The sequence below is a fragment of the Nycticebus coucang genome, chromosome 3, assembly GCF_027406575.1.
Source record: "Nycticebus coucang isolate mNycCou1 chromosome 3, mNycCou1.pri, whole genome shotgun sequence".
Lineage (NCBI taxonomy): Eukaryota > Metazoa > Chordata > Mammalia > Primates > Lorisidae > Nycticebus > Nycticebus coucang.
The window spans coordinates 69,493,368-69,637,546 of NC_069782.1; the positions used below are offsets into that span (position 1 = coordinate 69,493,368).

Here is a 144,179-nt window from a genome sequence, read left to right on the forward strand (position 1 = left end):
AAGGTAAAATAAAATAAAAACACCCACACCCCTGCAGCTAACCCTGACAACTACCTTCATTCACAGTGCTTTATACTTAAACCATGATGGGGGAAATGAATAAAAGCAGAGGGGCCACTGCTTTTAAACGTTTCGCAACAATCCAGATGATACTTCTAGCCTCCGCTCATGCTTTACAACAGTGAATCAGGACAAGACATAGATTTGCTAATGTGCATTTAATCACCAAAGGACTGAAGATGTCTGGGCTTTTATTCTGTAATGTTTCTAAGACTGTGTCCATTAAATGCAAACAAAAAAGGAAGAATCTTGGCAGAACAGGAGAAGTGATGCACACTTGATGATCGGATCGATTTAAATATTATTCATGGCATATAGCCTAGTCCATGCTCTAGCTGTTTCTATGGCTTGGGCTTCGTTGGTCTTCCACTGCTCCGCTACATCATTCGCTAATGGATCATCTGGATTGGGAGCACTTAACAAAGCCTGGATGGATAGCAGAACTGTGCGGATCTGCAGTGCTGGGGACCATTTATCTTTCAAAATATCTAAACATATTCTTCCCAACTTGTCTACATTAGGATGATAAATTTTGGTCATGAAACGTACTTTAGGAGCTGCCATTGGGTATTCTTCTGGAAGGAATAGTTCGAGTTTAAAAGTCCCTCCCTCAAAGGGGGAATCTTGGGGGCCAGCAATAACCACATGAAAATAACGGGCGTTGCTCTCATCTGGTTCTGCTTTAATGCCAGGAACTGGTTCCGCCAGCAAACGCTGGGTTTCCTTGATAATCCTGCGGGGCAGCCCGGCCATCTTGTCAGATCCCGAGTTCGGCCTCTGGTCTCGTCTCAGGCTCCGCTTGCCTCACGCACGAGTCCAGTAATGTATTTTTGATACTGCTTCAATTGCCTGGGGAGTCCTCCTCATAAAATATTCACCCAGGCAGATTCCTTCCAGAGTTTTCCCTGCACTATCTTCAAGTATTTTTATAATTTCATGTCTTAAGTTTAAATCATTTATCCAGTGAAAGTCTAAGTTAATGGTGAAAGGTGTGGGTCCAGTTTCAGTCTTCTACAGGTTGCCAGCCAGTTCCCCCAGCACTATTTGTTAAATAGGGAATCTTTTCCCCACTGAATGTTTTTAATTGGCTTGTCAAAGATCAAATAATGGTAAGTAGCTGCGTTCATCTCTTGGTTCTCTATTCTGTTCCAGACATCTGCTTCTCTGTTTTTGTGCTAGTACCATGCTGTTTTGATCACTATCGATTTATAGTACGGTCTCAGGTCTGGTAGCGTGATTCCTCCTGCTTTGTTTTTATTGCTGAGTAATGTCTTGGCTATTCGAGGTTTTTATTGATTCCATGTAAAATGAAGTATTATTTTTTAAAGATCTTTAAAATATGACAATGGAGCTTTAATAGGAATTGCATTAAAATTATATATTGCTTTGGGTAGTATAGACATTTTAACAATGTTGATTCTTCCCAGCCATGAGCATGGTATGTTTTTCCATCTGTTAACATCTTCAGCTATTTCTTTTCTTAAAGTTTCATAGTTCTCTTTATACAGATCTTTCATGTCCTTTGTTAGGTATACTCCCAAATATTTCATCTTCTTTGGCACTACTGTGAAAGGAATAGAGTCCTTGCCTGTTTTTTTGGCTTGGTTATTGTTGGGATATATAAAGGCTACAGATTTATGGGTGTTGATTTTGTAGCCTGAGACATTGCTGTATTCCTTGATCACTTCTAAAAGTTTTGTAGTAGAATCCCTGGTGTTTTCTAGATATACAATCATATCATCTGCAAAGAGTTAAAGTTTGATCTCTTCTGACCCTAAGTGGATACCCTTGATCGCCTTTTCTTCCCTAATTGCAATGGCTAAAACTTCCATTACAATGTTAAAGAGCAATGGAGACAATGGTCAACCTTGCCTGGTACCTGATCTAAGTGGAAATCATTTCAATTTAACTCAATACGATATTGGCTGTGGGTTTACCATAGATGGCCTCTATTAGTTTCAGAAATGTCCCTTCTGTACCAATTTTCTTAAGTGTTCTGATGAGGAAGGGATGCTGGATATTATCAAAAGCTTTTTCTGCATCAATTGAGAGAATCATATGGTCTCTATTTTTTAGTTTTTTTATGTGCTGAATTACATTTATAGATTTATGTATATTGAACCATCCTTGAGACCCTGGATAAATCCCACTTGGTCATGGTGTTTAATTTTTTTTGATGTGTTGTTGGATTCTGTTTGTTAGGATCTTATTGAGTATTTTTGCATCAATATTCATTAGTGATACTGGTCTATAATTTTCTGTTCTTGTTGTGTCTTTCCCTGGTTTAGAGATCAAGGTGATGTTTGCTTTGTAGAATGTGTTGGGTAATATTCCTTCTTTTTCTATATTTTGGCATAGGTTTAATAATATAGGTACTAGTTTCTTTTTAAAGGTTTGGTAGAATTCTGACGTGAAGCCATCTGGTCCTGGGCTTTTCTTTTTAGGGAGATTTTGTATAGTTGATGCTATTTCAGAACTTGATATAGGCCTGTTCAACATTTCCACTTCATTCTGGCCAAGTCTTGGTAGGTGGCATGCTTCCAAGTATTGGTCGATTTCCTTCAGATTTTCATATTCTGAGAGTAATGTTTATTGTAATATTCATTGAGGATTTTTTGAATTTCTGAGGGGTCTGTTGTATTTCATGTTTACCATTTCTGACTGATGAAATTAGAGATTTTACTGTTTTTTCCCTTGTTAGGTTGGCTGAAGGTTTATCTATTTTATTGATCTTTTCAAAAAACCAAGTTTTTCACTTATTGATCTGTTGTATAATTCTTTTGTTTTCATTTTCATTTAATTCTGCTCTGATTTTGTTTATTTCTTTTCTTCTGCTGGGTTTTGGGTTGGAATGTTCTTCCTTCTCCAGTTGCTTGAGATGTCCCATTAAGTTATTAACTTCCTCTCTTTCTGTTTTCTTGAGAAAGGCTTGCAGTGCTATAAATTTTCCTCTTAGGACTGCTTTTTGTGGTGTCCCAGAGGTTCTGATAATTTGTGTCTTCATTGTCATTTTGTTCCAAGAATTTGGTAATTTCCTTCTTAATCCCATCGATAACCCATCTATCCTTCAGCATAAAGTTATTTAGCTTCCATGCTTTTGTGTGAGTATGCAGATTCCCGTTGTTATTGAGTTCATCTTTTATTCCATGATGGTCTGAGAAGAAGCAAAGAATAATTTCTATTTTTTAAAATTTGCTGAGGTTAGATTTGTGACCTAGGATGTGGTTGATTTTGAAGTATGTTCTGTCTGCTGATGAGAAGAATGTGTGTTCAATTTTGTTGGGATGAAATTTTCTGTAGATGTCTGTTAAATCCAGATGTTGAATGCTTATGTTTACATCTAAAATTTCTTTGCTTAGCTTCTTTTTGGAGGATCTATCCAGCACTGCTAAAGGGGTGTTAAAATCTCCAAGTACTATGGAACTGGAGGAAATCAAGTTGCTCATGTCTGTTAGCGTTTCTCTTATAAATTGAGGCACATTCTGGTTGGGTGCATAAATATTAATAATTGAAATCTCATCATAATGAGTATTACGTTTAACAAATATGAAGTGTCCATCCTTATCCTTCCTTATTTTGGTTGGATTAAAACCTATTGTGTCTGCGAATAGGATTGCAATGCTTGCTTTTTTCTGCTTTCCATTTGCCTGGAATATAGATGAACATCCCTTTACCTTGAGTCTATATTTATCTTTTAAGGTAAGATGAGATTCTTGTATGCAGCAGATATCTGGCTTGAGTTTTTGTATCAAGTCAGCCAACTGGTGCCTCTTTAGAGGACAATTTAAACCATTCACATCAATTGAGAATACTGATAAGTCTTTCAAGAGTCCAGCGGACATTTTTAATCCTTTTGCGACTGTGGAAGTTGGAATTTGATCAAAAGTTTCTGGGTGAGTTTACTTTTGTGGTGGAGGATTATGCTGGTCTTTATGGAGGACAAGTCTGAGAATATCCTGGAGAGCTGGTTAGTTATGGCATATTTCTTCAACATGTGAATGTCATTGAAGTATTTGATTTCTCCATCATAAATGAATCTCAGTTAGCTGGATGCAGGATCCTGGGTTAAAAGTTATTTTGTTTTAGAAGATTAAAAGTTGATGACCATCTTCTTCTAGCTTGAAAGGTTTCAGCAGAGAGATCTGCAGTTTTTCTAATATTCTTCCCCTTGTAGGTTATGGTTTTCTTATGTTTGGCTGCTTTCAGAATTTTCTCCTTCATATTAACTTTAGTGAAATTGATTACGATGTGTCTGGGGGATGTCTTATTTGGGTTGAGTCATGCTGGAGTTCTGAAACTGTCTGCTATCTGAATTTCAGAATCTCTTGGCATGTTTGGAAAGTTCTCTTTCACAATCTCGTGAATAAGAGACTCTGTGTCTTGTGAAGCCACTTTGTTGCTTTCAATAAGACGAATATTGATTTTCTTCAAATTATCCCAGAGCTCTCTGAGAGAGTGATCTGTTTTTGCCCTCCATTTCTCTTCCTCTTTGAGAGTTTGGGAGTGTTTGAAAGCTTTGTCTTCAATGTCAGAAATCCTTTCTTCTGCTTGCTCCATTCTGTTTTTGAGAGATTTTACTGTGTTTCTCAGATCTTTGAGGACTGCAACTTCTTGTCTCAATGTGTCAAAATCTTTGGTAATTTCATCTTTGAATTTGTTGAATTCTTGAGACATCTTTTGGGTTACTGGGTGGAATTCTAATTCGATCTTATTTGCTATCCAGATTCTGAATTCGATTTCTGACATCTCAGCTATTTGTTTATGCATGGGATCTTGTGCTTTGTCTGTCTTATTGTTCCCTGGGGGAGTTGATCTACTCTGAGTTTTCATATTGCCAGAGTTTTTCCATTGATTTTGCTTCATGATTGTTTTTCACCATTGCCTCTGGTCTTCCTCAGAGTTGGGGAGGTGTCTCTCCAAGATTTGACGCCAGTGGGATCACTCTATTGAGGCTGGATCTTTGTAGGGAGTGACCCTGTGTAGCTCCTCTGGGGCTGCCCCAGCCAGGGAGTTCTGGTTGTCAGAGCAGCTCTGGAGTGTGACACACCGAGATCCAGAAACAGGGTGGGGGGTGGTGCACACAGTTCTGGGAGTGCCTGGCACCCTGTGACTTTGGCACAGAGATTCCCAGGCTCCAGCAGTCTCTGGCCAGGAGAAGGGCTCTGCGCAGAGGCAGGGAGGGCTCCAGAGGGTGTGCAGCTACCAGAGTCCCTGGCTAGACAAGCAGGCCTGTTGGAAGAAGGGAGGGTATGGGAGGCAGGACGCATGTTGCACAGCTCCCAGAGTTCCTGGCCAGGGCATGTGGAGGCCTGGTCAGGCACGGGGTGCGAGGCTGCCCGGCTGCCGGCGGACATCCTGGTGGTGGTGGGGGGGTGTTCGGCGTGCCCTCTGGAGTCTCTTGCTGGGGAGGCACTTGGTCTGGCAGACAGGGATGGGGGGGCACTGCTCAAGAACCTCCTCCCTCAGCCTCAGTAGTGGTTAGGCTTTTGGTTCATCGAGTAAGGGAGAAGGGCGTACTGGAAGTTCAAAATGGCAGGGAAGATCTTAGTTCGATATTTCTGCCTAGCAAGAGAGTGTTCAGAGTCACAGCAGGGTCCCTCTGAGGAAGTAGTCCCCACTTCCCACAGCAGTCACCGGTGGGGTGAGGCAAGAAGTCCACAGGTCACTGCTTGTCCATAGAAAACCTGCAGGAGCAAATGAAGAGAGAAATGAAAGGAGACAGAAAACAAAGAAAAATCACAGCTTTCTTGGGGGAGTGGACAGACACTCCTCCTTCCAGATGAATTTTGTACCTGAAGCTTGGTTTCTTGGAGTTGCAGCTTGCCGCAGCAGAAGTGACCTGCAGTTATCATCTCTCTCTTGGCTGGGCTCTCAGTCTTAAGCTTAATTGGGCTGTTTCTGCACACTATCTTTTTTTTTTTTGACAGGAGCCTCCCTTGGAAGCTGCTCTCAGTTGGAAATCTTGCCCGTCTCCCCTGTCTGTCTTCTTCATCCTGGGTCTGGGTCCTAGCACTGTGCGTGGTACACTGGAGGTGCTAAAAAAAGTTTGCTGTTGAGGAATAGTGGCAGAGTCGCTGTCTATTATACCTAGGAGGATTTGAGGCTCAGAGAGGGCAAGCAACATACCCAGGAACACACAGCCAGTACATGCCAGAGTTTAGATTAGAAGTCAGTTCTGCTGAATCCAAAACTTGTTCTTCCCCAACATTCATGGAAAGGGAATGTGTTACTGCAACTAGTGGGCAGCCTGCATACTTGCTCTAGAGACACTCCAAGCTGATTCCTGAGAGGTATGTCTTCATGGTGACAAAATAAGAACTACTCACCTGTATTATGCACCAATCATGTGCCCCCACTGTGCCAAATTATTATTTCTTTTTAAAAATTTGTTTTGATGTTTAAATTTATAGCAGCCAAGTGTGAAAAGATAGCAACAGACATGTAGAAAATTTAATATGTCTTTAATCCACTCTCCTTCCCTCAATTCCACTGTGATGTGTGGATTCTTCTGCATTATTTTTTCAGTGCATACACAAATGTTTACACCCAGGCAAACACACATGTACTGATACATGTTCCACAGAGTTGGAAACATTACTCATTTTCTTTCCCTGCTCTCTCTTCTTTGTCTGATGAAACACTCGCAATGCCCTGTGAAGTGTTATCAGGCCCCTTTTTCAGATACAAAGACTGAGGTTCATAGGTTGATGGGTCAAGTCTAAGGCTGATCACTCATGGAGTCACCTCTGCTGTTGGTCTGACTCGCTTGCCCCCTGCCTACTTTGGGTGTTTCTGTGGAGAGAAGCACCAGCCTCTGTCTCCCCCAGAGTGGTTCCTCCCCATAGCACTCCCTGGGGACGTTGCACCAGTCAGGTGTGTGATTTGGCAGCTAAGATGTTCCTTGTTAAACAAAAAACACTGGAGAGACTCTAGCCTCCTGGGGCTCTGAATGTTCCCATTCAAGACTTCCCGCTTACCATGCTGCCTCCCTTTTTGTCTCCTGCTGTCTAGATCCATCCAATGGCCCTTACCCTTGCTGTGGCTGCAGACATCTGCTGGGGTTTGGAGGCATCTGAGACATCTGCTTCTGGATTGAATTCTGGGCCAAATTTTGCCTCCTTGGCTGAATTCTCCAAGTTCACCCACTGCCATCAGGGCATGGGTGTTGAAGGAGCAAGGCCATTATGCTTGCTTTATGCCCACTGCTGGGCACCTCACTGTTGTGCCCAGGAGTTCCACAAAGACCACACTGCCAAACAAGCCAAATTTACAGCAGAGTTCTTTTATTGATGAGCTGGCTGGCGACTGCCTCAGTGTCCCAAAATGAGGTTTCTGAGAGCTGCCCCAAGTGCTTAAGGGGTCAGGTTTTTAAGGCTTGGTCTGCATCCTGGTTGGCATGCAGGCTGTTCAGGTGCATTTGGGTGGGGTGGCAAACAAGCATCGTACAGAAGCAGGATTTTGCCATTAGTTATATGTGATACACCTTTGTTTTAATATTTTCCCTTTATACATCTTAGTATCAGTACTTTCCCTCGATACATCTTAGTTTCAGTAATTTCCCTACCTGGTATTATTTAAAAGTCAGTGCGGGAACAGTTGGTACCTTCTGGTCTGTTTCCCAGGGAGTTAGCCAAGCAAGAAACTGGGAATGAACTAGAAGCAAGAAATCAAGTAGTACTTTCTCATTTATCTTGGGAGTGAACTAGACTTATTTCATTTCATTTGAAAGGTTTGAAATCTAAAAATTTGCTAGGAATTAACTGGTATTTTTCCATTATAGCCTAGGCCTGACACCTTTCTGTCTTAGCCTAGGTCCACTAGGCCTATCACTCACTTCATAATTAAGGGAGCCCTTTCAACCACATATCCCTCTCTCCCTCTTCTTTTTGGCTTCCACTTAAGGACTCCCCTTCCTGGAAGCCATGTCACTCTCATGATGTGTTCTTGTTTCTTTCTTTCTTTCTTTTATTTTTTTTTGAGACAGAGCCTCAAGCTATTGCCCTGGGTAGAGTGCCATGGCATCACAGCTCACAGCAACCTCAAACTCTTGGGTTCAAGAGAATCTCTTGCCTCAGCCTCCTGAGTAGCTGGGACTACAGGTGCCCACCACGTCTGGCTATTTTTTAGTTGTAGTTGTCATTGTTTGACAGACCTGGGCCGGATTCGAACCCACCAGCCCCTGATGCGGAACTGGATCTTGGGCCACAGGAGCCTGGTGAGCTCTGGTGTATGTGGTTGGCACTTTAGCCGCTTGAGCTACAGGCACCACTGTGTTCTTGATTCTTTATGTGATCATGGCCCATCTTTCTACTAGATGTTCCCCCCATCATCAAGGAGTTGGATGTTGTACCCCCTATCCCTGGTAAAGTGCCCAGCACAAAATAGGCACTCAGGGTGCAGAAACAGCTTTGGCAGGTATAGAACTTTCTCCTTAACTTGTAACAACAACAAAAAATGAGTGTAACAGAGTCCCATCCAACTTGACCCGGAACTGGTGCCTCAGGCTATTTGAACACCTCTTTCCCACACTTTTTATTTTTGGCTGCTGATAGGCAGGGAAGAGGCAGGCAGATATTAGATGGCTCAGCTCGGCCCCTTTCAGCCTTGCCCAGGATATAAGAACAGTTCAGGAGGAAAGAAATCTCAGGAGGAGAGAAGAGGAGATTCTAGGGGGAAGATAGCACTCCTGACTGTGTTTTTCTGTCCCCAACTCTGCCTCTTTCCAGTTGTCCCTGGATCTCTCTCCCTGCTCTCAGTCCCTGCTTCCCCATCTCTGAGCCCTCCTCGTCCCTGCCCCTCTGCACTGGCCTTGGAGCTTCCTTGGCCTCTCCTGAGCCTCAGGAACTCCCCCTCTACCCCTCTGCCCTGCAGGATGCTGCAGCTGAGCCTGTCCTGGCTGGGCCTGGGGCTGGTAACAGCCTCCCCATGGTTGCTGCTGCTGCTGGTCGGGGCCTTCTGGTTCCTGGCCCGCCTCCTGGCCTGGACCTATGCCTTCTATGACAACTGCCGCCGCCTCCGCTGTTTCCCACAGCCCCCGATGCGGAACTGGTTCTTGGGCCACAGGAGCCTGGTGAGTGTGGCCGCAGGATAGGTCTGGAGTGTCAGGTTAGATGGACTTCCCCAGGTGTCAGGGCGGTGGACTTCTGGGGTGTTGGGATAGGGCACCAGCAAGTCTGGGACTGCAGAGAAGTGAGAGAAGCTGAGGAGAACACATCTTTCCTCACTGCCCCACCAGACTCTTTCTCTCTATTGACTGCATTCCCTGAGGCCTTTCTCTTTCTTACCCTTCCACGGCCCAAGCCTGCTTTGGGTCAAACTCTGGCCTATCTTTTCCACATTAGTGCACCCTTCTCCTAATTGAGGGCTTCCAGGGTGGACTGCACACAGCAGGGTCTCCACCGCACACTGGCCCACAGTCTTCACCCTGGAATTAAGACCTCCTCAAGGGCACTGTGCAGGGTCTCATCCCTACCTGAACCATCTCTGTTGGCCTCAGACCAGGATGTAGCTCTCTCTGGCCAGTCACTTCCCGGCAGGGATCAGCTATGACCCCTGCCCATAGGGAACAGCTGGACCACGGAGAGGAATAGGCAGTCTCTCTCTTCTTGGGGCATCTTCTTTCTCCTATCCTATCATCCAGTTTCCAAGTTGTACCAGTGGATCTCATTGCCTAGCCTGGGACATTTGTCCTCATTGCTATTTGAAGAAACCTTCCCCTTGGATGAGAAAAACACCCAGCTTCCCCGAGGCTTCTCTGTAGGGGTGCTAGAGAAAGTCACAAAATAGGACAGATGGGTAACATGTAAGTTCCCAGACATCCCCTTTGCAGTGCACTTCAATCTGCCTTCAAATGTCCAACCGGCTTGCTCTGCTGTCCTCTTGTAGGCAAAGAGCTGTTTCACTCACTGCCTCTATTTCTCCGTCGGCTCCTCACCTTGTCACCACTCCCTTCATGCTCTCTCAAGATGACCATGACCTCCAGACCCCCAAATTCCATGGATGGGTCCTTGAAAACCTTTTTTTTAAAGGAAAATTTTGTTTTATTTAAACAAAGTTCTCACACAGAATTAATAACAGCATTTTAAAACCCACTGGATTCTATTGTCTTGATATACAATCGGAAATACTATTTTTTTTTATGAAAACAAATTTAGCTTTTTATTTTAAAATAGTTTTGTATGTACAAAAATGTATAATAGTATGCAGAATTCCATTATATATGTATCCTCCACCTGTCTTCCCCAACGTTAACATCTTACCTACCTATAATGATCAGAACTAGCAGATTAACATTGATATACAGGTAACCAATACATTGTCCCACTGACATCTCCCTTCTGGTCAGTGATCCAGTTCAGGATCCTAAATTGCTTTTAGTGTCCAGTCTCCTTTGCTCCTAATCTGGCACATATTCTCAGTCTTTCTCTATCTTTCATGACCTTGACACTTACTTACTTTTTTTTTTTTTTTCGTGACCTTGACACTTTCAAGGAAGAGTAGCCAATTATTTTGTGGAATGTCCTGCAGTCTGAATGTGTCTAATGGTTCCTTATGATTAAATTAAGGTTACGCCTTTTTGGCAGTCATCCAAGTGACACTGTGCTGTGTGTTCTTCTCAGTGGAAATACTATTTCTTAAATTCAAAATGTCTCTCAGAATAATACTACACTGAAAACCTACCACACAGATTGTATGAATCAGTGTTATAACTTGATCACAAAAAGCCTCTTTTCTTAGATTTTCTTCATGCATATTACATTTCAGTGTGCCTAATTTTTGGGAAGTATATATAAATTATGCCCACCTAATTTAGGAGCACTTTTCATACTTTTGATGTTCCAACAGTTTATCACAAGCTTTCATAGAAACACTAGGAATGAAGGCATCATAGAAGTTATTTGAATGTTGAAATTCATCTATATTTAATTTTCAAAACTCCTAAAATTATTTTAATGCAAAAAGTATACTTTGAGTGTAATTTTAACTCCAATCAATCTCATTCTCTTTTTAAACATACATGCAAATAAATTGTCTGTCTCTTTCAACTTGCGATTAGTCTGCATGATTAATCATCTGCTTTACAGTAATGTTGGGAAGTGTTCGTGCTTGGTGCTTTCTCTTGTGAATCCCCTGATATTTATTTAGACTTGAATTAAGATGAAATATTTTTTAACAATTTATTTTATTGTCAAATACATTCTAATATTAATTATCATGTTTTTTCTTTTTCTTTTTTTTTTTTTTTTTTTGAGACAGAGTCTCACTTTGTCACCCTTGGTAGAGTGCTGTGGCTTCACAGCTCACAGCAACCTCAAACTCTTGGGCTTAAGCTATTCTCTTGCCTTAGCTTTCCAAGGAGCTGGGACTACAGGCATCTGCCATGATGCCCGGCTATTTTTTGGTTGTAGTTGTCATTGTTGTTTGGTAGGCCCGGGTTGGATTTGAACATGCCAGCTCCGGTGTATGTGGCTGGCGCCCTAGTCGCTGAGCTACAGGTGCTGAGCCAATTATGGTGTTTTCTAAAGTGTATTATTTGAACAAATATTTTTTTGCATTCCTGGCATTTTTAGACCTCTCCAATCTGAATTTTCTGAAGTTGAATTAGGTGGTCCTCCAGTATCAATTCATCTGTATACAATAAGATTGCAATATAAATAAATGTGTTGCACCACTTTTTTATTTCTGTATAACACTACAGTGCACTCATAGACATTTATTTATACTCACATTGCTTCTGTCGAGTATGAATACTCTGATGTGAAGTAATACATAAGTAGTTACTTAAAACTTGCATCATTATTTACATTTGCAGGATTTTTCTTTCTTTCTCTCTTTTTTTTTAAGCTTGCTAGGACTTTGTTTTTTTTCTTTTTTGAAATTAAATCATGACTTGTGTACATTAATGAATTTATGGGGTACAATGTGCTGATTTTATATACAATTTGCAATGCTTATATCAAACTGGTTAACATAGCCTCACCTCTCTTACTTAATTGTTGTGTTATGACATTTATACTCTATTCTTAATAGATTTGACATGTATCCTTGCATTATGCACAATAGGTGAGGTCCTACTGATTACCCTTCCTCCACCCAGCTTCTCCCCCCTCCTCTCTCCCCTCCCTTCCTTCCTTCATTCTGAGCTATAGTTGTGTTTTATCATTCGTATGAAAGTGTGAAGTGATTATATATTTGGTTTCAAAATAGTACTGAGTACATTGGATACTTTTTCTTCTAATCTTTACATACTGTACTAAGAAGAATATGTTCCAGCTCCATTCATGTAAACATAAAAGAGGTAAAGTCTCCGTCTTTTTTAATGACTGTGTAATATTCCGTGGTATACATATACCACAATTTGTTAATCCATTCATGGGTTGATGGGCACTTGGGCTGCTTCCATAACCAAATTCTATCAAGTATAGTGAGGTAAGAGCATTGGGTAAAGGCTTTGCCATATTATTCACATGTATGTGATTTCTCTGATATGAATTTTTTTTTTCTTAGAGACACAGTCTCACTCAGACACCCTGAATAGAGTGCTGTGGTGTCATGATAGCTCACAGCAACTTCAAATGCTTGGGCTCAAGTGATCCTCTTGCCTCACCTTCCCAAGTAGCTGGGACTATAGGTCCTCACCATGACACCTGGCTAGTTTTTTCTATTTTTACTAGAAACAGGGCCTCGCTCTTACTCAGGCTGGTCTTTAATTCCTGAGTTCAAGCAATCTACTTTCCTTAGCCTCCCAGAAGGGCTAGGATTATAGGCGTGAGCCACTGCACCTGGCCAGTTGATATAAATTTTTCTTTTATGTTTATAAGGGTACAAGCACGGGTTGAAGACTTTGCCACATATTTTACATTTGTAGTGTTACTCTCCAGTATGAATTTTCTCACGTGCAGTAAGGCTTCAACACAAAAGAAAATGCGGTGAAAGCTATGTTAACCAGTTTTACGAAAGCATTTCAAATTGTATATAAAATCAGCACATTGTACCCCATAATTACATTAATGTACACAGCTATGATTTCATAAAAAAAAAAAATAAAAGCTTTGCCACATTGTGCACATTTTTAGATTTGCTACCTGGTGTGAATTATCTTGCGATTGGTAAGGACTGAGGACTGGTAAAAGGCTTTGTTTGCCACATTCTTGACATTTGTATGGGTTCGCTCCAGTGTAAATTCTTTATTATTATTATTCTTATTATTAACTCATAGCTGTGTACATTAATGTGATCATGGGGCACCATACACTGGTTTAATATAACATTTCACACATTTCATCACACTGGTTAACATAGCCTTCCTGGCATTTTCTTAGTTATTGTGTTAAGACATTTATAGTCTTTAAGTCTTATACTTAGTATATTTTACATACACTAAGTATCACATGTACAGTTGTAAAATGCACTGCAGGTGTAATCCCACCAATCAACTTCCCTCTGCCCATCCTCCCCCCTCCCTCTCCACCTTCCCCATATTCTTGGGTTATAACTGGGTTATAGCTTACATATAAAAGCTATAAATTAGTTTCATAGTAGGGCTGAGTACATTGGATACTTCTTCCTTCATTCTTGAGATACTTTACTAAGAAGAATATGTGCCAGCTCCATCCATGTAAACATGAAAGAGGTAAAGTCTCCATCTTTTTTTAAGGCTGCATAATATTCCAGGGTGTACATATACCACAATTTATTAATCCATTCGTGGATCGATGGGCACATGGGCTTTTTCCATGACTTAGCAATTATGAATTGGGCTGCAATAAACATTCTGGTACAAATATCTTTCTTATAATGTGATTTTTGGTCTTCTGGGTATATGCCTAGTAGAGGAATTATAGGATTGAATGGAAGATCTATTTTTAGATCTCAAAGTGTTCTCCAAACATCTTTCCAAAAGGAATGTATTAATTTGCGTTCCCACCAGCAGTGTAGAAGTGTTCTCTTTTCTCCACATCCATGCCAACATCTCTGGTCTTGGGATTCCGTGATATGGGCTAATCTTACTGGAGTTAGATATGATATCTCACAGTAGTTTTGATTTGTATTTCTCTGAGGATTAAAGATGATGAGCATTTTTTCATATGTCTGTAGGCCATGTGCCTGTCTTCTTCAGAGAATTTTGTCTTCAAGTCCCTTGCCCAGCCTGAGATGTGACCACTTGTTCGTTTCTTGCTTATACATTTGAGTTCTCTATAGATTCTTGTTATTAAAAGTTTGTTGGAGACATAACCTGCAAATATCTTCTCCCATTCTGAGGGCTGTCTGCTTGCATTACTTACTGTATTCTTGGCTGTGCAGAAGCTTTTTAGTTTGATCAGGTCCCAGTAGTGTATTTTTGAAGCTGCTTGAATTGCCTGGGGGGGTCCTCCTCATAAAATATTAGCCCAGAGCGATTTCTTCAAGAGATTTCCCTGCACTCTCTTCTAGTATTTTTATACTTTCGTGTCTTAAGTTTAAATCTTAATCCAGTGAGAGTCTATCTTAGTTAATGGTGAAAGGTGTAGGTCCAGTTTCAGTCTTCTACAGGTTGCCAGCCAGTTCGTGCAGCACCATTTGTTAAATAGGGTATCTTTTCCCCACTGAATGTTTCTAGTTAGCTTGTCAAAGATCAAATAACGGTAAGTAGCTGGGTTCATCTCTTGGTTCTCTATTCTGTTCCAGACATCTACCTCTCTGTTTTTGGGCCAGTACCATGGTGTGTTGATCACTATTGATTTATAGTATAGTCTGAGGTCAGGTAGCGTGATTCGTCCTGCTTTGTTTTATTTCTGAGTATTGTCTTGGCTATTCGAGGTTTTTTCTGATTCCATATAAAGTGAAATATTATTTTTTCAAGATCTTTAAAGTATGACAGTGGAGCTTTAATAGGGATTGCATTAAAATTGCATATTGCTTTGGGTAATATGGACATTTTAACAATGTTGATTCTTCCCAGGCATGAGCATGGTATGTTTTCCCATTTGTTAACATTTTCAGTTATTTCTTTTCTCAGAGTTTCATAGTTCTCTTTATAGAGATCTTTCACATCCTTTGTTAGACAAACTCCCAAATATTTCATCTTCTTTGGCACTACTGTGAATGGAATAGGGTCCTTAACAGTTTTTTCTTCCATTTTTTTATTATTATTAAATCATAGCTGTGTAATGAATGCGATCATGGGGCACCATACACAGGTTTTATAGACTGTTTGACACATTTTCATCACACTGGTTAACATAGCCTTCCTGGCATTTTCTTAGTTATTGTGCTAAGACATTTACATTCTACGTTTACTAAGTTTCACATATACCCCTGTAAGATGCACTGCAGGTGTAATCCCACGAATCACCCTCCCTCCACCCACCTCCCCCCTCCCTCCCCTCCCTTTCCCCCTTCCCTCTATTCTTAGGTTATAACTGGGTTATAGCTTTCATGTGAAAGTCATAAATTAGTTTCATAGTAGGGCTGAGTACATTGGATACTTTTTCTTCAATTCTTGAGATACTTTACTAAGAGGAATATGTTTCAGCTCCATCCATATAAACATCAAAGAGGTAAAGTCTCCATCTTTCTTTAAGGCTGCATAATATTCCATGGTGTACATATACCACGATTTATTAATCCATTCGTGGATTGATGGGCACTTGGGCTCTTCCCATGACTTAGCAATTATGAATTGAGCTGCAATAAACATTCTGGTACAAATATCTTTGTTATGATGTGATTTTTGGTCTTCTGGGTATATGCCTAGTATTTATAGAGGAATTATAGTATTGAATGGCAGATCTATTTTTAGATCTCTAAGTGTTCTCCAAACATCTTTCCAAAAGGAATGCATTAATTTGCATTCCCACCAGCAGTGTAGAAGTGTTCTCTTTTCTACACATCCACGCCAACATCTCTGGTCTTGGGATTTTGAGATAGGGGCTAATCTTACTGGAGTTAGATGATATCTCAAAGTACTTTTGATTTGCATTTCTTTTTTTTCATTCCAGAAATATTTTTATTTATTTATTTATTTTTATTGTTTATTTTTATTAAATCATATTTGTGTACATCAGTATGATCATGGGGCACCATACACTTGGTTCATAGACCGTTTGACACATTTTCATCACACAAGTTAACATAGCCTTCCTGGCATTTTCTTGGTTATTTTGCTAAGACCTTTACATTCCACATGTACTAAGGTTCACATATACCCTTGTAAGGTGCACCACAGGTGTAATCCCTTTAATCCCCCTCCCTCCACCTACTTCCCCCCTCCCTCCTCTCCCTTTCCCCCTTCTCCCTATTCTTAGGTTGTAACTGGGTTATAGCTTTCATGTGAAGGTCCTAGATTAGTTTCATAATAAGGGTGAGTACATTGGGTACTTTTTCTTCCATTCTTGAGACACTTTACTAAGAAGAATATGTTCCAGCTCCATCTATGTAAACATGAAAGAGGTAAGGTCTCCATCTTTCTTTAAGGCTGCATAGTATTCCATGGTGTACATACACCACAATTTATTAATCCATTCGTGGATCAATGGGCATTTGGGCTCATTACATGACTTAGCAATTATGAATAGGGCTACAATAAACTATCTGGTACAAATATCTTTATTATGATTTGATTTTTGATCTTCTGGGTATATGCCCAGTAGAGTAATTACAGGACTGAATGGCAGGTCTATTTTTAGATCTCTAAGTGTTCTCCATATATCTTTCCAAAAGGAATGTATTAATTTGCAATTCCACCAGCAGTGCAAAAGTATTCCCTTTTCTCCACATCCATGCCAACATCTCTGGTCTTGGGGTTTTGTATAGGCCAGTCTCACTGGAGTTAGATGATATCTCAAAGTAGTTTTGATTTGCATTTCTCTGATGATTAAAAATGATGAGCATTTTTTCATATGTCTGAAGGCTGCACACCTGTCTTCTTCAGAGAAGTTTCTCTTCAAGTCCCTTGCCCAGCATGCGATGGGATCCCTTGTTCTTTTCTTGCTAATGCGTTTGGGTTCTCTGTGGATTCTGGTTATTAAACCTTTGTTGGAGACATAACCTGCAAATATCTTCTCCCATTCTCAGAGTTGTTTGCTGGCTTTACTTACTGTGTTCTTGGCTGTGCAGAAGCTTTTTAGTTTGATTAAGTCCCAACAGTGTATTTTTGAAGCGGCTTCAATTGCCCTGGGGTGGGGTGGTCTTTCTCATAAAAAACTCACCCAACCCATTTCTTCAAGGGTTTTCCCTGCACTCTCTTCTAGTATTTTTATAGTTTCATGTTTTAGGTTTAAATCTTTAATCCAGTGAGAGTCTATCTTGGTTAATGGTGAAAGGTGTGGGTCCAGTTTCAGTCTTCTACAGGTTGCCAGCCAGTTCACCCAGCACCATTTGTTAAATAGGGAATTTTCCCCATTGAATATTTTTAATTTCTTCAGCATATGAATGTAATTAAAGTATTTAATTTCTCCATCATAAATGAAACTCAGTTTAGCTGGATACAAGATCTGGGGTTGAAAGTCATTTTGCTTTAGGAGATTAAATGTCAATGACCACCCTCTTCTGGCTTGAAAAGTTTCAGCAGAGAGATCTGCAGTCATTCTAATGTTCTTCCCTTTGAAGGTAATAGTTTTCTTTCACCTGGCCGCTTTGAGAATTTTCTCCTTCTTATTAATTTAGTGAAGTTAATTATGATATGCCTGGGTGGTGTCTTATTGGGGTTGAGTGGTGCTTGGGTTCTGAAGCTATCCACTATCTGAATTTCAGAATCTCTAGGCATGTCTGGAAAATTCTCTTTCATAATTTCATGCAGAAGTGTCTCTGTGTCCAGTGAGGCCACTTCATCTGTTTCAGGAATTCCTATGAGTCAGATATTTTCCTTCTTCGAGTTATCCCAGAGCTCTCTGAGAGAATGATCCATTTTTGTTCTCCATTTCTCTTCCTCTTTGAGAGTTTGGGAGCGTTCGAAGGCTTTATGTTCAATGTCAGAAATCCTTTCTTCTGCTTGGTCCATTTTGTTGCTAAGGGATTCTACTGTATTTTTCGTATCTTTGAGGGCTGCAAATTCTTGCTTCAGTGTGTCTAAGTCTTTGGTGGTTTTGTCTTTAAATTCGTTAAATTCTTGAGACAGTTTTTGAATTTCTCCTCAAATTCCTAATTACATTTTGTTAATCTTGTTTGCCATCCAAATTCTGAATTCGATTTCTGACATCTCAGCCAGTTGTTTGTGAATGGGATCTTCAATTACATCTGCCGTATCTTTCCTTGGGGCGGGGGTTGATCTATTCTGGTTATTCATGTTACCAGAGTTTTTCTGCTGATTCCACCCCATGATTGTTTTACTCCCTTTGATTTCTCCCCTTGTGCTTTGTCGAGGACCCGTACAGTGCTGTGGCCTGAGAAACAGGGGCCCTGTTTGGTGTAGAGGGGCTAAGTGGCTCTGTCTTGTTTTCAGCTGGTTTCTATTTGACCCTTGTTAAACAGTTACTCTGGGTTGAAGTCTCAGCTGTGGAGAAATACCAGCAATTAAGTCACCCCACCCACCACAGGCAACAAATGGAAAAGGAAAATCAAACCTTCCTACAACCAGACACCCAGGGCACCACCTGGATAGTCCCCAGGTGAGTGGCTCAGTTAAAAAGGTCCAAATCAATTGTCTCAGTCAGCAGCTGTCTTGGGTTGGAGAGTTCAAGAGGTCCCTGGAAACTGGATCACAGGGGTCTGGTGACTGCTCTAATATGGCTTGCTCCAGTGCTGTGTGGTGTCAGGAGGAGCCACCCAGTAAATAGATCAAGCTGGGAAGGTTGATGCCTCCTTCCCCACCTTGCAGCTCTGTCACACCCAGTCACTGCTAGCCCCACAGGGCTGTGACCCAGTCAGTTGTCTGCAGTAAGCAGATACTCCAGAGGTTTGCATCTGTCTAAGTCACAGGGTAGCCTGTGTCTGCTCGTCTAGGCCACTGCTCTCTGTCTTTATCCAGCAGGGGGTGGTGTGGCCTGTCAACCTCGGGCACTTGATGGAGGCTGGAGGTGTTCACTCATTTCTAGCCCCACCCTTAGTTTATGTTACTGTGTGAACAGAACAACCCTGTGAGAGTTTGTTTCTGACCCTGCTAGATTCCTCTGCAGAGGAGAGGCTAATTTTAGTTCCCAGAACCTGTGCCTCAGGCCCTGTCTTTACTCCTGTGAGTTTGTATTTGCAGCACGATTAGTTGTCAGCTGTAGCCTCTTGACCTCCTTTGTCTATAGGCTGGTGATCCCCTGAGTGCCAGGTGCGTTTTAGCCTCAGCAAAGCGGTCCTCTGGATCAGGCCCACCCTGGGAGTTTCCTGGCTCTGCGGGTGTGTTTTCTAGTCCCCATGTTCCATCCAGGTCAGTTCTGCCTCAGGCAAATCCTTTAGTCACGGGGCCTGTGTTTCAGTTCCAGGTCTGTTCCATGGTGGTTGCCATCTGAGAAGATGCTCGGCTTCATCTGGTTGCCCAGGGAGACAGGAGGAGAGGCTATTGGATATTTGAGGGTGGGTCTTGTTATTGCTGAAGACGGCTGTTGCTCTGCACCTCGGGGCACCACCACTCCAGTGTGATTCTCTCTTAGCTGACCATCGTCTTCTCGCTCCTGTGCTGCGGAATCAGCACTGGCTAGGTGCAGTCCAGGTCCTGTCTCACCTCTTGAGATTTCACCCAAGAATCTGGATTCCTGGGGTGGCATGTCTCCAGATCACAGAGTGAGAGTGGAGGGGAGTGCTGGGAGCTCAGAGTTGCAGTTCATAACACCAAGCTCATTGAGACCAAATGAACAAATAAACAGATACAAAGGTTACCAGGCACACGGGCCCATAGATACAGAAACAGACAGAAACACATAAACATATAGGTAACACCCACGACAACAGCAATATAAAAACAACTGCAATAAAAATAGTGATAATCGTAAAATAATTGAAAGAAAGAAAAAAAGAGAAAAAGTGGTGTTAGTAGAAATGTTAAAAGAGAAGAAAGAAGAAATTAAAATTAGAAAACATAGAAATAAAAATATCTATATGAAATGTAATAATAAAAAATTATCGAAAGCTCCTCCAAGAAAATGGTGAGGAAAAACAGAACAAAACAAAACCAAAACAAAACAAAACAAACAAACAAAAAAGGCACCAACTACAAAAATATTCTTGTGTGTAGAAATATACCTATATACATCTATATGTCTGCTGTAGGGATCAACTTTCGTAGGAATATATTCATACTGCAGTATACTTTCTGGACACCAGGTGGCACTGTGAGTGGTTCCGAGGCTTATACCTGATTTACAGTTTATACTGTTACCATGGTAATCACCTTCTATGTTCTGTAAAAGTTTGTCGCCTAAGAATTGTGTAACCTCAGCTGTTCTTTTCCAGATAGCACTTGAGACCGACCTTCCCACTCAGTGCAGCTGTCCACGCTTCTTGTCTTTCCACTCTATTCCCAGGTTCTCCTGCAAACTGATGACTGCAATTGGCTGTGGGGAGAGTGGTGCTGGGTTTGCATGGTTGCTGGCGGGTTTGTGGCTTTAGCAGGTGTAGCTGGTTCCCAGGGCTGAAGCGGAGTTCGCGGCTTTAGCGGCAGAAGCCGGTACACGGCTTCAGCAGCTGTAGCCTGTTCCCCTAGTTGGAGCTTTCAGGTACCTGATTCTGAGTTTTATGGTTCAGAGTTTCCCTTTTGGATCGGCACCCGCCAGTTCCCCGCGCAGCCTGAACCGCCAGCCCCCTCCAACACCTGGGGGAAAGGTGCCCGCCCTTTTGGGTAGTTCAAAATGTCTGTTTCCTGGGCAGGATCCCTTCCCTTCAATTGTCCAACAGGTTGCCCAGTTCCCCATGGTTTTGAGTGGCTCTCCTTTCGGATGCCTCCTTCAGTTCAGGAATAAATATTTGTCAATTGGGTTTTGTCAGCATTTACAAGCTGCTGACCTCTGTAGGGGAGGGGCCTGCTGGCCAGCACGGCCAAGCAGGGAAGAATCTCTACAACAGAGTCTGTGGTTTTAAATTACCCCTCATATATAGCAATTCACCAGTTCGCTGAGTATCTCCAGCTGTCTGTCCACTCCAATAATCCTCACAGGGAAGGTCCAGACCCCCTTTCCTCTCACCTGATGGCTTGGGAGAGGTGGGCTACACGTCCATCCTGTCCGCCATCATCTGATTTGCATTTCTCTGATGATTAAAGATGATAAGCATTTCTAAATATGTCTGTAGGCCATGCGCCTGTCTTCTTCAGAGAAGTTTCTCTTCAAGTCCTTTGCCCAGCTTGCGATGGGATCACTTGTTCTTTTCTTGCTTATACGTTTGAGTTCTCTGTGGATTCTGGTTATTAAACCTTTATTGGAGACATAACCTGCAAATAACTTCTCCCATTCTGATGGCTGTTTGCTTGCTTTACTTACTGTGTTCTTGGCTGTGCAGAAGGTTTTTAGTTTGATCAGGTCCCAGTAGTGTATTTTTGAAGCTCCTTCAATTGCACGGGGGGTCCTCCTTATAAAATACTCACCCAGACTGATTTCTTCAAGGGTATTCCCTGCACTCTCTTCTAGTATTTTTATAGTTTCATGTCTTAAGTTTAAATCTTTAATCCAGTGAGAGTCTATCTTAGTTAATGGTGAAAGGTGTAGTTCCAGTATCAGTCTTCTACAGGTTGCCAGCCAGTTCACCCAGAACGATTTGTTAAATAGGGAATCTTCTCCACACTGAATGTTTTTAGTTGACTTGTCAAAGCTCAAATAACGGTAAGTAGCTGGGTTCATCTCTTCGTTCTCTATTTTGCTCCATACATGTATTTCTCTTTTTTTGGTGCCAGTACCATGCTGTTTTGATCACTATTGATTTATAGTATAGTCTGAGGTCAGGTAGCATGATTCCTCCTGCTTTGTTTTATTTTGAGTTTTTTTCTTATTCCATATAAAGTGAAGTATTAGTTTTTCAAGATCTTTAAAGTATGACAGTGGAGCTTTAGTAGGGATTGCATTAAAAGTGTATATTAATTTGAGTAGTATGGACATTTTAACAATGTTGATTCTTCCCAGCCATGAGCATGGTATGTTTTTCCATTTGTTAACATTTTCAGCTATTTCTTGTCTTAGAGTTTCATAGTTTTCTTTATAGAGATTTTTCACATTCTTTGTTAGATAAACTTCCAAATAGTTCATCTTCTTTGGCACTACTGTGAACGGAATAGAGTCCTTAATTGTTTTTTCAGCTTGACTATTGTTGGTATACATAAAGGCTACCGATTTATGAATGTTGATTTTGTAACCTGAGATGCTGCTGTATTCTTTGATCACTTCTAAGAGTTTTGTAGTAGAATCCCTGGTGTTTTCCAGATATACAATCATATCATCTGCGAAGAGCGAAAGTTTGATCTCTTCTCACCCTGTATGGATACCCTTGATCACCTTTTCTTCCCTAATTGTGGTGGCTAAAACTTTCATTACAATGTTAAAGGGCAGTGGAGACAATGGGAAGCCTTATCTGGTTCCTGATCTGTGACCTAAGATGTGATCGATTTTGGAGTGTGTTTCATGGGCTGATGAGAAGTATGTGTATTCATTTTTGTTGGGATGAAATGTTCTGTAGATGTCTGCTAAATCCAAATGTTGGATGGTTAGGTTTAAATCTAAAATTTCTTTGCTCAGATACATTGGAGGATGTATCCAACAGTGCCAAAGGAGTGTTGAAATCTCCAAATATTGTGGAGCTGGAGGAAATCAAGTTGCTCACGTCTGTTAGAGTTTCTTTTATAAATTGAGGGCATTCTGGTTGGGTGCATAAATACTAATAACTGAAATCTCGTCATATTGAGTATTACCCTTAACAAATATGAAGTGACCATTATTATCTTTCCTTACTTTTGTTGGTTTAAAGCCTATTTTATTGGGAAATTGAATTGCAACACCTGCTTTTTTCTGATTACCATTTGCCTGAAATATGGATGACCATCCTTTCACCCTGAGTCTATATTTATCTTTTAAGGTAAGATGTGATTCTTGTATGCAGCAAACATCTGGCCTGAGTTTTTGTATCCAGTCATCTAACCTGTGCTTCTTTGGAGAACAGTTTAAGCCATTCACATTAATGGAGAATATTCATAAGTCTGGTAAAATTTGGGGTATTGAGTTTTTCGAAAGTCCAGTGGACATTTTTAATACTTTCACCACTGTGGAAGTTGGAGTTTGATCATAAGTTTCTGAGTGAGTTTACTTATGTGGTAGAGCATTGGGCTGGTCATTATGGGGGATAGTTCTGAGAATATCCTGAACAGCTGGTTTGGTTATGGCAAAATTCTTCAACATGTGAATGTCATTAAAGTATTTAATTTCTCCATCATAAATGAAAGTCAGTTTAGCTTGATACAGGATTTGGGGTTGGAAATTATTTTGTTTGAGGAGATTAAATGTCGATGACCACCCTATTCTGACTTGAAAACTTTCAGCGTAGACATCTGCAGTCATTCTAATATTCTTCCCTTTGTAGGTAATGGATTTCTTATTTGTGGCTCCTTTCAGAATTTTCTCCTTCATATTAACCTTAGTGAAGTTAATTATGATGTGACTGGGGGAATGCCTTATTCGGGTTGAGTTGTGCTGGGGTTCTCAAACTATCTGCTATCTGAATTTCAGAATCTCTTGGCATGTCTGGAAAATTCTCTTTTATAATTTCATGGAGTAGGGCCTCCGTGCCCTGTGAAGCCACTTCATCACTTTCAGGGATTCCAATGAACAGATATTAGCCTTCTTTGAATTATCCCAGAGCTCTCTGAGACAATGATCCATTTTTGCTCTCTTCCTCATTGAGAGTTTGAAAGCATTCAAAAGCTTTGTCTTCGATGTCAGAAATCCTTGCTTCCACCTGTTTCACTCTGCTACTGAGGAATTCTACTGTATTTTTCAGATCTTTGAGGGCTGCAAATTCTTGCTTCAATGTGTCAAAATATTTGGTGGTTTTGTCTTTAAATTCATTGAATTCTTGAGACAACTTTTGAATTGCTCCTTGAATTTCTAATTACAACTTTTGAATCACTGCTCGAATTTCTAATTCCAAATTTTCCTACATTCTATTCATCTTGTTTGTGATCCAACTTCTGAATTTGATTTCTGACATCTCAGCCAGCTGTTTATGAATGGGATCTTCAATTACATCTGCCATAACTTTCCTTATTTGGGGTTGATCTATTCTGGTTATTCATGTTACAAGAGTTTTTCCACTGATTCCACCCCATGATTGTTTTACTCCCTTTGATTTTTCCCTTGGAGCTTTGTCGAGGACCCATACAGTGCTATGGCCTGAGAAACTGGGGCCCTGTTTGGTGTGGTGGGGCTAAGTGGTTCTGTCTTGTTTTCAGCTGGTTTTTGTTTGACACTAGTGAAATAGTTACTCTGGGTTGACATCTCAGCTGTGAAGAAATACCAGCAATTAAGTCACCCCACCCCCAACAGGCAACAAATGGAAAAGGAAAATCAAACCTTCTTACAACCACACACCCAGGACACCACCTGAATAGTCCTCAGGCGATTGGCTTAGTTCAAAAGGTCCAAATCAATTGTCTCAGTCAGCACCTGTCTCAGGTGGGAGTTTAAGAGGTCTCTGCGAACTGGATCACAGGGGTCTGGTGACTCCTCTGATAGGGCTTACTCCAGTGCTGTGTGGAGTCAGGAGGAGCCCACCCAGAAAATAGATCAGTCTGGGAAGGTTTATGCCTCCTTCCTCACCTCGCACCTCTGTGATAGCCTTGCAGTTGGCTGACCCAGTTGCCTATAGTGAACAGATACTCCAGGTGTTTGCACCTGCCTTAATCACAAGGAAATCTGCCAGGCCTCTGCACTCTGCCTCTATCTAGCAGGAGGAGGTGAGGCCTGACAGCCCCGGGTGCTTGGTGATGGTTGGGGGGTGTTCACTCAGGTCCAGCCCCACCCCTGATTGATGTTACTGACAGAACCGAATAGAACTGCTAAATTCCCCTGCAGAAGAGAAGCTGTTTTGAGTTCCAAAGCCCTGTCTTTGCTCCTCCAGGTTTGTATTAGGTTACCTGTTAGTTCTATCCTGCTGCCTTCCTTTGTCTATAGGCTGACGATACCCTGAGGGCCAGGTGCATCTTAGGCTCAGTAAAGCGGTCCTCTGGGTCAGCCCCGCCCTGGGACCTTCCCGGGTCTGTGAGTCAGTACTGCCTCAGGCAAATCCTTTACTCATGGGTTGTTGCCAGCCTCCTCTGATTGCCCAGGGAGACAGGGAGTGTGACTTCAGAATATCCCTGAGTGAGCCATATTGCTGCTAAAAGATGGCTCTGAGCCTCAGGGAACTGCTGCTCTGGTGTGGTTCCCTCTGAGCCGACCATCCTCTCCTTGCTCCCGCACCCCAGAGTCAGCACTGACCATCTGCGGTTTAGGCACTGTCCACACCCCTCGAAAAATCACCCAAGAATCTGGACTCCTGGGGGACAGGCTTCTAGATCTCAAAGTGAGAGTGGAAGGGAGTGCTGGGATCTCAGAGTTGCAGGTAGAGAATATATACAGTTTTACACAGTTTTATGCCTAGCCGTATTGCTGCTAAAAGACGGTTGCTGCTCCAAGCCTCAGGGAACCGCCACTCTGGTGTGGTTCCCTCTAAGCCGACTGTCCTCTCCTCGCTCCTGTGCCCCAGAGTACAGGGTCATCACAATGTGTCTTGGAGAAGCTCTATTTGAGTTGAGATGACCTCACGTCCGATATCCCTCTAAAAGAAGTATGTCAGAATCTTTGGTGAAATTTGGAAAATTTTCATTTATGATATCCTCTAGCATGGCTTCCATTCCTCTGGGGTGTTCTTCTTCCCCTTCTGGGATCCCTATAATTTGTATGTTTGAATGCTTCATGAAGTTCCATAATTCTGTCAGTGAACATTCTGCTTTCTCTCTCTTTTTCTGACTCTAACTGCCTGAGTTAGCTCAAGAGCTTAGTCCTCTACCTCTGAGATTCTGTCTTCTGCATGGTCTAATCTGTTATTGATATTTTCTACTGCATCTTTAAGTTCTCTAATTGCTTCAATTCCTTAAGCTCTGCTATCTCCTTTTTACATTCTTCATATATTTCATTTTGTTTTTGGATTTCCTTCTGGTTATTTTCAACTTTCTCAGCAGTTTCCTTCATTGTTTTTATTGTCCTCATTTTAAATTTCCCTTCTGTCATTTCTAACATTTCTTTATAGGTGAAATCCTCTGTGGTAGCTACCTTGTGGTCCCTTGTGGCGGTGGGTGGTTGCTCTGGTCTAGCTTTTCATGTTGCTGGGATTTTTCTGCTGTTTCTTCCTCATGAGTATTTTCTTTTTTATTTGTTTCCTTATCCTATTTTTTCTTTTCACTTCCTCTTGTGCCTCTGACCTAAGGTGTTTATGTGTCCTTGGATTAAAAGGATGAGAAGATTACAGAGCAAGAAGGGATAAAAGATAATAAAAGAGAAAGGAGAAAGGAAAGGTGGGGGTAAGTAAAAGGGAAGATTGACAAAAACAAGAGAGGCACAGAAAGAAGCACAGGAGTAATAGAGGTGTACAATAGGGTACTTCAACCCACAGCTACAAAACCTCAATCTCAGGCGGCACCTGTGGCTCAATGAGTAGGGCACCAGCCCCATATAATGAGGGTGGCAGGTTAGAAATTGGCACCAGCCAAACTACAACAACAACAACAACAAAAATAGCTGGGCATTTTTGTGGGGGAGGGACCTATAGTCTCAGTTACTTGGGAGGTTGAGGCAAGAGAATCACCTAAGCCCAAGAGCTGGAGGTTGCTGTGAGCTATAAAACCACGACACTCTACAAAGGGTGACAAAGTGAGACTCTGTCTCCACACAAACAAAAAAAAAATCCCCTCAACCGCTGGGGGTGCTGGGTTAGGGTTGTTCCCTTGACATCTGCAGCTCTTTGCCAGCCTGAGCAGACACAGGACTCCCACCTCCACCAAATAGAGAAGAAACAAAAATAGTATAAATCAAACCAAAGCAAACAAACAAAAAACCTTACAAGATAAAATCAGGGGTGGGGGGGAAATAAATAACAGGGACAGAAAAACCAGCAAAAAGAAGCTCTTATTACTAAAGAAGGCAATAATGAAAAATTATATTTACATGAGAAAATGAAGAAAAAAGGAAAAGAAAAATTCAGTGGGAAGAAGTTGAAAAAAACATGTGTATGGGGTCCTGCTGACTACCGCTACCTTCCTGTGCCCCTGAAGGGATGTTTCCAGGTAGAGCCTACTCTCTGTCTCTCTGTAGTACTCTCCCTCTAGAGAGAGAGAGAGAGAGAGAGAAAGAAAGAGAGAGAGACTATCTCTGAATATTGCCTGGGCAACAGGTGATCTGTGATCTTCTGGGGTATGAGATGCTAATTACAATGCTGATACAGCTGTATATGATGGAGACTGGAGATGGAGACTGGAGGCCTCTGCTGACTTCTTTGTGCTCAAACCCAACAGGGTTGGGAGCCTGAATCTCTCCTCAGCCTGCTTAATAGACATGCCTCAACTTTTCCAAACCATGACCCTTAGCTAAGAAGAGGCTTTTCCAGGAAAGCATGTGTCTCTGGGACCTTTGCAGAAGTGGCTGTGTACTTATCAGGCATACTAGAACCAGCCTTGCCCTGTGCCCTTGAGGGCTGAGCCTGCAAGGCAGCTGTCCCACAGTGGCTGCTGCTGCAACCTGTAGCTGAACAGTGGAAGCTATGCTCTTCCCCGAGCCTCAGTCCCAGCTTCTGGATGCTGTTCAAAGTCACTTGCTCACTCGCCCAAGGTCTCCCAGCATGGGCCTCACTCTGGGACCTGAGGGCCAAGCCTGCAGGGTAGCTTTCTACAATGGTGTGCCAGGCCTGCAGTTGAATGATGATGGCTCCGCTCTGGCCCGGCTCAGTCCCAGCTTCTGGGTGCTGTTCAAAGGCATTTGCTCACTCTTCCCAGGTCTTCCAAGGTAACTCAACCTAGTGCCCAAGTCCAGAAAAATCCAAAAACACCACAGGGAGGGCCTTCCCTGTCTTCAACCTTTTTCCACTGCTGCAGCGGCTACCAGTGGAGCTGCCACGGCCTTCAAGGCCAGCCTCAGACTGATTGCATCCTCTTGCCATTTCTCTGTTGCTTTCCTCCTCCTCCTGGGGTCCTGCAGACTACTGCTGCCTCTCTGTGCCCCTGAAGGGATGTTTCTGGGTACAGCGTACAAGCCAGAGGTGCCTGGAGTCTTTTCTCCCCAATCTCCCCATGCCTGGTTGCAAAGACACTATCCCTACTCTACCATCTTGCTTCCTAGATTGCCATGTGTTTATGGCTGAACAGTACTCTGTGGTATGCATATACCATATTTTATTACTCCATTCATGTACTGGTGGGCACTTGGGTTGTTTGCACATCTTTGCAACTGTGGATTGTGCTGCTATAAACATTTGAGTGCAGGTGTCCCTTTTATAAAATGACCTTTTATCCTTTGGGCATATATCCAGCAGTGGGATGGCAGGAGCAAATGGTAGGTGTACTTTAGGTTCTTTGAGGTGGCTTGGCATCTGTGGCTCAAGCGGCTAAGGCACCAGCCACCTACACCTGAGCTGACAGGTTCCAATCCAGCCCAGGCCCACCACACAACAATGACGGCTGCAACCAAAAAATAGCCAGGTGTTGTGGCGGGCACCTGTTGTCCCAGCTACTTGGGAGGCTGAGTCAAGAGAATCGCTTAAGCCCAGGAGTTGGAGGTTGCTGTGAGCTGTGATGTCACAGCACTCTACCCAGGGCGACAGCTCGAGGCTCTGTCTCAAGAAAAAAAAAAAAGTTCTTTGAGGTATCTCCATACAACTTTACATAGACGCTGTACTAGTTTGCAATCCCACCAACAATGTATAAGAATTCCTTCCTCTTTGCATCCACTCTAGCACTTTTTGTTTTGGGACTTTTTTTTAAGATCCATTTGCATCGGAGTTAGATGATATCTAACTCCACAATGCCCATATATTTTTTTAGAGATGGGGTCTCGCTGTTGCTTAGACTGGTTTCAAACCTGTGAGCTCAGGGCAATCCATAGGGCTTGGCCTCCCAAAGTGCTAGGATTACAGTCTTGAGCCCAGCCTCAGGTTATTTTTATTTCTTGCTGATTTGCTTGAGTTCTTTGTAGATTCTGGTTATTAGTCTTTTATTTGATGTATAGTTTTGGCCATCTTTTTCTTTCTTTCATTTATTTGCCAACCCCCATGCTATGGATCTCTGGGGAGACTCAGCCCAGGCTCTGCCTTGGAGGCACTCCCAATCTTGGAGACACAGAGTTAGACCAAGACACCTCCACATCCTGTATGGTCAGAGCTGGTTCCAAAAAGACAAGTGCTTATGGAGGCCTGACAAGTGCTCACGGAGGCCTGAGAAGTGCTGTTGGGGGAAGACACGTGGGCTTCCTGGAGGAGGGATTGTTGGAAGTTGGTCTGAAATGATGAGTAGGAATTTTTTTAAGCAAAGAGGAGAATATTCTTTATTGAAGGATAGCCCATCCCATGGCCTGAAGGTGAGAGAGTGAGCACCTGGCTTCTGAGCTAGGGAAAGCAGTGGGAGTTTGGTGCTGCTGGAGTGATCAGGGCAAAGAAAAGGGAGAAGGGAAGTGAGGAAGAGGATTAATTTGGAGGGTGATGTGCAGCCACAGAGGGAGTGTAAGCAGTTCATAGGAAAACAACTGAGCTCTGTTTGAGCCACACTGGGTCAGGGGTCTGGAGTGTCCAGGGGGCTCCTCAGAAAGTGATTGGCAGGGAGGGCATAAGGGTGCTGAGGCTAAGAGGAGGACTGAAGATGAGAGGAGGTCTGGGAGGATGAGAGAGCCCAGAGAGAAAGGAGGGTAAAGGGCTGAACCCAGGAACCCCAACATCATCTGGAGGTCAGGCAGCACAGAAGTAAAATATACAGAGAACTGTCAGAAAGATGGGAGGGAAACCCGAAGACAGGGATGTCCTGGGAGCCAAGGTAAAAGTGTCTACAGGAAGAGCATTACTAGTTGGAGCTACCAACTTAATCGTCTCTCTGTCTGCCTCCATTTCTCTGTTTTTCTTGCTTATATCTACCCTCTCCCTTTCTTTCTCTATCTCTTTCCACATGTCTGTGGTAGACAGAGTTGGTATAGAGACTGAGGCACCCATTGCTACCTGCTGTGAGTGTGGTCCCTGCTAATCACTGTTGTCTCCTAATTCTGAGACTTGCCCTCAGCTCATGGGAGCTTCCAGACATGGGGGCTTATGCAGAGATGCCTGGGAAGCTGAATCTCTTGTTCCTGGCGTGGAGTGGATGCTAAAGCCAGCAACAGCAACTGACTGCCATGTGTATGCAAAGACCCAGTTCCCTTGCTTCCGAGTGATGCACAACTCTGTGATGCAAAGTACTCTGTAGTGTGCCTGAGGGATCAGGCTGCAGCCAAAAGTTAGCTGAGCCCATATCCTTGTTGTACTAGTCTGGAGCCTTCTGTGACTTTAGGCTAAAGTTAGTTTCCAACCGCCACTTCTTTGTGATGCAATTGATGCTTCAGAGCTCCCTAAGGGATTGGCTTAGGTCAGGTTTAAGTTGAGCCCACATTTTTGCCTGCTCCCCAAGAGGCTGGCATGAAAAAGGTCCCAGGCCTGCAGACCCTTCCTTCTTCATTGGAGGAACTGGAGCCCATTGGCTGTAACCTGGGGGGATATAGGAAATCAGCCCTGATGCTGGAGTCCTGACATCACACTGCTGCCTTTTGGGAACCTCACTCTGTGGCTGACCCCACGGCTGGAACCACTCCCAGAATGAGAAAATACATTTTCTCCAAGCAAGGTGGGCCTCTTTGTGGCCATAGAGTATGGCTTTTTCCCATATCTTAGGATATGGTCTTGGGACTTTGAGACTTCACCAGTAGGGAAGGAGCAGGAAGAAGCAGAGATTCCCTCCATCTGTGCGAAAGCTGGGCACGCTATTCACTGCAGAGGCTGTGCCATGTCTGGAAGCTACAGAGGGGGATCTTCTGTGGCTCCTCCTGGGGAAGGTGTTAGTCAGGTATCTCCAGAATCAATAGCACATATAGATACAGTTGCGGGTATAGAGAGATAAGAGGGAATTTATTGTGGAAATTGGCTCATATGAATATGGAGGTTGAGAAGTCCATAGGGTGTTGTGTGGAAGCTTGAGAACCAGGAAAGCTAGTGGTGTAATTCACTATAAGTCCAGAGATCTGCAAACCTCAGGCTTCTGGTGTAAGTCCCAGAACCTGAGAAACAAAGAAACTGGAGTTATGATATCTGAGGGCAGGAGAAGATGTATGTCCCAGCTCCAGAAGACAGAGCCAAGTCCTCCACCCGCTGCATTTGTGTTCTCTCTGGGCCCTCCATGGGTTGGATGGTGTGAGCCCACATTGGGGAAGGTGGGTCTTCCTTCCTCAGTTTACCATTTCAAATGCTAATCTCTCCTGGAAACACCCTCACAGACACATCCAGAAATAATGCTGTGCCAGCTCTCTGGACATCTCTTAGCCTGGTCAGGTTAACACATAAAATTATCCATCACACGAGGTGACTGCCCTGACTTGCTTGCAGGTCTTCACCACAGAAGAGGGACTGAGGGAAATGACTCAGCTTGTGGCCACCTACCCCCAGGGCTTTAAGAGGTGGCTCGGACCCACTTTACCCATCATCACTTTGTGCCACCCTGACTTCGTACGGTCTGTCCTCAATGTCTCAGGTACCCATGCATGCAGAGCTTGTGGTGGTGGGCGCTGTGGCACATCTGATGTCTTCCTGGTCCCTCCTTCCTCTTCCCTCACCCATTTTCCTCTTCCCTTCATATACTCTCCAGCCCCCATCTCAGTGTCTCCTCCCTGCTCTGCCATCTGTATCACCCCACCTCCCACCCTAGTGCTCTGAACACCACTGGGACCCCAAGAGACCTCAATATAGGAATCTGTTTGGAGGAACTCTCAAGATTTAGGAGACAGATGTGGTATTCCTTTGTTCTTTTTCCTATTTTTGGTGCTGCAGCCCAGCAAGATACCCCTGCTCTTTCCTTCTTCCCCATTGTTTCTTATGTCTTTGGCTCCATTCTTGCCATGCTGGGCAGGACGAGGAAGGGATACCCAGGTTGGGAGCCCATCATCCATTTCTGAAGTTCCCACCTCCTCCTCTCCATGGCTTCTGATGGCCTGTCTGTAATACTAGCCACCACCACGCACAAGGAAACGACTGTCTGCAGGTTCCTGAAACCCTGGCTGGGTAAGTAACTGCAGGTGATCAGTGGAGGGGACAACCTTGTGGGGCCAGGAGAAGGTGCTGCCTTTGCTTATGTCTTTGGCTGTCCTACTAGGGGATGGGCTCCTGCTGAGTAGGGGTGACAAGTGGAGACACCACCGTCAGATGCTGACACCTGCTTTTCATTTCAACATCCTGAAGCCCTATGTGAAGATTTTCAACAAGAGCGTGAACATCATGCATGTGAGTTCCCTTAAAGCCAGGGTCCAAGATAGAGCTTTGGAGGTAGGTGGGGCCTCACAGAGATCTATGATCTAGAGTCCTGGATATGGTGGGTGATTTTGGACCATTGCTGTTCTTCGCCAAGCCTCAGTTTCCCCATCTGTAAAATGGGGATAACAATCCCCACTTTGAAGGGTAGCTAAGATAACATACTGGAGTCATGTCCCTGGCACATAGTAGGTGCTCAGAGGCATTAGTTTTCAGTACTCCCCACAGAAGCCCTGCAGACTGTTGAGTGTGAATGATAATGATGAATCTCTCTTTCTGCATAATAAACCACTTTAAAACTGACTGGCTTGAAAAAATTAGTGTTTGTTATTGCTTGTGAGAGAATAGGTAGGTTGGGGATTGTTCTTATCCTGGCTGGGCTTACTCACAAGTTTGTGATCATGAGTGGGTCCTAGTGGAATGCTTTGCAGATCAGCTCTCATGTTTGGAGCTGGCTGTAGGCTGGTTTAGGAAGGCCTTGGTGGGCCAACTGAACAATCTAGGTTTGTTCATGTGGTGGAGGCAGGGTTCCAGAGAATGCACAGAAAGAGACAGAGCTAGCACATCAGGATTCCAGTTTCCTTTATTGGCCGAAGCAAGACCCAGTGCCAGCTGAGATTTGAGAGGTGGAGAAACAGCTTCTGCCTCCCAATGGAAGGAGCTGCAAAGTCTTATTGCAAAGGCTGAAGATATAGGGAGAGATAAAAAATTTCTGCAGTCACCTGCTGCTATCCTAAAATGAAGATGATAATGACAGCCATTATTTATTGAACATTTACTTCTGGGATCCCCAACTCTTGGGCTGCAGACTGGTACTGGCTGTGAGTGGTGGACAAGTCAACAGACCTTCATTTGTATTTACAGCTGCTCCCCTGTTGTGGGCATCACTGCCTAAGCTCCACCTCCTGTCAGTTCAGCAGCAGCTTTAGATTCTCATAGAAGCAGGAATCCTACTATAAACTGCATGTGCAGGGTTCTAGGTTGCACCCCTTAAGGGAATCTAAGGCCTGATGATCTGAGGTGGAGCTGAGGTAGCAATGCTAGCCTTGAGGACCAGCTGCAAATACAAATTATCATTAGCAGAGAGGGTTGACTGCACAGAGACCATAATAAAACAATTGCTTGCAGACTCACATCAAAACTCTATCAGTGAGTGGCAAGTGACAAGTAAGCTGCATCTTGTGGCAGGCTTTATAGTGAGAAGTGAGCATCTTACTTCAATGGTATAGCTGCATCTGGTGGCAAACTTTAAGTCAGAATCTTGCCATCTAGTTGCAAGAAAACAAGTTCAGGGCTCCCACTAATTCTACATTATAGTTAGTGATGAGCTGTATAATTATTTTATTATATATTACAATGTAATCATAATAGAAATAAAGTGCACAATAAATGTAATGCTCTTTAATCATCTTGAAACCCCCCTCCACTGATCCATGGAAAAATTGTCTTCCATGGAGCCAGTCCCTGGTGCCCATAAATTTGGGACTGCTGACTTACTGCATACCAGAAATTACATGCCAATTCCACGATATATGTTGTCTAATGTAATTTCACAAACCTATGAGGGAAGTAAAGATGATTATGATCGCCACATTATGCATGATGAAACTGAGGGCCAGAGAGATTGGGAAGTTTGCCCAAGTTCACTCAGCTAATAAGTAAGCTAGGAATGGTGAAGCAGGAATTCTAACCTGGTTTACCTGGCACTAAAAGCAGGTTGATTTAACCTATACTGAAGATGTAATAGGTGGGACCTAGGGGAGGGCAATGAGTTGACCAAGGGTACTCAAAGCATAGAAGGCAGAGCTATAACTGGAACCCAGGTCTCCTCACTTCCAGTCTTGTGGTCTTCATCTAATAGTAAAAGCTTCTGCTTTCCCACAAGGCTGGTCCTCCCTGAACATGGGTACCTGAGGCAGAAAAGCAAAAAGCTGATTATGAGGAGTCTGTCCTGATATTTGGGTTAGGAAGGGCTTCAGGGGTGATAAGGCTGGGCTCCAGCTCTGTTCCCTTCTCTGGCCAGGCCAAGTGGCAGCGCCTGATCTCAGAGGGCAGTACCCGTCTGGACATGTTTGAGCACATCAGCCTCATGACCTTGGACAGTCTGCAGAAATGCATCTTCAGCTTTGACAGCAATTGTCAGGAGTGAGTTCTTGTTTTGGGCCTTGGAATTTGGAAGTAGGTAGGGAAAGTAAGACAGATCAGAGTAACCAAAAGAACCTTCCTGAAGGGTGTAGGCTAGCACTGGTCATCAAAAGATCTGGAATGGGAGAAAGAAAGAGCAGTTCTTCCAGGTAGGTGGAAGTGTGTGAATGAAAGCAAGGAAGCTACGATGAGCAGAGCATATGCAACGGGCATTAAGAAGATACCATGGGGGCGGTGCCTGTTGCTTAAAGAAGTAGGGTGCCAGCCCCATATGCCAGAGGTGGCGGGTTCAAACCCAGCCCTGGCCAAAATCTGCAATAAATAAATAAATAAAAAATAAAAATAAAAGAAAAAAGAAGATACCATGAAAATGAAGGTGGAGGGGTGAGCATTGGCTAGATCTCAAGAACACTGAAAAGCCAGGCAAAAGGGTATGAACTTTATTTGAGGTTTCCAAGGTGCCATGGAAAGTGTTTGACAGATGACACTCATGTTTAGAGCTGAGTTTGGACATTTGACTCTGTAGAGGCCTGACTGTCAAGTAGATAAGAACATAGAGAGATTTGGGAGAAACTGAGAGGAAGAATAAGTAGGACTGAATATTTAATATAGAGAGAACATGAACATGATGTTCAAGTTCTGCCTTAGGCTCTTGGAGCATGAGGCAGCTCACAGAGGGTGGGAGGCAGAGAAAGAAGGGGGTTTGGAAGGCACTTTTTAATGGATGGAACATGGATGTGGGATTCAGGCTGGGAGATGTTCCCAGGATTTCCTGTGTGTTAATGAGCTGCTTCCTCTTTCTGACCTGGCCTTGCAGGAGTCCCAGTGAATATATTGCTGCCATCTTGGAGCTCAATACCCTTGTAATAAAACGATACTATCAGGTGTTCCTGTACATGGACTTCCTTTACTACCTCACTCCTGATGGGAGGCGCTTCTGCAGGGCTTGTGACCTGGTGCATGACTTCACAGATGCTGTCATCCAGGAACGCCGCCGCACCCTTGCCACCCAGGGTATTGACGACTTCCTCAAGAGCAAGACCAAATCCAAGTCTTTGGATTTCATTGATGTGCTTCTGCTAAGCAAGGTGTGCCTTGCTGGGTTCTGAATTAACGAGGTAGAACTGACACTGAAGTGAAATGTCAGATCAAAGCATTTCAGCTTAATGTAGAGGGCACTGGGGAGCTATGGAAGGGAGGATAAGCCAGAGAGAAGTTTTTGAGGTGAGTCCTGTTTGCTGCTTGGGGACAGCAAATAGGAGGCAGGAGAGCAGGGAGGAAGCCTGTGGGAAGGTCTGGAGACAAGATTGGTCTCCTGCTTGGATGATTGTCTTCAGGGACTGTTTCAGGTTAGACTTGATGACCTCAGAGATAGAATGACTCACAGGTCTTGCCTTGTCTCCAGGATGAAAATGGGAAGGAGTTGTCGGATGAGGACATACGAGCAGAGGCTGATACCTTCATGTTTGGGGGTGAGGGTCCCAGTTTTGGACTATCGTGGAAAGGGGGGGGTCTATCCATCTCAGGGATGCAGTGGTGGATCACTCCATTCTGCCCATCCTCTCCCTTCTCCCATTCTCCCTGAGGGCCTCAATATTTGTCTGTTGTCCACCTCTGGTGCTGAAGCAGCCCAGAGACTCAAGCCTGCCTGGCTGCCTCTCAGGTCATGACACCACAGCCAGTGGCCTATCCTGGGTCCTGTACAATCTTGCAAGTCACCAGGAATACCAGGAGCGCTGCCGGAAGGAAGTGCAAGAGCTTCTCAGGGACCGTGAGCCTAAGGAGATTGGATGGTGAGTGTAGCTCCTTTTTGTCTATTTGGAGCACTGTCATTGGCTCTACTCTCCAGGTGGGGAGGGGAGCAGATCTTCATGTTGGTCTTGTCATTATTGTCTAGTGGAAATAGGAGCAGAGCCCAGAAGCAAGGCCTGGTACCAAGCCTGGCTGACAAGGGAAATGTTGTAGGCATTGGGTGCAGAAAGATCTGCCCCAATAACTTGCTATATGATATTAGTAAAGAAATCCTTTCTTCTGAGCCACTCTCTTCTTTCTCCTCAAAGATTCTTGGAAAATTACCGACAATGTCTATATAGCAGATGCCTCCCAGCACATACTCAGTCAACAAGCTTCTTGTCCATCCACTTAGTTTTCTGCTAAAGTTGCATTTTTTTCAAGACCTTCACCCCTCTGCCCACCAAATTTTTTGCTCTTCCCTTTAACTCCCACCTTATACTCTATTCCACCGAATTACAAAAATCTTAGTGGGTAAAAGTCATTTGTCTCTTCCTTCAGTAAACACTTCCACATTCCCTGCCCTTCCCTAACAGGGCGACCATCCTGCATGGGCAAAGCTGGGGCAGGAGAAGATGAGGCTTGGGAGAGAAGCAGTGAATACAAATTCATCATGTTGGGAATGGGTACAGAACAATGCTTCCACTTGAGGGGACAGCCGTAAAATGGCCAGAATGAAAGCATGCAGGAGAGAGCCTGGAAAGTTTGGGGGATAAGGGAGGGAAGTAGAAGTGGCTGAATCCTTGTGAAATGTCCAGTGTAAGTGACAGGGAGGGGCTCCTTACAAAGTATTCTTGGAATACTTTGGCAACCATGTAAAGAAATTGTACTTTAACTTGAGGTATGTTCATTCAGATCCTTTGGGAAGCGGATGTTAAATAAAAGCCAAGAGTGGCAGATTTGGTGTTGTTAAAGGAGTCAGACACTGGGCAGTGAATGACCCTGCTCAGTCACTGTCTGGGGGCTGCTCAGGCCAGTGTGGTTGTGGCTTGAATGCTGGCGCAGAGCCTGGCTGTCCTATAGTTGGAGGCTAGTAGTTCACTATAATCTATACAGGTATGTGGCAAATTCTTTCTTGAAGGGAGTTCTGTGACTAACATAGGAGGACAGCGGGGAGCCATAGGTGATGTTTGAGCAGGAGCAGGATGTGGGTATTAGAAACATCTCTCTGTGGCTACGGGGAAGAATCGAAGGGGTTGAGATGGGACTCACCTCTCAATTAGAAATAGAGAACAATTTCTGGTCTAGGGGCTAGGGCATGGGGAGAAGGTGCTGGACTGGACAGATATTATGGGAGTAATGCAATCAATATCATGACTTTGCTTAGCACAGCAGTCCTGTGAAGTAGAGAGACAGTTTTGTGCACCCCCTAACTTCAAAAAATTGTTCACTTAGTAAAAATTTGAATAGTATTGAGGGGTTATAATAAATATTGGCTTCCTTCTCATGCCAGCATCCCAATTCTCTTGCCATTGATGGCTTCCTGTGTCCTTCCAGACAACGTTTAGTCTACACCACCCACGTTCATCTGTTCACAGTCTCTGTCCTCTTGGATGTTTTTTCCTTCTCTCTGTCCCTGTACATCTGGGGGTACATGCAGTGCACTCAGGCAAGGCACATGGACAAAACAGCTTCAAGATGTTTTCCTTGTTTAATGGTAAAATAAATCATGGGAACAAGATTAAACATTGGAGGAAAAATTAGATTCCCCTTTGTTAACCCCTCTCTCAAGCCTAATACTCTCTTCCATTTTCTGAGAGGTCTCCAGAGCCACCAGTTCGTTATAATATGTAATCACTTGTTCTTTTTACTCAACAATGTATCTTGGAGCTTTTTGTGAATGCTGTCTAGTTCCATAGTTTATGATCTCATTCTTCTGTTGGAGACATTTATGTAAACATTTGCAATTGTAATAGATATTGCTAAATTGCCTGTTAGCATCTCTGTACTACTTTACCCTCCAGAGTAAAATAAGATGAGTGGTATCTAGTCCTTTTTGATAGCTGTACAGGATTCCATTATATGCATATGACATAATTTATCAAAACATTCCTCCACTGATGGACATTTGTATAAGCTCTAGCCTTTTCCTAAAACAAACACAGTATAGTGAAAATCGATGTACACTGACCATTGCTTGAACATCTGAGCATCTTTGCAGGAAAAATTCCTAGAAGTGAAGTTGCTAAATCAAAACTCATTTGAATTTTACAATTTAATAGCTCTTGGAAAATTCACTCCTACACACAGATTTTGAGAATATTAATATTCTTATATCCTCACTAACTGGAAAATGTTTGCAATTTTAATGAAACTTTAAAATGTTTGCTGATCTAGGCCCGATGCAGTGGCTCAAGCCTGTAATCCTAGCACTCAGAGAGGCCAAGGTAGGTAGGTTGCTTGAGCTCAGGAGTTCAAGACCAGCCTTAGTAAGAGAGAAATCTTGGTTCTAAAAAGTAGCTAGGCATCAGGGTAGGTCCCTGTAGTCCTGGGTACTCGGGAGGCTGAGGCAAGAGGATTGCTTGAGCAGAAGAATTTGAGGTTGCTGTGAACTATGATGCCATGGCATTTTTACCCAGGATGACAAAGTGAAACTGTTGGAAAAAAAAAAAGTTTGCCAGTCTGATAGGTGCCACAAAATCCTTGTTATTTTATTGAAGATCACTTTAAGTAGGGTAAAGGTAAGCACTGTGTTCACCTGTTTTTTTTTTTATTCCATCAACTAATTTATTTATTTATTTATTTTATTAAATCATAGCTGTGTACATCAATATGATCATGGGGCACCATACACTTGGTTCCTAGAATATTTGACACATTTTCATCTCATTAGTTGACATAACCCTCCTGGCATTTTCTTAGTTACTTTGCCAAGACATTTACATTCCACATTTGCCAAAGCTCACATGTTCACCTGTTGATTGCCTATGCATATTTCTCTTTCTGTTGTCAGTTTGAAAAATTTGTCCTTTTTTAATTGATTTTATAAGAATTCTTTATATATGAAGAAAATTAGTTTTTTAGTATGCAAAGCTCTTCCTTAAATTACCTTTGACTTTATTGTTTATTTTGGTTATTTACTTTAGTTTGGTTCATTTATTTGTAGTCAAATGTATTAATTCTTTCTTTGAGATATTCTGTTTTTATTTGATCAAAATCATGCACAGAAAACTTTTCACACTCTGATATTAAATTATAGCTCCTTTTTATTTTTCCTATAAAGGGGGGTTTCTGTATTTTTAAAATGTTGTGTTTATTTAATATTTTATTAATATTTTAAATATTTAATACTTTTTTCCCTATGAGATTCTTTTTGGTATAAATACTGAGGCAAGAAATTCTTCTCTTTCTTCAAATAGCTACTTGTCACAACAGAATTTAATGAATATTCTGTACCTGTCTTGTGCTTTTTTTTTTTTTTATTGTTGGGGATTCATTGAGGGTACAATAAGCCAGGTTACACTGATTGCAATTGTTAGGTAAAGTCCCTCTTGCAATCATGTCTTGCCCCCATAAAGTGTGACACACACCAAGGCCCCACCCGCCTCCCTCCTTCCCTCTTTCTGCTTCTCCCCCCCATAGCCATAATTGTCATTAATTGTCCTCATATCAAAATTGAGTACATAGGATTCATGCTTCTCCATTCTTGTGATGCTTTACTAAGAATAATGTCTTCCACGTCCATCCAGGTTAATACGAAGGATATAAAGTCTCCATTTTTTTTAATGGCTGAATAGTATTCCATGGTATACATACACCACAGCTTGTTAATCCATTCCTGGGTTGGTGGGCATTTAGGCTGTTTCCACATTTTGGCGATTGTAAATTGAGCTGCAATAAACAGTCTAGTACAAGTGTCCTTATGATAAAAGGATTTTTTTCCTTCTGGGTAGATGCCCAGTAATGGGATTGCAGGATCAAATGGGAGGTCTAGCTTGAGTGCTTTGAGGTTTCTCCATACTTCCTTCCAGAAAGGTTGTACTAGTTTGCAGTCCCACCAGCAGTGTAAAAGTGTTCCCTTCTCTCCACATCCACGCCAGCATCTGTAGTTTTGAGATTTTGTGATGTGGGCCATTCTCACTGGGGTTAGATGATATCTCAGGGTTGTTTTGATTTGCATTTCTCTAATATAGAGAGATGATGAACATTTTTTCATGTGTTTGTTAGCCATTCATCTGTCGTCTTTAGAGAAAGTTCTATTCATGTCTCTTGCCCATTGATATATGGGATTGTTGGCTTTTTTCATGTGGATTAATTTGAGTTCTCTATAGATCCTAGTTATCAAGCTTTTGTCTGCTTGAAAATATGCAAATAACCTTTCCCATTGTGTAGGTTGTCTCTTTGCTTTGGTTATTGTCTCCTTAGCTGTACAGAAGCTTTTCAGTTTAATGAAGTCCCATTTGTTTATTTTTTTTTGTTGTTGCAATTGCCATGGCAGTCTTCTTCATGAAGTCTTTCCCCAGGCCAATATCTTCCAGTGTTTTTCCTATGCTTTCTTGGAGGATTTTTATTGTTTCATGCCTTAAATTTAAGTCCTTTATCCATCTTGAATCAATTTTTGTGAGTGCGGAAAGGTGTGGGTCCAGTTTCAGTCTTTTACATGTAGACATCCAGTTCTCCCAACACCGTTTATTGAATAGGGAGTCTTTCCCCCAAGGTATGTTCTTGTTTGGTTTATCAAAGATTAGGTGGTTGTAAGATGTTAGTTTCATTTCTTGGTTTTCAATTCGATTCCAAGTGTCTATGTCTCTGTTTTTGTGCCAGTACCATGCTGTCTTGAGCACTATGGCTTTGTAGTACAGATTAAAATCTGGTATGCTGATGCCCCCAGCTTTATTTTTGTTACAAAGAACTGCCTTAGCTATACGGGGTTTTTTCCGGTTCCATACAAAATGCAGAATCATTTTTTCTAAATCTTGAAAGTACGATGTTGGTATTTTGATAGGAATGGCATTGAATAGGTAGATTGCTTTGGGAAATATAGACATTTTAACAATGTTGATTCTTCCCATCCATGAGCATGGCATGTTCTTCCATTTGTTAATATCCTCTGCTATTTCCTTTCTGAGGATTTCATAGTTTTTTTACAGAGGTCCTTCACCTCCTTCTTTAGGTATATTCCTAGGTATTTCATTTTCTTTGAAACTATGGTGAAGGGAGTTGTGTCCTTAATTAGCTTCTCATCTTGACTGTTATTGGTGTACACAAAGGCTACTGACTTGTGGACATTGATTTTATATCCTGAGACATTACTGTATTTTTTGATGACTTCTAGGAGTCTTGTGGTTGAGTCTTTGGGGTTCTCTAAGTATAAGATCATGTCCTCAGCAAAGAGGAAGAGTTTGACCTCGTCTGCTCCCATTTGGATTCCCTTTATTTCCTTGTCTTGCCTAATTGTATTGGCTAGAACTTCCAGCACTACGTTGAACAGTAAAGGTGACAGAGTACAACCTTGTCTGGTTCCAGTTCTAAGAGGAAAAGCTTTCAGTTTTACTCCATTCAGTAAAATATTGGGTGTGGGTTTCTCATAGATAGCTTCAATCAGTTTTAGAAATGTGCCACCTATGCCTATACTCTTCAGTGTTCTAATTAGAAAAGGATGCTGGATTTTATCAAATGCTTTTTCTGCATCTATTGAGAGAATCATGTGATCTTTATTTTTGCGTCTGTTAATATGGTGGATAACGTTTATAGACTTGCGTATGTTAAACCAGCCTTGCATCCCTGGGATGAAGCCTACTTGATCATGATGAATGACTTTTTTGATGATAAGCTGTAATCTATTGGCTAGGATTTTGTTGAGAATTTTTGCATCTATATTCATGAGTGAGATTGGTCTGAAATTCTCCTTTTTGTTTGGGTCTTTTCCTGGTTTTGGTATCAGGGTGATGTTTGCTTCATAGAATGTGTTGGGGAAGATTCCCTCTTCCTCAATTTTTTGGAATAATTTCTGCAGTACAGGAATAAGCTCTTCCTTGAAGGTTTGATAGAATTCTGGTGTGAAGCCATCTGGACCAGGGCATTTTTTGGTTGGAAGATTTTTTATTGTTTCTTTGATCTCAGTGCTTGAAGTTGGTCTGTTCAGGAGCTCTATTTCTTCCTGGCTGAGTCTAGGGAGAGGGTGTGATTGCAAATATTGATCCATTTCTTTCACATTGTCAAATTTCTGGGCATAGAGTTTCTGGTAGTATTCAGAGATGATCTCTTGTATCTCTGTGGGATCAGTTGTTATTTCCCCTTTATCATTTCTGATTGAGGTTACTAGAGATTTTACTTTTCTATTCCTCGTTAGTCTGGCCAATGGTTTATCTATTTTATTTATTTTTTCAAAAAACCAACTCTTTGTTTCATTAATTTTCTGAATGATTCTTTTGTTTTCAATTTCATTGATCTCTGATTTGATTTTGGATATTTCTTTCCTTCTACTGAGTTTAGGCTTAGATTGTTCTTCTTTTTCCAATTCCATAAGATCTCTTGTGAGATTGTTGATGTTCTCTCTTTCTGTTTTTCGAATGTAGGCATCTAAAGCGATGACTTTTCCTCTCAAAGCTGCTTTTGCAGTATCCCACAGGTTTTGGTAGCTTGTGTCTTCATTGTTGTTATGCTCAAGGAAGTTAATGATTTCCTGTTTTATTTCTTCCTGCACCCATCTGTTATTCAACAGAAGATTGTTTAATTTCCATGCCTTTGGGTGGGGTCGAGCATTTTTGTTAGAGTTGAGTTCCACCTTTAGTGCCTTATGGTCTGAGAAGATACAAGGTAAAATTTCAATTCTTTTGATTCTGTTGATATTTGTTTTGTGTCCCAGGATATGATCAATTTTGGAGAATGTTCCATGGGGTGATGAAAAAAATGTATATGCTCTATCTTTGGGATGGAGTGTTCTATATGTGTCTATCAAGCACAGTTGTTCTAGGGTCTCATTTAAATCTCTTATATCCTTGTTTAATTTCTGTTTAGAGGATCTGTCCAGCTCTGTAAGAGGAGTGTTAAGGTCCCCTGTTATTATGGTATTATCAGATATCATATTGCTCAGACTGAGTAAGGTCTGTTTCAAGAATCTGGGAGCATTTAAATTGGGTGCATAAATAATTAGAATTGAAATGTCTTCTTGTTGTATTTTTCCCTTGACCAATATAAAGTGACCATCTTTGTCTTTTTTGACTTTAGTTGCTTTAAATCCACATGTATCTGAAAATAAGATTGCAACTCCTCTTTTCTTCTGAATTCCATTTGCCTGAAAAATTGTCTTCCAACCCTTGACTCGGAGCTTGAATTTGTCTTTTGAAGCCAGGTGTGTTTCTTGCAGACAGCAAATGGATGGCTTGTGTTTTTTAATCCAGTCAACCAATCTATGTCTCTTCAGTGGGGAATTCAAGCCATTAACATTTATTGAGATAATTGACAAGTGTGGTAGTATTCTATTCATCTTATTTGGTGAGAGTCCATTGCTTAGTTTTATCTTTTGCATCAGTGTGGAGGTTAGACTCTGTCCTTTAATTTCTGAGTTCTTACTTTGCTGCTGATCCATTGTGGTGGTCAGTGTGCAGAACAGGTTGAAGTATTTCCTGTAGAGCTGGTCTTGTCGTGGCGAATTTCCTCAATGTTTGTATATCCGTAAATGATTTGATTTCTCCGTCAATTTTTAAGCTTAGCTTAGCAGGGTACAGAATTCTGGGCTGGAAATTGTTCTGTTTAACTAGATTAAAGGTAGATGACCATTGTCTTCTTGCTTGGAAAGTTTCATTAGAGAAGTCTGCGGTCACTCTGATGGATTTGCCACTGTAGGTCAACTGGCGCTTACTCCTGGCAGCTTGCAGAATCTTTTCTTTTGTCTTGACTTTGGACAGGTTCATCACAATGTGTCTTGGAGAAGCTCGGTTAGAGTTGAGGCGACCTGGGGTCCGATAGCCCTCTGAAAGCAGTGTGTCAGAATCTTTGGTGATATTTGGGAAATTTTCTTATATAATATTCTCTAGTATGGCTTCCATTCCTCTGGGGCATTCTTCTTTCCCTTCTGGAATTCCTATAACTCATATGTTGGAACGCTTCATAAAGTCCCATAATTCTGACAGTGAACGTTCTGCTTTCTCTCTCTTCTTTTCTGCCTCTTTTACTATCTGAGTTATCTCAAAAACTTTGTCTTCTACCTCTGAAATTCTTTCTTCTGCATGGTCTAACCTGTTGCAGATACTTTCCATTGCATCTTTAAGTTCCCTGATTGACTGTTTCATTTCCTTCAGCTCTGCTATATCCTTTTTATATTCTTCATATCGTTCATCTCTTATTTGATTCTGTTTTTGAATTTCCTTTTGGTTATTTTCCACTTTATTAGCAGTTTCCTTCATTGTTTCCATCATTTCTTTCATTGTTTTCAACATGTGTATTCTAAATTCCCTTTCTGTCATTCCTAACATTTCTTTATAGGTGGAATCCTCTGCAGTAGCTACCTCATGGTCCCTTGGTGGGGTTGTTCTGGACTGGTTCTTCATGTTGCCTGGAGTTTTCTGCTGATTCTTCCTCTTGAGTGATTTCTTTTATCTGTTTCCTTGCCCTAATTTTCCTTTCACTTCCTCCTGCTCTTTAAGTTCTCTTGCCTGTGGACTAAGGGTTACAGGACCAGAAGGGTGAGAAGGTTGAAGAGCAAAAAAGGGATGAAAGAAAGGAGGGCCAAGTGATAAGAAAAAAAAAGAAAAATAGAGAAAGGAGAGGGGGTGGGTAAAAGGAATATTGACAAAAGGAAGAGAGGCACAGAAAGAGGGAGACAGAGCAATATAGGTGTACAGTAGGGTACTTTGATACAACCTTAAAAAAAAACCCACCTTCTGGGGGTGCCCAGTTGGGTGGTTCCCTTGAGGTCAGCAGGTCTTTGCTAACCTGATCAGACACAGTACCCCACCTCCACCAAGTAGAGAGGAAAGACAAAAATGCTATAAATCAAATCAAAACAAGCAAACAGAGAACTTTACAGGATAAAATTGGCTGGAAAACAAAATATAGCGGTAGAAACACTAACAAAAATGAAGTTCTAATTATTGAAATAGGCAGCAATGGGAAATTATAATTAAACTAGAAAAATTGAGAAAGAAAAAGGATCTGTATGGAAAAGGTTGAACTTAAAAAACAGAACAACATCAACAACATCAAAATAAACAAAAAAAACCTACCAAACTAAAAAAAAAAAAACACAACCAAAAACAACGCAGTATGTGTATGTTATTGAATATTGTCTGGGCAACACGTGGTCTTCTGGGGTATGAGATGTTAATCACAGTTCTGATACACTGGAGGCTGCTAGTTTTTCAAACCCCAGCAGGTATACACCCTAAATCTCTCTTCAGCCCACTTAAAAGGCACTTTGAACTTGTTCACTTGCTGAGCAGAAGCTTTCCCAGGGAAGTGCTTATCGCTGGAATCACTGCTGAAGTGGCTATCCACTTACCCTGTGTGCCAAAACTGGTCTCCCTCTGCCCCCGAGGGTTAGGGCTGTAAGGTGGCTCAGACCCCGCCCTTAGGCTACTTGGTCGCTGGGTTACCAGCTCCCACCCAATTCTAGCTCTGCGACCCTGAGGGCGGAGCTTGCTGGGGCAGATCACTCACAATGGCTGCCTGTGACCCAGAGCTAAACACTATTAGCTCCGTCTGGCTCAGCAACTCAGACTGGGGCCCTAGACAATGGCCAAAGGTCTCCACACTCCCACTCAGGCTCTCCCCAAGGCAGTTCAGCTGAGTGCCAAGTCCAAAGACACCAAAACAGCTCACAGGTAAGGCCTTTCTGGTTTGTAGTCTCGCTCCTACTGAACTTACAGTTGCGGGCGGGTTTAGACGGATTGAACACACGCGACCACTTGCCGGTTTTCCACGTTTTAGGCCTCCTCTTGGGGTCCAGAAGTCTCTCACTGACTCCCTGCATCCTCTCAGGGGTGATGATAGGCAGATCCCACCAGCCAGAGATGCCTGGAGTCCTATCTCCCCAGACTCACAGTGCCCAGATGCAAGGAAGCTGTTACTTGGCTGCCATCTTGCTCCGCCTCTCGGAACTCCTACACTTTTACATCTGTTTTTTTTTTCAGAAAAGGTCTTTTAAGCTTCAAAATTTACACATTGTTAGCTCAAGTTTTTTGCAAAGTTGAAACTCCAGCATGTTGAGAGGTGATTCATCTGAAGAGGAGAGGGTCACATTATTCAATACACAGGAGTTTATCTTTCCGCGCAAGAGTGTCACCAACTGGAATACGTTTTGCATTTTTCGGAAGCCACAGGGCCCAAAATCTTGCACGAATCATCCACCTCACAGTCCAGTCCTCAGCAGCAGCCCGGCACCCTGTCTTGTGCTTTTAAATGATAGCTTCACAACGAACTAAAATTATTTATAGATTTGGTTTTATTTCTGTACTCTACTCATTTCCACTTATTGGTCACATATAAATATAAAGAAGTCTTCATTATCATACTTTTAAAATATTCTCATATTTGTAAAGTTAGTTCTGTCTATTACTTTGCTTTCATAACCTTTTTTTAGTTCTTTTTCCCCCCATTTGAACCTATGCTCATGTTGGGTAGTTTGAAAAATGCTCTTGGAATTTTTCTTTTAAAGAACATTTCAGGAGTATACATGTTTTGGTTACTTAATTAGCTTTTGTATATTTTAAGTCAAAGTTATAAATGTGCACCCCCAGAATGTGGGCACTGTACCAGTTAGGTGTGAATTTACCCAACACCTTTCCCCCCTCCACCTATTTGATTTCCACTGAGTTTTACTTCCACCTGTGTACACGTGTGCTCAGTACTAAATTGGAGCTAGTCACTCAACACTTAGGTGCACATATGGAAATTTTAATTAATTATATTTTTGGTTAACTCAAGCCTTAGCTGCCAAGGTTTGAGTTAACCATGTGCCTCAATTCATGGCCGGTTCTGCTCATTTTCCCATGCAATACTTATTTCTTCTTATTTTTCTCCCTTCTCCACTTCTAGCCTGCTACCCATATGATTCTAGAGAGAGAGATGGGTCTCTCCAGAATTTTATAGGATTCATAAAGTTTATTGTTAGGGTGGATGTACTTTAAAATTGAAAATACATCATTATATCACAGATCTTGTAATGGTTCTTAACATTTTTGAGAAATGGAGCACTATGGTTTTATTAGCTCTCCATGCTTCTAATTACCCTTACTTTATTGCTTTTAACCATCGTATAGTTCTTTCCTATCTCATGTCTTAGCGCTGGATACTGGGCTGCTTCCATCTCTTCAGTGCGATGAACACTTTTGTATGTGTCTCTCTACCTGCCTGAGAATCTCTCTAGTATCTATACTTGGGACTGACTCCTCTCAAACATCCATCGTCTTTCCTTGACCATGTCCTGGCAGTTGTCCCCAGAGTGGCAGCCCCTGTCCATACCATTAGCTGGGCATGAGTCCCTCTACTTCAAAGCTCAGCCAATGCTTAGCATTATCTACCTTGTTAATTCTTTTATTGAGTGGATATGAAGTGACATCTCATTGTTATATAACTCATTGTTATATAACTTCATTTTCTCTGATAACCAGTGACTTCAAGCATCTCTTCTTAAATCTCATGATTCTTAGATTTTATCCTTTTCCTACTTTTCTCTTGGGTGACCTGTCCTTTCTCTTGTAGGTTTACAGAAATACGTCGTGTATTCCAGATATTGTTTGAGATCTATGTATTTATTGTGGTCATCTCTGAATCTCTCTTTGGAATGTGCCCTTTATTATACCAAAAATTCTTATTTATTGTACAGAAATTATTATTTTTATAAATATTTAGTCCTCTTCTTTTAATTTCCTATTTTGTGCTTTTGGGATTTTAGGAATTCCTACTGTTAGAAGACAAAATGTCTCTTATGTTATAAACTTTTAACCTTATAGTTTTACCTTTCTTAGATAGGAAGAAGTTCCATTCTGTATATGGTGTAGACATGGATCTGGTTCTATCTGTTTCCACACTGCCCTGTCTGTGGCTTCCACCGTCCCATCTGGGGTGTCACTTGTCCGGGCTGGGACTGACCAGGTCTCCGGCCCCAGCTTGTGTATTGTCTGGTCCCCGATGCTATGCTATTATCTTACTCGGGAACAGTTACCCTTAGGTGCCTTAGGGCTATTTGTCTTAGAAGAAGACACAGAGAGAGACAGTCTTAGAGAGAGAAGAGCAGTCTTAACAGGACAGTAAATCTTAGCAGTCTTCTTAGAAAGACACTGGGCAGATGTCCTACAAGCAGAAGGAGTCAGAGGAAGTGGCCAGTGAAAGAATGAGATCTTCCTCACTGCCTTCTCCTGCAGCTTGTTATAGTTGTGATCTCGTGGCTGTTTGTGCCACAGGTGTAGACTACCAATCATTGATCTTCTCCTCTCGTGAGCTCTCATGTTACAGAGAGCTGAATCCCTCCCCATGCCCTTATCACCAAGGTGTTCTATTAACAAGCTGTTACTGGTGTTTCTTATAATTACTGAGTGTTCTGAGCTTAACTCTCTCTTCTCCTTTCCATATGCTATGTGGTATACTACAATTGCCAGTTGTTTGAACACCTTCTACCAAAGTATCTATCCATTGTCTAGGGACAATCTTCCTTTACCAGCTGCCAGTTTTCACCTATTAATGTGGCTGATTTTAAGCTCTCTACTCTGTTCCATGTATCTGTTTTCTTGTTCTTGCAGCAGAACTCCAGTTGTGGGTTTGAATTATTTTTTTGCTTTAAAAAATTATTTTATTTCATTTTTATTATCACTCATTTGGTATTAATACCAGGTACATTGGGTTTCTTTGTTCTGTCTTTCATTTTTATTTTTTTATTAGTATTAGATCATAGCTGTGTACCTTAATGCGATCATGGGGCACCATGCACGGGCTTTACAAACAGTTCGACACATTTTCATCACACTGGTTAACATAGCATTTCTGGCATTTTCTTAGTTATTGTGCTAAGACAATCATATTCTGCACTCACTAAGTTTCACATGTACCCTTGTAAGATGCACCACAGGTGTAATCCCACCAATCACCATCCCTGTGCCCAACCTCCCCCCTCCCTCCCCTCCCTTTCCCCCTTCCCCATATTCTTAGGTTATAACTGGGTATAGCTTTCCTATGAAAGTCATAATTTAGTTTCATAGTAGGGCTGAGTACATTGGATACCTTTTCTTCCATTCTTGAGATACTTTATTAAGAAGAATATGTTCCAGCTCCATCCATGTAAACATGAAAGAGGTAAAGTCTCCATCTTTCCTTAAAGCTGTGTAATACTCCATGGTGTACATATACCACAATTTATTGATCCATTCGTGGATGGATGGACACCTGGGCTTTTTCCATGACTTAGCAATTGTGAATTGGGCTGCAATAAACATTCTGGTACAAATATCTTTGTTATAATGTGATTTTTGGTCTTCTGGGTATATACCTAGTAGAGGAATTATAGGATTGAATGGCAGATCTATTTTTAGATCTCTAAGTGTTCTCCAAACATCTTTCCAAAAGGAATGTATTAATTTGTATTCCCACCAGCAGTGTAGAAGTGTTTCCTTTTCTTTACATCCATGCCAACTTCTCTGGTCTTGGGATTTTGTGATATGGGCTAATCTTACTGGAGTTAGATGATATCTCAAAGTAGTTTTGATTTGCATTTCTCTGATGATTAAAGATGATGAGCATTTTTTCATATGTCTGTAGGCCGTGTACCTGTCTTCTTCAGAGAAGTTTCTCTTCAAGTCCCTTGCCCAGCCTGAGATGGGATCACTTGTTCTTTTATTGCTTATACATTTGAGTTCTTTGTGGATTCTGGTTATTAAACCTTTGTCGGAGACATAACCTGCAAATATCTTCTCCCATTCTGATGGCTGTTTGCTTGCTTTACTTACAGTGTTCTTGGCTGTGCAGAAGCTTTTTAGTTTGATCAGGTCCCAGTAGTGTATTTTTGAAGCTGCTTCAATTGCCCGGGGGGTCCTCCTCATAAAATACTCACCCAGACTGATTTCTTCAAGGGTTTTCCCTGCACTCTCTTCTAGTATTTTTATAGTTTCATGTCTTAAGTTTAAATCTTTACTCCAGCGAGAGTCTATCTTAGTTAATGGTGAAAGGTGTGGGTCCAGTTTCAGTCTTCTACACATTGCCAGCCAGTTCACCCAGCACCATTTGTTAAATAGGGAATCTTTTCCCCACTGAATGTTTTTAGTTGGCTTGTCAAAGCTCAAACAATGGTAAGTAGCTGGGTTCATCTCTTGGTTCTCTATTCTGTTCCATACATCTACTTCTCTGTTTTTGTGCCAGTACCATGCTGTTTTAAGCACTATCAATTTATAGTATAGTCTGAGGACTGGTAGCGTGATTCCTCCTGCTTTGTTTTTATTTCTGACTAATGTCTTGGCTATTTGATGTTTTTTCTGATTCATATAAAACGAAGTATTATTTTTTCAAGATCTTTAAAGTATGATAGTGGAGCTTTAATAGGGATTGCATTAAAATTGTATATTGCTTTGGGTAGTATGGACATTTTAACAATTTGATTCTTCCCAGCCATGAGCATGGTATGTTTTTCTATTTGTTAACATTTTCAGCTATTTCTTTCCTTAGAGTTTCATAGTTCTCTTTATAGAGATCTTTCACATCTTTGTTAGATAAACTCCCAAATATTTCATCTTCTTTGTCACTACTGTGAATGGAATAGAGTCCTTAACTGTTTTTTCAGCTTGACTATTGTTAGTATATATAAAGGCTACCGATTTATGAGTGTTGATTTTGTAACCTGAGACACTGCTGTACTCCTTGATCACTTCTAAGAGTTTTGTAGTAGAATCCCTGGTGTTTTCCAGATACACAATCATATCATCTGCAAAGAGCAAAAGTTTGATCTCTTCTGACCCTATATGGATACCCTTGATCGCCTTCTCTTCCCTGATTGCAATGGCTAAAACTTCCATTGCAATGTTAAAAAGCAGTGGGGACAATGGGCAGCCTTGTCTGGTTCCTGATCTGAGTGGAAATGGTTTTGATTTAACTCCATTCAATACGATATCGGCTGTGGGTTTGCTGTAGATGGCCTCTATCAGTTTAAGAAATGTCCCTTCTATACCAATTTTCTTAAGTGTTCTGATGATGAAGGGATGCTGGATATTATCAAAAGCTTTTTCTGCATCAATTGAGAGAATCATATGGTCTTTGTTTTTTAATCTGTTTATGTGCTGAATTATACTTATAGATTTACATATATTGAACCAGCCTTGAGACCCTGAGATAAAACTGACTTGGTGATGATGTATAATTTGTTTGACATGTTGCTGGATTCTGTTTGTTAGGATCTTGTTGAACATTTTTGCATCTATATTCATTAGTGATATTGGTCTATAATTTTCTTTTCTTGTTGGGTCTTTTCCTGGTTTGGGGATCAGGGTAATGTTTGCTTCATAGAACGTGTTGGGTAGTCTTCCTTCTTTTTCTACATTTTGGAACAGGTTGAGTAATATAGGTACTAGTTCCTCTTTAAAGGTTTAGTAGAATTCTGACATGAAGCCATCTGGTCCCAGGCTTTTCTTTTTAGGGAGGTTTTGTATGGTTGATGCTATTTCAGAACTTGATATAGGCCTGTTCAACATTTCCACTTGATTCTGGCTAAGTCTTGGAAGGTGACGTGCTTCCAAGTATTGGTCAATTTCGTTCATGTTTTCATATTTCTGAGAATAAAGTTTCTTATAATATTCATTAAGGATTTTTTGAATTTCTGAGGAGTCTGATGTTATTTCGTCTTTGTTATTTCTGATTGATGAGATTAGAGATTTTACTCTTTTTTTCCTGGTTAGGTTAGCCAAAGGTTTATCTATTTTATGGACCTTTTCAAAAATCCAACTTTTCCATTTTTTGATCTGTTGTATAATTCTTTTGTTTTCAATTTCATTTAATTCTGCTGTAATTTTGGTTATTTCTTTTCTTCTACTGAGTCTGGGGTTGGAATGTTCTTCCTTTTCCAGTTGCTTGAGATGTCCCATTAAGTTGTTAACTTCCTCTCTTTCTGTTCTCTTGAGGAAGGCTTGCAGTGCTATAAATTTCCCTCTTAGGACTGCCTTTGCGGTATCCCAGAGGTTCTTATAATTTGTGTCTTCATTGTCGTTTTGTTCCAAAAATTTGACAATTTCCTCCTTGATCTCATCTCTGACCCAGCTATCATTCAGCAAAAGGTTATTTAACTTCCATGTTTTTGTATGAGTATGCAGGTTCCTGTTGTTACTGAGTTCAACTTTCATTCCATGGTGGTCTGAGAAGATGTGAGGAATAATTTCTATTCCTTCAAATTTACTGAAGTTAGACTTATGACCTAAGATGTGATCGATTTTGGAGTATGTTCTGTGGGCTGATGAGAAGTATGTGTATTCACTTTTGTTGGGATGAAATGTTCCGTAGATGTCTGCTAAATCCAAATGTTGGATTGTTAGGTTTAAATCTAAGATTTCTTTGCTCAGCTTCTTATTGGATGATTTATCCAACACTGCCAAAGGAGTGTTGAAATCTCCAACTATTATGGAGGTGGAGGAAATCAAGTTGCTCATGTCTGTTAGAGTTTCTCTTATGAATTGAGGCACCTTCTGGTTGGGTACATAAATATTCATAATTGAAATCTCATTGTATTGAGTATTACCCTTAACAAATATGAAGTGACCATTTTAGTCCTTCCTTACTTTTGTTGGTTTAAAGCCTATTGTGTCTGCAAATACAATTGCATCACTTGCTTTTCTCTGGCTACCATTTGCCTGAAATATGGACAACCATCTTTTCACTCTGAGTCTATATTTATCTTTTAAGGTGAGATGTGACTCTTGTATGCAGCAAATATCTAGCCTAAGTTTTTGTATCCAGTCAGCTAACCTGTGCCCTTTTAGCGGACAGTTTAAGCCATTCACGTTAATGGAGAATATTGGTAAGTCTGGTGAAATTTTGGGCATCGCGTTTTTCAAAATACCAGTGGGCATTTTTAATCCTTTCACCACGGTGGAAGTTGGAGTTTGATCAAAATTTCTGAGTGAGTTTATTTTTGTGGCAGAGGATTGGGCTGTTCGTTATGAAAGATAGGTCTGAGAATATTCTGAAGAGCTGGTTTGGTTATGGCAAATTTCTTCAAAATATGAATGTCATTAAAGTATTTAATTTCTCCATCATAAATAAAGCTCAGTTTAGCTTGATACAGGATCTGGGGTGAAAGTTATTTTGTTTTAGGGCATTAAAAGTCAATTACCATCCTCTTCTGGCTTAAAAGTTTCAGCAGAGAGATCTGCAGTCATTCTAATATTCTTCCCTTTGTAGGTAATGGATTTCTTACGTCTGGTTAGTTTCAGAATTTTCTCTTTCTTATTTACACTAATGAAGTTAATTATAATATGCCTGGGGGATGTCTTATTCGGATTGAGTCGTGCTGGGGTTCTGAAACTGTCTGCTATCTGAATTTCAGAATCTCTTGGCATGTCTGGACAATTCTCTTTCATAATTTCATGCAGAAGGGCCTCTGTGCCTTGCAAAGCCACTTCATCACTTTCAGGGATTCCAATGAGGCAGATATGAGCCATCTTCGAATTATCCCAAAGCTCTCTGAGGGAATGATCTGTTTTTGCTCTCCATTTCTCTTCCTCTTTAAGAGTTTGGGAGCGTTCAAAAGCTTTGTCTTCAATGTCAGAAATCCTTTCTTCTGCTTGCTCCACTCTGTTATTGAGGGATTCTACTGTATTTTTCGGACTTTTGAGCAAATTCTTGCTTCATTGCATCAAAATCTTTGGTGGTTTTGTCTTTAAATTCATTAAATTCTTGAGACAACTTTTGACGTTCTCCTCAAATTTCTAATTCTGACTTTTGAATTGTTCTTCGAATTTCTAATTCCAAATTTTCCTCCATTCTATTAATCTTGTTTGCAATCCAAATTCTGAATTCGATTTCTGACGTCTCGGCCAGCTGTTCATGAATGGAATCTTCAGTTACATCTGCCATATCTTTCCTTGGTGGCGGTGGGGGGGGTGGTTGATCTATTCTGGTTATTTGTTCTACCAGAGTTTTTCTGTTGATTCCACCCCATGATTATTTTACACCATTTGACTTTTCCCCTGGAGCTTTGTTGAGAACCTGTACAATGCTATGGCCTAAGAAACTGGGGACTTATTTGGTGTGGTGGGGCTAAGTGGTTCTGTCTTGTTTTGAGCTGGTCTTGGTTCGACAGTTACTCTGGTCTCTGTTCGACAGTACTTCCAGTGAAACAGTTACTCTGGGTTGAAGTTTCAGCTGTGGAGAAATACCAGCAATTAAGTCACGCTGCTCCCCACAGGCAACAATTGGAAAAGGAAAATCAAACCTTCCTACAACCACACACCCAGGGCTCCACTTGAATAGTCCTCAGGCGATTGACTCAGTTCAAAAGGTCCAAATCAATTGTCTCAGTCAGCACCTGTCTCAGGTGAGAGAGTTTCAAAAGTCTCTGGGATCTGGATCGCAGGGGTCTGGTGACAACTCAACTATGACTTGCTCCGGTGCTCCATGAAGTCAGGAGGACCTGCCCAGCAAATAGAGTAGTCTGGGAAGATTGATGCCTCCTTCCCTACCTTGCACCTCTGTCACACCCAGTCACTGATAGCCCCTGCAGGGCTGTGACTCAGTTGCCTCCAGTGAGCAGATACTCCAGAGGTTTGTACCTGCCTGAATCACAAGGAAATCTGTATTGCTAGCCAGGCCACTGCTCTCTGCCTTTATCCAGCAGGGGGTGGTGAGGCCTGACAACCTCAGATGCTTGATGGAGGCTGGGGGGTGTTCACTCAGTTCCAGCCCCATCCCTGATTGATTTTACTGACAGAACAAAACAACTTTGTGGGAGTTTGTTTCTGTCCCTGCTAAATTCCTCTGCAGAAGAGGAACTGTTTTGAGTTCCCAGAACCTGTACCTCAGGTCCTGTCTTTACTACTGTAGGTTTGTATTTGTAGCACAGTCAGCTTTAGCCTCCTGCCTTCCTTTGTCTATGGGCTGATGATCCCCTGAGGGCTGGGTGGGTCTCAGGCTCAGTAAAGTGGTCCTCTGGGTCAGCCCCACCCTGGGAATTTCCCGGGTCTGCGCATGCGTTTTCTAGTCCCTGTGCTCCACCCAGGCCAGTACTTCCACAGGCAAACCCTTTACTCACGGGGCCTGTGTTTCAGTACAGATCTGTTCCACGGTGGTTGCCATCTGAGAAGATACCCGGCCTCCTCTGGTTGCCCAGGAAGGCAGGGATTGTGGCTTCGGAATATCTGGGGGTGGGCCTTATAGTTGCCAAGAACAGCTGCTTCTCTGTGCCTCAGGGCACTGCTGCTCTGATGTGGTTCCCTCTCAGCCGACTGTCGTCTCCTCATTCCCATGCCACAGAATCCACACTGATCAGCTGCAGTCCAGCCCCTGTCCACACCTCTCAAGAAATCACCCAGGAATCTGGACTCCTGGGGGACAGGTCTCCAGACCTCAGAGTGGGAGTGGAGGGGAGTGCTGGGAGCTCAGAATTGCAGGTTGAAACACCAAACTTGTTGAGACCAAATGAGCAAATAAACAGATAAAAAGGCTACCAGACACACAAGCCCACAGATGCACAATCAATCAGAAACACATAGACATACAGACAACAACAAAAAAACCCAACTGCAATAAAAATTATGATAATGATAGAATAATTGAGAAAAAGAAAAAAGAAAAGAAAAAAGGTAAAAAAAATACAAAGAAAATGAACAAACAAACAATAAACCCTCTAGAAATCTGATGTTAGCACTCTCAGAAACCATAAGAAGGAAAGAAGAGGAAGAGAGAAGAGAAAGAGAAAAAAAGTGGTGTTCATAAAAAAACGTTAAAAAAGAAGAAAGAAAAAATTAAAAATAGAAAAAATAAAAAAGTATATATAAAAATAATAAAAATTAATGATAGTTCCTCCAAGAAAATGATGAGAGGAAAGAAAAAATGGCACCAACCACAAAAATATTATTCTTGTGTATATGTAGAAATGTACATCTGTATGTGTGACGTAGGGATCAACTTTCGTAGAATATATTTATAATGCAATATACTTTCTTGACACCAGGTGGCGCTGTGAGTGGTTCCCAGGCTTATAACCTGATTCACAGTTTATACTGTTACCATGGTTACCACCCTATCTGGCCCATGGCCATTTTGGAGTTTCTGTAAAAGTTTTTACCTAATTGTTGTGCAACCTTGGTTCTCTGTTTGAGACAGCACTCCTATCCCACCTCCCAACTCGGTGCAGGAGTCCACCCTTCACAAATCTTTCCACTCTGCTCCTGTTCTCCTGCAAACTGGCAACTGCAATCGGCTGTGGGGGAGGGACTGGCTGCTGCCTGCCGCATGACTGCAGCACACAGAACCTTCTGTTCAGTTTATGTGGCTCATTTTTGAGTCTGGAAATTTGAGTCCAGCCACCGCCAGTTTGCTGCACAGCCTGAACTGCCAGCCCACACCAGTATTCCCCACCCGGAATGGTCCAGTCTATTTAATCACTCCTGTTGTTCTAGGGGAAGGTGCCTGCCCTTTAGGACAATTCAAAATGTCTGTTTCCCGGGTGGAATCCCTTCCCTTCAATTTTCCATCTGTTGCTTAGTCCCTTGTGGCTCTGAGCAGGGCCCCTTTCAGGTCACTAAACTTGGCTCAGGAATAAATTTTCTCAAATGGGTTTTGCCAGGAATTGCATGCTGCTGTCCTCTGTGAGGGAGGGGCCTGCCGGCCAGCACCGCCAAACAGGGAGAATCTTTACAACAGAGTCTATGGTTTTAAATTACACCTCAAATACAGCAATCTGCCAATTCACTGCACATCTCCAGCTGTCTGTCTACCGCCATAATCCATGCAGGGAAAAGGTCCAGAACCCCCTTTCCCTCACCTGATGACTTGGGAGAGGTGGGCTACATGTCCGTCCTGTCCGCCATCATGCTCCGCCTCCTGTCTTTCATTTTTAAATTGACCTAGCTCTTGATGAACATTAACTCCTCCAAATAGAATATGATTGTCAAGTTCCCCCCAAAAAAAGCAGCTAGATTTTTAGTAGATTGCATTGACTATATGGATTATTTAGAAAGAATTGATGCCTTTATATTACATCATCTCCCTGAATAGTGTGGAATGGATCTTGTTTATTCAAATAACCATATAGAAACTTTATGAAGCTTTTTTGCTGCTTTTGTCAGTTTATTATATAATTTCTAAAACTTTTCATGCAAATGTTTTAACACTTTTAAGGATAGCTTCTGAGCATTACAATTTGCTAACAAATGCTCCTAAAAGTAAAGACCAAGTTTTCTTTCAGCCCTTTGCCACTTTGATTTTCTACTACTTAAAATCTTTGATTTATTTGGAATATGTTTTGTTAAGTCTAAGGGTCAAAGAAAGGTGTTGAGGGAGTCTCATGGGGGGCAGTAGAGGGCTGTTTTTGCTCCCTGGATAATTGTTAAGCTGTTTCCTTAGGGAGGACCTGGCCCAGCTGCCATTCCTGACCATGTGCATCAAGGAAAGTCTGAGGCTGCATCCCCCAGCCCCGTTCCTCTCTCGTGAATGTGTCAAGGACGTTGTGCTCCCAGATGGCCGAGTCATTCCCAAAGGTGCCTACCATGCAAGTGGGGAGGAGGCTACTGGGCAGGTTGGCGGTCCCATCAGGCAGAGTGGACCTTGTCTTGGCTTTCTCCTCCTCACAGGGAACATCTGTTCCATCAACATCTTTGGGATTCATCACAACCCGTCAGTCTGGCCGGATCCAGAGGTGCTGCCCTTCCCCACTTGTCCATCCTGGGACCCAGTGAGGGAGAGGGGTCCTGACCAGGGAAACCAGACACTACCCTCCACTGTGCCCACGTCTGACTTTTCTGGGGGTAGCTATTATTCCTGAGAGACCCCACTCAGCATTCCTATCTTGTCTCCTCCCTAGGTCTATGACCCCTTCCGCTTTGATCCAGAAAACACTCAGAAGAGGTCACCTCTGGCTTTTATTCCCTTCTCGGTAGGACCCAGGTGAGGCCGGTGGGGGTCTGAGTTGGAGATAGGGTGAGAGTGGTGAGAATATAGGACGCCATTCTGTCATACGTTCCTCCAGCCGCACACACACCATGTCTGCTTGTGGGGCGGATGTCTGGGGAGGGGGTGTCAGAGATTTGAGCAAGATCGCTGAAGAATGAGTATGCTCAGAGTCCCCTCCTCAGTCTGCTGGTATGACTTGGGGGCTGGAGTCAGGGACAGGTTTAGGGATACGTGAGCCCACATGGGAGTCCCAGCATGGTTAGACTCCCCCCCAGATCAGCCTGGCTGGGAGTCCCGGGTGCAGTCACGGTTCCCACCTACTTCCCCAGAAATTGCATCGGGCAGGCCTTCGCCATGGCCGAGATGAAGGTGGTCCTGGCGCTCACGCTGCTGCGCTTTTGCTTCCTGCCGGACAACACCGAGCCGCGCAGGCAGCCGAACCTGATTCTGCGCACGGAGCACGGCCTGTGGCTGCGGGTGAAGGCTCTAGAGACCTGCCCTCAGTAACCCCTGACCACGCCCACCTGCCTTTGCAGAGTCTCAGGAATAAAACTCTGCTGTCACCTTTCCTGAGCCTCATCGATTGCCAGCAGGGGGCGCTTGGGGGCTGAGGGGATTCAGGGTTCCGGAGTGGGTGGGTGGAGCTGGGGCTGTTTTTTTGTTTTTTGTTTTTTTTTTTTTAATTTATTTATTATTAAATCATAGCTGTGTACATTAATGCAATCATGGTGCACCATACACTGGTTTTATATACCATTTGACATATTTTCATCACACTGGTTAACATAGCCTTCCTGGCATTTTCTTAGTTATTGTGCTAAGACGTTTATATTCTACATTTAGTAACATATGAAAGCTATAACCCAATTATAAAAGAATATGGGGAAAGGGGAAAGGGAGGGGAATGGAAAGGGGAGGATGAGAGGAGGGAGGATAATTGGTGGGACTACACCTACGGTGCATCTTACAAGGGTACATGTGAAACTTACTAAATGGGGTTATTTTTGAGACCCAAATCCTGCCTGCCTCTCTGACTGACCACAAGGTCCTCACACCCAGACCTTGGGTTCTCTCAGAGCCCAAGTATGGGCCCATCTGTGACCACGTCCCCTACTTCAGGGAGTGCCTGCCTCTCTTTTTCTGGGTCCCTGATGCTCACTGGGCAGCCTGGACAACACAGACCAAATTGAGCCCTGATATCAGGATAGGGAGCCATGAGAGGTGTTTGAGCAGGAGAGAGACCAAGGTTAAGAACGGATTTAACAGGTAAGATAGAGGCTCTGAGTCAGGGAGAAGAAAATACAGAGGCAGACCACTTAGACTGGCGGGCAAATGTCTTCCCAAAACAGAGGTCCCTGAGGAGCCAGGCACGCAGGGGAGGGGGGCGTACAGCTTCCACTTGGGCAGCCTCTCTGGAATTATTGTTAGGTTAGTAAGTAAAAAATATCCGATTTTCTTATATACTAAATTTGACGTTTGTATCTGTGACATTTCACTCTAACACTTCTTGTGGGACTTTTGTTTTGTTTTTAATGTGAAGGTTCATCCTCCTTCTTTCAAACACTTTTTTAGGCTTGTGATTGTATTTCGATTCTTTTCTTAGAACAGTTTTTGTGAAACCATGGATAAATGAAAAATTTGTGTGTGTGTGTTTTAATATGAGTTCCATCGTGGAACCAATGCAGCACAGAGAGCTCGAAATATCAACGAAGTGCTTGAGAAGGATTTGGCTAATGAATGCACAGTTTGTGGGTAGCGTGAGAAGTTCTGTTCTGGTGATTTTAATCTTGAAAATGAGTCACGTGGGCGAACTGAGACCAGGGCAGATAATGATGAGTTGAAAGCTGTAGACTGAAGAAGCAAATCCATCTCAATCTATGCATGAATTAATGGCGAGGTTTGGCGTTATTATTCCAACAATATTGGACCATTTGAAACAAATCAGCAAGGTAAAGAAGCTGTATGGATGGGTTCTGCATGAATTAAATGAGTGTCGGAAGAGAAATTGTCTCAAAGTTTGCCTTTCTTTGCTGTCATGGTATAAAAGTAAAGCATTTCTACACAGTGTTGTTACATTTCAAGAAAATAGCTTCGTTTTGACAATTGTAAGCATTCAGCACAATGATTGGATAAAGATGAAGTGCTGAAACAGTCTAAAACCTAATGTCCAGCAAAGAAAACTAATGGTGTCTCTTTAGTGTCCGGAATTGGTGTTATCACTTCAGCTTCATGAAACTGATCAATCGATCACAGAGGATATCAACTGCAACCAATCCGATGAAAAGACGAGGATGCCTGCAGTTAAGTAGCTGAGATTGATCCACAGCGAGAGCCCAATCCTCTTGCAAGACAACACTGTCACACAAACAACACGGCTCAAATTACAGAATCTGTATTCGAAAACTTTCATCTACCCAATTCACCAGACCTTGCACTAACTGACTATCACTTCTTCAAACTTTGGACCATTTCTTGCAAGAAGAAATATTTAATTCTCAACAAGCTGTGGAAAATGCCTTTTGCAATTTCACCAGCACCTGCTCTCCAGGCTTCTCGGTTGTTGGCATAAACAGGCTATCATAAAGATGGCAAAACTGTATGGATAGTTTAGGCACTTTGAGTAATTGTACTGCTTCTTGTTTGAGATATAATGAACCAAACTTTTGATTTGAAATTGTACATTTCATATTTAATGACCCAAGAATTCCCTTCCTACTGTTGCCAATGTCCTGCCCCTGTGTCTGCCTCCTGGGTAGTCCCATCTGTGACCATTTCCACTACCTTCAGGGAGTTCCCCCCTTTCCTCTTCTGGGCCCCTGATGCTGCCCCGGCAGCCTGGACAACACATACTAGTTGAGTCCATAAGGATTTCTCACAAGAATGTCAGAGGAGGGCTCATTCCCTCACCTTTTTAACCTATAGGTTCCTCCTTCATTCCCATTACAGGCCACCCTGACCTATTTTGGGGTGGGGTAGTAGGGTAGGGTCAGCCTGTTTAACTCTTGAAATTCAAAGCCAGACCATTGGATGACAAAAGTCACCCCAATGGGTGGCGCCTGTGGTTCAGTGAGTAGGGCGCCAGCCCCATATACCGAGGGTGGTGGGTTCAAACCCAGCCCTGGCCAAACTGCAACAAAAAAGTAGCTGGGCATTGTGGCGGGTGCCTATAGTCCCAGCTACTCGGGAGACTGAGGCAAGAGAATCACCTAAGCCCAGGAGATGGAGGTTGCTGTGAACTGTATGATGCCATAGCACTCTACCAAGGGTGATTAAGTGAAACTCTGTCTCCACAAAGAAAAAAAAAGTTACCCCAAGAGCATGGGTTTGGAGTCAGACTGCTTGGGCACAAGTCTGGGCTCTGCTGTTACCTGGGCAAGTTTATTCTCCTCTTTGTGCCTCAGTTTCCTCAATGATAATAATAGACAGCAACACTTCCTATGTCAGGATTGTCCTTAGGGCTAAAGAAAGATATTTAGAGCTATTACCTGGTGTACAATTAATGCTCACTAAATGTGGCCATTATTGTTGCTTGTCTCTGAAAGCCTGGTCCTTGAAGATCAAAAGCATGTTATTTCTGTGTCTTGGAACTCAAAGCAAAAATTCTATGTAATAATATTCATGCTCATTAAATCAGATCTCCCACCTTCACAGCTGAGACTATAGGAGGCAATATTTTTTCTGAGAGCAGGAGGAGAACCTGGAAGTTAAAGGAGATGGGAGAATGCGAGAAACCTCAGTTAATGTCTCAAAATAAAATCCTGCTGTAAATGTTGATCTCTTTGTATAGACTGAGGGAATTTAACTGAGCTCCTACTGACTCCTCATTTCTCTTTTCCAGCTGATCTCCCTTCCCTGCTGCACTGAGCCACCCTGGCCTTCATTCTGATGTCCTGAAAGACCCAGGGCTTTTGCATTTGCGGTTCCCTATGCTTGAGATGGTTTTCTCCCAGCTCTTTTGTGACTAAGACTCGTCTGTTTCAGGGATCAGCTGAAATAGCACCTTCTCAGAGAGGTTCTTCCCCCTTTATTTGAATACCACTGCCATCCTGGGTTAGTTCTGTCTTATCATTTTTGTCCTGGCACTTTAGTGCTCTGAAATAATATTTGTTTTTTAGTTAATTGTTGGTCTTCCTTAATCAAGATGCAAGCTCCTTAGGGCAGAGAGCTTGCCTGTCATGTTCATTCCTGTTTTTCATTTATCCAGTTATAGCAGGTGCTACTGGAGCTCTGCCCATATCCCTCTGAGCGCTGGTGTTGCAATTTTTGCAATCCTGTCTTCAAACTGCCAATATCTTTTTGCTGTAGGGTTTCTGGGGCCGGATCTCACTCTGCCCTCAGACAAGCCCAGAACAGTTGAAGAGTTAACACACACAGACCCACCACCCCACCCTTACCCACCAAACATGGATCATTTTCTAGCCAAGTACTGATGGCATATAAATACCTCCTCTACCTCTTTACTGGAACAATTTAGTGCATTTCCTACACTTTCCCCTAGAGGTCCCCAGTAGACTATCCCCACCTCTATTACGGGTCACACTCTAAATGTGTAGTACTAGCAATAAGATTTTTTTTTTTTTTTTTTTTGAGACAGAGCCTCAAGCTGTTGCCCTGGGTAGCCGTGGCATCACAGCTCACAGCAACCTTCAACTCCTGGGCTCAAGCGATTCTCCTGCTCCGCCTCCCAAGTAGCTGGGACCACAGTCACCGGCCACAGTGCCCCGCTATTTTTTGGTTGCAGCCATCATTGTTGTTTGGTGGGTCTGGGCTGGATTTGAACCTGCCAGCTCAGGTGTATGTGGCTGGTGCATTAGCCGCTCACTTTGTCATTCTGCCTCCCAGAGTGCTATGGCATCACAGCTCACAGCAACCTCCTCTTGGGCTCAAATGATTCTCTTGCCTCAGCCTCCCCAGTAGCTGGGACTGCAGGTGCCCGTCACAACACCCGGCTATTTAGCAATTGGATTTTTATTTGGAGATCTGCTTCTGTTGACCAGTCTAAGGCACCTACTTGGAGAAAGCCTAGATTTATGTCAGTAAATATTTATGAATCAATGACAAACATTATCAGAACAGTAGCACACAGTCTTGTCACTTATTTGTGGACAATAGTCCTTCTAAACTTCTTCCCAGACCCACACCCCTAGAAGAAGTTGTCTAGATCTTGAACTGCTTTCTCTTGGTTATTTACTTTATTAAATAGGCAACATTTTCTTTTAACATTGTTATCCATTATTCTAAAGAAGTGCTGGGAAGGTCTCTGGGACCCAATGGGCTACAAAATCTGCAAGTGGAGATAATTTTACCTCTTCCTTTCTGATTGGGATGCCTTTTATTTCTTTTTCTTGCCTAATTTATCTAGGTAGGACTTCCAATACTATGTTAGTAGAAGTAATGAGAGTAGGAATTCTTGCCTTGTTTCTGATCTTAGTGGAAAAGCTACTGGTTTTTCCCATTGAATATGTTAGCTCTAGTCTTACCATATATTACTATTATATTGAGATATTTTCCTTCTATAATGAGTTTGTTGAGTGATATTATCATGAAAGGTATTAAATCTTATCAAATGCTTTTTCTGCATCTGAGGTGATTGCATGATATTTAACTTTGTTCTGTTAACATGGTGTATTACATTGATCAGTTTTTATATGTTGAATATATTGAATGCTGTTCAATATCCTACATAGCACAGAATGATCCTCCCACAACAAGGAATGATACAGTCCTAAATATTTATAATGTCTAGGTGTGGAAATTTTGCTCTAATTTATAGCTTATAGTTTTATTTCTTGGGATTTCTCAAGTATCCCAAAGGCTAGACATTCACTCTGGTGGATTAATCTACCAGATCTGGGACCCTGATGGTCAAGAACCCCAGGTAGGCAAAACTCACTATTGCCTTGCCCCTGACCTGTGATTATGAGACTTGGCTGATGTTTGTATGTATTTTCACAGTGACTGTGGTTATGAAGAATCTTATCACTATGACTGGGTCTACAGGAGGAAGTTTGGCCTTTGGACCATTTGTTCATGTAATTCATATTTGTACATTCATTGGGTCTTTGAGAAGCTACATATATGCTGGGCCTGCTTTCTTCCTTATTTCCCTAGGCTTGTTAAAGATTGTCTTGATTTGTGACCTCATAATAAGTCCTGAACTTCTCTACATAAAATAAATTTTCCTCTGAGTTCTAGTCTTCTTAAGATATATATCTTAAAAATATGTAAGAGGATTTCAGTGACTCACCCCTGTAATCCCAGCACTTTGGGAGACCAAGGTGAGAGGATCGCTTAAGGCCACAGTTGGAGAGCAGCCTGGGCAACATAGCAAACCCTGCCTCTAAGAAAAAAAAAAGGAGAAGATAAGGAAGTCTGTTAATCAGAGACAATTTACAATATACCAACTCAAGTAATCTGTTAATCAAATTGACGGCCTATGGGTGAATAAACCTCTGCTCCTCACGGCATTAGGCCCTGTGAATAATTGTATCTAAACTCCAAAAGGAGGGGATATACTAAGGTGTAACTGACCTCCCTTCCTTTCATGGCTGGGAACTCTTTTTTTTTATTAAGTCATATATACATAGATCATGAATACATTTATGCCTTTATGGGATTCAATGTGTTGATTATTTGTACAAATTAAAGTGCTTACATCCTACTAATTAACATAGCTTTCACCTCACAGTGTTAAGACATTTGTGTTCAATACTTGATGGATTTGACTTGTACCCTTGCAATATGCTCCATCGGTGTGGTCTCACCATTAACTCTCCCTCTATCGAACCACCCCCTTTCCTTGCCATCCCGCACCCCTTTCCTCCTTCATCCTGGGCTATAGTTGTGATTCATATCTCATATGAAAGTGTGAGTGATTATAAATTGGTTTTATAATAGTACTGAGTACATTGGATTTTTTTTTCCCATTCCTGAGATACTTTACTAAGAAGAATATTTTTCAGCTCCACCATGGGAACTATTTTTTAAGGTTTTTTGGAGGTCCTATTGGCTTATCACCAAATAATGGCCACTATTATTTGGTGATAGGGGTGCTTAGGCTTTTATTTTAGTTTATTATATAGGTACATACACACATTATATACATATGCAAGGACATTTATAAGGAATTGGCTTACATGATTTTAGAGGTTAAGAAATCCTATGGTCTTTCATCTGCAAGCTGAAGAGCCAGGAAACTTGGTGGCATAATTCAATATGCATCTGAAGGCCTGTGACAAGGGCAATTGAAGGTGTATATCTCTCGGTGAGGTCAGGAGTAAATGAGATGAGTTGTCCCAGCTCAAGCAATGAGTCAGGAGGAAAATTCCTCCTTTCCTCACCTTTTGTTCTATTCATGCCTTCAATGGATTCAATGACACCTATCCATACTTGGAAGGACCACATGTTCTCCTTAGTCCACCAATTCAGTACAGTTCACACATAAAATTAATCATTCGAGGTTTAATTTCATCATATTTTTTTGTTTTCAACGTGCTGTGTCTAATCTTTCCTTTGTCTTCCTTTCCTGATTTCCATTGGGTAGGCAGAAAGAAATTGTTTGTGAATAACAATGCTTCAACCATCATGTAATATTATACAGCCATACAAGAATAAGAAGATTATGTGGATGGCATTGGTGGTATAGTGGTGAGCAGAGCTGCCTTCCAAGAAGACTATGTGGATGTATGCAAAATATTTGTGTCATGTAGACCATGTTCAAAACTGCATAAAATTTGTTTGAAGGTTTATAACTGCTTGTAAATAATATGCAAGATAATTAGAATTTCTTTTCATCTTCCTTTTAAGTGAATGTTTTTAATAGTGGCAAAGCATTGTGGGTAAATAGAAAGAAAATATATTTTGGAGTCAAATAGATTAGACTAAAATTCCAACAGTTTTTTTCCTGGATTTGGAACATAGAAAGTTTTATCCTGTTCTTCCAGAAGCTGGAACATGGAAAATTTTAAAGTCTGTAAGCTGTTGATTCATCATATGTTGAACAGTTCTTATGTTACCAAGTTTTATTATAAAATGAAACAATCCATGTTCAGAATTTAGCATTATGTCTGGCAAGAAAAAGCCAGTAAATAAATGGCTAAATTTATTCCTCTTGTTGCATCATATCCTTTAATATTATGTAAAGAAGGTCAAATATTGGGTTTTCCCATGATAAATTACTTAGCCTATTAATTCAAATAATGTTTATCAAGTGCCTACTAAATGCCAAGTCCCATGTTAGGAATACAGCAACATCTGTAACACCATGCCTGCCCTCATGGTGCCTCACTTTCTAATGTGTATTAGGGTGGGGAGTGCAGATAAAAATCAGCTTGAACAATCCAAATGATTACTAAAACTTCAGCGAAGCTATTTTTTCATTGTTCTTCTTGGATTAAATTCAGTATAAGGTTCACTCAGAAGAATGGATATTCAATTAGAATCAGAAAGTAAGACCAAGTTCAGTGGCTTACACATGTAATGCTAGCACTCTGGGAGGCTGATGAAGGCGGATCACTTGAGCTCAGGAGTTTGAGACCAGCCTGAGCAAGACTCTGTCTCTACCAAAAATAAAAATTTGGCTGTGGGTGGTGGTGTGTGCCTGTGGTTCCCACTACTCTGGAGACTGAGGTAGGAGGATTGCTCCAGCCCAGGAGTTTGAGGTTGCAGTGAGCTACAATGATGCTACTGCATTCCAGCCTGAGCAACAGAACAATACACTGTTAACAAAGGAAGGAAGGAAGGAAGGAAGGAAAGAAGGAAAGAAGGAAGGAAGGAAGGAAGGAAGGAAGGAAGGAAGGAAGGAAGGAAGGAAGGAAGGAAGGAAGGAAGGAGGAAGGAAGGAAGGAAGGAAGGAAGGAAGGAAGGAAGGAAGGAAGGAAGAAAGGAAGAAATTTACCTCTGGGAAAACGAGTTTCCTAGAACTTACTAATCTGGAGACATTTATTGAGTCTGTCCTCACCCCCTACAAGTCTATTTGGTATTGAATTTGGCTCAGGGAAGAGAAGAGTTTGAGATGTCTCTAAACATTTTCTATTAAGGTCATACATTTTCTTTAGCACAAATTCTTCCTGAATGTTGAGGCATGCCCTAAGTATCCAAGGACCATGGTGTGTCCTAAAAAGAACTCAGATTTGAAAGAAAAAACTCCCATGATGATTATATTAGTTATCTGTTACTGCATAACAAATTACCACAAATTAGCAGCTGAAAGAATTACACACTTACCTCACTATTTCTGTTAGCCAGGAATCTGGATGCAGTTAAGCTGGTTATTCTTCCTCAGGGTCTCTCATAAGACTGCAATTAAAAGGTCAGCCAAAGATAGGGGATCTCATCTGAAGGCTTGACTGGAAGATCTGCTTTTAAACTCCTGTAGTTACTGGTATTACTCAGGTTCTTGCTGGCTATTGACTGGAGGCCTTCCTCAGTTCCTTACCACGTGGGCCACTCCAACATGGCAACTTGTTTTATTGAAGTGTTCTATTGCCAAGAAAGACAATAAAGATAGTTAGCTTCCAAGACAGAAGTCATATTTTTATGTAACCTATTCATGGAAGTGACATCCCATTAACTTTGCTGGATGATATAGATTAGAAGCAACTCACAGATCCAGTCCACATTCAAAGGGAAGAGCCTGTGATGCATACCCTAAGTACCTTGTGGGGTTTGAAGACTCCCCTTCTTGCTCCATGGGTCATTTCCTCTTTGGATGCCTGTAATCATGAACAAATCTAATCTTCCTTTCACAGAGCCTCTAAATCTCCAACAGTATCCTATGCAGGATACGTAGGGCAACATACGTAGGGCAACACTCTCATAAACATGGGAGCCATTGGTTCCAATGCCTAGACCACACTATTATTATTTTTGTTATAGAACTTTATAGTTCTATTTTTGAATAGAACTTTGCAGTTGCTATTCCACCTGCCTGAAACATCTCTCTTATAGTTCTCTGCACATTTGGCTCCCTCTCTTTTTAGCCTAAATCATCACTTTCTCAGAGAGGACTTTTGTGTTCATCATTTGTTTCCTTTCTTTCCAATTCTATTTTTTTAATTGATACAAAATATTGTATCTATCATGTACAACATAATGTTTTGAAGTATTTTTACATTGTGTAATGGTTAAATCTAGCTAATTAGTCCTCATATTTCTTCACATAGCAATCCTTTTTATGATGAGGGTGCTTAACATCCACCCTCTTAGCATTTTTCAAGAGTACTATCCATTGTTATTAACTACAGTTACCTGATGTCAATATTGGTTTCTTAAACTTGAAACTGCAGTCATCATTTTTTAAAAGACACTAAAAAAAAATGCATGTAGCTGTTTTATTCATTTATAGCCCCTATGGCCCTGGTCTCGATCGCTGCAGGAAGGAACCAGGCATGATGCGGATTAGAAGTACAAGCTTGCAGGAGGCGGGCTAACCTTGATTGCCGGGTAGCCCTGAGAAACCTCTGCAGTAGCCTTTTATTGAGACAGTACAAGACAGGTGAGGGGAATATTAGACAATGACTGCGTGCCTAAGGATTGCCCTGGGCTCTGGCTCTTTCTCCACAACAAGCACCTGCAGACAAATTGCCCGATGCTCCACCCCTCAGCTGCAAATCATCTTGCTCAGACTTCATCTCGCTCTTGAAGTCTTCTACGGTGCTCAATAATGTCTAGTTAATAATGAATGAATGGAGGAAGGCACAGAATATGAGAAATGAGGCAGTTGGTTGGCTCAAACAGCTGTAGCTAAACATCTCCACTGAATGATGAAATGATACTATCTAGCATTTATTGAACATTTACAAAGCACCATTAAGTTTACATGTACTTGCCATGAAGCAGGTGTTATGATTATTAGCTTCTCAATTTGCAGATGGAGGCTCAGAGAGCTCAATTCACAAGGCCACAGCCAAGAAATGGCTAGGCCAGAATTTGAACCTGAGTCTGTCTGATGTGAGTCAGCATCCTGAGCCATGAGGTCATTCAAGCTACTATACAAATCTCCCATTGCCGATTAACATGTGGTTAAAAAGCTATGGAGAAACAAACAATTCACACCGATAACCAGTTGGTCTCTTTTAAAGAAGAAAACAAGAATCCCTCAGAGTACTCAATGGAAGTGAGGTCATGGGGTGTCCAAACCAGGAAATTAGTAGAATTTTTCTGAACCCACCACCTCCAGCCCTGCTCCAAAGCTTTCAGTGCCCTTGTTCAAAGCCCCTGGGCATCTTTCCTGGAGAGCACGTCAGAGAACAGGGTTAGAGTCTTGGCTGGCATTAAAGAGCCCAGTGGGATACCTCCCTGCACAACCTGGCAAACTCCATATCCATAACAATCCTGAGGAAGCCAATTCCAAGTTTTCTTAGTGAACAAGCCATGGGATTTTCAGGCTCGTTGAAAATTGACACACAATTCCAATCTCTACTTCATCTGTGCAAATTAAAGTGTCCCGAAGGCTCAACCATAGGCTTGAGCCATCACTAAGGGCTAAGGTGGAGACAGAACACAGGTTTACCCTACTCCAGAGGAATGATCCCCAAATGGTTTCCCCTTTAGCTTAAGCCCAAACTTAGGTCTTTGATTAGCAGCAAGACATGTAGGTGGGAATTGGAGGTGGCCCTCTCTTCCCCAGAAGACACAAGCATCCCAGGCTCCAAATAAGCTAATGTTACAGCATGCACCCTGGCACCCTGGGGAATCACATGTTTTTTCCAAAAGCAAGATTACAAAATTAACTTATCTATAAATGTTGAGCTGCTATATTCTTGGGCTTAGTTGTAAGTTTGTAGCAAACAAACTAGGTTAGCATGGTTAACCATTTAATGTTTTTTCAGTTTTCATCAGTTCTGTTCGTTACTGGCCACTCTGACCTCTCTTTATCAGCGATGCCTTCTATTCCCTGCTATAATCAAGCTCCGACATTCTTCCAATAGCACACACAAAAACGAACACCACTCAGCAGGACACGTTCCCATGTCAACATGAACAGCAGTTGAACGTGGTCAACTGATCCTTTTTATTATGTTTATTATTTTTTCTTTTTTAGAGACAGAGTCTCTAAAGGTTTATTACCCTCGGTAGAGTGCAGTGGCATCACAGCTCATAGCAACCTCCAACTCATGGGCTTAGGCGATTCTTTTGCCTCAGCCTCCCGAGTAGATGAGACTACAGGCACCTGCCACAACGCCTGGCTATTTTTTTGTTGCAGTTTGGCCGGGGCCGGGCTTGAACCCGCCAACCTTGGTATATGGGGCTGGTGCCCTACCCACTGATAATTTTTAAATGGATGGTCAATGGCCTCCTTTGCTCTCACTTGACAGAAAAGGCATTTAGGTCAGAGCTGGGAATCTGGAGTACAGAGATCTGTAATGGTGTCCAGTGGGGTTACACACCCCATTCTGGAGCCAGGGAGAGTTCTGCTTTGGTTGTCTAGGATGGCCTCACTTCTCAGACAGGTGTGTAATGTAGAATGTCTTAATTTGGAACTATCTGGTGACTTATCCTAAAGGATTTGAGGCTCCTAGAACCCACTTTGCTTGGCTTGTGAGGGCCAGGAGTGTCTGAGAATTTGCATTTCCTTAATAACAGTCTTTAACCAAATGACTGATGGTCTTGAGAGGATAAATTCTTCAGTTCTGTTGCCCCTGCAATATTCTAGGCGCTGAGGTATACCAATAACCAGAGGCAGAGTGGTCTCTCCCCTCAGCTTCTCATGGTCCAGTGGCAGATGGTGTCATGTAATCAGGGATGACAGAGTGGTTAAAGGTGTTGATATGTGGAAGGCCAGGGGCCTGGTGATATCTAAAGTGAGTTTGCTGAAGGGTGAGTTAGTATTATCCAGGTGAAATGGCCAGTTGGAGGAAGGGTTTCCAGGCAGTGTGGACAGCAAGTGCGAGGCTCAGTGTTACAGAGACATGTTGTATTCAGGAACAATGGTGTCCATTGTACCCTGTAGCATTGGATGTGGCTGGGGAGTTCCTGGGATGTGAAGGCCGACAAGCATCCAAAACCATGACATCCATTTGAAGAATTTGTTCTAAGGATAATGGGGAACTTCACACAATTTTTAAGTACACACAGAAAATAGCTGTATGATATTCCATCATGTGAACACAGGGACATTTGGATTGTTTCCAGTTTGGGGTTCCCATAAATGCTGTTCCTGTGAACATCTAGTACATGTCCTTTAGTGTGGTCCAGTGGGTCTGTTTCTAAGAATGTAGTTGCTAGGTCATAACAGAAGCCTATATCAGCTTGAGTTGATACTGCCAAAAGGTCTTTCAAAGTAGTTGCACCAGTTGTTTTCAAGCACAGTTTATGCAAAGTTCTTCCGGATGCTGTAAAGAGAACAGGGTGTAGAGGACAAGGGTGGGCTTGGGGAGACCAAAGAAGATATTGGGAGAGCTAGGTGTGAGTATTCTGAAATGAGATGTGTGGTCAGATTTGAGACTGATTTCAGATGTAGAATGGACAATGCATGGGCTCTTTCCACATACACATATGCAGTTCTTCAACACCGTAGACACAAACTGGTTGTCTAACAATTCAACTCAATTCAGACACTACCTGGAGTTAGCATCAGACTCCACATGTATGAGGGCTCAGTCCTACAAGACTGCCCTCACATTAGGAACAAGGCACAAGAAATGGCTGCCTAGGGTGTAACTGTGGGAACAGCTCAAACTGATTAAACATTGCTTTTTTTATTATTAACTCATAGCTGTGTACATCAATGTGATCATGGGGCACCATACAGTGGTTTTATAGACCTTTGACACATTTTAATCACATGGTTAACATAGCCTTCCTGGCATTTTCTTAGTTATTGTGTTAAGACATTTATATTCTACATTTACTAAGTTTTACATATACCCTTGTCAGATGCACCGCAGGTGTAATCCCACCAATCACCCTCCCTCTGCCCATCCTCCCCCCTCCCTCGCCTCCCTCTCCCCCTCATATTCTTAGGTTATAACTGGGTTATAGCTTTCATATGAAAGCCATAAATTAGTTTCATAGTAGGGCTGAGTACATTGGATACTTTTTCTTTCATTCTTGAGATACTTTACTAAGAAGAATATGTTCCCACTCCATCCATGTAAACATGAAAGAGGTAAAGTCTCCATCTTTCTTTAAGGCTGAATAATATTCAATGGTGTACATATACCACAATTTATTAATCCATTCGTGGATCGATGGGCACTCGGGCTTTTTCCATGACTTAGCAATTATGAATTGGCCTACAGACATATGAAAAAATGATGATCCTTCTTAATCATCAGAGAAATGCAAATCAAAACTACTTTGAGATATCATCTAACTCCAGTAAGATTAGACCATATCACAAAATCCCAAGACCAGACATGTTGGCGTGGATGTGAAGAAAAGGGAACACTTCTACACTGCTGGTGGGAATGCAAATTAATACATTCCTTTTGGAAAGATGTTTGGAGAACACTTAGAGATCTCAAAATAGATCTGCCATTCGATCCTATAATTCCTCTACTAGGTATATACCCAGAAGGCCAAAAATCACAGTATAACAAAGATATTTGTACCAGAATGTTTATTGCAGCCCAATCCAAAAACACTGCTTTTGTCATAGATGTTGCAGAGCCAAAATCTCAAGGTACGTAGCCCCAGCCTGTACAATGAGGAAAAGGTTTACCCTCCTATTTGTTAACACCACTAGCCTGGCAGACCTGCCGCATTAGCATCACCTGGGATTTATTAGAAATGCCATAAAATCTGAGTGGCACCTGTGGCTCATTGAGTAGCATGCCAGCCCCATATACCAAGGGTGACAGGTTCAAACCCAGCCCAAGCCAAACTGCAACAAAAAATAGCCAGGCATTGTGGTGGGTGCCTGTGGTCCCAGCTACTTGGGAGCCTGAGGCAAGAGAATCACCTAAGCCCAAGAACTGGAGGTTGCTGTGAGCTGTAACTCCACAGCACTCTACCAAGGGCAAACAAACTGGAAAAAAAAGAAAAAAAGAAAGAAATGCCATAAAAACTTGATACACTCCAAGATCCAGGAGAGTATTTGAGTATTGTCTTCTATCTCCTGGCTAGTTGAGTAACAACAAAGCCTGTGTTTTCTCAAAAGCCAGTACAACAGTAATGGCTCTTGTGCACCTTGGGGAGCAAGCACTTTGCTCACAAGGTTACCCACACTTCAATCCGATTTAGCTACAGAATGAAGTTTAAACAACCACCCCCTTCCTTCACATTTGATAATTTGCTTTAGCCCTGACTAACAGGACTCAGGAAAAGACTTTACTTACTATCACCAGTTTATCATAAAAGATTCAACCCAGCAACATCCAAATGGAATTGGTGAATGGGGCAAGGCATAAGGGAAGGAAGTGCACAGACTTACCATTCCTTGGCTGGGTACATCACCCTCTCAGTATCTCTTATGTATTCTTCAATGCAGAAGTTCTCCCAAACTCTTTAAGCATTTTTGTGGTGGATTAGTTTTGCTATGTAGGCATGATTGATTAGATCATTGACCATTGGTGATTCACTCATCTCTAGCCCCTGGTCCCTCCCAGTGGTCGAGAGGGCATGGGTCAAAGTTAGAAAGTTCCAACCTTCTCATCATGCCTTGGTCTCTCTGGTGACCAGCCAGACCCCATCCTGAACCTATATAGGCATTCTTAGTCAAGAGTTATCTCATTAATCTAAAAAAAGAGTCATATCACTCCAGTGGTTCCAAGGTTCTTAGAAGCTCTTGAGTTAGAAATCTAGGATTAAGACTCAATATTGGAATATCCTTTGTGTGCCTTCAATGAGAAGGTGGGGTGATCTATTATAAAGAACAGAAGTAAATAAGATGAAGTTCTTACCCAAGATATTACAGTTTATTTTGGAAGAGAATTTTAAATGAATAATTTAAATCAAGGGACATGAGAGAGCCATAGGCAGATTTAACCTGAAGCCACTTAGACTGCTTGAAAGGGAAATCTATTTAACAATACTTAGGATTTATCTACAGAAATAATTGACTGAGTTAATTGTGGTGGAGAAGGGATTGAGAGGGAGTTTCAAATAGAGAACCTGGACATATATATCCCCAGGCACAGAGCACCTGGTGACAACATGAACTGATGAAGAGAAGAAAAAGAACATTTCTATTTTACAGAGCAATTTGTTAAGATGAAAACCACAGTTTTGCTAACATCTTTGTTTTCTCAAAGGAATAATTATTTGCTACATTTTTAATACATATAAATAATCTTAGAATCTTCTCACTCTACTGTACACATACACACAGGAGGAAAGCAGGGGCTCTGCTATTGTCATATTCTAATACTGGGATTGCCGGTCTTTGTCTCACTTAACTGCTCAGTGTTGATGAAAAGCAGGGGAATACCCTGTAGTGCGCAGTAGAGCCTGAGGCCAGTGGCTCCAAGCTGAGACCAGTCTGGAGGCTGTAAAGGGAGGCACATGGGTTCCACTTGGGCTTCCCAAGCAACCTGCCCTCCCTGGAAGGGCCTCCAGCTGCTCAGGGAAGACACAGCAGGAAAGTGGACTCTGAGAAGGTGAAGAGCATGGGATCGCAGGGGACCCACTGCAGATGCGGATGGGGAGTTCTGGCCTTTATGAGATTGTACCTGGGGGGCATTTTCTGGACAATTTTTTTTTGGTTTGGGCATGCATAGTGTCTCTGGAGTCAGACTGTAACTTCTATGTATGAAGAAAATGTGGGAAGATCAGGCTCAGAGAGACACTCACTAGGTCTTCTGGAGGGTTCATGAATTTGACAATTTATTTAGGTCGGAACTTTAAACTGACTCCAGGTGACAGTTTCTTGCTGTTAAATATTAAGTGCTGAAGTAGAGATCATTTCCACACTGTGCAGAGCATTTCCATATTGTACAGGAGGGTATGTTGAGCCTGGAGGGTTAAATCCTTCTGTGTTCCTGTCTCATCACCAAGACTGACCCAATCTGGGTCTCCATGTCAGCAGTCAGAGTCTGACTCTCAAGTTGAGGAATGTTTCACTTTCCCAGTACGGGTTTTCTTTGAGAACTGCGAGTACATCATGCTGGTTAATAAAGCTCGTTCGGATGTTTGCTTTTCTTCCCTTTTGATTTCTTTATAGAATATCACTTTGTTTAATATTGTATTCCCTTGTTGGTGTGTTATCTTCTTGTCTGAAAGTGAGGAGATTGAGAAATAAGTTGTGAGGAAGCCTTGACCTAGACCCTAGATTCCTGACCCAGGGAGGACAGCAGGCCCTCCTTCCTGATCCAGGGTGGCCTGCCCTTGCCTGAGGCCAGGGGATTGCTCTACTGGACACCAGGTCTAGATTTTCTTTGAGCCCTTGCGACCTCTTGTATGGAAGGAAGAAGCAGAAAGTGCACACTGAGTACAACGAAGAAGCCAATGCTCGTTCTGGAAAGCCAGGAGCAAGTTCTGCTGTAATGCAAATATCTCCTCAGTGGGGCCAGGTCCTCAGCAAGAGAGGAAAGCCTGGTCTGGGGAGAGCTGTAATTAATACCTCAAAGTATCTGAGGGTGTTGATCGCTAGTCTGGCCCCAGGGGGCGGGGCCGAAGCACCATCCAATCAGGGGCACTGGGGTGGGCCGCGCAAACTGTCCATCAGTTGCGTTGCTGGGAGAAGAAGGGGGTCACATTCCACAAGTCCGTGGGGTTTTCTTGAGTTGTGAGCTTTGAGGTTCCGGTTTATTCTGGGAGGACCTGGTGCTTCCTCCGCATCCTCCAGGGCTGTGTATCTAGTGCCAGTTGCTGGAGTGGAGGGAGGACACTGGGAACCCCCGAAAGCCGGAAATGGTGAGTGTGCAGGGACGGGAGTAGGGGTGGTTGGAACTGGAGGAACCAGCAGTGGCAGGATCTGGGCCTCCCCAGGGTCCACCCCGGAGTCTGTGGAGTTGCGGCTGATGTAGCTCAGCCTTGGGGCCCTCCAGCCTGCAGAGTGGGGCTGGGTTGGCAGCCGGACCCCTGGCGTCCTGTCCTTTTGGTGCGCACTGACCTTCCTCCTGGCCCAAGAGCCCTCTCTGCACAGCCCTGGGAGTACCCAAATTGTGCGGTGACGGTGGGAGCGTCCCAACTCGGGGTTGGGGATCGTGCGTGGGTGGACCCCAGTCGACCTCTGGGGGGACCCCAGTCGACCTCTGGGGGGACCCTTCTGTGGGGTCCCCAGTCCCTCTCTTCACCTTAGGGGGGACCCGTTTCCCCTGAGTCTTCCAAAGTGTGAGAAACAGGGTCTCAAGAATCCACGACCCTGTCCCTATAGCCTAGGTCCTAGGGTTAGCAGTAAGCTCTTAACTGCACTCCCAAATGCCAACTTCTCTGAAGTTCCGTTATCATCCGTTTGTTCCCCATTCTATGTTTTATTGAGCTTCAGTGTTTTATTTATTTATTATTATTATTTTTTATTAAATCATAGCTGTGTACATTAGTATGATCATGGGGCACCATACACTTGGTTCATAGACCGTTTGACATATTTTCATTACACTAGTTAACATAGCCTTCCTGGCATTTTCTTAGTTATTTTGCTAAGACCTTTACATTCCACATTTACTAAGATTCACATATACCCTTGTAAGATGCACCGCAGGTGCAATCCCATTAATCCCCCTCCCTCCACCTCCTTCCCCTCCCTTTCCCCCTTCTCCCTATTCTTAGGTTGTAACTGGGTTATAGCTTTCATGTGAAGGTCCTAGATTAGTTTCATAATAAGGGTGAGTACATTGGGTACTTTTTCTTCCATTCTTGAGACACTTTACTAAGAAGAATATGTTCCAGCTCCATCCATGTAAACATGAAAGAGGTAAGTCTCCATCTTTCTTTAAGGCTGCATAGTATTCCATGGTGTACATATACCGCAATTTATTGATCCATTCGTGGATTGATGGGCATTTGGGCTTATTCCATGACTTAGCAATTATGGCGTGGATGTGGAGAAAAGGGAACACTTTTGTACTGCTGGTGGAATTACAAATTAATACATTCCTTTTGGAAAGATATATGGAGAACACTTAGAGATCTAAAAATAGACCTGCCATTCAATCCTGTAATTCCTCTACTGGGCATATACCCAGAAGACCAAAAATCAAATCGTAATAAAGATATTTGTACCAGAATGTTTATTGCAGAGCTTCAGTGTTTTAAATTGTCGTTTTCCCACATACCAATAAATGCACTCCTTTAAAAGGCTTGTTTTCTGTTTGTAAACATTTCACAGGAGAGGAAAGCAGAGAATGACCGCCTGAAACTCTGTGGTCCAAAACCTTAGTGCCTATTTTCCATTTATCTGCCTGAATTTCTTTTTTGTGTTACCATATCAAGTGCACTTTTTCCTTAAATTATGTTTAGTGATTTCCCTCCATTTACAACTAATCTAAATCTACTTTTACATAACACTATTATATATTGGTTTGTTATACTGCAGGTATAACAAAATGTTCCCCAATCTTTCCCCACTCATACCATTATCCATTTTACTTATCAGAAGCTGTAGCCACCAAATACATTGTTCACATGACTATTTTGAGTAAACCTTTTTACCTATTAGGTGAGATAAGAATAAGAAGAGTGAAGAATTTGTTTTACCTTCATTTTATTCTTTTCTCACACTCTTTTCTATGTGACTGAGTTCCTAACCTATGTCATCATTTTTTTTTCTACGAAGAACTTCTCATAAGAATTCTTGTAAGGCATATGTACTAGAGGATTTTTAAAAAAATTTTATTTGTTTATGTATTTTTATTTGTCACATATACATAGATCATGAATACATTTATGCCTTTGTGGGATTCAATGTGTTGATTATTGGTACAAATTGGAGTACTTACATCCTACTAATTAACAGAGCTTTCACCTCATTTACTTAAATCACAGTGTTAAGACATTTGTGTTCAATACTTGACGGATTTGACTTGTACTTTTGCAATGTATTCCATAGGTGTGGTCCCACCATTAACCCTCCCTCTATTGAACCAATCCCCCTCCACTTCCCTCCTTCATCCTGGGCTATAGTTGTGATTCATCTCTCTTATAAAACTGTGAGTGATTATAAAATGGTTTTATAGTAGTACTGATAAATTAGTAGTACATTGGATATTTTTTTTCCATTCCTGAGATACTTTACTAAGAAGAATATTTTCCAGCTCCATCCATGTAAACATAAAAGAAGTAAAGTCTCCATCATTTTTAATGCTGCATAGAATTCCATGGTATACATATACCACAATTTATTAAACAATTCATGGGTCAATGGGCACTTGGGCTTCTTCCAAGACTTGGCAATTATGACTTGAGCTGCAATGAACAATCTGGTGCAAACATCTTTATACACCTAGTAGAGGAATTGCAGGATCAAATGGCAGGTCTACATTTAGATCCCTGAGTGTTCTCCAAACTTCTTTCCAAAAGGAACATGCTAGCTTGCATTCCCACCAGCAGTGCAGAAGTGTTCCCTTTTCTGCATCTGTCTTCTTCAGAGAAGCTTCCGTTCGTGTCTCTTGCACACAATGAAATGGGATCACTTGTTCTTTTCTTATTAATAAGTTCAAGTTCTCTGTGGATTCTAGTTATTAGACCTTTGTCAGAAATATAACCTGCAAAAATCCTCTCCAATTCTGAGGGATGTTTACTTGCTTTACTTACTGTGTTCTTGGCAGTGCAGAAACTTTTTAGTTTGATCAGATCCCAGTAATGTATTTTTGATGTTGCTTCAATTGCCTGGGGTGTTCTCTTCATAAAGTATTCTCCCAGGCCAATTTTTTCAAGTGTTTCCCCTGCACTCTTGCTAAGAATTTTTATAGTTTCATGTCTTAAGTTTAAGTCCTTTAACCAGTGAGAGTCAATTTTTGTTAGAGGAGAAAAGTGAGGGTCCAGTTTCAGTCTTCTATAAGTCGCCAGCCAATTCACCAAGCACCATTTATTAAATAGGGAATCTTTCCCCCAATTTATATTTTTGATAGGCTTATCAAAGATCAAATGACAGTAAGTGTCTGGATTCATCCCTTGATTCTCAATTCTGTTCCATACATCTACCTCTTTATTTATGTGCCAGTGTGTTTTGATCACTATTGATTTATAGAAGTCTGGAAGCATGATAACTCCTGACTTGTTTTTATTCCCGAGTAATGCCTTGGCTATTCATGTTTTTTTCTGTTTCCATATAAAATGAAGTAATAATTTTTCCAGAGCTTTGAAGTATGACAGAAGTACTTTAATAGTAATTACATTAAATCTGTAGATTGCTTTGAGAAGTATAGACATTTTAACAATGTTGATTTTTCTCGGCCATGAGCATAGCATATTTTTCCATTTGTTAACAACTTCAGTTCTTCCTTTTTTCAGAGTTTCATAGTTCTCTCCTTTTTTTTTTTTATTAAGTCATAGCTGTGTACATTAATGCAATCATGGGGCACCATACAATGGTTTTATAGATCGTTTGACACATTTTCATCACACTGCATAGCATAGCCTTCCTGTCATTTTCTTAGTTATTGTGTTAAGACATTTACATTCTACATTTACTAAGTTTCACATATACCCTTGTAAGATGCACGGCAGGTGTAATCCCACCAATCACACTCTCACCACCCACTTCTTGCCTCCCTCCCCTCCCTTTCCCCTTTCCCCCTATTCTTGGGCTATAACTGGGTTATAGCTTTCTTGTGAAAGCCATAAGTTAGTTTCATAGCAGGGCTGAGTACATTGGATACTTTTTCTTCCATTCTTGGGATACTTTACTAAGAAGAATATGTTCCAGCTCCATCCATGTAAACATGAAAGAGGTAAAGTCTCCATCTTTTTTAAGGCTGCATAATAACCATGGTGTACATATACCACAATTTATTAATCTGTCCGTGGATGGATGGGCACCTGGGCTTTTTCCATGACTTAGCAATTATAATTTGGGCTACAATAAACATTCTGGTACAAATACCTTTGGTATCATAAATTTATGATCTGAAAAAATACAGTAGAATCCCTCAGTAACAGAGTGAAGCAAGCAGAAGAAAGGATTTCTGACATTGAAGACAAAGCCTTTGAATGCTCCCAAACTCTCAAAGAGGAAGAGAAATGGAGAGCAAAAATGAATCATTCTCTCAGAGAGCTCTGGGATAATTCGAAAAAGGCTAATATCCACCTCATTGGAATCCCTGAAACTGATGAAGTGGCCTCGCTATGCACAGATGCCCTTCTCCATGACATTATGAAAGAGAATTTTCCAGATATGCCAAGAGATTCTGAAATTGAAATAACAGACAGTTTCAGAACCTGAGCATGACTCAATCCCAATAAGACATCCTCCAGGCATATCATAATTAACTCCACTAAAGTTAATATGAAGGAGAAAATTCTCAAAGCAGTCAGATGTAAAAAATCCATTACCTACAAAGGGAAGAATATTAGAATGACTGCAGATCTCTCTGCTGAAACTTTTCAAGCCACAAGAGGATGGTCATCGACTTTTAACCTTCTAAAGCAAAATAACTTTCAACCCTGGATCCTGTATCAAGCTAAACTGAGTTTCATTTATGATGGAGAAATTAAATACTTTAATGACATTCATATGTTAAGAAATTTGCCATAACCAAACCAGCTTTTCAGGACATTCTCAGACCTATCCTCCACGATGACCAGCCCAATCCTCTACCACAAAAGTAAGCTCACTCAGAAACTTTTGATCAAACTCCAACTTCCTCAGTGGCAAAAGGATTAAAAATGTCCACTGGAATTTCAAAAAATGCAATACCCAAAATTTTACGAGACTTATCAATATTCTCCATTAATGTGAATGGCTTAAACTGTCCTCTAAAGAGGCACAGGTTAGCTGACTGGATACAAAAACTCAGCCCAGATATTCGCTGCATACAAGAGTCACATCTTACCTTAAAAGACAAATATAGACTCAGGGGAGAAAGGATGGTCATCCATATTTCAGGTAAATGGTAATCAGAAAAAAGCAGGTGTTGCAATTTTATTTGCAGATACAATAGGTTTTCAACAAAAAGTAAGGAAGGACAAGAATGGTCACTTCATATTTGCTAAGGGTAATACTCAATATGATTAGATTTCAGTTATTAATATCTATACACCCAACCAGAATGCACTTCAATTTATAAGAGAAACTAACAGACATGAGGAATGTGATTTCCTCGAGCTCCATACTAGTCAGAGATTTCAACACTCCTTTGGCAGTGTTGGATCGATCATCCAATAAGAAGCTGAACAAAGAAATTTTAGATTTAAACCTAACCATCCAACATTTGGATTTAGCAGACATCTACAGAACATTTCATCCCAACAAAACTGAATGCACATAGTTCTCATCAACCCATGGAACATACTCCAAAATTAATCACATCTTAGGTCACAAGGCTAACCTCAGTAAATTTAAAGGAATAGAAATTATTCCTTGCAACTTCTCGCACCACCATAAAATAAAACTTGAGCTGAGTAACAACAGGAATCTGCATACTCATACAAAAACATGGAAGTTAAATAACCTTATGCTGAATGATAGCTGGGTCAGAGATGAGACTAATAAGGAAATTACCAAATTTTGGAACAAAACAACAATGAAGACACGAATTATCAGAACCTCTGGGATACCACAAAGGCAGTCCTAAGAGGAAAATTTATAGCACTGCAAGCCTTACTCAAGAGAATGGAAAGAGAGGAAGTTAACAACTTAATGGGACATCTCAAGCAACTGGAAAAGGAAGAACATTCCAACCCCAGACCCAGTAGAAGAAAATAAATAACCAAAATTACAGCAGAATTAAATGAAATTGAAAAAAAAAAAGAATTATACAAGAGATCAATAAATCAAAAAGTTGGTTTTTTGAAAAGGTCAATAAAATGGACAAACCTTTGGCTAATCTAACCAGGAGAAAGAGTAAAATCTCGAATCTCATCAATCAGAAACAACAAAGATGAAATAACAACAGAGTCCTCAGTAATTCAAAAAATCCTTAATGAATATTACAAGAAACTTTATTCTCAGAAATATGAAAATCTTAAGGAAATTGACCAATACCTGGAAGCACGTAACCTTCCAAGACCTAGCCAGAATCAAGTGGAAATGTTGAACAGGCCCATATCAAGTTCTGAAATAGCATCAACCATACAAAACCTCCCTAAAAAGAAAAGCCTGGGACTGATGGCTTCATGTCAGAATTCTACCAAACCTTTATAGAGGAATAAGTATCTATATTATTCAACCTGTTCCAAAAGGTAGAAAAAAGAAGGAAGACTACCCAACACATTCTATGAAGCTACTCTATTTTTTCAGATCATAAATTGGTCTCCCTTATATATAACAACAACAGTTTTTCAAGCTGAAAAAACAGTCTGGAACTCTATTCTATTCACATTAGTGCCAAAGAAGATGAAATATTTGGGAGTTTATCTAACAAAGGACGTGAAAGATCTCTACAAAGAGAACTATGAAACTCTAAGAAAAGAAATAGCTGAAAATGTTAACAAATGGAAAAACATACCATGCTCAGGGCTGGGAAAAATCAACATTGTTAAAATGTCCATACTACCCAAAGCAATATACAATTTCAATGCAATCCCTATTAAAGCTCCACTCTCATACTTTAAAGATCTTGAAAAAACAATACTTCATTTTATATGGAATCAGAAAAAAACTCCAAGCCGAGACATTACTCAGAAATAAAAACAAAGCAGGAGGAATCATGCTACCAGACCTCAGACTATACTACAAATCGATAGTGATCAAAACAGCATGGTACTGGCACAAAAACAGAGAAGTAGATGTCTGGAACAGAATAGAGAACCAAGAGGTGAATCCAGCTACTTACCATCATTTCATCATTGACAAGCCACTTAAAAACATTCAGTGGGGAAAAGATTCCCTATTTAACAAATGGTGCTGGGTAAACTGGCTGGCAACCTGTAGAAGCCTGAAACTGGACCCACACCTTTCACCATTAACTAAGATAGACTCTCACTGGAGTAAAGATTTACACTTAAGACATGAAACTATAAAAATACTAGAAGAGAGTGCAGGGAAAACCCTTGAATAAATAGATCTGGGCGAGTATATTATGAGGAGGACCCTCCGGGCAATTCAAGCAGCTTCAAAAATACACTACTGAGACCTGATCAAACTAAAAAGCTTCTGCACAGCCAAGAACACAGTAGGTAAAGCAAGCAACTAGCCCTCAGAATGGGAGAAGATATTTGCAGGTTATGTCTGCGATAAAGGTTTAATAACCAGAATCCCCAGAGAACTCAAACGTATAAGTAAGAAAAGAACAAGTGATCCCATCGCAGGTTGGGCAAGGGACATGAAGAGAAACTTTTCTAAAGAAGATAGGCACGTGGCCTACAGATGTATGAAAAGATGTTCATCATCTTTAATCATTAGAGAAATGCAAATCAAAACTACTTTGAGATATCATCTAACTCCAGTAAGATTAGCCCATATCATAAAATCCCAAGACCAGAGATGTTGGCGTGAATGTGGAGAAAAGGGAACACTTCTACACTGCTGGTGGGAATGCAAATTAATACATTCCTTTTGGAAAGATGTTTGGAGAACACTTAGAGATCTCAAAATAGATCTGCCATTCAATTCTATAATTCCTCTACTAGGCATATAATCAGAAGACCAAAAATCACATGATACCAAAGATATTTGTACCAGAATGTTTATTGCAGCCCAAATTATAATTGCTAAGTCATGGGAAAAGCCCAGGTGCCCATCCATCCATGGACGGATTAATAAATTGTGGTATATGTACACCATGGAATATTATGCAGCCTTAAAAAATATGGAGACTTTACCTCTTTCATGTTTACATGGATGGAGCTGGAACATATTCTTCTCAGTAAAGTATCCCAAGAATGGAAGAAAAAGTATCCAATGTACTCAGCCCTGCTATGAAACTAATTTATGGCTTTCACAAGAAAGCTATAACCCAGTTATAACCCAAGAATAGGGGGATGGGGGAAAGGGAGGGGAGGGAGGCTGGAGGTGGGCAGTGGGAGTGTGATTGGTGGGATTACACCTGCCATGCATCTTACAAGGTTATATGTGAAACTTAGTAAATGTAGAATGTAAATGTCTTAACACAATAACTAAGAAAATGACAGGAAGGCTATGCTATGCAGTGTGATGAAAATGTGTCAAACTATCTATAAAACCATTGTATGGTGCCCCATGATTGCATTAATGTACACAGCTATGATTTAATAATAAATAAATTTTAAAAAAAGAGAAGTACTGAGTACATTGGATACTTTTCCCCTCCATTCTTGAGATAGTTTACTCAGGAGAATATGTTCCAGGTCCCTCCATGTATACATAGGAGAGGTAAATTCTCCATGTTTTTTTAGGGCTGCATCATATTTCATGGTATACATATACCATAATTTTTAATGCATTCATGGATTGATGGGCACTTGGGCCTCAAACAGTATGGTATTGGTGCAAACATGTAGAGGTAGATGGATGGAACACAATTGAGAACCAAGAGATGAATCCAGAGATTTCTTATAATTAATGCTATCTCAGAACTTGATATAGGCTTCTTCAACATTTCCAATTCTTTCTGTCTAATTCCAAGAAGGTGGCATGTTTCCAAGTATTGGTCTATTTCCTTCAGATTTTCATACTTCTGAGAATAGAGTTTTTTGTAATGTTTATTAAGGATTTTTTGAATTTCTGAGCAGTCTGTCGTTAGTTGACCTTTATCATTTCTGATTGATGAAATTAGAGATTTTACTCTTTTTTTCCTGGTTAGGTTGGCCAAAGGTTTATCTATTTTATTGATCTCTTCAAAAAAACCAACTTTTTGATTTATTGATCTGTTGTATAATTCTTTTGTTTTCAATTTCATTTAATTTTGCTCTAATTTTAGGTATTTCTTTTCTTATGCTAAGTTTGGGGTTGGAATGTTCTTCCTTTTCCAGTTGCTTAAGATGTTCCATTAATTTGTTGACTACCTCGCTCTTTGTTCTTTTGAGGAAGGCTTGCAATACTAAATTTTCCTCTTATGACTGCCTTTGTTTAATCCCAGAGGTTCTGGTAATTCATGTCTTCATTATTGTTTTGTTCCCCAAATTTGATAATTTCCTTCTTAATCTCATCTATGACCCAGTTATCATTCAGCATGAGGTTATGTAGTTTCCACGATTTTGTATGAGTGTACAGATTCCTGTTATTACTGAGTTCAACTTTTATTCCATGATTGTTCTAGAAAACACAAGGAATAATCTCTATTCTTTTAAATTTGCTGAGATTAGACTTGTGACCTAAGACATGATCAATTTTGGAGGATGTTCCAGGGGCTGATGAGAAGAATGTGAATTCATTTTTGTAATGATGAAAGTCTGTAGATGTCATTAAATCCAATTGTTGAATGATTATGTTTAAGTCTAAAATTTCTTTACTTACCTTCTTTTTGGAGGATCTATCCAACACTTCCAATACGGTATTAAAATCTCTGACTATTATGGGGCTGGAGGAAATCAAGTTGCTTAGGTCTGTTAGAGTCTCTCTTATAAACTGAAGCACATAAATGTCAATAATTGAAATCTCGTCATGTTGAGTGTTACCCTTAACAAATATGAAGCAACTTTCCTAATCTTTCCTTACTTTTGTTGGTTTAAAGTCTGTTGTACCTGTGAATAAAATTGTAACACCTGTTTTTTTCTGATGTCCATTTGCTGAAATACAGATGACCATCCCTTCACCCTGAGTCTATATTTATCTTCTAAGGTAAGATGAGATTCTGGTATGCAACAGATATCTGGCTTGAATTTTTGTATCCAGTCAGCCAACCTGTGCCTCTTTGGAGGACAGTTTAAGCCATTCACATTAATTGAGAAAATTGATAAGCCTGGTAGTATTTTGGGTATTGATTTTTTCAAAAGTCCAGTGGATATTTTTAATCCTTTTGCCACTGTGGAAGTTGGAGTTTGATTGAAAGTTTCGGAGTGGGTTTACTTTGGTTGTGGAGTATTTTGCTGGTCATTATGGAGGATAGGTCTGAGAATATCCTGGAGAGCTGGTCTAGTGATGGCAAATTTCTTCAACATGGGAATGTCATTAAAGTATTTAATTTGGCCATCATAAATGAAACTCAGTTTAGCTTGATACAGGATCATGGGTTGAATGTTATTTTGTTTTAGAAGTTTAAAGGGTGATGACCACCCTCTTTTAGCTTGAAAGGTTTCAGCCGAGAGATCTGCCGTCATTCTAATATTCCTTTTGTGGGCAATGGTTTTCTTACATCTGGCTGCTTGCAGAATTTTCTCCTTCATATTAACTTTGGCAAAGTTAATTATAATGTGTCTGGGAGATATTTTATTTGGGTTGAGTCATGCTGGGGTTCCTAAACTGTCTGCTATCTGAATTTCAGAATCTCATGCCATGTTTGGAAAGTTCTCCTCGATTATCTTTTGCATTGGAGCGTCTGTGCCTTTCGAAGCAACCTTGTCATCTCATGGAATTCCTATAAGGCGAATATTAGTTTTTTTGGAATTATCCCAGAGTTCTCTGAGAGAATGATCTGTTTTTGCTCTCCACTTCTCTTCCTCTTTGGGCATTTGGGAGCATTCAAAAGCTTTGTGTTCAATGTCAGAGATCCTTTGTTCTGCCTGCTCTATTCTGTTACTGAGGGATTCTACTGTATTTCTCAGATCTTTGAGGGCTGCAAGTTCTTGCCTCAATGTGTCAAAATCTTTGGTGATTTTGTCTTTGAATTTATTGAATTCGTAAGACAACTGTTGAGTTGCTCCTTGAAATTCTAATTCCATCTTTACCTCCATTCTGTTGATCTTATTTGTCATCCAAATTCTGAACCTGATTTCTGACATCTCAGCCATTTGTTTATGAATGGGATCATCTGGTGTGTCTGTTTTTTCATTTCTTGGGAGAGTTGATCTACTCTGATTATTCATGTTGCCAGAATCTTTCTGCTGATTCCACCCCATGATTATGTTTTACTGTTTGTCTAGATGGGCAGGTAAGGTGAAATTGGATTGGAGGCTCCTGTAGTTGTGGGTAACCAGCCCTTTTCCAAGGATCTTGGACTGGTGACTGTAGCATTTTCCCCCTACAGTTTTGCAAAGAACCCATGCAGTATTACAGCCTGAGGCTCTGGGGACCTACTTGGTGTTGTGGGGTTAGGTGGCTCTGTCTTGTATTCAGTTGGGGTCTTTTTCTGATCTGAGTGGATTAGTGACTCTGGATTGAAGTCTCAGCTGTGGAGAAATACAAGCAACTAAGAAACCCTGCTCCCACCATGGGCAACAACTGGGAGAGGAAAATCAACACTTCTTGTTGCCACTTTTCAACCACTTAGTGCTGCAAATCTACATTCTCCTACCTAACCCACATCAAGATGCCCTTAAGGTCACAAGTGTATGATACCAATTCAAAGTGTGGACCTCCATGCTGCAACCAAATATTCAAATGCTTTTCAACCAAAAGCAGACACAACAAAGCCATAAAAGATTAGTTAACTTTAAAATTAACAAAAACTTTTTTTTTTTTAGTTATCTGAATGAATCTAATGCTTAGGTCAGGTGCAGTGGTTCACGCTTATAATCCCAACACTCTCGGAGGCCATACCAGGAGGATGGCTTGAGGTCATGAGTTTGAGATCAGCCTGGGCAACACAACAAGATGCTATCTCTAAAAAAGTTTTCTTTTTTTTATGTTATATGTTATCTATTATATGTGGTGACATATACCTGTAGCCCCAAGCTACCTGGGAGGTTAAAGCGGGGGAATACTTGAGCCCAGGAATTTATAGTTCCAGTGAGCTATGACTGGGCTGTTGCACTCTAACCTGAGTGACAGAACAAAACCATGTCTCAAAATAGAAAAAAAAAAAAAAGCCAATGCTCTTAGGGAAAAATTCTTTTTCACAGGGGTATTGGGCTTCAGGGTTCCACTAGGGAAGACAAGCTAATTGTGTTTACTCTAACAAGTTTCTCCGGGGATTGTGTTCTGGAGGCCACAGAGTCAGTTATAAATCTGCTTGTGGTGGTTTTGTTGCACAGTCCCTGAGAAAACATGCTTCTCTCTCCAGTTCCAGGACAAAGGTGAGGTGGCAGCAGTCCAAGACCCCAGGAAACATGATGCCCGGGAACTGACAGGCCCTGGGATCTGATGGAAACTCAGCTGTCACTTATCAAGTAAGTGTATCAAGAAGGAAAGACCCCTTGGGGCTGCCCCTCCAAGGCAGGCGGGGGCTCTCTGCTCAGTATATCCCATAAGAGCTGTGAGTACCCAGCATCAGAGCCTCTTGGATGGCAGCATTTCATGCACTAGTCAAGAGAGTGGGCACTGGAAGACAGCTTGAGCCAAATCCCAGTTCCTTGCAGGAGTTATAGGTTTTGAACCTCAACTGCCTACCTCATAAGGTTGTTAAGGGTCGAATGAGGCAATGTATGTCAAATGCTTGGCTCAAGGGCTGGTATGTGCTTTATATCAGATAAATGTCATTTTACTCAAAGTTGGAAGATTCAGGTGCAGGTGCTGAGGGTGGAGAGAACCAGGTGGTTTAACCTGGATAAACAAGTTTCAAATAGGGGTGATTTCAACACCTCCACCAAGGTGTCAAGATATTTCTGTTTGTCATGGCTGGAGCAGAAAGGTTACCACTGGCCTCTCCATGGGTAGGAGGCCAGGAATGCTCAACTTATAATGCAGAGGATAGTGACTAGTGCAGAAAAAAAAAGGGATCTAGCCCCAAATGTCAGTGGTTCCAGGGTTGAAAATCCCTCAGCCAGACCCCATGGGGGAAACCCACACAGCCATTCCTGCAGATGTGAAGCCAACCTGAAGGTGAGGGGCAGCTGGGGGCAGGGAGACTTCCAGGCAGAAGGAGAAGCAGATGCAAAGGCCCTAAAGTGGGAGGGAGGGGGCTGCACCCAAGTGCACAAAAGGGAAGGGAAGCAGAAACTGAAGATATCTGGGGGTTAGAGGAGCTGTGGTGAGCCATGGAAGGATTAAGTGGAGCAAGGCCACATCAGCATTTTCCTGAGGTCTCTCTGGCATCAATGTGAAGAATGGACAGCAAGGGGCAAAAATGGGTACAGGGAACACCCCATCTCTCCCAGGGTGAATCATCCAGGTGGGAGATGATGGTGGTGGCTTTGACTGGGGTCCTGACTCTGGAACTGAATGTAAGGGATGAAGGGATGTAAGGGATGAAGTTGACTTTTTAAATCCACACATTAGGAATGAATGGAAAGTGAGAAGTGAGAGAGGAGTTGAGGGTGATGCCCAATCTGAGACTTGGTTGTGCTGGTTATAGTTGTATAGGTTGTAATCTTCCTGAATGGAGTCCCATGGAATTGTGCAGTGCACAACTCTGGTGACCAAATCCAGTAGCTTCTGGCAGGAGAGATTCCATTTGTAGCTCACAGGACTGGAGTGTCTGTCTGGGGTATGTCTAGTAAAAAAAAAAAAGAAAAGCAAGCGTGAGTTTAGAGAGAGGTGGGTGCTGTCACCAGAAATTCAGAGCTATTAGATGAAAAGTGTAAGAGAGTATGGAAGAGGATGGGGAAACCTGCCCTCCACAGCATCAAGATATTTTATTGTAAGTATTTATATATTACAAATATTTTTGCACCTCAAATGTACCCTGAGAATTGTTACATACCCTGAGTGTGTTGCAAAGTAAATAGCAATCTTAGTTTCTAAGCATGGTGCTCCAGAGATACAAAAACTTAGTTTGCCTCTGAGAGAGATCATCTTCTCTCTTGAGCCTTCAGTAGAAGTGGAAGGGGGCTGGAAAACTTTGGGGAGTATGGTATTGTTTATAAATGTTTACTGTTGCTCTCTGGAAGAGGTATCTACTACTCCACTTCCTTAACACCAGTTTTGGTTATTGAAATGTGAGTGTAGATAAGATGTCATTTCTTAGGAGCCTGCATACATTTCATTATTCTAGCCAATGCAATAACTGGCAAAGTTAAAAAAAAAAAGTCTAACTTATCAGTAATGAGTTCAGAGTAAATTCAACATGAATTTATTTGGCAGCCTGTGATAAACATGTACTTGGAGGGAGAAATGTGCCTTTTTTCTTGTCAGCCACTGAGAATTGGGGAATGTTTGTTATGCAGCAGAACTTAGCCTGAGCTGACTGAGACGGTCACTGGCCCAGTGGATACCAAGCTCAAGACAATATGAGTTGCGCATGGGATATAGGGCCATCATTTATGAACAAATTAAGGTTGCCTGCCTCTAACATTTATGTTAAGAAGCATAAAATGAATAAACTTAGCTCTCTTTGAGATAACCTACCCCAAGACATAATTAGATAATCTGTACATGCTGTCACAGCCCAACAAAGAGACTGATATGGAAGATGCACTGTAATGGATTACAAAGCTTCCTTTTAAAGAACTCTGTAAGCTTTGCTTCATTAATCCTCCCAGGAAGCTGAGACTTTGAGAGGATATATTATTTGTTTACATGACTACTGCATCAGGGATGGCACTCAAATAATTATGGTGTGATCCTGTAATTAGCAATTAGTCAATTACTAAGAGATGCTAATCCTCATATATATGTATAAGGTCTAGCACTTTACATATTAACACCTCACATCTTTACAACAACTTTGTGGGACAGATGCTGCTACCCACGTGGACCAGGAACCATTATCATCCCCATTTTAAAGATGAGAAAAATGAGGCACAGAGAGGTTTAGTAACTGCCCAAAGTCACACAGATAGCAAGTGGCAGAGCTGGGATTTGAACTCAGGCTTGTCTCTGTGGAGATAGATAAGAAACCCTTACTCACTCTTTGTTCTTACAGTATCACTAAGGATTCCCACCCTAGCTAATAAAAACAGTTATTTTATTACTACAAGACAGGTGTACATTAACATAACTTTTAGGTATTTTTCTTACTTAATCCTTATGTCAACCCTGAGAGGTTGGAGTTATTAATTTCCCTTGTAAAAGATGAGGAAATACAGAGAGGTTAGGTGAGCTGAGTCCTTTTTTTTTTTTTTTATGGAGATAGTGTCTTACTCTGTCACCCAAGCTAGAGTGCAGTAGTCTGATCACAGCTCACTGCAGCCTTGAACTCTAGACTCAATTGATCCTCCTGCCTTAGCCTCCCAAAGTGCTAGGGTTACAGATATTTAGCTAACATGATCATCTTAATTTAAAAAAGAAATTTTTTTTAGAGATGGGATCTCACTATGTTGTCCAGGCTGGTGAGCTGAGTCTTGATGAGAAGAAAGGACAGAAATGAGGTGATTTGTTCACTGCAGGGGGGAATCTACTCATAGTTCATGCCCTTATGTCTGTCTTAAGAACCACCTGGACATGGACAACAGGACCAGTGTCTCTGAGTTCATCCTCCTCGGCCTCTCCGAGCAGCCCCAGCAGCAGCTGGTATTCTTTGGCCTGTCATTCAGCTTGTATCTGATTGGATGCCTGGGGAATCTACTCACCATGCTGGCCATCATCTCGGACCCTCACCTCCACCGCCCCATGTACTTCTTCCTCAGTAACTTGTCTCTTCTGGACATCTGCTTCACCTCCACCACCATCCCCAAAATGCTGGCAAACCACCTGTGTGGACGCACCACCATCTCCTTTCCAGCTTGCCTGGCTCAGATATATTTCTTTATTGCCTTTGGGGGAGCAGACAGCATCCTCCTGTCAGCGATGGCTTATGACCGCTATGTGGCCATCTGCCATCCCCTACACTACATGACGATCATGAGCATCCTTCGCTGTGCCCTGCTGGTGGCAGTACCATGGATATCAGCCAACCTCATCTCCTTGGTACACACTCTCCTGGTGACCCGCCTGTCTTTTTGCACTAATCGACTTCCGCATTTCTTTTGTGACCTCAACGCCTTGATCAATCTCTCTTGCTCTGACACACAAGTCAATGAACTGCTGGTGTTGGTCCTTGGGGGATTGGCAGTTTTGATCCCTTTTGTGTACATTGTGGCCTCTTACACACCTATCACTGTGGCTGTGTGGAAAGTGCCCTCGGAGAAGGGGAAGAGAAAAGTGTTCTCCACTTGTGGCTCCCACCTTTGTGTCGTCTTTCTGTTCTATGGCACGATCATTGGGGTCTACTTCAACCCTGTGTCCACACACACCACCCAGAGGGACATGGCAGCCACGGTGATGTACACACTGGTCACTCCTATGTTGAATCCCTTCATCTACAGCCTGCGGAACCGAGAGCTGAAGGGTGCCCTCAGGAAACTCCTTGCTAAACCTCTCTGAATGCTCTTTTTTTTTTTTTTTTCACTTTTAACATTGACGCATAATAGCTATACACATTTTTGGAGTACAGGTGATATTTTGATACGTGCAAGCAGTGTGCAATGATCAAATCAGGGTAATTGAAATATTCAACCCCTCAAACATTTATTTTTTCTTTATGGGAAAATGTGAATTCTTCTCTTTAAGCTATTTTGAAATATACAGAAAATGATCATTAATTATAGTCATCCTGATGCATTGAACTATCAAACACTGTATCTTATTCCTCCCGTCCGAATTTATTTTTGTTTCCATTTATCAACTTCTCTTCATACCCTATTTTCTTTTGTTAAAATAATACATATTTGTATATATTTATTGGGTATGTGGGATACTTTGTTACATGGATAGAGTTGACCACTTATTTTATATTTTATTATTTAATATTTTATTTTATTTTATTTTTCAGAGATAAAGTATCACTCTGTTGCCCTGCACTAGAATGCAGTGGCATCATCATAGCTCACTGCAATCTTACTCTTCTGGGATCAAGTGATCCTCCCACCTCAGTCTCTGGAGTAGCTAGGACTAAAGATGTGCAACACAATACTCAGCTAAGGTTTTTTTGTTTGTTTGGTTTGGTTTGGTTTGGGTTTTTTACTAGAGATGGGATCTTGCTATGTTGCCCAGAATGGTCTCAAACTCCTGGCCTAAAGCAATCCTCCTGTCTCATCTTCCCAAAGTGCTGGGACTACAGGACCCACCAGGCCCATTTGACTTCTCTCTTTAGATCCAATTGTTTGGGAATCAATTAATGCTTCCCAAGGTCAGAACTCAGGGTGGTTTTTCTTGGTTCATAGTCACAAGATTAAGCAGCTCTACAATGGCATTGCCTTTTTAATTCTTTCCATCCTTCTGATGACACACTGAGAACACATCTCACCTGGTGCTGCTCTACTTTTAGCATTTTCTCCATAACATCCCTTTAGGAGATCAGAAGGTGGGTCTTGAACTCAGAGCCTTCAGCAGGCAACAGTAGCTATCTAGACTTCAAACAACATTCTTTTATTTTCATTATATTCTCTTTTTACTCTTCTGTGTCAGTCGGTGTTCAGGTGGAGAAATGGAAAACATGCTCTGGCTGGCACACTTATCATGGCAGATGGCTTTCTGTTTATGTTAGTTATCTATTCGTTTACACTGAAAAAGGTTATAGGCATAAAAACATTAGTTGATGTTGAGTATATGATAGTGTTGTTGGTAATCGGGGGAAAAATTGCCTTAAATGGCTGAGGAATGGGTGATCCTGAATCAGAAAGGTTGTTTGGGCATGGCCAACTAGAATAGGACTAGAATTTCATAATGGTTTGAGGGCACACTGGCTTTAATATCTGACCAGCTTGAGTCCCTTTGCCTACGAACAGGGTATGTGTCTCTTACCTACCCACTTTCCCTTTGGGCATGAGTTTTTTTCTTCTCTATAAAGTGGGACCTGTTCAGTCATTCCTTCTACCCTATTGTTACAAGTAAATTAACTTCACACTTCAGTGATAACTCATCTTTGAACTAGATTCAGTAATAGTAGCAATCTCACCAGGTGGTTAATCCCTTATCAAAGGGATTATTACATAGTAAGCACTTGATACTTCACACTTCTGTGTTCAAGAAAGATAGACACCCCCAAGTTCAAGAATATAAAGATATATTTTAATTGAAATATCTATGCTTGATTGTTAATGTAGTATTTTTTTCAAACAAGAGATGCAAAATTAATTTGTTTAATTTTAAAATATTTTCATCTCTCTCTCCTTTTTTAATAAATGGAGTCACTGAAAAGAGCCCCCAGCATTTTAGGATTTTTCAATCCATGAGACATAGCAGAATTTCAGACAGGACAAAACACCCACATTGCAAAAGCAGACATGGTAATGTGTTTCCAAGGACTCATGCTAGCCTTTGTGCCAAGCAGAGATAAAAGTGCTTGTTATACCCCATTAATATTTTAAAATAATTACATAAATAAATGGAGAGATCTGAGAAAAAGAAATAAAGAAAGCCTAAACTCCTGAATGTGACTTTGCTATAAGAAATTTCTTCTGTGTTTGCATTTGAGGTAGTCTTCTCAACAAGTTCTGCTGTGTCTACTGATGTTTTGTATTTATCATCTTCCTACACTTTGGAAAACAAAAAAGGTTTGCCTGGACTGGAATGTGGGGATTAAATTCTGTTCTGTTTACTTCCTAGATACCTCCAGAGTAATAATTTCCCTTATCTCCATGCCTGTTCTCCTTTTTGTAGAGCCTCCTCCCTGGCCTCCCTGCCTCCAGGCTCAACTCCATCCCCTACCCCCACTGAGTACTAGGACCTTAATTGTCCTCATATCAGAATTGAATACCTAAGATTCTTATTTCTCCATTCTTGTGATGCTTTACTAAGAATAACATGTTCCACATCCATCCAGGTTCATACACAGGATGTGAAGTCTCTATCTTTTTTGTGACTGAGTAGTATTCCATGGTATACAAATACCACAGCTTGTTAATCCATTCTTGAGTTGGTGGGCATTTAGGCTGTTTTCACATTTTGGCAATTGTAAATTGAGCTTCAACAAATAGTCTAGTACAAGTGTCCTTGTGATAAAAGGATTTTTTTTTTCGGCCTGAGGAAGGACTTTATGAGGAAGACTCCCATGACAGTTGCAACAACAAAAATAAACAAATGGGACTTAATGAAACTGCAAAGCTTCTGTATAGCTAAGGCAACTATAAAGGAAACAGACAAGCTACACATTGGGAAATGATATTTGCATATTTTGACTCAGACAAAAGCTTGATAACTACAATCTACAGAAAACTCAAAGTAATAAACATTTAAAAAGCCAACAATCCCTGAGATCACTGGGCAAGAGAGATGAATAGAACCTTCTCTAAAGAAGACAGATGAATGGCTTACAAACATATGAAAAATACTTGTCATCCTTAATAATTAGAGAAATGCAAATCAAAACCACCCTGAGATATCATCTAACCCCAGTGAGAATGGCCCACATCACAAAGTCTTAAAACTGCAGATGCTGGCGTGGATGTGGAGAGAAGGGAACACATTTACACTGCTGGTGGGACTGTACACTAATACAACCTTTTTGGAAGGCAGTGTGGAGAACCCTTGAGGAACTCAAGCTAGATCTCCCATTTGACCCTGTAATCCCACTTGGGCATCTATCCAGAAGAATAACATCATACTTTTAATAACAGCTGTGTTTAACAACCGGCTTGCAAAGTCTTAAAAAATTTAACTTGCTCTTGTGAGTTGGTTGGAGCCAGTAAGTCATTAGCTCCCTGTAACACAGCGGTTCTCAACCTGAGGGTCACGACCCATAGGAACTGTATTAAAGGCTCGTGGCATTAGGAAGGTAAAACACACATCTGCTCTAACACATCCTCTAGGAAGGTAATACACTCATCTGCTCTAATACTGCTCTAACACATCCTCCCCCAAGTACCTGAACTTGTCATTCCTAGGATTTAAAACTTCTGCTGACTCGGAAGTCATAACTCCTTAGACCACCATCTAAGACTTCATAAGCTGTCCTGTACCACTTCTCAAGATCATTTTTTGGTCCTCCTCCCTCTACCTCCATCCACATAGCAGACTACATCTACATTAAGGCCTCCAATTCCACCATGTTCTGCTCAAGCCATCTTCGTATCTGTGTTCTGTCTACTTGTCCTGTAGCATTCTCCCTCCAATCTTCTGACTGGCTGAATTCTACATCCCTCCCGCCTTTGTTCAGACAGAACCTTGCTCTGTTGCCTCAGCTAGAGTGCAGTAGTGTTACCATAGCTTACTGCAGCCTCAAACTCCTAGGCTAAAGTGATCTTCTTGCCTCAGCCTCCCAAGTAGCTTGGATTATCTTGAGACCAGCCTGGGCAAGAGTGAGACCCTGTCTCTACAAAAAATATAGAACTCCTAGGTTGTACACACAGAAGAGTTGAAAATAATTCAAACGAATTTTTTATGAGCCAATTAATGTCCACAGAAGCATAATTCACAACAGCCAAAATACAGAAATGACCCAAATGTCTATCAATAGATAAATAGAGTGTGGTGTATCCACGCATGGATATTATTCATCCACAAAAAGGAATAAAGTTCTAACCCAGGATGCTGTGGATAAAACTCAAAAGCCTTGTGCTGAATGAAGACAAAAGATTCCATTTATACAAAATAGAAAGCGAATTGCTAGTTGCCAGAGGGCAGCAAGTAGCAAAAATGAGAAGTGACCACTAATGGGGTCAGAGCCTCCTTTTGGGGTGATGAAAATATTTTGGAATTAGGGATAGTGGTTGCACAACATTGTGAATGCTCTAAATACCACTGAATTGAATACCTTAAAGTGGCTACTTATCTTTTATAAATTTCACTTCAAAAACAAAACCAAGAAATAATAATAATGCATATCAGAACTCAGGTTTCAAAGATTTACATTTGTTCCCATGCTACGTGCATAAAGATCTGAAGGGATGAACATCAAATTCACCATTAGAATGTTTTGCCTGGCCATCGCATGACCTCTAGCCTTATTTATAGTATTGAAGTTACTTAAGAAGAAGGAACAAATATATGTACATTCATTAATTCAAAAAAAATTATAGCAATTGTGAATGGTATTGAGTCTTTGAATTGACGCTTAGCTTGACTGTTACTGGTGTACAAACGTGCTACTGATTTGTATACATTGGTTTTGTAACCCAAAACTTTGCTGAATTCATTTATTGATTCCAGGATTCTCTTGGTAGAATCTTTGGGGTTTTCTAAATATAAGATCATATCATCAATGATAATCGGTAGTTTTCCAAAGTATTCTTGGAGGAGCTTAGTCTACACAGAGAGATAATGAGGGAGGAGGGGCAAGATGGCTGACCGGAGCCAGCTTTCAACAGAAGCTCCCATCCAGAGGGAAGGATTATAATATGAAAGTACCCAACAATGCTGGGAGCCAAGCTGAGAGAGAAGAGTGATAACTGCATGTCACCTCTGCTGAGGCAAGCTGTGACTCCAAGAAAGCAAATTTCAAGTACAAAACTCATCCCAAAGGAAAGTATCTGCCCCCTCCCCCAAGAGTATTTTTTTTTCTTTTTGGCTTGCTGTAGGTTTTCTATGGGAAAGCGGTGAACTGAGGACCTCTTGTCATCCCATGGGAGAGAGTTGCAGGAAGTGGGGACTACTTATCCAGAGGGACCCTGCTGTGAACCTGAGCACTCTCTTGCCAGGAATGAAAGTTAAACTAATGTTTTCCCTGCCATTTTGAACTTCCAGTCCATCTTCCCCTCCTTGCCTGATGGTCCAGAAGCCTAACCCCTGCAGAGACTGGAATGTCTTCAGTTCATTGCCAGGTCTGGGCACTGCAAGGTAGAAAAGCTACACTGTAACAGTGATCCCAGCAGTAGTGCATACAAAGAGGAGAAGCTGTCAGGCTTGGCTCTGTGAAAGTGCAAGCCAGTTGTGGGAGGAGGCTTGACAGCCACGTGTCCCACCCAGCCAGACCCGGGCACCATGAGCCCCACCCAGCCAGAGCTGCCCTGCCAGAGCCACAAGCCCAATGACCCACCCAGCCAAAGCCACTCATCCTCTGCTCAGCCCTGCCAGAACCGAGCGCCCCATGCCCCACTCTGTTGCTGGACCCCTATGTCCCACGATCTGGGAGCAGCCACTACAGCCACCTTCCTGGCCATGGGAGCAACCTGGTAGCTGCACAGGGACACCTCCCAGGAAGATTCAGCAACAGTAGAGTGATCCTGCTGGGGTCTAATCTTGGAGAGACACCTCCCCAACTCTGAGGACTGCCAAAGGAAGCTAGACCTTGCCCTATAGGGATACCAGTGCTGCAGAATGGATGGAGCAAAGGCACAGTGGCTGAGGGAGAAAATCATTGACTTGTTTTCCTCAGGTTCAGACTGAGCTTAGGTGGAACACTCTGTAGTTGCCATTGAGTACCTGAGGCAGGCAGGCCTCACCTTCCCCAGCCGGCAGGTGGCAAAAGGTGGTGGCCGGGCCAAGGGGGCATCGACTTTCCTTTGACTCTGGCAGATACAAAGCCCTGGCACATCTGCTTATTGGAGGGAGTAGGGCCTCAGCCCCATAGGGTTACCAGTGACTGGGCATGAAAGAGGTACAAGGTGGAGAAAGAGATACCAGCCCCCTGGTCCAACTCTGCTACTTGGTGGGCCTTTCTGACTCCACAGAGCACCAGAGTGAGCCACATTTCAGCAGCCAGTAGTCATCTGCTATCTAGTTGCTAGAGACCTTTTGAACTCTCACACTTGAGAGTTGGTCCTGACAGGGTCAATTGGTTTGGAACTCCTAACCTCAGCAAATCACCCAGGGACCCTCTTGGGTTGTACCCTGGTTGTGTGGCAATGAGAAAGGTTGATTTTCCACTCCAAGTTGTTGCCTGTGGAGTCAGGGTATCTTAGTTGCTTGCCTTTCTCCACAGCTGAGATTTCAACCCAGAATCACTGATTCACTAGGATCAGAAAAAGACAAGTTGAATACAAGACAGAGCCATGTACCCCCACTACACCAAGTAGGTCCCCAAAGCCTCAGATTATAATACTGTAGGGGTCCTTTGCAAAGCTGTAGGGGAAAAACTACAGTCACCATTCCAAGATCCTTGGCAAAGGGATGTTTAACCACATCTACAGGAGGCCTCAATCTAATTTCACCTTACCTGCCCATCTAGCCAAATGGTGAAAAACAATCATGGGGAAGAATCAGCGGAAAAACACTGGCAACATGAATAATCAGAGTAGATCAACTTCCCCAAGAAATGACAAAACAGACATACCAGATAATCAAATTCATAAACACATGGCTGAGATGCCAGAAATCATGTTCAGAATTTAAATGGCAAATAAGATCAACAGAATGGACACAAAGATGGAATTAGAATGTCAAGGAGTAATTCAAAAGTTGTCTCGAGAATTCAATAAATTCAAAGACAAAATCACCAAAGATTTTGACACATTGAGGCAAGAATTTGGAGCCCTCAAAGATCTGAGAAATACAGTGGAATTCCTTTAGTAACAGATGGAGCAGGAAGGAGTAAGGCTCTCTGACATTGAGGAAAAAGCTTTTGAATGCTACCAAATGCTCAAAGAGGCAGAGAAGTGGAGATCAAAAACAAATCACTCTCACAGAGAGCCCTGGGTAATTCAAAGAAAACTAATATTCACCTTATAGGAATTCCTGAAAGCAACAAGGTTGCTTCAAAAGGCACAGATGATCTACTGCAAGAAATAATCGAGGAAAATTTCCCAAACATGGCATGAGATTCTGAAATTCAGATAGCAGACAGTTTCAGAACCCTAGCATGACTCAACCCAAATAAAACATCTCCCAGACACATTATAATTAACTTTGCTGAAGTTAATATAAAGGAGAAAATTTCACAAGGGGAAGAATATTAGAATGACTGCAGATCTCTTGGCTGAAACCTTTCAAGCTAGCAGAGGGTGGTCATCACCCTTAATTTTCTAAAATAAAATAAGTTTCAACCCAGGATCCTGTATCCAGCTAAACTGAGTTTCATTTATGATGGAGAAATTAAATACTCTAATGACATTCCCATGTTGAAGAAATTTGCCATCACTAAACCGGCTCCCCAAGGTATTCTCAGAACTATCCTCCATAATTACCAGCACAATCTTCTACCACCAAAATAAACCCACTCAGAAACTTTTGATCAAACTCCAACTTCCACAATGTCAAAAGACTTAAAAATGTCCACTGGACTTTTGAAAAACTCAATACCCCAAGTAAATACCAGGCTTACCAATTTTCTTAATTAATGTGAATGGCTTAAATTATCCTCTTAACGAGGCACAGGATGGCTGACTGGACACAAAAATTCAGGCCAGACATCTGTTGTATACCAGAATATCATCTTACCTTAAAAGATAAATATAGAGTCAGGGTGAAGGGATGGTCGTCTATATTTCAGGCAAATGGCATTAGAAAAAAGCAGGTGTTGCAATTTTACTGACAGATACAATAGGCTTTAAACCAACAAAAATAAGGAAAGATAAGAATGGTCACTTTATATTTGTTAAGGGTAACACACAACATGATGATATTTCAATCATTAACATATATGCACCCAATGAAAATGACCTCAATTTATAAGAGAGACTCTAACCAATATGGGCAACTCGATTTCCTCCAGCACCATAACAGTTGGAGATTTTACCACTCCTTTGGCAGTGTTGGATAGGTCCTCCAATAAGAAGCTAAGCAAAGAAATTATAGACTTAAACATAATCATTCAACAATTAGATTCAACAGACATCTACAGAACATTTCATCCTAACAAAACTGAACACACAGTCTCCTCATCAGCCCATGGAACATCCTTTTATTTGATCACATCTTAGGTCACAAGTCTAACCTCAGCAAATTTAAAAGAATAGAAATAATTCCTTGTATTTTCTTAGACCATCGTGGAATAAAAGTTGAACTCAGCAACGATAGTAATCTGCATACTCATACAAAATCATGGAAACTAAATAACCTCATGTTGAATGATATCTGGGTCATAGATGAGATTAAGAAGGAACTTACTAAAGTTTTGGAACAAAACAACAATGAAGACACAAATTATCAGAACCTCTGGGATACTGCAAAGGCAGTCTTAAGAGGGAAATTTATAGCATTGCAAGTCTTCCTCAAAAGAACAGAAAGACAGGTAGTCAACAACTTAATGGGACATCTCAAGCAACTGGGAAAGGAAGAACATTCCAACTCCAAACCCAGCAGAGGAAAAGAAATACCTAAAATTAGAGCAGAATTAAATGAAATTGAAAACAAAAGGATTATACAACAGATCAATAAATCAAAAAGTTACTTTTTTGAAAAGGTCAAAAAAATAAATAAACTTTTGGCCACCCTAACCAGAGATAAAAGAGTAAAATCCCTAATTTCATCAATCAGAAATGATAAATGCCTAATAATGACAGACTTCTCAGAAATTCAAAATATCCTTAATGAAAATTACAAAGAACTCTATTCACAGAAGTATGAAAATATGAAGGAAATAGACCAATACTTGGAAACATGCCACTTTCCTAGACTTAGCCAGAAAGAAATGGAAATGTTGGACAAGCCCGTTTCAAGTTCTGAAATAGCATCAACTATAAGAAATCTCCCCCAAAATAAAAGCCTGGGGGCAAATGGTTTCACATCAGAATTCTACCAACCCTTTAAAGAGGAACTAATACCTATATTACTTAATCTTTTTCAAAAGATAGAAAAAGAAGGAATACTTCCCAACACAGTCTATGAAGCAAATATCACCATGATCACCAACCCAGGGAAAGACCCAACAAGAAAAGAAAATTATAGACCAATATCTCTAATGAATATTGATACAAAAATGTTCAATAAGACCCTACCAAACAGAATCCAGCAACACATTAAACAAATTTTACAAAATGACCACGTGGGTTTCATCGCAAGGTCCCAAGGATGGTTCAATATATGCAAATCTGCAGATATAATACATCACTTCAATATATGAAAATCTATAAATATAATGTATCACATAACAAAATAAAAAACAAAGACCACATGATTCTCTCAATTGATGTGGAAAAAGGTTTTGATAATATCCAGCATCGTTTCTTGATCAGAATGCTCAAGAAAATAGGTATAGAAGGAACATTTCTTTTTTTTTTTTTTTTTGTTGGGGATTCATTGAGGGTACAATAAGCCAGGTTACACTGATTGCAATTGTTAGGTAAAGTCCCTCTTGCAATCATGTCTTGCCCCCATAAAGTGTGACACACACCAAGGCCCCACCCCCTCCCTCCATCCCTCTTTCTGCTTTTCCTCCCCCCCATAACCTTAATTGTCATTAATTGTCCTCATATCAAAATTGAGTACATAGGATTCATGCTTCTCCATTCTTGTGATGCTTTACTAAGAATAATGTCTCCCACTTCCATCCAGGCTAATATGAAGGATGTAAAGTCTCCATTTTTTTTAATGGCTGAATAGTATTCCATGGTATACATATACCACAGCTTGTTAATCCATTCCTGGGTTGGTGGGCATTTAGGCTGTTTCCACATTTTGGCGATTGTAAATTGAGCTGCAATAAACAGTCTAGTACAAGTGTCCTTATGATAAAAGGATTTTTTTCCTTCTGGGTAGATGCCCAGTAATGGGATTGCAGGATCAAATGGGAGGTCTAGCTTGAGTGCTTTGAGGTTTCTCCATACTTCCTTCCAGAAAGGTTGTACTAGTTTGCAGTCCCACCAGCAGTGTAAAAGTGTTCCCTTCTCTCCACATCCATGCCAGCATCTGCAGTTTTGAGATTTTGTGATGTGGGCCATTCCCACTGGGGTTAGATGATATCTCAGGGTTGTTTTGATTTGCATTTCTCTAATATAGAGAGATGATGAACATTTTTTCATGTGTTTGTTAGCCATTCGTCTGTCGTCTTTAGAGAAAGTTCTATTCATGTCTCTTGCCCATTGATATAAGGGATTGTTGGCTTTTTTCATGTGGATTAATTTGAGTTCTCTATAGATCCTAGTTATCAAGCTTTTGTCTGATTGAAAATATGCAAATATCCTTTCCCATTGTGTAGGTTGTCTCTTTGCTTTGGTTATTGTCTCTTTAGCTGTACAGAAACTTTTCAGTTTAATGAAGTCCCATTTGTTTATTTTTGTTGTTGCAATTGCCATGGCAGTCTTCTTCATGAAGTCTTTCCCCAGGCCAATATCTTCCAGTGTTTTTCCTATGCTTTCTTGGAGGATTTTTATTGTTTCATGCCTTAAATTTAAGTCCTTTATCCATTTTGAATCAATTTTTGTGAGTAGGGCAAAGGTGTGGGTCCAGTTTCAGTCTTTTACATGTAGACATCCAGTTCTCCCAACACCATTTATTGAATAGGGATTCTTTCCTCCAAGGTATGTTCTTGTTTGGTTTAACGAAGATTAGGTGGTTGTAAGATGTTAGTTTCATTTCTTGGTTTTCAATTCGATTCCAAGTGTCTCTGTTTTCTGCCAGTACCATGCTGTCTTGAGCACTATGGCTTTGTAGTACAGACTAAAATCTGGTATGCTGATGCCCCCAGGTTCATTTTTATTACTAAGAACTCCCTTAGCTATACGGGTTTTTTTCTGGTTCCATACAAAACGCAGAATCATTTTCTCCAAATCTTGAAAGTACAATGTTGGTATTTTGATAGCAATGGCATTGAATAGGTAGATTGCTTTGAGAAGTATAGACATTTTAACAATGTTGATTCTTCCCATCCATTCTTTTGATTCTGTTGATATTTGTTTTGTGTCCCAGGATATGTTCAATTTTGGAGAATGTTCCATGGGGTGATGAGAAGAATGTATATTCTTTATGTTTGGGATGGAGTGTTCTATATGCGTCTATCAAGCACAGTTGTTCTAGGGTCTCATTTAAATCTCCTATATCCTTGTTTAATTTCTGTTTAGAGGATCTGTCCAGCTCTGTAAGAGGAGTGTTAAAGTCCCCTGTGATTACGGTATTATCAGATAGCATATTGCTCAGACTGAGTAAGGTCTGTTTCAAGAATCAGGGAGCATTTAAATTGGGTGCATAAATATTTAGAATTGAAACGTCTTCTTCTTGTATTTTTCCCTTGACCAATATAAAGTGACCATCTTTGTCATTTTTGACTTTAGTTGCTTTAAATCCACATGTATCTGAAAATAAGATCGCAACTCCTCTTTTCTTCTGAATTCCATTTGCCTGAAAAATTGTCTTCCAACCCTTGACTCGAAGCTTTAATTCGTCTTTTGAAGCCAGGTGTGTTTCTTGCAGACAGCAAATGGATGGCTTGTGTTTTTTTAATCCAGTCAGCCAATCTATGTCTCTTCAGTGGGGAATTCAAGCCATTAACATTTATCGAGATAATTGATAAGTGTGGTAGTATTCTATTCATCTTATTTGGTGAGAGTCCATTGCTTAGTTTTATCTTTTGCATCAGTGTGGAGGTTAGGGTCTGTCCTTTAATTTCTGAGTTCTTACTTTGCTGCTGATCCATTGTGGTGGTCAGTGTGCAGAACAGGTTGAAGTATTTCCTGTAGAGCTGGTCTTGTTGTGGTGAATTTCCTCAATGTTTGTATATCTGTAAATATACAGATTTGATTTCTCCATCAATTTTAAAGCTTAGCTTAGCAGAGTACAGAATTCTGGGCTGGAAATTGTTCTGTTTAAGTAGATTAAATGTAGATGACCATTGTCTTCTTGCTTGGAAAGTTTCATTAGAGAAGTCTGCAGTCAGATGGATTTGACCCTGTAGGTCGACTAACGCTTACTCCTGGCAGCTTGCAGAATATTTTCTTTTGTCTTGACTTTGGACAGGTTCATCACAGTGTGTCTTGGAGAAGCTCGGTTTGAGTTGAGGCGACCTGGGGTCCGATATCCCTCTGAAAGCAGTGTGTCAGAATCTTTGGTGATAATTGGGAAAGTTTCTTTTATAATATTCTCTAGTATGGCCTTCATTCCTCTGGGGCATTCTTCTTCCCCTTCTGGGATTCCTATAACTCGTATGTTGGAACGCTTCATAAAGTCCCATAATTCTGACAGTGAACGTTCTGCTTTCTCTCTCTTCTTTTCTGCCTCTTTTACTATCTGAGTTATCTCAAGAACTTTGTCTTCTACCTCTGAAATTCTTTCCTCTGCATGGTCTAACCTGTTGCTGATACTTTCCATTGCATCTTTAAGTTCCCTAATTGACTGTTTCAGTTCCTTCAGCTCTGCTATATCCTTTTTTATTCTTCATATTGTTCATCTCTGATTTGATTCTGTTTTTGGATTTCCTTTTGGTTATTTTCCACTTTATCAGCAGTTTCCTTCATTGTTTCCATCATTTATTTCATTGTTTTCATCATGTGTATTCTAAATTCCCTCTCTGTCATTCCTAACATTTCTTTATAGGTGGAATCCTCTGCAGTAGCTACCTCATGGTCCCTTGGCGGGGTTGTTCTGGACTGGTTCTTCATGTTTCCTTGAGTTCTCTGCTGATTCTTCCTCATGAGTGATTTCTTTTATCTGTTTCCTTGCCCTAATTTTCCTTTCACTTCGTCTTGTTCTTTAAGTTCTCATGCCTGTGGACTAAGGGTTCAATGAGTCCTTTTGGTACAAGACCAGAAGGGTGAGAAGGTTAAAGAGCAAGAAAGGGATGAAAGAAAGGAGGACCGTGTGAAAAGAAAAAAAAATAGAGAAAGGAGAGGGGGTGTGTAAAAGGAATATTGACAAAAAGAAGAGAGGCACAGAAAGAGGGAGACAGAGCAATAGGGTGTACAGTAGGGTGCTTTGACACAACCTTAAAAAAACCCAACCTTCTGGGGGTGCCCAGTTGGGTGGTTCCCTTGAGGTCAGCAGCTCTTTGCTAACCTGATCAGACATAGTACCCCACCTCCACCAAGTAGAGAGGAAAGAGAAAAATGCTATAAATCAAACCAAAACAAGCAAACAGAAAACTTTACGGCATAAAATTGGGTAACAAACCAAATAATAGCAGTAGAAACACTAGCAAAAATGAAGTTCTAGTTATTGAAAAGGTAGCAATGGGAAATTATAATTAAACTAGAAAAATTGAGAAAGAAAAAAGACCTTTATGGAAAACGTTGAAATTAAAAAACAAAACAACATCGACAATATAAAAAAAAAACAAAAAAACAATCAAACCGAAAAAACAAAAAAGCACAACCCAAAACAAAGCAGTACGTATATGTTGTTGAATATTGTCTGGGCAACACATGGTCTTCTGGGGTATGAGATGTTAATCACAGTTCTGATACGATAGGAGGCTGTTGATTTCTCAAACCCCAGCAGGTAGACACCCTAAATCTCTCTTCAGCCCACTTAAAAGGCACTTTGAACTTGTAAACTTGCTGAGCAGAAAAGCTTTCCCAGGAAAGTGCTTGCCGATGGAATCACAGCTGAAGTGGCTATCCACTTACCTAGTGTGCCAAAACCAGTCTCACTCTGCCCCTGAGGGTGAGGGCTGCAAGGTGCCTCAGACCCCACCCTTAAGATATTCAGTTGCTAGGTTACCAGCTCCCACCTGATTCTATTTCTGCGACCCTGAGGGCGGAGCTTACCGGGACAGATCACTCACACGGCTTCCTGTGGCCCTCAGCCAAACACTATTAGCTCCGTCTGGCTTAGCGGCTCAGACTGGGGCCCTAGACAATGGCCAAAGTTCTCCGCACTCCCTCTCAGGATCTCCCCAAGGCAGTTCAACTGAGTGCCAAGTCCAAAGACACCAAAACAGTTCACAGGTAAGGCCTTTCCAGTTTGCAGTCTCATTGCTACTGAACTTACAGTTGCGGGCCAGTTTAGACCGATTGAACACATGCGACCACTTGCCAGTTTTCCACTGTTTTAGTCCTCCTCTTGGGGTCCAGAATTCTCTCGCTGACTCCCTGTATCCTCTCAGGGGTGATGATAGGCAGATCCCACGAGCCAGAGGTACCTGGAGTCCTATCTCCCCAGACTCACGGTGCCCAGGTGCAAGGAAGCTGTTACTCGGCCGCCATCTTGCTCTCCTCCCAGAAGGAACATTTCTTAAACTGATGGAGGCCATCTACAGCAAACCCACAGCCAATATCGTGTTGAATGGAGTAAAATTGAAATCATTCCCACTCAGATCAGGAACCAGACAAGATTGCCCATTGTCTCCATTGCTTTTTAACATTGTAATGGAGTCTTAGCCATCACAATCACGCTTGAGAAAGCAATCAAAGGTATCCAAATAGGATCAGAGGAGATCAAACTGTCACTCTTCGCAGATTATATGATTGTATATCTGGAAAACCCCAGGGACTCAACTACAAAACTCCTAGAAGTGATCAAGGAATACAGCCATGTCTCAGGATACAAAATCAATACTCACAAATCTGTAGCCTTTATATATACCAACAATAATTAAGGTGGAAAAACAATCAAGGACTCTATTCTCTTTATAATAGTGCCAAAGAAGATGAAATATCTGGGAGTGTATCTAACAAAGGATGTGAAAGATATCTATAAATAGAACTATGAAAATCTGGAAAAAGAAATAACTGAAGATATTAACAAATTGAAAAATATGACTTGCTCATGGCTGGGAAGAATCAGCATTGTTAAAATGTCTATACTTCCCAAAGCTATCTACAGATTTAATGCAATCTCTATTAATGTACCTCTGTCATACTTCAAAGCTGTGGAAAAATTACTACTTCATTTTATAAGGAAACATAAAAAACCTTGAATAGGCAAGACATTACTCATAAATAAAAATAAGTCAGGAGGGCTTGAAAGGGAAGATGGCGGACTGAAGCCAGCTTTCCATAGAGGCTCCCGTCCTGAAGGAGAGTTAGGGGACGAAAATTTAGCAAGTAACCTGATGGATTCCAGCAACACCAAGCGAGAAAGTTGAAGAACACACATCAACCCTGCTGAGGAGAGCTGCGATCACAAGGAAGCAAACAAAAGGTACAAAACCCATCACCAAGCGGACGGGAGTCCCCCCTCCCCACCTGATCGGCTTAAGGGCCCCACAAACAAAAGGGCAGAAATCAAAGGCTATCCCACTACACTTCACGGGAAAGACCTACTACAAACTGGACTTACCTCCCTTACCAGGAGGCCTAGGCGTTATCCTGCCAGGCTTAAAACTGTATAAATCTGTAAATATCCTTTGCCGGTGACTCTGAGCACCCAGCACTTCCCTCCACTCTCTCTGAGGTCTGAAAGCCTGTCCCCCAGGAGTTCGGATTCTTGGGTGACTCCTAAAGGGGAGAGGACAGTCCCCGAGCTGCGGCTGGTCAGCGCTGATTCTGGGGCATGGGAGAGAGGTCAGGACAGTCAGCGGAGGGAGACCCTCACCAGGGTGGCGCTTCCCCGAGGCGAGGTGCAGCAGCCCTCCTTGGGCAACAATACAACCAGGCATATAGCTGAGTCGAACTCGCTACCAGCTGCTCTGAGTGCCTGGCGCTCCCCCCGCCCTCACTCTGTGGTCCAGAGACCTGAACGCCTGCCCTGTGGCTGGGCAGGGAACTGGGGATAGCCGAGTCTGTTCGCTGCCCAGCGGTTCTGGGCTCCAGCCGCTCCCTCCCACCCCGCCCCCACTCTGAAGCCTGAAGGCTTGAGCTGCGGCAGTATAACCAGGCGAGAGACCAGAAGAATCTGAATTTCCTCGCTGCCGACTGGGCTCTGGCTCCGGGCTCCCGGCGCTCACCCCGCCCTCACTCTGTGGTCCGGAGACCTGAACGCCTGCTTGGTTCTGAGCTCCAGCCGCTCCCTCCACCCCACCCCCACTCTAAAGCCTGAAGGCTTGAGCTGCAGCGGTACAACCAGGCGAGAGACCGGGAGAATCTGAATCTGTTCGCTGTCAACCGGGCTCGGAGCCCCTGCTGGCTCTGAGCTCCAGGCACTCCCCTGCCCTCACTCTGTGGTCAAGAGACCTGAACGCCTGCCATGTGGCTGGGCAGGGAACTGGGGATAGCCGAGTCTGTCCGCTGCCCAGCGGTTCTGGGCTCCAGCCGCTCCCTCCCACCCCGCCCCCACTCTGAAGCCTGAAGGCTTGAGCTGCAGCGGTATAACCAGGCGAGAGACCGGAAGAATCTGAATTTGCTTGCTGCTGACTGGGCTCTGGCTCCGGGCTCCCAGTGTTCACCCCGCCCTCGCTCTGTGGTCCGGAGACCTGAACGCCTGCTCGGTTCTGAGCTCCAGCCGCTCCCTCCACCCCACCCCCACTCTAAAGCCTGAAGGCTTGAGCTGCGGGGGAGAGACCGGGAGAATCTGAATCTGCTCGCTGTCGACCGGGCTCCCTACAGCTTGGAGCCCCTGCTGGCTCTGAGCTCCAGGCGCTCCCCCGCCCTCACTCTGTGGTCCAGAGACCTGAACGCCTGCCGTGTGGCTGGGCAGGAACTGGGGATAGCCAAGTCTGTCCGCTGCCCAGCGGTTCTGGGCTCCAGCCGCTCCCTCCCACCCCGCCCCCACTCTGAAGCCTGAAGGCTTGAGCTGCGGCAGTACAACCAGGTGAGAGACTAGGAGAAACTGAATCTGCTCACTGTCGACCGGGCTCCCCACGGCTCGGAGCCCCCTGCTGGCTCTGAGCTTCAGGCGCTCCCCCGCCCTCACTCTGGGGTCTGGAGACCTGAACGCCTGCCGTGCGGCTGGGCAGGGAACAGGGGGTAGCCGAGTCTGTTTGCTGCTGACTGGGCTCCCTGCGGCTCGGAGTCCCTCCTGGCTCTGGGCTCCTGGAGCTCTCCCCGCCCTCGCTCTGTGCTCTGGAGACCTGAGCGTCTGCCGTGTGGCCTGGCAGGGAACTGCATGGAGCTGAGTCTGTTCGCTGCTCGGGGGTCCTGGGCTCCAGCCCCTCCCCCACGCCCCCTCACTCTGAAGCCTGGAGGCTTGGGCTGTGGCGGTGCAGTGGAGCCAAAGATTGGGAGAAAAGGAGTGAGCTTGCTGCCGGTGGCTCTGAGTTCCCAGCACCCCACCCCATCTACCCTCTGGGATCTGGAGGCCTGTTCCCCCGGGAGCCCAGATTCTTGAGGGATTTGTCGGGGCGTGGACAGTGCCCGAACTGCGGCTTGTCGGTCCTGACTCTGGGACACAAGAGTGAGGCTGGGGGAGACCCATATCAGAGCGGCAGTTCCCTGAGGCGGCTGAAGCCATACCCCCTGCCTCCCTGGGCAACCAGAGGAGGCCACCCCTGAGTATAGGATTTGCCTGAGGTGACTCACAGACCCCAGAAACATCCATGGTAAGGCCAACTTAGAGAACTGAGACTTCAACCCAGAGTAAGTGCTTCACTGAGGTCAAACAGAAGCCAGCTGACAAGAAGTCAGAACCACTCAGCCCCACCACATCAGACAGGGCCCCAATCTCTCAGGCTACAACACTGAACGGGCCCTCAACAAAACCCTAGGGGAAAAATCAAAGGGAGTAAAACAACCATGGGGCGGAATCAGCGGAAAAACTCCGGTAACACGAATAACCAGAATAGATCAACCCCCCCAAGAAAAGAAATGGCGGATGTAATTGAAGATCCCATTCATAAACAACTGGCAGACATGTCAGAAATCGAATTCAGAATTTGGATTGCATGCAAGATCGATAAAATGGAATTAGGATTCCGAGGAGAAATTCAAAAGTTGTCTCAAGAATTTAATGAATTTAAAGACAAAACCACCAAAGACTTAGACACACTGAAGCAAGAATTTGCAGCCCTTAAAGATATGAAAAATACAGTAGAATCTCTCAGCAACAGAATGGACCAAGCAGAAGAAAGGATTTCTGACATCGAAGATAAAGCCTTTCAACACTCCCAAACTCTCAAAGTGGAAGAGAAATGAAGAGCAAAAACAGATCTTTCTCTTAGAGAGCTCTGGGATAATTCAAAGAAGGCAAACATACGAATAATAGGAGTTCCGGAAAACGATGAGGTGGCATCGATGGGCACAGAGGCCCTTCTGCATGAAATTATGAAAGAGAATTTTCCAGACATGCCTAGAGATTCTGAAATTCAGATAGCAGACAGTTTCAGAACTCCAGCACGATTCAACCCCAATAAGTCATCCCCCAGACATATCATAATTAGCTTCACCAAAGTCAACATGGAGGAGAAAATTCTCAAGGTTATCAGGCGAAAGAAAGCCATTACCTACAAAGGTAATAACATTAGAATGACTGCAGATCTCTCTGCTGAAACTTTTCAAGCCAGAAGAGTGTGGTCATCGACTTTTAATCTCCTAAAGCAAAATAACTTTCAACCCTGGATCTTGTACCCAGCTAAACTGAGTTTCATCTATGATGGAGAAATTAAATACTTTAATGACATTCATATGTTGAAGAAATTTGCCACAACCAAACCAGCTCTTCAGGATATTCTCAGACCTATCCTCCGTAATGACCAACCCAATCCTCTACTAAAAATGTAAATTCACTCAGAAACACCTGATCAAACTCCAACTTCTACAATGGTGAAAAGATTAAATTCGTCCACCGGACTTTTGAAAAACTCGATACCCAAATTTTCACCAAATTTATCAATAATCTCCATTAATGTGAATGGCTTAAACTTTCCTCTAAAGAGACATAGGTTAGCTGACTGGATACAAAAACTCAGACCAGATATCTGTTGCTTACAAGAGTCACATCTTAACTTAAAAGACCAATACAGACTCAGGGTCAAAGGATGGTCATCCATATTTCAGGCAAATGGTAATCAGAAAAAAGCAGGTGTTGCAATTTTATTTGCAGACTCAATAGGCTTTAAACCAACAAAAGTAAGGAAGGACAAGAATGGTCACTTCATATTTGTTAAGGGTAATACTCAATATGATGAGATTTCAATTATTAATATCTATGCACCCAATCAGAATGCACCTCAATTCATAAGAGAAACTCTAACAGACATGAGCAACTTGATTTCTTCCAGCTCCATAATCGTCGGAGATTTTAACACTCATTTGGCAGTGAGGGATCGATCCTCCAACAAAAAGCTGAGTAAAGAAATTTTAGATTTAAGTCTAACCATCCAGCATTTAGATCTAGCAGACATCTACAGAATATTTCACCCTAACAAAACTGAATACACATACTTCTCATCAGCCCATGGAACTTACTCCAAAATTGATCACATCTTAGGTCACAAATCTAACCTCAGTAAATTCAAAGGAATAGAAGTTATTCCATGCATCTTCTCGGACCATCATGGAATAAAACTTGAGCTGAGCAACAACAGGAATCTACATACTCATACAAAAACATGGAAGTTAAATAACCTCATGCTGAATGATAGCTGGGTCAGATGAGATCAAGAAGGAAATTGCCAAATTTTTGGAACTAAACGACAACGAAGACACGAACTATCAGAACCTCTGGGACACTGCAAAGGCAGTTCTAAGAGGAAAATTTATAGCGCTGCAAGCCTTCCTCAGGAGAACGGAAAGAGAGGAAGTTAGCAACTTAATGGGACATCTCTAGCAACTGGAAAAGGAAGAACACTCCAACCCCAAACCCAGTAGAAGAAAAGAAATAACCAAAATCAGAGCAGAACTGAATGAAATTGAAAACAAAAGAACAATACAACAGATCAATAAATCAAAAAGCTGGTTTTTTGAAAAGGTCAACAAAATAGATAAACTGTTGGCCAACCTAATCAGGAAAAAAAGAGTAAAATCTCTAATCTCATCAATCAGAAATGACAAAAACGAAATACCAACAGACTCCTCAGAAATCCAAAAAATCCTTAATGAATATTACAAGAAACTTTACTCTCAGAAATATGAAAAACTGAAGGAAATGGACAGATACTTGGAAGCTCGTCACCTTCCAAGACTTAACCAGAATCAAGTGGAAATGTTGAACAGACCCATTTCAAGTTCAGAAATAACATCAACCATACAAAACCTCCCCAAAAAGAAAAGCCCGGGACGAGATGGTTTCACATCAGAATTCTACCAAACCTTTAAAGAGGAAATAATACCTATATTACTCAAACTCTTCCAAAATGTAGAAAAAGAAGGAAGACTCCCCAACACCTTCTATGAAGCAAACATCACCCTGATCCCCAAACCAGGAAAAGACCCAACAAAAAAAGAAAATTATAGACCAATATCACTAATGAATATAGACGCAAAAATATTCAACAAGATCTTAACAAACAGAATCCAGCAACATATCAAACAAATCATACATCATGATCAAGTTGCTTTATCCCAGGGTCTCAAGGCTGGTTCAATATACGTAAATCTATAAATGTAATTCAGCACATAAACAAAGTAAAAAACAATGACCATATGATCCTCTCAATCGATGCAGAAAAAGCTTTTGATAACATCCAACATCCCTTCATGATCAGAACACTTAAGAAAATTGGTATAGAAGGGACATTTCTTAAACTGATAGAGGCCATCTACAGCAAACCGACAGCCAATATCATATTGAACGGAGTTAAATTGGAAACATTTCCACTTTGATCTGGAGCCAGACAAGGCTGCCCATTGTCTCCATTGCTTTTTAACATTGTAATGGAAGTTTTAGCCACCGCAATTAGGGAAGAAAAGGCGATCAACAGCATCCACATAGGGTCAGAAGAGATCAAACTTTCACTCTTCGCAGATGATATGATTGTATATCTGGAAAACACCAGGGACTCTACTACAAAACTCTTAGAAGTGATCAAGGAATACAGCTACGTCTCAGGTTACAAAATCAACATTCATAAATCAGTAGCCTTTATATATACCAACAATAGTCAAGTTGAAAAAACAATTAAGGACTCCATCCCATTCACAGTAATGCCAAAGAAGATGAAATATTTGGGAGTTTATCTAACAAAGGATGTGAAAGATCTATATAAAGAGAACTATGAAACTCTAAGAAAAGAGATAGCCGAGAATTTTAATAAATGGAAAAACATACCATGCTCATGGCTGGGAAGAATCAACATTGTTAAAATGTCCATACTACCCAAAGCAATATATACCTTCAATGCAATCCCTATTAAAGTTCCACTGTCATACTTTAAAGATCTTGAAAAAACAATACTTCGTTTTATATGGAATTAGAAAAAACCTCAAATAGCCAAGACATTACTCAAAAATAAAAACAAAGCAGGAGGAATTATGCTACCAGACCTCAGACTATACTACAAATCGATAGTGATCAAAACAGCATGGTATTGGCACAAAAACAGAGAAGTAGATGTCTGGAACAGAATAGAGAACCAAGAGATGAACCCAGCTACTTACCATTATTTAATCTTTGACAAGCCAATTAAAAACATCCAGTGGGGAAAAGATTCCCTATTTAACATATGGTGCTGGGTGATCTGGCTGGCAACCTGTAGAAGACTGAAACTCGATCCACACCTTTCACCACTAACCAAGATAGATTCTTACTGGATTAAAGACCTAAACTTAAGACATGAAACTATAAAAATACTACAAGAGAGTGTAGGGAAAATCCTTTTAGAAATTGGGTTGGGTGATTTTTTTATGAGAAGGACCCCCCGGGCGATTGAAGCAGCTTCAAAAATACACTTTTGGGACTTGATCAAACTAAAAAGTTTCTGCACAGCCAAGAACACAGTAAGTAAAGCAAGCAAACAGCCCACAGAATGGGAGAACATATTTGCTGGTTATGTCTCTGACAAAGGTTTAATAACCAGAATCCACAGAGAACTCAAACGCATTAGCAAGAAAAGAATAAGGGATCCCATCACAGGCTGGGCAAGAGAATTGAAAAGAAACTTCTCCAAAGAAGAAAGGCGAGCGGCCTTCAGACATATGAAAAAATGCTCATCATCTTTAATCATCAGAGAAATGCAAATCAAAACTACTCTGAGATATCATCTAACTCCACTGAGACTAGCCTGTATCACAAAATCTCAAGACCAGAAATGTTGGCGTGGATGTGGAGAAAAGGGAACACTTTTGCACTGCTGGTGGGAATGTAAACTAATACATTCCTTTTGGAAAGATATATGGAGAACACTTAGAGATCTAAAAATAGATCTCCAATTCAATCCTGTAATTCCTCTGCTGGGCATATACCCAGAAGACCAAAAACCACATCACAACAAAGATATTTGTACCAGAATCTTTATTGCAGCCCTATTCATAATTGCTAAGTCATGGAAGAAACCCAAGTGCCCATCGATCCACGAATGGATTAATAAATTGTGGTATATGTACACCATGGAATACTATGCAGCCTTAAAGAAAGATGGAGACCTCACCTCCTTCATGTTTACATGGATGGAGCTGGAACATATTCTTCTCAGTAAAGTTTCTCAAGCATGGAAGAAAAAATATCCAATGTATTCACCCCTACTATGAAACTAACTTAGGACCTTTACATGAAGCTATAACCAAGTTCCAACCTAAGAACAGGGGGAAGGGAGAAAGCGTGGGGAGGGAGGCGGGATGTGGGTAGAGGGAGGAGGATTGAAAGGATCACACATGTGGTGCATCTTACAAAGGTACATGTGAGCCTTGGCAAATGTGGAATGTAAATGTCTTGACAAAGTAACTAGGATGATGCCAGGAGGGCTATGTCAACTAATGAGATGAAAATGTGTCAAATATTCTATGAAACAAGTGTATGATGCCCCATGATAATATTGATGTACACAGCTATGATTTAATAAAAAAAAAGAAGTCAGGAGGTATCATGCTTCCAGACTTCAAACTATACCATAAATCTATAGTGATCAAAACAGCATGGTACTGGCACAAAAATAGAGAGGTAGATGTATGGAACAGAATTGAGAAGCAAGAGATGAACCCAGACACTTATTGTCATTTGATCTTTGATAAGCCTATCAAAAATATAAATTGGGGGAAAGATTCCCTATTTAACAAATGGTGCTGGGTGAATTGGCTGGCAATTTGTAGAAGACTTAAATTGGACCCACACCATTCTCCTCTAACAAAAATTGACTCTCACTGGTTAAAGGACTTAAACTTAAGACATGAAACTATAAAAATTCTTGGCAAGAGTGCAGGGGAGACACTTGAAAAAATTGGCCTGGGAGAATACTTTATGAGGAGGACCCCCAGGGCAATTGAAGCAAAACCAAAAATACATTACTGGGATCTGACCAAACTAAAAATCTTCTGCACTGCCAAGAACACAGTAAGTAAAGGAAGTAGACAGCCCTCAGAATGAGAGAGGATTTTGCAGGTTGTGCTTCTGACAAAGGTTTGAGAACCATAATCCACAGTGAACTCAAACTTATTAATAAGAAAAGAACAAGTAATCCCATTTTATTGTGGGCAAGGGACATGAACAGAAGCTTCTCTGAAGAAGACAAGTGCATGGTCTACAGACACATGAAAAAATGCTCATCATCTTTAGTCATCAGAGAAATGCAAAGCAAAACCACTTTGAGATATCATCTAACTCTAGTAAGAGTAGCCCACATCACAAAATCCCAAAACTACAGATGTTGGCATGGATGCAGAGAAAAGGGAACACTTCTGCACTGCTGGTGGGAATGCAAGCTAGTATGTTCCTTTTGGAAAGAAGTTTGGAGAACACTCAGGGATCTAAATGTAGACCTGCTATTTGATCCTGCAATTCCTCTACTAGGTGTATATCCAAAAGACCAAAAGTCACTTGGCAACAAAGATATTTGCATCAGATTGTTCATTGCAGCTCAATTCATAATAGCCAAGTCATGGAAGAAGCCCAAGTGCAAATCAATCCATGAATGGATTAATAGATTATGGTATATGTACACCATGGAATACTATGCAGCATTAAAAAAGATGGAGACTTTACCTCTTTTATGTTTACATGGGTAGAGCTGGAAAATATTCTTCTTAGTAATGTATCTCAGGAATGGAAAAAATATCCAATGTACTCAGTACTACTATAAAACCAATTTATAATCACTCACACTTTCATATGAGATGAATCACAACTATAGCCCAGGATGAAGGAGGGAAAGGGGGATGGTTCTACAGAGGGAGGGTTAATGGTGGGACTACACCTATGGAGCACATTGTGAGGATACAATTCAAATCTATCAAGTTTTGAACACAGATGTCTTAACACTGTGATTAAGTAAATGAGGTGAAAGCTATGTTAATTAGTAGGATGTAAGTACTCTAATTTGTACCAATAATCAACACATTGAATCCCACAAAGGGATAAATGTATTCATGATCTATTTATATGACTTAATAAAAAAAATAAAAGATAAAAAAAGTAAAATAAAATTCATCGAACAATCCAAAAAAAAAAAAAAAAAGAAAGGAAAAGAAAAGAAAATCAGTAGTTTGACCTCCTCTTTCTTGATTTGGATATCCTTAATTTCTTTCTCTTGTCTGGCTGGGACTACAAATTAGTAAAACCCCCTATGGAAAACAGTATGGAGATTCTTCAAAGAACTAAAAGTAAACTTTCCATTTGATCTGGAATCCTACTACTGTGTTTATACCCAATGGATAAGAAGTCACTTTATCAAAAACACACCCGTACTTGAATATTTATTGCAGCACAATTCACAATTTCAAAAGATGTATAATCAAACAAAATAACCATCAATTCATGAGTGGATTAATAAAACATGGTATATGTACTACTCATCCATGAAGAAGGATGACTGACTGCCTTTTGCAACAATCTGTATGGAACTGGTGGCCATTATCCCAAGTGAAGTTTCTAAATAATGGAAAACAAACACCACATGTACTCACTATTAAACTGTAACTAACTGATGAACACACAGGTGCATGCAGGGAAGTAAAACTCCGTGGAAATTAAGCAGGGGAGAGTGGGAAGGACAGGATGGGCAAAACCCTACCCAGTATGTACAATGAACACTATCTGGGTTATGGGCTCACTTATAACCCTGACTCAAGCATTGTAAATGTGATCCATGTAACCAAAAATATTTATACCCCACAAATACTTAAAAATAAAAAAAAATCAGATTTTTAAAAAATTTTAAAAAGATAATGAACTGGGCAAGTGACTCGGGTGGGGAAGGATGAACACAGATGGATGTGCCAAGGCCACCTCCCTTGGTGATGGCAGGGCTTCCCTACTGTCCATTTCAGCAGCCAGACCCCAAACCCTAATGTTGTAATCATTAGCTTCTGCCCATGCCCCTGAGAAACTCAGGTAATTGACTAACCCCTGGCAGGCATGGAGGGATAAAAAGCGACAACACATTCCCCGAGGTTTCCTCCTTTCTGGAAGGGTCCCCAGGGGCCCAGCATCTCTGCAGCAGAGGCAAAAGGAGTAGGACCACAGGAAGAGAGAAAGCAGAGAGCAAGGAGATGGGGAGGGATAAATAATGCCAGCCAGGCTCAGTAAAGTCCCTGTCCAGCTCATGCCTACACAGCCTGCACCCACTGGGAACCTCCAAATGTCACCTTCACTGGGGTGAGGCAGATACAGGTGCAGGGCCTGGGTCACCTCCCTGTCTATCCAGCGGCCAAGAGAGACCTGGGGAACCAGCAACTGCCAGTGTCTCAGAGAAAGCACCTGTTTATACAAGTGTTCAGGTAATTTGAGCCTATAAGCAGAGGGCAACAGGCAGGACCTACTTTCTACCTCCAAGACAGTGTGATGATTGCTTTGCAGGCTTCCTTATTTGTGGAGCTCCCACTGCCTTGTGAGATCCCTGGATAGGTGAGAAAACTGGTGCAGAGAGAAGAGAGCTATTGCTGCTTTTTACAAGGTATGTCTATTTGATTTTCAGTTTTCTTCTTTGTCCAAAATCCAATAGAAAAAGGATTAAGAAGCAGAGATAGAGAGAGGAGACAAGAGGATTCAGGATTGAGTGGCTCTAGCCACCTCCACAGAGTATAGAGAATCAGAGGGTACTTGAGTCTCTGGTGGCAGCCTCACTGCAAATTTCCCTAAGTGCCAGCAGCTGTCTCCTCTCTCTCTCCCCCCCACCCACCATCTAGGAACCTATAGGATGTTCTGCTGATACATCAAATGCTTGGATTGCCCTTCTAGGCCCATGCCCACCATGAGTTTTGTTTTACTTCCAAAATAAAATTAATAGTACAGGCGATTGCACTAATGTACACAGCTATGATTTAACAATAAAAAAATTAAAAAAAATAAAAATAAAATTAATAGACTTCATATTAGGAGCTCTTTTAGGTTTACAGAAAATTTATCATATAGTACAGAGAATCCTCACATACACCTTCTATCCCCCTGCACTAAATTTCTCCTAGTATTAGCAACTTGTGTTATTGCCATACATGTTGTAATTGATAGACTGATATGGACACATTGTTTTTATTTTATTTTTTTATTAAGTCATAAACACATAGATCATGTATACATGAATGCATTTATGGGGTACAATGTGCTGATTTTATATACAAATTGGAATGCTTACATTGAACTAGTTAATATATCCTTCATCTCATTTACTTATTATGTTAAGACATTTATGCTCTATATTTATTAGTTTGACATGTACCCTTGCAATATGCACCATAGGTGTAGTCTCACCATTTACCCTCCCTCCATCACATTGTTATGAACTAAAATCCACAGCAGACATTAGAGTTGACACGTGGTGGGTTACATCCTCTGGGTTTTGAAAAATGCACAATGTCCTGTATCCATGATTACAGAATCCTGCAGCATAGCTTCACCACCCTAAGAATCCTCTGAGCTCCACCTCTTCATCCCTGTCTTTCTCCTTCTAAGCCTCTGGAAGCCACTGATAAGTTTGCTGTCTCCATAGCTTTGCTTTTCCCAGAATGAACAGGTGCCACTTTTAGCTGCATGCTGCGCCCCTTCATTCCAGAAGCCCTCAGCTGTCTCCCCAGGCACGATTGGCTCATGTCCTCCAATAGTTCTCTTCCTCTCTTTCTTCATGGCTGTGGACTTTTGAGATCTTAATTGAGATGAAGAGTAAGAGAGTAGGAAGCAGCATCTCCCTAGCCTAAGAATTGCTAAGAATTGCTTTGGCATTCATCAACAGCTACTAGTAACTGGTGAGCATAATAAGAAGTTAGGAAAAGACAAACTTTTGGGTCAATAAGACTGAAGTTGAGATCCTGCCCATCCCACTTCAGAATCATAGCACTCTGAGCAAGTGATGGGTCCTCTGTGGGATTCGGTTTCCCTGTCTGTAAAATGCAGATCATAGCAGATGGCTTCTAATGTGGGGTAAGGATGGACTAGGAATGTTGGGAGAGATGCTGAGTAAGCACCTGGTCCACAGGGCAGGTCCAGTACAGGCTAGTGATTCTCATCAGTGTCGTTGTTGGGAAGTGCACAGTACTGGATCTGTCAATGAAATAGTCTCTGTCTTCATAATCTGGACGTCTCCATGATCCAACATAACACATTATGATGAACATCATGACAAAGGCAAGGAGTTTCAGGGTCATTTAGGAATCATTATTTTGGAGGTCATTTAGGAATGAGTGACTAAATCTGCTTTGGGAAGAGAATGTGTAGGAGGGCTGCACAGAGGGGTAACATTTAAGCTGAGTCTTAAACACAGGGGTTTGCCAGGCATAGGAGAGAAGAAATGAGGACTCTAGCAAAGGGAGGGTGCCAAGGAGTTGCAACTGCATTCATTGGATCAGAGGTTCTCAATTGTGGGGGTGACTTTGTTCCCTGAGGGACTTTGATATTTTCTGGAGACATTTTGAGTAGAGCCTGCTGGCACTTATCTGATAAATACTAGGGATCTTACTAAGCAATCTACAAGGCACAGAAGAGCCCTCCACAGAAAGATGATCTGGCTCCAGATGTCAATAGTCCCAACGTTGAGAAACCTGTCTTAGACACTGGGGAGCCAGGAAAGCTTGTGAGAACAACCCACATAACACTAATCAGCCTCTTCTCAAAGGCTCTTGTTTCCAAGTCATTCACCCCTCTAAGATCTCAAGGTGTCAGGGCTGGCTGTTTGGGGCCACCACCCTGGGGAGCTATGAGCAGGTGCTGACCCAGAAGCTGGGAAAAGATGCGAATGATTCCAGGGAGAAATGTCCAGCAACTCTGGAAACCACTGAAGTTTGGGGAATGCAGCCCCCTCTCACCAAAGCAGCTGTTTTCCTCTTTGTTTCTGATTATAAACCTGCCAGGGCTTAACCAGCAACCTGAGCCCACTTACGAGGCTATTTACTATCCTTTTATAATTGAACTTTTTATTGTGAAAAAATACACGTAACATGAAATTTACCATTTAATCATTTTGAAGTGTGCAATTCAATGGCATTAAGTACATTTATGATGCTATGCAAATATCACCTGTAGTTTCAGAAAATTTTTATCACCCCTAAAAGAAACTCTGTACTTACTAGCAGTCAAGTTCCATACTCTAACCCCATCCTATAGCAACCACTGATGTGCTTTAATTTTTACTATTCACAGCGCTATTCACAAAGGTAAAAAGATAGGCACAATCTGAATGTCCATAAGCTGAAGTACATCCACATAATGGAATAGTGCTTGATCATAAAAACGAATGATGTTCTGATACATGCTGCAATGTAGCTGAACCTAGAAACATGCTCAGTGAAAGAAATCACACACCCAGAGCAGTGATTTTACTCTTTTAAACTTTAGGTTGCTTTTATTTTTCTTTCAGCACTTTATTTTTTATTTATTTATTTTTATTCTCTCCTCATTTACTTATTGTCTATTTTGTTTTTAAAGAAGATAAATATAGTGAAGTGATTCATAAACATACATTGAAATCTCATGAAATTAGTTATTTACTGAGCATGGATTGTGTACATTTGCTCTCTCATTGTATTGATTTAATTATCCTGTGCAGTACCTGCTCTGCACTAGTTCACCTTCCAAGAATGGCTCCTTTATTTCTCACAACAGCCTTTTAAGGAAGGAAGTTGGAAACAGAGGTACTGAGAGGTGAAAAAACTTGCTAAAGTTACACAGTAAGTAGAATACAGATTCAGACTCAGGTCTGCTGACTCCCATATCTCTCTGTATCAGGGCTTGTTGCATTGCCTCAGGAAACACAGATGTGCCTCATGGGAGCTAGAAAACAGTCGGAACATTATTTGTGGCTCTTTTCCCACAAAATCTCGGATCCTGTATGGATAACCCCAGAGGAAGAATAAATGTCTTAACACAATAATTAAGTGAGGTGAAGGCTAAGTTAACCAGTTCAAAGTAAGCATTCCAAATTGTATATCAGCACGTTGTACCCCATAAATGCATTAATTTATACAGTTATGATTTAATTAAAAAATTGGTACAATTAAGTTAGAGATGCACCCTGGTTGGAAGAATTGTTGTCATGAGTAGGGATATTTCTGAAGCTATCAGAAAAACAGAATTTATTGGAAGGAGTGAGAGGGGCAGAGAAGCAATGGTTGGAAGCTACAGTGAAGGGACATTTTTATTTTTATTTATTTTTTTATTAAATCATAGCAGTGTACATTAAGGTGATCATGGGGCACCATACACTGGTTTTACATACCATTTCACATATTTTCACCACACTGGTTAACATAGCCTTCCTGGCATTTCCTTAGTTATTGTGTTAAAACATTTATATTCTACATTTACTAAGTTTCACATGTACCCTTGTAACATGCACCGCAGGTGTAATACCACCAATCACCCTCCCCCTTTCATATGAAATCCATAAATTAGTTTCATAGTAGGACTGAGAACATTGGATACTTTTTCTTCCATTCTTGAGATACTTTACTAAGAAGAATATGTTCCAGCTCCATCCATGTAAACATAAAAGAGGTAAAGTCTCCATCTTTCTTTAAGGCTGAATAATATTCCATGGTGTACATATACCACAACTTATTAATCCATTTGTGCATTGATGGGCACTTGGGCTTTTTCCATGACTTAGCAATTATGAATTGGGCTGCAATAAACATTCTGGTACAAATTATCTTTTTTATAACATGATTTTTGGTCTTCTGGGTATATACCTAGTAGAGGAATTACAGGACTGAATGGCAGGTCTATTTTTATATCTCTAAGTGTTCTTGAAATATCCTCCCAAAAGAAATGTATTAATTTGCATTCCCACCAGCAGTGTAGAAGTGTTCTCTTTTCTCCACATCCACGCCAACAACTCTGGTCTTGGGATTTTGTGATATGGGCTAATCTTACTGGAGTTAGGTGATATCTCAAAGTAGTTTCGATTTGCATTTCTCTGATGATTAAAGATGATGAGCATTTTTTCATATGTCTGAAGGCTGCATGCCTGTCTTCTTCAGAGAATTTTCTCTTCAAGTCCCTTGCCCAGCCTGTGATGGAATCACTTGTTCTTTTCTTGCTTATATGTTTGAGTTCTCTGGGGATTCTGGTTATTAAACCTTTGTCAAAGACATAATCTGCAAATATCTTCTCCCATTCTGAGAGGTGTCTGCTTGCTTTACTTACTGTGTTCTTGGCTGTGCAGAAGCTTTTGAGGTTGATAAGGTCCCAGTAGTGTATTTTTGAAGCTGCTTCAATTGCCCGGGGGGTCCTCCTCATAAAATATTTGCCCAGACCAATTTATTCAAGAATTTCCCCTGCAATTTCTTCTAGTATTTTTATATTTTTATGTCTTAAGTTTAAATCTTTAATCCAGTGAGAATCTATCTTAGTTAATAATGAAAGGTGTGGGTCCAGTTTCAGGCTTCTACAGGTTGCCAGCCAGTTCACCGAGCACCATTTGTTAAAGAGGGAATCTTTTCCCCACTGAATGTTTTTAATTGGCTTGTCAAAGATCAAATAATGATAAGTAGCTGGGTTCATCTCTTGGTTCTCTATTCTGTTCCAGACATCTACTTGTCTCTTTTTGTGCCAGTACCATGCTGCTTTGATCACTATGGATTTATAGTACAGTCTCAGGTCTGGTAGCGTGATTCCTCCTGCTTTGTTTTTATTTCTGAGTAGCGTCTTGGCTATTCGAGGTTTTTTCTGATTCCATATAAAACAAAGTATTATTTTTTTTTAAGATCTTTAAAGTATGAGAGTGGAGCTTTAATAGGGATTGCATTGAAATTGTATATTGCTTTGGGTAGTATGGACATTTTAACAATGTTGATTCTTCCCAGCCATGAGCATGGTATGTTTTTCCATTTGTTAACATTTTCAGCTATTTCTTTTCTTAGAGTTTCATAGTCCTCTTTATACAGACCTTTCGCATCCTTTTTTAGATAAACTCCCAAATATTTCATCTTATTTGTCACTACTGTGAACAGAATAGAGTCCTTAACTTTTTTTTCAGCTTGACTATTGTTGGTATATATAAAGGCTACCGATTTATGAATGTTGATTTTGTAACCTGAGATGCTGCTGTATTCCTTGATCACTTCTGTTTTGTAGTAGAATCACTGGTGTTTTCCAGATATACAATCATATCATCTGCAAAGAGCGAAAGTTTGATCGCTTCTAACCCTATATGGATACCCTTGATTGCCTTTTCTTCCCTAATTGCAATGGCTAAAACTTCCATTACAATGTTAAAGAGCAGTGGAGACAATGGGAAGCCTTGTCTGGTTCTTGATCTGAGTGGAAATGATTTCAATTTAACTCCATTCAATACGATATTGGCTGTGGGTTTGCTGTAGATAGCCTCTATCAGTTTAAGAAATGTCCTTTTTATACCAATTTTCTTAAGTGTTCTGATTATGAAGGGATGCCGGATATTATCAAAAGCTTTTTCTGCATCAATTGAGAGAATCATATGGTCTTTATTTTTTAATTTGTTTATGTGCTGAATTATACTTATAGATTTATGTATATTGAACTAGACTTGAGACCCTGGGATAAAACCGACTTGGTCATGATGTATAATTTGTTGGATGTGTTGCTGGATTCTGTTTGTTAGGATCTTGTTGAACATTTTTGCATGTATATTTATTAGTGATATTGGTCTATAATTTTCTTTTCTTGTTGGGTCTTTTCCTGGTTTGGGGATCAGGGTGATTTTTGCTTCATAGAACGTGTTGGGTAGTCTTCCTTCTTTTTCTACCTTTTGGAACAGGTTGAGTAATATAGGTACTAATTCCTCTTTAAAGGTTTGGTAGAATTCTGATGTGAAGCCATCTGGGCCCGGACTTTTCTTTCTAGGGAGATTTCATATGGTTGATGCTTTTTCAGAATTTGATATGGGCCTGTTCAACATTTCCACTTGATTGTGGCTAAGTCTTGGAAGGTGACGTGCTTCCAGGTATTGGTCAATTTACTTCAGGTTTTCATATTTCTGAGAATAAAGTTTCTTGTAATATTCATTAAGGATTTTTTGAATTTCTGAGGAGTCTGTTGTTATTTCGTCTTTGTCATTTCTGATTGATGAGAGATTTTACTCTTTTTTTCCTGGTTAGGTTAGCCAAAGGTTTATCTATTTTATTGAACTTTTCAAAAAACTGACTTTTTGATTTATTGATCTGTTGTATAATTCTTTTGTTTTCAGTTTCATTTAATTCTGCTGTAATTTTGGTTATTTATTTTCTTCTACTGGGTCTGGGGTTGGAATGTTCTTCCTTTTCCAGTTGCTTGAGATGTCCCATTAAGTTGTTAACTTCCTCTCTTTCTGTTCTCCTGAGGAAGACTTTCAGTGCTATAAATTTCCTTTGTAGGGCTGCCTTTGCAGTATCCCAGAGGTTCTGATAATTCGTGTCTTCATTGTAGTTTTGTTCCAAAAATTTTTCAATTTCCTTCTTGATCTCATCTCTGACCCAGCTATCATTCAGTAAAAGGTTATTTAACTTCCATGTTTTTGTATGGGTATGCAGGTTCCTGTTTTTACTGAGTTCAACTTTTATTCCATGGTGGTCTGAGAGGATGCAAGGAATAATTTCTATTCCTTTAAATTTACTGATGTTAGACTTGTGACCTAAGATGTGATTGATTTTGGAGTATGTTCTGTGGGCTGATGAGAAGTATGTGTATTCACTTTTGTTGGGATGAAATGTTCTGTAGATGTTTGTTAAATCCAAATGTTGGATGTTTAGGTTTAAATCTAAAATTTCTTTGCTCAGCTACTTCTTGGAGGATCTATCCAACACTGCCAAAAGAGTGTTGAAATCTCTGACTATTATGGATCTGGAGGAAATCAAGATGCTCATGTCTGTTTGAGTTTCTCTTATAAATTGAGGCTCATTCTGGTTGGGTGCATAAGTATCCATAATTGAAATCTCATCATATTGAGTATTACCCTTAAAAATATGAAGTGACTATTCTTATCCTTCCTTACTTTTGTTGGTTTAAGGCCTGTTGTGTCTTCAAATAGAATTGCAATGCCTGCTTTTTTCTGGCTACCATTTGCCTGGTATGGACAAACATCCTTTCACCTGAGTCTATATTTATCTTTTAAGGTAAGACTCTTGTATGTGGCAAATATCTGGCCTAAGTTTTTGTATCCAGTCAGCTAACCTGTGCCTCTTTAGAGAACAGTTTAAGCTGTTCACATTAATGGAGAATATTGATAAGTCTGTTAAAATTTTGAGTATTAAGTTTTTTGAAAGTCCAGTGGACATTTTTAATCCTTTTGCCACTGTGGAAGTTGGAGTTTGATCAAAAGTTTCTGAGTGAGTTGACTTTTGTGGTAGAGGATTGGGCTGGTCATTATGGAGGATAGGTCTGAGAATGTCCTGAAGAGCTGGTTTGGTTATGGCAAATTTCTTCAACATATCAATGTTATTAAAGTATTTAATTTCTCCATCATAAATGAAACTCAGTTTAGCTGGATACAGGATCTGGGGTTGAAAGTTATTTTGTTTTAGAAGTTTAAAAGTCGATGACCATCCTCTTGTGGCTTGAAAAGTTTCAGCAGAGAGATCTGCAGTCATTCTAACATTCTTCCCTTTGTAGGTAATGGATTTTCTGCGTCTGGCTGCTTTCAGAATTTTCTCTTTCATATTAACACTAGTGAAGTTAATTATGATATGCCTGGGGGATGTCTTATTCAGATTGAGTTTTGCTGGCATTCTGAAACTGTCTGGTATTTGAATTTCAGAATCTCTTGGCATGTCTAGAAAATTCTCTTTCATAATTTCATGAAGAAGGCCCCATCATCATATTAATGTACACAGCTATGATTTAAGAAAAATAAAATAAAATAAAATACTCTGACATAAAAAAAAAGAAACTAATCATTAGCTGACTACTAAAGCTAATGGAATAGAGACTTCAATGGCAAAAAAAAAAAAAAAAAGAAGGGCCTCTGTGCCTTGCAAAGCCACTTCATCACTTTCAGGGATTCCAATAAGGCCAATATTAGCCTTCTTCGAATTATCCCAGAGCTCTCTGAGAGAATGATCCATTTTTGCTCTCCATTTCACTTCCTCTTTGAGAGTTTGGGAGCATTCAAAAGCTTTGTCTTCCATGTCAGAAATCCTTTCTTCTGCCTCCTCCACTATGTTACTGATGGATTTTACTGTACTTTTCAGATCTTTGAGGGCTGAAAATTCTTGCTTCAATGTGTCAAAATCTTTGGTGGTTTTTTTCTTTAAATTTGTTGAATTCTTGAGACAACTTTTGAATTTCTCCTCGAATTTCTAATTCCAACTTTTTCTCCATTCTATTAATCTTGCTTGCAATCCAAATTCTGAATTCTATTTCTGACATCTCGGCCATCTGTTTATGAATGGGATCTTCAGTTATGTCTTGGTGGTGGTGTGGGGTGATCTACTCTGGTTATTCATGTTACCAGAGATTTTCCCCTGATTCTGCCCCCATGATTACTTTACACCATTTGACTAAAAGAGTGGATAAATTAAAGTTGGGTTTGAGGCTCCAGGAGTAGTGATTAACCAGCCCTTTACCCAAAACCTGGGACTTGTGCCTGTACCTTTTCCCCTGGAGCTTTGCTGAGGACCTGTACAGTGCTACGGCCTGAGAAACTGGGGACCTGCTTGGTGTAGTGGGGCTAAGTGGCTCTGTCTATTTTCAGCTGGTCTCTGTCCGACCCTAGTGAAACAGTTACTCTGGGTTGAAGTCTTAGCTGTGGAGAAATACCAGCAATTATGTCACCCCACCCCACCCCCACAGGTAACAATTGGAAAAGGAAAATCAAATCTTCCTACAACCACACACCCAGGGCACCACTTGGATAGTCCTTGGGTGATTGGATCAGTTCAAAAAGTCCAAATCAATTGTCTCAGTCAGCACCTGTCTCAGGTGGGAGAGTTTAAAACGTCTCTGGCAATTAGATCACTGGGGTCTGCTGACAACTCAAATATGACTTGCTGCAGTGCTCTGTGAGGTCAGGAGAACCCACCCAGCAAATAGATTAGTCTGGGAAGGTTGATGCTTTCTTCCCCACCTTGCACCTCTGTCATACTCAGTCACTGATAACCCCGCAGGGCTGTGACCCAGTTGCCCCCAGTGAGCAGATACTTCAAGGGTTTTCACCTGCCTGAATCACAAGGAAATATATGTCTCCTCAGCCAGGCTGGTACTCTCTGATACTATCCATCAGGGGGAGGTGGGGCCTGACAACCTCGAGCACTTGATAGAGGCAGGACTGTTCCCTCAGTTCCAGCCCCATGCCTGATTGATGTTACTGACAGAACAGAACAACTTTGTGGAATTTGTTTCTGTCCCTGCTAAATTCCCCTACAGAAGAGAAGCTGTTTTGAGTTCACAGAACCTGCACCTCAGGCCCTATATTTGCTGCTGCCTGGTAGTTTGTATTCGCAGCACAGTTAGCTGTCAGTGCTAGCCTCCTGCCCTCCTTTGTCTAGGCTGATGATCCCCTGAGGACCGAGTGCATCTTAGGCTTAGTAAAGCAGTCCTCTGGATCAGCCCTGCCCTGGAAGTCTATCAGCACTGGGCGCGCAGTTTTCTACTCCCCATGCTCCACCCAGGCCCGTACTGCCTCAGGCAAACCCTTTACTCATGCGACCTGCATTTCCATCCCAGATCTGTTCCACCAGTGGTTGCCACCTGAGAAGATGCCCGGCTTCCTCTGGTTGCCCAGAGAGACAGGGGGTGTGACTCTGGAATATCCAGGGGTGATCCCTATTGTTGCCAAAAACGGCTGCTGCTCTGTACCTTGGGGCACTGCTACTTCTGTTTGGTTCCCTCTCAGCCAACCATCCTCTCCTCACTCCCAGGACACAGACTCAGCACTGGCCAGCAGCAGTTCAGGCCCTGTCCACACCTCTTGAGGAAACACCCAAGAATCTGGACTCCTGAGGGACAGGCCTCCAGACCTCAGAGTGAGAGTGGAGGGGAGTGCTGGGAGCTTAGAATTGCAGGTAGAGAATATGTACAGTTTTACACAGTTTTATGCCTGGCAGGAGAGCGCCATGGCACCCTAATAGGGGAAGTAGGTCCAGTTTTTAAAGGGTCTCTCCCGCAGAGTATAATAGGAGGACTTTTGAACTCTGCTTGTTTGTTTATGGGGTACTCCGAGCCATTCTCATGGTGGAGGAGACTCCCACCCACTTGGTAATGGATTTTGTACCTTTTGTTTGTATCCTTGTGGTCGCAGCTCACCTCAGCAGGGTTGATGTGCATTCTTCAACCTTCTCTCCTGGCGCAGCTCTAATCCACCAGGTTACTTGTTAAATTTCTGTCCTTTAATTCTCCTTCTGGATGAGAGCCTCTGTGGAAAGCCAGCTTCAGTCAGCCATCTCGTCTCCACCCATGGGACATTTCTATTTGGGGAGGCAGCATAGAGTGGTAATGAAGAGTGTAGTTTCCGGAGTGAGCCCAGCTGTGGGTTCGGGTCTTGGATCTGTTATTTCAGTAGCTAGTCCTTCTGCAAGTTTTTTAGCCTCCCTACTCCCCAAGGTTCTCAATGACTATGCCCAAGGTTCTTTCAATGGATGGGGTAAAAACAGTACCTTCCTGACTAGGTTAATGAGAGGATTAAATTGTAGGAAGCATAAAATGGGAACTGAACCAACGCCAGGCATGTCCAGGCAGGGTAGAAGGTGATGACCTTTCTTTATCTTGTAGCTGATGTCTCCCTGGCACACGCTGCCTCATGCACAGCCTCCATGCAGGGAGCCAATGGCTCGGTGGTGACTGAATTCATCCTGGTCGGTTTCTCCACCTTCCCTCATCTTCAGCTGATGTTCTTCCTCCTGTTCCTGATGATGTACCTTTTCACGCTGCTGGGCAACCTGCTCATCATGGCCACCATAGGGATCGAGCGCAGCCTGCACATGCCCATGTACCTCCTCCTGTGCGCCCTCTCCATCTCCGAGGTCCTCTACACCGTGGCCATCATCCCACGCATGCTGGCCGACCTGCTCTCCTCCTGCCACTCCATCAGCCTCCTGGCCTGTGCCAGCCAAATGTTCTTCTCCTTCACATTCGGCTTCACCCACTCCTTCCTGCTCACCCTCATGGGCTACGACCGCTACGTTGCCATCTGTCACCCCCTGCGCTACAACATGCTCATGAGCCCCCGGGGCTGTGCCTGTCTGGTGGGCTGGTCCTGGGCTGGTGGCTCAGTCATGGGGCTGGTGGTGACCACGGCCATTTTCCAGCTCACCTTCTGTGGACCCAGTGAGATCCACCATTTTGCTTGCCATGTGCCACCTCTGTTGAAGTTGGCCTGTGGAGATGAGGTACCACTGGTGGCCAAGGGCGTGGGCCTGGTATGCATCATGGCTCTGCTGGGCTGCTTTCTCCTCATCCTCCTCTCCTACGCCTTCATTGTGGCCACCATCCTGAAGATCCCGTCTGCTGAAGGTCAACAAAAGGCCTTCTCCACATGCGCATCTCACCTCACTGTGGTGGTTGTGCACTATGGCTTTGCCTCTGTCATCTACCTCAAACCCGAAGGTCCCCAGTCTCTGGAGGGAGACACCTTGATGGGCATTACATACACAGTCCTCACACCCTTTCTCAGCCCCATTATCTTCAGCCTCAGGAACAAGGAGCTGAAGAATGCCATGAAGAAGACTTTCCTCAGCAAACTATACCCAGAAAAAAATGTAATGATCTGAGAGAAATTCCTTGGGAACAACTAGCTTGGATTACCACATGGTACTGTAAAAAAAAAAATAGCCCATATACATGTAGTGACCTATTTATTTGCCTGATGCATTAAGGTTTACAAGGACCCTTGTAGACAGCATACAAATGTATAAACAAGGGTTAATCAGATCTAGGGAGATATTTGGGAAGGATATGTGAGATAACAGCTCAGAGAAAATCAGATTTGTCTGGTTCCTACCTGTTGCCGGATACCTTTGTTAGTTATTACACATGAAATCTGTTCTCCTCCTGCCCTCATCCAGGGTTATCCCAACAACACAAATTGGCAATCCAAAGAGAAATGGAAGTCTTCACGCATCACTCTCTGTTATGCACTAACAAGTAGCTACAACTTAGATTTTGTTATGGCTACCCCAGATTACAGCAGGGGGCAGGCAGAGCACCCTGAATTTCAGCATTTCACAGATCTGTGCAATAGGAGTTATTGTGTCAGCAATAAGCAGACACCCAGAAAAGGTTAAGGAAACCTTGGTATTTCCAGTGTGAATCTTAAATGGTTGTGGAGAGACAGAGATACCTTCATGGTTGGCTCAAGGAAAAAGTTCCACTGTGAGATGTGGACTACTGTGTTAGCACATGGGACAGCAGGGAACTCTCTGGTAAACCAGAATAGTTAATGCAGAGCCCATGATGAAAGTGTATCTCATGGTTACATGGGCATAATTGCTCACCCATTTTATGGAGGTGATTTAAGTTTGACCCTATTGCATAGTATTTACAATTTGTTAAAAATAGGTGTTTTCACATTTAATTTGAATAATAAAACTATACATCATTTTCCTAATGTGTGAATTCAGTCCTCTATCCCTTGAGCAGTCAAAATACCCCATGTTAACATGGAGCAGAAGGATGGAGAAAACGATTTCAGCCAAAACTGGGAGGCTCAGAGAAGCCCTTTGCAGAGCACAGGCTGTGTTCCAAGTCTCCTGTTACTCCTTGATCTTACTATGTCATCACAGCTTCACAAGCTTGATGAGAGCAAACATGATCCCACCCCTGCCATTTGACAGAGAGGAAACTGCGGTTCAAAAGATGTACAGAGACTATCAGAGACCACAAGGCTTGGAAAAGCCAGGCTTCCAATGTAAGTCTTTTTTTAATGCCAAGTCCTCTTCACTCAGTGCTTCATACTTTGTCTTCCAACAGGGAATTCTGTGGCTTCTAATTCTAAGGAGACTGATTATTCTCCAAATCAAACATCCCAACATCCTTGGAGTCTTTTCTGGCAACTATAGCCCTCCATGAATTGAAGCATGCATCCTTGGAATTCTAATGGAATATTTCTGTAAACTTAAGAGTTCTTCATGATTTTAAGATAAGTTTAAATCTTAGACATTGACATTATCACAACTGCTCTATTTTGTCATATCATAATGTCTGTCACCTTCTACCCGATCATATGTAATTTACTTATTTATTATGTTTATTGTCTTTTATCCTTCCTCTAGAGGGTAAGCACAGAGACAAGATTTTAAGATGTTTTTAATCACTACAACATATTCCCAGCACCTAAAATAGTGCCTGGCACAGAGTAAGGGCTTAGTAAGCATTTACTGAATACATTTGATCTCCTATATTAAAAAAAAAGAAAAGTTTTAGTGTTGGAGGAATTCCTGAATAACTTACATACATTGAGCTAAGAAGATGCTCCCCTTCCTTGTCAACAAAGTCAAGCTGGACAAGAATATGTGTCAGGCTCTATCATTTTTGTTTTCTTAGAAACAGAGTCTAGCTCTATCAGCCAGGCTAGAGGGCAGTGGCATCATAGCTCACCAAAACCTCAAACTCCTGGGCTCAAGTGATCCTTCTGCCTCAGCCTCCCAAATAGTCGGAACTGTAGGCATGTACCACCATACTCAGCTAATTTTTATTTTCTTTCTTTCTTTCTTTTTTGTTTCTTTAGAGATGGGATCTTGCTGTGTTGCCCAGGCTGGTCTCAAATTTCTGGCTTTCCCTCCCAAAGAGCTGGGATTGCAGGTGCAAGCTGCTGAGCCCAGCCTCATTTACTTAAAAAAGGACTCACCCCCTGATTCTATTCATATCAAAATGGATAGCAAGCCTAGAAAATGGTGGTGTACCCACTCTGAGTTGAGCATCACATGTCTTTTGCTAACTTACTGTGATCCCTCAGCCTGCTGGCTTCACAAAGTTATAAGGTGTAGTCATCTTTCTCATCATCATGCCCAGCACCAGAATGATATTGGAAGACATCAGTTCCTAAGTCTCTTCATTTCTAAGGTGTACTTACTTATTTCCCACAACATCAAACAATGTTTGGCTTATGGATTCATGTTGAGAAAGAAACCAAATTGCCCTCCAGAGCAATGGGAAAAGTATGTGGGGAGCCATTTTTGAGCCAGACAGGCCTGGGTTCAAATCCTGCCTCCTATTTTCCACTGATAGATTGACATCTCTTGTAGATATAGTCCACATTTGTTTAAACAAAAGGTTTAGAGTATCAACATTTTAATGACTGGGACATACAAGACATAACCACTAATAAAGGGCCTTTAAATAAATCCTGGTTTGTCCATAAAGTAGAACCCAAGGAGCTGTGAAAACCACTAGAACTTTCTACTTCATTTGAGTCCCTCTCCCTGGCATTTCATTCAGTGTCACTGCTTTATGTGCCATCTGCACATAGATATTTCCCCAATCCTGATCTTTATCTCTTTCCAACTGCCTACTCAACATATCCACATGGCTACGAGGCAGGTGTCTCAAAAGTTAATATGTCCAGATCTCTAACTTTAAAATTTTCTCATCATTAAAATTCTCTCTTCTCTTTTTCTTTTCTCACCTCTCTTTTCCTTTTCTCTCTCCTCTCTCTTCTCTCTTCATCTTCTCTCTCCCTCCTTTCTTCCCTCTCTTCTCTCTCCTCTCTCTTCCTTCTCTGTCTCTCTCTGTCTTTCCTATTTCAGAAAACAGCAACTCAATCTCAATTCTCCACTCCTCTTTCTCACCACTATGTCCAGCTCATTCACAAATAGGGAGTAACTCTCCCTTCTATGTGTTTTATGATTTAACAATAAATAAATAAATAAACTCAGAATCTGGCCCCTCCTCTATTGCAATCTCCCTAGTCTACACCACCCTCATCTCTCAGCTGGAGGGATTCCATATCTTTTAAGCTTGTCTCCGTGCCTTCCCCTCCCCCCTCTACACTACATTCTCAATAAAGAGGGAGGTTGAGCCTTTCTGACATATTCTGTATAACGTCTCCTCTACTTAGAACCCTCCAATGACTTCCTATTTCACCCAGATGAAAGTCCAAAGTGCTCACAGTTCCCACAAAGCCCTATACAACTGGGCTCTGCTGCTTCTGGACCACACCTTCCCCATCTCTTTCCCTCAATGACTCTTCTCCAGCCTTCTCATTGTCAATCACACCAAAAATGTTCCTGCCTCAGGACATTTAAATATGCAGTAACCTCTACCAGAAACACTCTTCTCTCCAGATGTCCACATGTCTTCTCTGTCACTGCCCAAATCTTTCTGCTGGAGTATCAATGATTCCTTTCCTAACCACACTGCACAAAACAGCAACACCCCGGTCATGCCCTATCTCTTTTGATCTGCTTGTCTCCATATGCTCTGGGCACCTGGCATCTCTCTTGCTTATCGGATATTTCTGTTTATGACCACTAGAATGTTGCTTTGAGGAGGTCAGGAACTTGGCTGATTTTGTCCACTGACATATGCCTAGATGTCAAATGGTAAGCTCTCAGATATTTGTTGAATAAATTAAGTTAAAAGAGTAAGGACAAAGAAAAGTAATTAAAAGGTACTGTTCAATTCATTCAATTGTAAAAACAATTTTTCAAGTTTGTTAATGCACCATTGGAGTGAGTATAGGGAAATTGCTGAGCGTCCTTTCTCTGAACGTACCTGTAAGAATGTAAAAGCCTCTGCCTCTCAAGGCAGTTGTGAGACTAAAGTGGGACAATGTTTGTTGTTGGCTAACTATAAGTATCCAGCACACAGATACTTTTGATCAACCCTAGTTAGGATGATACCATAATTTCAAGTTTGGCTTGATGATCTTGGGATCAGAAAGAGAGGTGTGAGCTGGAGAAATGCTCAGTTGATGCCACCAAACTTTGATGCATCCACTTTGGTAGTCATTGAGGCAGCAGGCATGGAATTGCACCAGAAAGGCTATGGCCCACCAGGGAACAGCCACAGGAAGGACTACTGCTCCAATTGGGCTTTGTGACTTGTTTTCCCCAGAATCCTTTTCTCAAAGAACAGCCTCCTCCCTGTGGCTTCCAGAATCTATGAATGGTCCTAGACTCATCACTATGGTAACAGCTGACAGAAAGTAAGATAGGTCACCATTTGCTCTCTCAAGAGATAAAGAGAGGCATTCAGACCTTCCAATAGAGCTGTGTGCTGGTTAAGTGATGAAGCAAATTGGCCTTGAGTAAATCACATCCATCTCGTAAGCTCAGATTCCCATCATTAAAGCGGGTTTAATAATATATGTACAGGGTGTCCCAAAGGTTGCACCTAAAGTCACCATACACAAGGAAAACGAGAGGTTGTAGGTAAATGTACTTTTAGTTAGAAAATATTCATTAGAAAATTTTACAAAGAGGTGGCCAACACATAGAAAATTCTTTGTAAATATTTTGTAATGAATATTTTGTAAATAGAGGTACATTTACCTGCACTTCCCATTTTCCTTATGTATGGCAACTTTGTGGGTGACCTTTGGGACACCCTACAGTGTTAATAATAATATAGAAACCCCTTAGGATAATTAAATAGCGTCATCTATATAGGGAATCTGACAGTGGCTGGCACACAGAAAGCACTTTATGATTGCCAGATTTAAGCCCAAGAGCTGGAGGTTGCTGTGAGCTGTGATGCCATGACATGCTACCAAGGGTGATAAAGTGAGACTCTGTCTCTACAAAAAAAAAAAAACCAAATTAATAATTATTTGTGGCCATCTGTGTGTCAAGATTTGTGTTTGTTTTCAGAGAACAGAGAGGGGTCCGTTGCTGTTCCCTGCCTTTAAGGTATTCCCATGATGCTTGGTGGAATGACACACAGAGAAATGTCAGGATTTTAACTAAGATATGGACTATATTAGTGAAGGTTTTCCATAGAGATGGGAACCAGTAGGATATAGATAGATGATAAATAGCTAGATAAAATATAGATAGATAGTTAATAGATAAATGTTGTAAGGTATTGGCTCACACGCTTATAGAGGCTGAGAAGTCCCATGATCTGCAATTTGGGGGCCCAGGAAAACCATTAATGTGGTTCAAAGGCCTGAGAGCTCAAGAGCCCATGGTACAGATTCCATTCTGGGTCTGAAGTCCTGAGAACCAGGAGCACCAAGAGCAGAAGATCAATGTCAAGCAGTCAGGCAGAGGAAGTGTGAATCCAGTCTTCTCTCTCTCTATTCCATTCTGTCTCTCAACAGATTAGGTGAGGCCTATCCACATTTAGGGTGGCCATCTGCTCGACTCAGTCCACTGATTCAAATGTTGATCTCTTCCTAAAACAGCTTCATAGACATACACAGAAATAATATTAAATCAGATATCTGAATATCCCATGAACCAGTCAAGTTAATACATAAGATTAACCACCAAATAGACCAGGTTCTAAGGGTGCCAACACTACAGCCTGAGAAATCTCAGCCAGGTCTCCCCTCATCCTGTATTCTATTGGCTCTCAGCCAAGGATGATTGTGCGCCCTACCATGGGAAACTTGAAAGTTTCCAGAGTCATTTTTGGTTGTTATAACTAAGGGAGGTATTCTAACAAGGTATGCTGCTTAAAATCCTACAATGCTCACAAGAGTTCCCTCCACCAGCCCCAAATGTCAGCACACATGTGGATGACAAACCCTGCTGTATTCATCCAAAAAGCATTTTTTGAGTGCCTACTGTATGACAGGCATTTTTCTAGGCACTATTGGGGATACAGACTTGAGCCAATTAGACTAGATCCTAATAGCAGTGTCTCCCTTTGAAAAAACAAGCATAGCTATTAAATAATCACACTAATTAATATCTATATTATTATCACGTGATATATTGTGATAAAAGTCTGATGGAAATAAATTATTTCATATGAGGGTTTATAATAGGGCTGGTGACCCAGAATGGGAAGTCAGGGAAGGGCATGCTAAGCAGGTAACTTTTAGGTCAACACCAAGTGTGCATGGAAGTAGGCAGGGGAAGAGTGCTGCAGGGATGAACAAAAGCCTACTGCACGAACCATGGAGCACTCACTGGGGCTGGAAAGCTGGAGGATGAACTGGGAGATGAAGCTGGGGCCTGACTGTGCAGACTTGATGGCCACATTAGAGTTTGTACCATATCCTAAGAGAAACGGAAGGTTTAATAAAAGGGATGATTTTTCAGAATGCCTCTTTAGTAATATCTCTTTGGCTGCAGGGCAAAAATGGCCTGGAAGGCTGGGGGTTGAACAAGACAGAAAGTTTCCTTGAGGACAGGATTGGACTTTTATCTAAGAAGAAGAACAGAACAATTGAAATGAAGGATGCAGATCTCATCTTTTAAGCTGGCCTTGGTCTCTAGCAATTATCATTGCTCCACTGGGCTGCCATTAGCTCAGGGAGGGAGCCTCTAAAGTCTGGGGAATCTCCCTGTCATCACCAGCCAGTGTCTCTGCTTTTGCCCCTTAATTATCTCTCTGGGCTCTGGCCCTGCCTAGGGGATACCAAAGAATGTGGCCCAGCAGGGACCATTAATAAGGCCTGGCAAAAAGCTAGGAATGCATGCAGTGGAGGACTTCAGCAAGAAAAATCTAAATAATGGAGGGAGATGAAGAGAGGATCCCTGGGGAGGACTGGTCAAAGCCAGTGGGCAGAAGGCAGCTGTCTGCCCTCCTGCAGCGTGGGGGTGTCATCATCCCCAGACCTGGCTGCATTTACACGTGAATCTTTGACACTTGTTCCTATTTTAAGTAAATGATGGCTTCTAAATTTTTTGTTTGTTGTTTTTTTTTAATCAATGTGGATTCATTGAGGGTACACAGAACCAGGCTACATTGATTGCTTTTGTTAGATAAGGACCCTCTTATATTTGTGTCCTGTCCCCAAAAGGTGAACCACAACCCTTGACCCTCCACCCCCTCCCTCCTTCCCTTTCTCAGCTCTCTCCCATCCCACACCACTCACTGTGTACTAGGACCTTAATTTTTCTCATATCAGAATTGAGTACATAGGATTCTTATTTCTCAATTCTTGTGATGCTTTACTAAGAATAATGTGTTCCACCTCCATCCAGGTTAATACAAAGTATGTAAAGTCTCTATTTTTTTTAGTGGCTGGATAGTATTCCATGGTATACACATACCACAGCTTGTTAATCCATTCCTGGGTTGATGGGCATTTAGGCTGTTTCCAAATTTTGGCCATTGTAAATTGAGCTGCAATAAACAGTCCTTATGGTAAAAGGATTTTTTGTTGTTCTTGTTGTGTTTTTTGATAGGAAAAAAACTTGCAAGCATTTTTTTTCCCCTTTGAGGAAAGATGAGGCAGTCACTTTAACATGCAATTTAAGGGACCACCAAAAATATTCAATAATTTAGGTAAATAATATTAAATGCAACATGCAAGAATTTTTAAAATCAAAATTAATGCAAAAAATGTCAGCATTTTAAATAAAGACAGGCTGCAGCCCTGCACTTTCGGGATCCTGCCTCACTCTCCTCATCCTGACCTGCCCTTAAGGTCTAGAATATATAACACATAAAGACAACATACAGTCACTAATTTTAACTTTTTTGGTTGTTTCAAATGCATACAATTAATGCTAAATAGTAAAGGAGTAAACATGAAGTTTAGTTTAACTCCTGAATGCATTTATATCACTCAACCAAAATAGAGCAAGTTAATTTTTTCTCTGGTGACCATAGAGAACCATAGTGATATCTATTTTTTGGCTATAGCCCAGAAACCACCTTTACTGCAACTCTTTAAAATTCACACAGCCTGATTCTTACCTGCTTCTCAGCATATTCCCAGTCGACTCTAGAACCACAATTAGCTATAGAGCACAGGCTGTATCCCAGGACTTATGCTGCCTACTGAAACATTTTCTCAATTTGTAGAGGAGGCAAAGGATACCCTCAACTATTGCCAGTCAACTACTCTGGAACCTCCAATATGTAAGCCAGAACCTGGGTCAGGAATTTTTTAGGTCAAACAATTTAACATTTTAAAGTGTGTCACTCTTTTCCATTTTAATACATCTACTAAAAGCAAGCAAATAAACACACACTGAAATGCTATCACCAATTTGTCCAAACTCACAAGGTGCCTCCCCATTTCTCTCACACTGGATGTTTCTTTATAACCTCCCGAGAACAACATATTTCTAGTCTGGCCTCATGTCATTGGTGCTAGTTAGAATTTCTCTCTTGTTTCCAATCCAGGTTTTTCTCCCTTTCTGGAACAGACTGGCCTGCCTTCCTCAGATCCCTGAGAAATGGGCACTTCTCTTCCCTAGATTAAATTTTAAAAATAGGTTCAATTCTAGCTTTTTCACTTCAGGGGAAAGATTCTTAACTAACTGACTAATTCTCTTTATAGCCCAGTTTCCTCATCTTCAGAATGGAAGATGCCTTCCCTGTGAAGAAAATAACTTACCCATGTTAAGCACTTAACATTTATCCTTACTCACCAAGGAAATGCAAATCTAAATTACAACAAAGTACCACAAGGCTGTCTATAATACAAAAAGTCAGGTAATAACCGAACATCGGCAAGGATGTGGAGAAATGAGAACATTCATATGCTTCTGGTGAGATTATAAAATGAGGCAATCATTTTGAAAAACACTCTGGCAGTTCTTCAAATAATTAAAAATAAGCTACCATAGGACTTCTCAATTACACTCCTAGGACGAGAAGAAATGAAGACGTCCACACAAAAACTTGGACTTGACTGTTTAGAGCAGCATTATCCATAATAGCCAGAGGCAGTGACAAACCAAATGTCCCTGAGCTCATGAATGGATACATGAAATGCACATATCCAAACAATGGAATATTATTCAGCTGTAAAAAGGAATGAAGCACTGATCCAGCCTGCAGCAGAGATGAACCCTGAAAGCTTTACACTGAGTGGAAGAAGCCAACACAAAAGGACCCAGATTGTGTGATTCTAGCTATAGTAAATGTCCAGAATCATCCAATCCATAGGCAGAAAGTAGATTCATGGTTTTCAGGGTCTGGGGAGAAAGGGGGAAAGGGGAATAAAAGCTAAATGGTACAGAGTTGTTTTGGAGATGATGGAAATGTTTTAAATTGGGTGTGGTAATAATCTTACATGTTTTTAAGTGGCTAAATTATATGGTATGTGAATTATAGCTCAATAAAGTTGTAAAAAATACCACACCTAGCTAATGATAAATGTTCAAAAAACTAGGATCTATTAGATTGAGTATAAGAAATACTTGGAAGCAGAAGTGTTTCAGATTTTGATTTTTTTAATTTCGAAATATTTGCATATACATTAAATATCTTGGAAAGGGGACACAAGTCTAAAATGAAATTATGATTCATATACAAATTACACACATAGTCCAAAGGTAATTTAATATAATTTTTAGTTGTTCGATGTAAGCATTCCAAATTGTATATAAAAATCAGCACAATGTACCCCATAAATGCATTAATGTGTACATGATCTAGGTGTTTATGACTTAATAAAAAAAAATTTTGTGCATGAAGCAAAGTTTATGTACGTGAAATCATTGGAAAGCCAAAGTGTCACTATCTTAGCCACCCATATAGACAATCTGTGGTATCATGTCAGCACTCAAAAAGTCTCAGATTTTGGAGAATTATGGATTTCAGATTTTGGAATTAGAAACTTTAATCTGCACTGGCATAACTATTAAGAAGGAAGAAAGAAAGAGAAAAGAAGGGAGAGAGAGAGAAGGAAAGAAGGGAGGGAGGAAGGGAGGAAAGGGAAGGAAGGAAGAAAGGAAGGAAGGGTTCTGGTCCACCCCATCCCCTGCCAGAAATTCAGCCATATCAGGAGTTCTGTAGAGAGAATTTGCTAAGGAAAGTCTTCTTCATGGAGATCTTCAGCTCCTTGTTCCTGAGGCTGAAGATGATAGGGCTGAGGAAGGGTGTGAGGACTGTGTAGGTGGTGCCCATCAGAGTATCGCCTTCCTCAGAGTGGGGACCCTTGGGCTTGAGGTAGATGACAGAGGCAAAGCCATAGTGCACAATGACCACAGTGAGGTGGGACGCACAGGTGGAGAAGGCCTTGTGTCGACCTTCAGCAGATGTAATCTTCAGGATGGCGGCCACAATGAAGGCGTAGGAGAGGAGGATGAGGAGAAAGCAGCCCAGCAGAGCCGTGATGCACACCAGGCCCACGCCCTTGGCCACCAGTGGTACCTCATCTCCACAGGCCAACTTCAACAGAGGTGGCACATGGCAGAAGAAATGGTGGATCTCCTTGGAACCACAGAAGGTGAGCCGGAAAATGACTGTGGTCATCACCAGCCCTATGACCGAGCCACCTGCCCAGGACCAGCCCACCAGACAGGCACAGCCCCGGGGGCTCATGAGCACGTTGTAGCGCAGGGGGTGACAGATGGCCACGTAGCGGTCATAGCCCATGAGGGTGAGCAGGAAGGAGTGAGTGAAGCCGAACGTGAAGGAGAAGAACATTTGGCTGGCGCAGGCCAGGAGGCCGATGGAGCGGTGGGCGGAGAGCAGGTCGGCCAGCATGCGCGGGATGATGGCCACGGTGTAGAGGACCTCGGAGACCGAGAGGGCGCACAGGAGGAGGTACATGGGCGTGTGCAGGCTGCGCTCGCTCCCGATGGTGGCCGTGATGAGCAGGTTGCCCAGCAGCGTGAACAGGTACATCAGCAGGAACAGGAGGAAGAAGACCGGCAGCAGCTGGGGGGAGAAGGCGGAGAAGCCGAGGAGGATGAATTCGGACGTGGAGGTGCGGTTGAGCCCCAGCATGGCGGCCACACCTAATGGGGAGACGGGAAGAAGATCAGCAGTTAGAGCACAGTTGTTAGCGAGTCCTACCTGGGAACACCCCTGGGAGCCTCCCTCACCTGCCCAAGCCATGGTAAATCCATCTGCAAAAAGGCAGATGGATTTTTAAAATTTTTTGAAATTTAAAAAATTTTGAAATTTAAATAAGGTCATGCATCTTAGATGCTTCACACAGCTCCTGGCACATAGTACGAACTCCATCAATAGTAATGCCGACGACAATAATGTATTATTACTACTCTTTTAAAATCCAGCGCTAAGAATGCAGAGTCTCTATTCAGCATAGGTTGAGTCCTTACTTCAGAGCTATGTGGTGCTGCGTTGGTCCCTTAATCTTTGCGACTTTAGTTGTCTCATCCCTAAAAGGAAGTTGATAATAGTAATCCAACATGACTGGATTGTTCTGAGAATTAAATAAGATTATGCTCACAATGTACCTACCACAGGTACTGAAATAAACACGGAAGAATTTAAGATTGGGGACAGGCATGGATGGCCAGAATCAGATTTTCTTGAATTGTGGCACCTGCGGTTATAACTTTGTTTATTATGAGAGACATCTATTTTCCTTTTTCTTAATTACTATTGTTTTGAGACTTAATTCTGGCACTTTAATATTTGAGTTATTATATGTAAACATATACATATCTAGATACGGCACTAATACATGCATATGTTTTTATATGTATATTCAGCCAGATAAACACATAAATGGGCACACACTCCTTTTCAGTATACAGAAAACCCAAACACTACTTAAGACATAGAACTGTCACCAAAAACGACCTTGTATTAGGTGACAAGGAAGTCCAGAAATTGGAAATTAATGAAGAGACGATACTTAAAACTTCCTATATGCTTGGAACATAAATATAAGGTTAACTCAGGTGACATTGTTATAGTAACATATCACTGAGTAATCTTCGAAGTAAAAGGAAAATTAGGTAATACAGCTAAGTAATAATGAAAAGTTGAAATAACAGTGAAATGGATCATATTCTGGAACATAAAAAGATTATTAGGAAAAGCTGGCTAAATTCCAATACAGTTGGAATTTGTACAGTCTACAGTTTGCTTGAAAGCATTGTACCAACTTTAATTTCCTGATAATTGTACTGGGGTTATTTAAGATGCTGACAAAAAGGGGAAAGCAAGAATTTTCTGTATTTGTTTCACAATTTTTGTAAGTTTAAAGTTAGTTTAAAATTAAAAAGTTAAATACAGCAAGATTCAATTCCAAGTAGCAGCAGCATCTATCAAGTATGTGAGCATTAGTTTAACCAAGAGCATGCAAGACCTCCATGGAGAGCAGGTAAATCTCCAATTAATAGAGAACATGGCAGATAATTTATATAACTAGATGTAATGGCATGATAATATTAGAAAGGTGCTAACTCTTCCCCAAATATAATCTGTATGTTCAATGGAGCCCTCTCAAAAAAATCCAGTTGGAGTTTTTGGAGAAAGATGATATACTTATTATAAAATCTCTGAAAAAATACATACCCATGACTAAGTTGATCTGGAAAATGAAAAATGAAAGACAAGGAAATTTTCCTTTTCTTAGATGAGTATGGTGGCAGGTGCCTGTACTCTCAGTTATTTGGGAAGCTGAACAGAAGTTCAAATTTTGCCTGGGGGAAACAGAGAGACCCCAGCTCTCTCTAAAAAAAAAAAAAAATTCCTTCCCAGATATGGAGATAGTCTATAAAGTCTTGGAAATGACATATTGTACAATTAGACAAATAGACCAGTTGTTCAGAATGGAAACCTCAGAACAGAGTAACATTTATGGATAAGGTCATCCCACAAATCAACAGCCAAAGAATGAATGTTTGGGAGATGCCATTGAGGAAAGTATCTCTCTACAGAGCTAAAAACAAAATCAAACTTGCTTTTTCTTTTATTAAGTCACATATACATAGATCATGAATGCCTTTGTGGGATTCAATGTGTTGATTATTTGTACAAATTGGAGTGCTTACATTCTACTAATTAACATGGC

General features: G+C 41.5%; 4 protein-coding genes across 4 annotated transcripts; 2 read left to right on the forward strand and 2 right to left on the reverse strand.

Annotated features, from left to right (window-relative positions):
* Nucleotides 1-203: 203 nt before the first annotated feature.
* Nucleotides 204-870, reverse strand: LOC128582220 (ubiquitin-conjugating enzyme E2 N). The gene has a single exon (XM_053585913.1). The coding sequence runs from the start codon at nt 811-813 to the stop codon at nt 355-357; it is 459 nt and encodes a 152-aa protein (XP_053441888.1). The 5' UTR covers nt 814-870; the 3' UTR covers nt 204-354.
* An 8,062-nt stretch (nt 871-8,932) lies between these two features.
* LOC128582215 (cytochrome P450 4F8-like) lies at nt 8,933-58,962 on the forward strand. Its single transcript, XM_053585909.1, has 12 exons — nt 8,933-9,130; nt 31,582-31,726; nt 32,200-32,253; nt 32,345-32,472; nt 34,523-34,644; nt 35,462-35,732; nt 36,050-36,116; nt 36,308-36,437; nt 57,910-58,043; nt 58,137-58,201; nt 58,367-58,449; nt 58,785-58,962. Exons 1-12 carry the CDS (start codon nt 8,933-8,935, stop codon nt 58,960-58,962), a joined length of 1,575 nt encoding a protein of 524 aa, XP_053441884.1.
* Nucleotides 58,963-130,063: 71,101 nt separating this feature from the next.
* Nucleotides 130,064-131,150, forward strand: LOC128582217 (olfactory receptor 10H1). Its single transcript, XM_053585910.1, has one exon. It carries the CDS (start codon nt 130,084-130,086, stop codon nt 131,101-131,103), a length of 1,020 nt encoding a protein of 339 aa, XP_053441885.1. The 5' UTR covers nt 130,064-130,083; the 3' UTR covers nt 131,104-131,150.
* Nucleotides 131,151-141,184: 10,034 nt separating this feature from the next.
* Nucleotides 141,185-142,138, reverse strand: LOC128582221 (olfactory receptor 10H2-like). Its single transcript, XM_053585914.1, has one exon. The coding sequence runs from the start codon at nt 142,133-142,135 to the stop codon at nt 141,185-141,187; it is 951 nt and encodes a 316-aa protein (XP_053441889.1). The 5' UTR covers nt 142,136-142,138.
* Between the last annotated feature and the right edge of the window lie 2,041 nt (nt 142,139-144,179).

Excerpts from the sequence above, each read along its gene's own strand:
- LOC128582220 (XM_053585913.1), bottom strand. The coding sequence starts at position 813 with ATGGCCGGGCTGCCCCGCAGGATTATCAAGGAAACCCAGCGTTTGCTG.
- LOC128582221 (XM_053585914.1), bottom strand. The coding sequence starts at position 142,135 with ATGCTGGGGCTCAACCGCACCTCCACGTCCGAATTCATCCTCCTCGGC.
- LOC128582217 (XM_053585910.1), top strand. The coding sequence starts at position 130,084 with ATGACCTTTCTTTATCTTGTAGCTGATGTCTCCCTGGCACACGCTGCC.
- LOC128582215 (XM_053585909.1), top strand. The coding sequence starts at position 8,933 with ATGCTGCAGCTGAGCCTGTCCTGGCTGGGCCTGGGGCTGGTAACAGCC. Across the intron at positions 32,254-32,344 it reads GTTCCTGAAACCCTGGCTGG|GGGATGGGCTCCTGCTGAGT; the intron begins GTAAGTAACTGC and ends CTGTCCTACTAG. Across the intron at positions 34,645-35,461 it reads TTTGACAGCAATTGTCAGGA|GAGTCCCAGTGAATATATTG; the intron begins GTGAGTTCTTGT and ends CTGGCCTTGCAG.